Raw genomic sequence first — 142,123 nt, 5'->3', positions numbered from 1 at the left:
CCCTGAAATTGGAAGAGCGGTAACTAGACAGAGTGTGTATATTTTAGCGACCGGGAGGAATGATGGCTCTTACTATAAATAGTCATTCTGCTTTATTCCTCAGCCTCTTGTGAGTTAAAAAGACGTCATGAATTAGTGCCCAAAGGCTAATCTTTTTTTTTTATGTTTATTCATTTTTGAGAGGGAGGGAGAGTGAGTGCGCACACACACACAAGCGGGGGAGGGGAAGAGAGAGGGGGACAGAGGATCTCAAGTGGGCTCAGAGCTCAATGCTGGGCTCAAACTCACAAACCCTGAGATCATGACCTGACCAGATGCTCAACTGACTGAGCCACCCGGAGGCCCCACTAATTGATCTTTAATACCTATATCCACAGGAGATGCTGACAATGTGTTTGGATTTGGGAGGCTTGAGTCTGATAGAAAACTGCATGCTATCTCTGAAGATTGCACACTAACTTTCAAAATAAGAGATTATTTTTATAAAGAATCCATACTACGTAGATGAACCGAAAGATAATTTTGATGATTAATTGGGAAATTATAAGAGGTCTGCTTATTCTGTGTGTTCTGAGTTGGCCCACTTAATGGATCACTCTTGGTTCAAATGTTAAAAAAAGTGTCACGTTGGGGGCACCTGGGTGGCTCAGTTGGTTAAGCATCTTGACTTCTGCTCAGGTCACGATCTCACAGTTTGTGAGTTTGAGCCCCACATCGGGTTCTGTGCTGACAGCTCAGAGCCTGGAGCCTGCTTTGGATTCTGTGTCTCCCTCTCTCTCTGCCCTCCCCCCACCCCCCATCTCGTGCTCTCTCTCAAAAATAAATAAAACATTTAAAAAAAAAAAAAAGAGTCATGTTGGCAGATGTTCAGAGCTTGTGGACTTGGCTCCCGAACTACCCTTTTCATTGGTGATTCCCATCCCTCCTCTTGACCACCTAACTGGACATCTTTCCATCCCTCCCTGCCTCCTGCTCCAAATGATGCATGTATTAAGTGCTTTCTAGGTTTCTGAGATTTGACTCTTCAGGATCACTCTTGCTTCTTTTTATCTTGATATAGTTATACCTCCTGAAAGATGACTTTTCCAACCCAGAGCCCCTTCCCTATGGAGACCTGCTCAGACAGCCCCAGCCAGGACGAGTCCCATTTTGTGAGCACCTTAAAAACACCAGAAGGCTCCTGGGTCGTAGGGGGGAGAAGTTTACGAGTACGAAGGGGACTTTGGCTCACGCATCCATCCAGAGTTAAACTTACATGACTTTAAAAGTATAGAAAAAGTGTAATTCATGCTTAATGAAAAGAGCTTTGAGAATAAATACAGTAACTTGGTGGTGGGACAAGGTGATGCCTTGAATCAGCATTCATAAGGACTCTCATACATGTCTATAAGCCCTTCCTAAATACATGCATAATTTTGTACATTTTTTGCCCATCTGGAAAAGTTTATTGGCTTTGTTTTCATCTGAAAATGGTAGATTCACCATTTAGAACCCTAGAGTTTACAGAAGTGCTTTCACCTACAGGAATTCATCCGATCTTCCCCATCACCATGTATTGGCAGGTACACCCACGGTTATCTAGACTTTGATGGTAGGAGTCTAGGGCTGCTGTCCTTTTAGGGAGTATTTGATTCTTTTTTGGGTAGGGAAAGGGCACACTCGCTAAGATGGACCAACACTCCATAAAAAAACTATTTATTTATTTATTTTACTTTATGGGTGTACAGAGAAGTCCCATGCAGTACTGTATTGAACAATGCTGCTTTTATCTGGAACAGCACTATCTAGAACCATCCTAAAGACTCAGTGTTATAGGAAAGGCCACGTCCTAACAGGAGCTCTCAGGATCTCTAGCATCTTTAGAAGGCAGAAAGGAGCTCGAGATCAAATCTGCCCTGAGTTGTGCGCTAACACGCTTCTCTAAAGAGCTATGGCGTTGGTTCTTTGGTGGTGTTTTGTTTTGTTTGTTTGTTAGCCTGTACCCTGGATTCCACAGGCCTGGGTTCAAGTCTTTGTTCTCCTATGACATTTTTGGCAAAGTCCCCAAATAAAAGTATCAACCTCATAGGGTTTCTGTAAAGATCAAATGAGATAATAAGCTTTGTAAACTATAAAGTATCGTATAAATATGAAGATTTATAGGAGGCTCCAAAGTTGGTCCTATTTCGTCAAAAATTGGTGCATGGTTCATTTTTTATTTGTTTTTTAAGATTTTTCAAATTTGTGCAAGTATGTTATGTATGTATTTAGTGAGAGGGCACATGAGTGAGCGAGGGGCAGAGAGAGAGGGAGAGAGAATCCCATGCAGGCTGCGCACGGTCAGGGATCGAGCTCACCCAGTGTGGGCCTTGAACTCAGGAACCATGAGGTCATGGCCTGAGCCAAAGTCGGGTACCTAACCAGCTGAGCCACCCAGGTACCCCTGGTTCATGTTTTTTTTTTTTTTCTTTTTTTTAAATGTGAGTAGATACAAATGAAAATTAAAGCAGTTCTCCAGAAAGTATAAATGGTTTAGCCAAAGACTGGGTTTGGCTCTGGATTTAAGGTCCTCAGAATTCTGCCTCTCATCTACCCTTAAGTCTATTTTCTCAAAACTCGATAAATCCCGTCTTCAATAGACTGGTCTGCACACTCCTCAGGCACATCCCTCATGTACAAGTCGGCTGAGTCCCTGGGATATTAGGTGTTAAAAAGAAGACACCGTATGAGTCATATAACAATAGAGCTGAGCAAGAAACACACCAGAATGAAAAGCCACGGGGGATCCTCTGAGAACCGACGGTAGCCGCCCAGACAAGCCTGCAAACCGAAGGCCAGCCCTGGCCTGCTGCGGAGTCCTCTGCTTCAAAGAACACCAGACAGCCAACTTCCAGGACTATGTGTCTCGAGGATCTCTTAAGTGTGTATTTCCCTAAGATGCTTGTTGACTGGGCCCATCCAGGTGTATCCTGTTCACTGTGTCTGGAAGTAAACGCTCAGGGAAATGGAAGTTCCAGAAGTGAGGAATGAGCAGGCTGGTCCAAGGGGAGGGTGCTCGTTGGGACACAGGAGACCTGAACTTACTTCCTTTGAGTTACTGTTCTTTTTCTGGATGTCCTCGTGGGTGCATTTGCAAAACAAGAAGGGCTGGATGGGAAGGACCATCCGTAGGGCCTTGCCAGATTGCATGCAATACATCTCTGCTTTGCAACAGGTAATTTTCTATCACCGAATCACAGATGTTTCTGATGAAGTTTTATGAATTTCTCTCTTCTATTTGAGGGTCACCAAAAGTCAGGGAAATTCTCTGAGGTATTACCGGGAGGGATGGTGAAACTGTCTCATTATCGTTGTCGTCTCATTATCGTTGTCTGCATTTCTTCTTCCCAGACTCGCGAAATTAATTAGCGGGGTTACTCTTAGGTGGTAGCCAACCTGAGAGCGTTTCAGAAACGTCACGAAGCTCCGGGATGGCAACGAACTCCCCAGCGGCCCGCAAACTTACCCCTTGGCTCTTTTCCCTTGGGCTGTCTCTGTCGCCTGTGAAAATACAAAGAGTCTGAGAACAGCTGGCACGCTGCGTCCCTGCTAGCGAGTTAGAATAAATGATCTCCTGCCATCCTTCCCCACAGCTGGAGAAATGGCCACACAAGGGACTTGTTTAGGTAGGCGAGGGGCATGATGGAAGGCACTGTGCCGAGGGCCAGGAGGTCCCGCCTTGGAGCAGCCTCTCATGGGGCCAGCGCCTTGCCCCGGTGAGCCCTTTCCTGTGAGGGCTGGGGACAAAGCGAGGTGCCCTCTAAGATCTTGGAAATAATGCCAGCAAATTGCTCTCTAGGTGTCAAATAGAAGATCAGCCCCTCGTAGATCAGAGTAGGAATATACACGTGGAAGAGGCAACCAGGCTGCAGGGCCCGTGGCGCTCATAACCGGTGGTGCGCTGGCTGACGCTGAACGACCAGCTCTCTGGGGTGGGGGGGACAAACCTGATTTGTAACGTTGGCCCGTTTCTCTGGTATAAATCCTCGCACCGTGGCTAGTTTCAAGCTGCCGGTGTGACGTCACTGAAAGCAGAATGGAGAAGAGTTGCTCTAATCAGGGCTCCTGGTTCAAGTCACCGGGGCCACTCTACCACACCACAACTTTCTAATCCAGTCGAGTGCACTAGAACAGATAGAGAAAAGGTGTTCCCAGCAGAGAGGGAGTTGATCAGCCATTGTATGGCAGAGAAAGAAAGGTCACTGTGACAGACACTGACGACAAGGGACGAAGGCTTGGCAACTTGAATTTTGAGTATTTCCAAACCCAGATCCATCACCTGCCCCGTAAAATGAATGCATCAGGTTGTTTTAGCTCAATGCCATTAAACCTCAACTTACCTAACGCCTCTTTTCAATCCCATTGCAACCATACAACCTTCTGGTCATGACCCGGCTTCCCAGGTTGACTTGCCTCTGTGACGAGAGGAGGGACGCAAGATAAACATCTAAGATACTCCCTCACGGACAGACCCACAGCTCAAGTTAAGCCTCATACATAAGGTGACTTAGAATTTATAAAGCCCTTTCACAGTCACCAGCAGACTACGTTTGACCACAGATATTTTGGGTTTTGACTTCTTTTAACAAACAGAAGCTCTGGTAAGTGTGCCAGCATTTTTACAAGGCCATCATCAGCTAGAGCTGAATAGACGGTTTGTCGTGAGCCCCATCATTTCCTTGTCACCTCTCTGACCCGACCCACTTTGCTCAGTTAAGTTACTTGCTTAGCTCCCATAGCCACTTGGGTTTGCCAGTCCCTAACAGGACCTCATTTCAGTCATATCCATCCTGTGAGCACCGATTACCCCAATTTTATAGATTTTTAAGCTAAGATTCAGAGATTCAACTGACTTTCCTATCATTGCACAATTAGGTGAGACCCAGAACTTAGAGTTCAAAGCTGTTCAGGGTCACTATATAAGGTTGTGCAGATTGTGCACTGCACAATTCCAGGAATGCCTTTCACACCATAGTCTGTGTGAATGGAGCCCTCTAGAGTTACAGAGTCCACACTATATGTAGAAGCCATGAGACCATTTTCCCTTCCATTTCACCATAGTTCTAATACGGTCACACAGTCATTTCCTCCAAATTTTTATTATAGAACAATTACTCAGATGAGGAAGTGAAACAGAGAATGATCAGGTTGAAACAGGCACCAGTAAGTCTGAACACAATAAATCTTACGCAGATAGATATTGTCCAACTTACAGAAACAAGGTAGGTCTGCAATGAAGAATTGCTCTATAATGGCCACAATCATTTTATTTTACTTTATTTTATTTTATTTTATTTTATTTTTTGAGACAGGGAGAGTGAGCAGGGGAGGGACAGAAGGGGAGAGAGAGAGACAGAATATATTTTTTAAAATTTTTATTTAATTTATTTTTTAAATTTACATCCAAGTTAGCATATAGTGCAACAATGATTGCAGGAGTAGATTCCTTAAAGCCCTTTACCCATTAGGCCCATCCCCTCACCTACAACCCCTCCAGTAACCCTCTGTTTGTTCTCCATATTTAAGAGTCTCTTATGTTTTTGTCCCCCTCTTTGTTTTTATATTATTTTTGCTTCCCTTCCCTTATGTTCACCTGCTTTGTATCTTAAAGTCCTCATATGAGTGAAGTCGTATGATATTTGTCTTTCTCTGACTGACTAATTTTGCTTAGCATAATACCCTCAAGTTCCATCCACGTAGTTGCAAATGGCAAGATTCTATTCTTTTTGATTGCCCAGTAATACTCCATTTTGTGTGTGTGTGTGTGTGTGTGTGTGTGTGTATATATATATATATATGTATGTATATATATGTATATATACCACATCTTCTTTATTCATTCATCCATCAATGGACATTTGGTTCTTTCCATACTTTGGCTATTGTTGATAGTGCTGCTATAAACATGGGGGTGCGTGTGCCCCTTTGAAACAGCACACCTGTATCCCTTGGATAAATACCTAGTAGCACAATTGCTGAGTCATAGAGTAGTTCTATTTTTAACTTTTTGAGGCACCTCCATACTGTTTTCCAGGGTGGCTGTACCAGTTTGCATTCCCACCAGCAGTGCAAAAGAGATCGTCGAGAAAGAGAGAATCTTAAGCAGGCTCCATGCTCAGCGAGAGCCTGATGTGGGGCTCAATCCCATGACCCTGAGTTCATGAGCTGAACCGAAACCAAGAGTTGGACTGTTAACCAACTGAGCCACCCAGGTGCCCCAAATGACCACAATCATTTTAAGGGTGATTTTGTTGTCTTGAAATTTTCCTTGCTCTATACGTAACCCAGTACCTTTCTAGATTTCAGTTTCCACATGACTAAATGGGAGGTTTGCACTCAAGTTTTCAGTGAGACGGTAGTGCTTAATCCTAGGTGAATATTTAGAATCACCAGGGAGATTTTATTTACTTTTAATTGATTCTTAGGTCCCATCCCTAAAGATCTGAACTAAAATGTCACCAAAAGACATACATATAATGTCAAAGAAGGCGGGGGGTGGGGGAGATAAAGCACATGAAAAGATGCTCAACATCATCAGTCATTAGGGAAATGCAAATTAAATGTACTGCACACCTACACCCATAGAATGGAGAGGGCGTGGAGCCACAGGAACTCTGTGCTGCTGTTGGAAATGTAAAAGGGAACAACCACTTTGGAAAGGCGTCTGGACGCCTCTTCAAGTGCTAGACATATACCTGCCACGTGATTCAGTCATTCCACTCCATGCTGTTTATCTAGGAAAAAAGAAAGCATACATCCAGACAAAGTCCTGCTCATGTGTGTTCGGAGTAGCTGTATTTGCAATAGGTCCCAAACTGGGAAGAACTCAAATGTCTGGTGACAGGTGAATTGATCAACAGGTGGTGGTATATCCCACAATGGAATACTACTCAGCGATAAAAAGGAATTGACACATAACCACGTGGTACATCTCAAAATAACTTTGAGTAAATGAAGCCAGATAAAAGAAAAGGAATGTACCATATGATTCCATTTATATAAAATTCTAGAAAACATAAGTATAAATATAAATCTATAGCAACAGAAAGCAGATCGACTTCTGCCTTGTGGGGATGGGGAAGGTAGGGAAGAATCACAAAGGGTGTGAAGAAACTTTCGGAGGTGATGTTCCTGTTCATCATCTTGATTCTAGTGATGGATCAGAATATATACTTAAGTCAAAACTCATCAAATTGTTTAAATATGTGCAGTTTATTGTATTCCAATTACACAGTTTATATAATACAACATATTTCAGTACAGCTATTAAAAAAATCTGGTGCCTGGATCTCAGGCTCAAAGATTCTGATTGAATTGGTCTGGGCATCAGTATTTGTGTAAAGTTTCATCTAGGGGTACCTGGGTGGCTCAGTGGTTAAGTGTCAGACTTTGGCTCAGGTCATGATCTCGCAGTTTGTGGGTTAGAGCCCCATGTTGGGCTCAGAACCTGGAGCCTGCTTCGGATTCTGTGTCTCCCTCTCTCTCTGCCCCTCCCTCTGCTTACACTCTGTCTCTCTCTATATATAAAAAATAAATAACATTAAAAAATTTTTTTAATTTCACCTATGGTTCTGTTGTACAGCCAGGGTTGATTCTACAATTTTAGATCATTTCAGCTGCCCTGGGCCCTGGGTATTTTGGGAGAGCCCTTCCCCACTTTGTGCACTAGAGCAGAAGGGATGGTCCCCCGAAAGCTGTTGTTCATGCAAAAGAGAACGCAAAGTGCTCAAATCTATTGCCTCAGTGCCCGGGGTCCAGCCTGGCTGCTTGGAAGCTGGAGCTACTCTGGCCTTTCACAGAACAGAAACACCCTTCCACCTCCAATATCTATCCATTTATTCCAGCCTGATGTCTTCCTGTGACATTTTTTTTTTCAAATCTGCTCTTGGTGAGCCTGTTGATACTTAGGGTGATGTTAGAAAGGTTTGTATGTGTAGAAACAATGCAACTCGCCCCAGCCAGGTACCTCCTAGTAACACCTGCCGGTACAACCTTGGGCATAAGAAGCTGGTACCAGATGCTTACGAATCAGAGCTAAGGCAGCTGGACTGAGGGTCCAGAATGCCAAGAAGGGGAGGAGAAGTGCTCCCTGCCCTGATGCTCCCAGCGAGGGCAACAAAACTTGACCACTGGCACAGACCAGGGAACATGGCAATCGGGAGCTGGAATTAGGGGAATGGCCCTTTTTACCAAGGCCCTTTCTACTCATCCCTGAGACGCAGGGAGAAAGACAAAGTGAGTATATTGGGCTTTCGATACAAATTGCTTCAAGTCCCATTCTACTTTTTATTAGTTTGGGCAGGGCACCTAACCTGTCTTTTGCCTTCAGTTCCTTGCCTATAAAATAGAGATAACAAGATCTTTGTCATTCGCTTTGACAGGGTTATTGCGGAGACAAGTGAGAAACTGAGTGTGAGCAGGCCTTGTAAACATAAAGGCATTATTATTTACCATGATCATCCCAGTGTTTTATAGAAGGGAGAAGCAAAAGTGTAGACTCAATTGGTAGAAAAATTGGACGAGCCTGAGGAATAACATCACTACACGGCCCCTGAAACTTGACTTGCTGTTTCCATGTCTTGGGTGGCAGCATAATCATAATAACAGTAACAGCTGGATTTTGTTGAGCACTTATGTTCTCAACACTCCACTAAAGGGCATCTATATTTCACAAAGGATTTTTACAAAAGAAGGCAGAAGGGCCGGTAGGGAGGTTAACAAGTTGTCCAAGATCACACGGCCAGCAAGTAGACTTGGACCTTGATATGCAACAGTCCAGCTCCAAAGCACATCATGATAAGCAGCTAAACTTTCTCGTGCAAAGGGATGTCTCAACTCAAAATCTTAATGAATGACTTAGGTGCTCTCTTAGACCTTCTCTCTCAATCCCAAAGCAGGCAGGCAGGGCTCTGTTAAGAATCAGGAAATAGGAATCTTTGTTCTAGAATTTTCTGTGCTATCTGGAGATGAGAGTGGGCGTTTATGATTTGGCTTTCCATACTTTTCCTTAGCTTCTGAAAATAAACCCACTGAGATAAGATTAGGTTATCAGATAGGCTACAAAACGTGACATGATATGCCTTTTGAGTTTCTAGTTACTCTTCGTTTGTTGGACACTTCATGTCTACTACACTGTTTATTAGGCACAAGGGTTGACCAAAAATACGGTTGTGAACTTGTACTGTACAACTTACAGACTAAGGTTGGTGAGAAGGGGAGAAAACTGATAAATATAACACCCAGACAGACAGCAAACATCCTTAATATGTACGGATCTCACAGAAGTGCCTAAGAAGAATATTCACACCAATTTTGTAGTTGTTCTATTAAGTCAGAGTTTATCTTTTTGAAGGGAATAAATTGAGTTTATAGAAGGGCATATCAGGAATGCAATCTTTCCCACATGATATATTCTATTTATATGTATTTTTTTAATGTTTATTTCTTTTGAGAGAGAGTGCACCTGTGTCCCCAGGCATGTGTGCGTGCAAGTGGGGGAGGGGCAGAGAGAGAGAGAGGGAGAGAAAGAATCCCAAGCAGGCTCTGTACTGTCGGCCCAGAGCCCACTCGGGGCTGGATCCCATGAACTGAGATCCCATGAGCTGGATCCCATGAACTGAGATCATGACCTGAGCTGAACCTATTTGTATGTATTTTAACTGTCAAAAATGTTTTAAATGGGCACAAGATTTCAAAATAAGTTTCCATCTTGAGAAGGGAAAATGCAAACTCATTACAGAAAAAAAAAAACAACTTAACTTTAAGAAGGGACTCAGGTTTACAAATACATTCAACCACTCGGATTAGAGGTGAGGTTGTAAAACAGGGGTCTATCTATTGTGTCCCCTTATGAGAAACCTCCATCATTGTGGACAGGTGCTTAAAGACTCCTGGCTTCCCTGAGTAATTCCAGCCTGCTTTGGGTCACTTGATTTCAAAGGACTGGGAAGAGTTATCTCCAGAAAAATGAAGATTGAGCAGCACTGATCATAAACATCGTGGGGAGCCTGCAAATGTTAGAGCTGGGTTCCTTCGAAGAAGGAGTCTGCCCAGGCAGCCTTGCACAGTCTCACAGCCCTGCCGGTTTGACAGCAAAATAGTCCAGAGGGAAACAGTCCTTTGTTCAGACTCATCTCTCAGCAAATCCAATTTTTATTTGAAGAGGACCAAGGACTTTGGCTCCAGTGGCAGCCCGAACTGCCCCTTACTCCCTTCAGCCTTGAAGTCTGTTTAACCACGGCCCAGAACCGTCAGTGAAGGGTCCAGCGCCTCGGTCCACAGAGATAAAATTGAGATGCGGTTGAGGAACCCATCTCAAGGAACTCATGGTCAAGTCGACCCTCTGATTGATCGGTTCTCCAAGGGCTCCTAGGTTGGTTACTGACATGGTCCCGGAACAACATAACCTGGAGAATTATGTATTCGTCACCAGCTGGTAAGCTGGTATTGTGGTGGGAGAGCAAGAATATGGATGAGGTATGCTTAGCCCATTGTGGGGCACAAAGAAAGTACTTCCTAACCTCTGTCATGCCAGCCCTGCTGTGAGCGATGCACCCTCCTTTCCAAATTCCACTGTCAGGCAGTTGAGGCAGGGTGTCAAGTTCAGGGGCAGATTTCTGATACTACCACAAGTGCTCCCAGGCAACCGCCCCCCTGAGCCACGCTCTTCCCTGGGGAAGCATTTCACACTGCTCTACACAGGCCTCCATCTCCAAGCCGCTGCGTTGGGCAAAGAAGATAAGGAAGGGGATCTGATCGTTATTAACACACATCTCTCCTCAGCACACTTACAATAGGGACCGAGTCTCAGAATTGCTCATTTCAAGCAATTAGATATTATATAGGCATTTCTCCAAATGCTAGCGTTGTATAAGGACAGGACCTTTCTTTCTTCGTGAGACAGAGTAAAAGCAATTTTAGGGCGTTGGCTTAGACCGAGTCAATGAAAAGATCAAAGAAGAAATGAACTGCTCAAGAATGAGAAATGAAGTCCCTTCCCACTGAGGGAGAGAGAGCTGTGACCATAACGAAAATGCAATTGATCAGGAAAGAACTGCTCAAGAATGAGAAATGAAGTCCCTTCCCACTGAGGGAGAGAGAGCTGTGACCATAACGAAAATGCAATTGATCAGGAAAGAGACTCAGGATCGATTTCGCGTCCTTTTTTTTTTTTTTTTTTTTTTTTTAATTACTGAAAAATGTAGCCGGAGCGCATCACTGAAAGCTATTTTTGTTTCTAACCTTCACACAAATACTCTTTCCCTGAATGAGTACCTGATCAACCACTTGGACGAGGCCCGAGTATCCAGGCAGGCTTTGCTGGCTGCAGGTAAACAGTGTGCTGGTGGCAGATCTTAATCCCACCCACTGCTTTGCTTGAAAAGTTGGAGGTGCCCCTCTTCGGAACTGAATAAGGAGTCTCCGGAAGCCATGAAGCCCCCCCACCCCGGGGTGTTGGGGGGGGTGGGTGTTAAGGGGGCTGCATTTCTCTCAGACTCTCTAATGGCACCATCTGGCCCCGGCACCTGAGAAACTGGATGCACCCTCTGCTGTGGTTTCTTCTCCCTGCCCTTTAAAGCACAGAAGCCCCACGACACGACGTGCTGCGGCCCTGGTAATGGCTCCACCTCTCTTGGCGGTCATGCATTTGAAGCGTCACTTGCCACTGGGGCCGCCGTGACCGTTCGATTCAGTTGCAGGTGCTGCAGAAAGCACCTGCAGCTTGCCAGCGTCAGTTGCGGGAGGAGGATGGAGGCTGCGGACCAGGACGCACGCTCTCTTCACCCCTGAGCAGGAAAGGGGAAAGAGGAAGGTGGTGGAGATTTGCTCGTGGGGTGTGGCCCAGTCGGAGGCCTGTGGGACCAATGCCGAATGGAAGAATGAAGGTCTGTCTTGCCACAGGCATTGTCGTTATGACTCCACAGATCCCTCTGTCTTCAGGAGAGGTGTCATGAATTCCCACGTCCTTCTTATCCTAGGAAGGCTCAGCAGAACATCTCAGACTCGCCTCCCCAGAGGAGGGTCCGTCGTGACTCCCTAGACACATCTCAATCCAGGAGGGGCTATCACAATTCCCTGATTTTGGCTCTGAAGGTCCATCACTTCCTGCCCAGAACCCAAAGCAATGAGCTATCAGGAAGGGCCTCCAGCTAGTCTTTTCCACGTGGGAAGGGCCGAGGACCCCGCATTAGTTACTCCCAAAGAACAGCAAATGTAAGTACGTGGGGGGGGGGGGGGGAAGCAAGCGAAAATCCTATTCTGGAAATAAGGAGCAGCGTGACTTCAAAAGACCTTCCCGGCTCTGTAGCCCAGCCAGGGCTGAACGGGGTCAAAGTGGAGATGAAGAAGTTGATGAAAATCGGCGCTCTGGCCTATAAAATATCAAGCAGAGAAATTAAGCGGTGGGCTGGGGCTGCCTTCTCTTCTAGACTGATTACCCAGAGATTGCCAAGGGCACCATGCCCTCTGCCACTGACTCATTTCTGCTCGGGAACAGAGGACTGAACTCCCAGGGAGGCGCTGGAAGTACCTTCTGACGGCCACCGAGTCCCCACGAGACCATTGGTTATCAAACTGAGAGGCTCACCAGGCAAGTAGCGGACAGACTGCAACCAGTGCCACCCCACTGGCACTCTGAGAGGGAGAAGACACCACTGGGCCTCCTGGAGTGAGGGCCGCACTCCTACTGAGAAATAATTTTCCTCCTGTCCATCGCCGCCCTGGATTTTTGCCCCTACCCTCTGAGCCGCCTGGACCGCTCAGTTACCTCTGCGGCTCTCTGGGTCCAATCCTGCCACCAGAGATTCAACACCACCTTCTGGGCCTTCTCCCAGCTCCTGGAGCTCACCCTTCATCTGCTGGTGTTCACACCCAGCCCAGAAGTCCATCCACCAACCACTGCAATTCACTCCCAGGTCCCTAGGTCTACCTGCTTCTGGGCTTTATCCTGCAGCTTCCGGGGCCCTCAGAATGCATCCCCCTGCCCCAGGAGCACACGGTGATTCCCAGCTTCCTGATGAGGGTGGCCCCACGGGTCACCAAAGTTCCATTCCTGCCCTCTTCCGCAGGAAAAGCTGGCCCCCTTTCCCACTGGGTTTCCTTTTTTCTTCGGATTTCCTCCATTTTCCTCCGTAGGAAAGTTCTGGTGATTTTGTGAAGGGGACTGCGCTCTCTCCAGAGATGATGAAACAGATTCTGCCCCCACCCCATGGTATGAATACATCATAGCAGCAAAAACTAGGATAAGTTGCCAAATAAAAGAGCCCTGTGTTCTGTTGTACATAAACTACCATTACGGCTCTGCAGAGAAACAGTAGTACAAGCAAGGGATGACATTTTCAAATGAGGAGGAAGAGATTGAGGAGAGGGATCTGACTGAAGAGTAAGGGACAGTGAAACTGCTCCGTTCCCAACACCTGTGAGGGGGGACGAAGCTCTCAGCAGGTGAGGCAGGGGAGGAGGAAGGCTGGCTTCGGAGGGCTCTGTGCTCTGTGCTCTCTGGCTTCGGAGGGCTCTGGTGGGTTACGTTCTCTGTGTCTCAAGAGAAGACAAAGGCTTTCTCAGCTGTGGCACAGAACTCACATTTATCGTTTAAAATAAAAATTCTAGCCCTATATTTGTGTGAAGCTCGTGGGGCGTGAAACGTTTTTATAGGTAATTTTAGGAAGCCATAAAACATGGCTGTGTGTGGGTTACAGTGACGGCTCATACACCGTACACGTTCTAACTACTCGGCTGTAATGAACTCTTCTGGGTTTTTTTTTTGTTTTTTTTTTTTTTAAACTGGTTTCCCCTGTCTATTAAAACTCCAGCCTATTAAAAACTTAGTGTCATTGGTGAAGCTTGAGAAAGCAGCCTATGCTGTCCTTCTTTGAAATGAACATGAAATGTGAACTTGCTTTGGTAGCACATATACTGAAACAGACATGAAGGAAGGGAATCTCTCGTATGTTTCCAGACCCACACATAACTGGCTGCCTTGTCTAGTCGTTCTTGTTTCTTTTCTTCTTTTTGTTTTTCTTGTTTATCGTTTGTTTGGTTTTGGTTGCTCTAGGAGCTGAGGCCCCAGTGACAACAGATCCAGGGACTGTCCTCAAAGAGCCCACGGGCTGGTGTTCCAGGGCCAGGCAGAGCCCGCCTTCCTTGATAAGGGTGAGCATGGGCCCAGGTGGGTAAGTGGACGTGTTAGTAGGCGACTTCAGGATACGGAGCAAGACAGCGAAGAGCCTGGGAACTGCCACTCAAAATACAAGTTGGTACACAAAAAATACATCAGCAGGAGCCCGAGCACAGGGAAGGGAAGGTGTATAACCAGAGCTGGCCAGCAATGAAATGGCCACTCGGTGCTGGGGAAATGCAGATACCACACGGGACCACCACGGTCCGGTCTGTGGGCTTGCCCCTGGTGCTGGCCTTGGTCTCAGTCACCTTCATTATCCCACTTCCCATCCTTACCAGCGACCACAGAGCAGGGGTTAATAAGTAACAGTTGGATTAAACAAGCATTCACGAAGGAATGTCCTCGCTGGGTGGGAAGTTGAACTAGAAGAATTCCAAGATTCCTTTCTACTCCGAGGTTTTATGATTCTATAGAGAGCCTGAATTGTGACAGATGAGTGGATCAGACCATGCCTGCTTGGGGCTGGGTTTATTTGTCCCCATGTTCTATCTTCCCATATAAATCAGCTTACCCGTTTTTTCCAAGTGTAGTAATCAGTTACCAATCAATGTGTACGCATTATCTCATCGCATTTCGCAACAGGCCTAGGAGGTAGTGTTTGGGTTTCTGTTGCTGCAGAACAAAGCAGCCCATCACTTCAAGGTTTAAAACAACAGTTTATTATTACCTGTCATAGTCCGCGGTTTGACTGGGCTCAGTGGGGCCGTTCTTTGGGGGGCCTCTCGGGGTTGCAGTTATATGTTGGCTGGGGCGCAGGCATCTGAAGGCCCAATGGGGCCTGACATCCAAGGTGGCTCACTCCGTCGGCTGGCAGGTGATGCTGGCTGTCAGCTGGGGCTGTTAAGGAGATACCTTTGCCAGAACCTCTCCAAGTGTTTGGGCTTCTGACCGTATGCCGACTGGGCTCCAACAGGGATGCTACAAGAAACCCAGATGAAGTGACTTGGTCTCCTGTAATCCAGCCTCGGAGGTCCCAGAATCTTGTTTCCACAACATTCTATGGTCAAGTAAGTCACTGAGGTCAGCCTGGATGCAAGGGGATGGGAATTAGACTCCATCTGTTGATGGAGGAATGTCAAGGTCATTTTAGAAGAGCAGCTGGGATGAGAAATACTACCGGAGGCATTCAAGGAAAATACCATCTGTATGTACTATTAATGTCCCATTCTACAGATGAGGACATTTTGCAATGATTCGCTAGGTCATAAGGTTAGCTTGCTCATTTAAGGGCAACCAAATCCGCACTCCCTCTGATTTCTTAACCACTATTGCTTCATTTAAGACAGAGTTCTAAAACTTTAATAATGAAAGACTTATCCCTTTTGGGGTGCTTGGGTGGCTCAGTTAGTTAAGCATCCGACTTCGGCTCAGGTCATGATCTCAAGGTTCGTGGGTTCGAGCCCAGCATCGGGCTCTGTGCTGACAGCTCAGAGCCTGGACCCTGCTTCAGATTCTGTGTCTCCCTCTCTCTATGCCCCTCCCCAGCATATACTCTGTCTCTCTGTCTCTCTCAAAAGTAAATAAAAACATTTAAAAAAATTTTTTAAAGAGCTATCCCTTTCAAAGATGCAGTATTATTTTCAAGAATATAAAAACATAAATTCTAGCAAAATGTATAAACTTGAAAGGCAAGTTCCAGTAGGATCGGGGATGTCATGTTTGACAAGTATTATTAAAGAAAGAAGTCCCATTTGTTTCCCATCCAAATACTAACCAGGCCCGGCCCTGCTTAGCTTCCGAGATCAGGCACATTCGGGGTGGTACGGCCGTAGACAGAAGTCACGTTTGTTAGGCTGCTTCAGTGACCCAGGTACTTACACACTGCATATAAACTCATTTAATCTTTCCCATCATCTGTTTCCCCCAGATGGAAAAAGAAGTTTCCAGAGGTTAAAGAGCTTGCCCAAAGTCACATAGCCACTGAGTGATAGAGGCAGGATGAAAACACAGGTGTGTCTCAGGCCACTTTCCATGCAGCTCCGTGTTGCAGGTCGGGCCCCCAGGAATTCTGATTCCTGAGATGAGACCAGCATGATGGAAGGTAACTGATGAGTGCTCAGGGAGCACCCCTGAAAGAGGACACAGTGTCCAGCAGAGGAAGAGGTGGGCTGTGGCCGTCATACCAAAGGACTCAGCAGGCCCTTGGAGAGCTTTGAAGCTGGAAGAGCTCTCCAGAGTTGTCCCGAATAGAGGGCAAGGCGTGGGGGCTTTATTACCACCCCCTCCCCCACAGCAGGGATCACAGTAAATGGTTGCCCAATAAACAACTGCATCAAGTGATCAATCCGGATTGAACTGTATAAGGAAGCGGCACCACAGAGGGGAGGACCGGCTGACGGGCAAGGGGCTGAGCCCCGGACCAGGACAGTCTTTCCTGTTGGACACTAGAACATTCAGGCCCTGACTTCCGGATAATCCTCAAAAGGAGCAGCCAGATCGCTAAGCCCAAACGAAGCACTAAGATGAACACTGCAAGTCCTTTCAACGAAGCTGCCCAAGGAGCTCTCAGCACAGGCTGGTACATTTTTAATGTTGCTGAGTTCAGGCATGGCCCCAAATGGAATCAGCTTACAGTATTGAATTTATTTATTGTAGCGTTCCACGTTGTGACCACACACCCAGTGAAAAGTTCCTAAAAGTAAATAATTCAGAGGCTGTTTACTCCTAGAGGCTGCTGCTGGTGGTGGGAGCTCGTTAGGTGACAAGATAGTAAGAGTTACTCACAATGGCGGTCATCTTCAAACGGTAGCGGCCAGACAGGGTGGAATGGTATAAAGGAAGCACACATTTCCCAGACACACCCTTCGTCTCTGCGGCTGATCCAGCCTCACTTTCCATCTCTTTGGAGAAGGGGAAGAAGGAGAAGGAGGGAAAATTAGAAGTCAACAGGGAAGAGGAAAATATGAGGCGGCTGAAGGGAGATAGGGCTGACTTATTGAATATGTTCTCTCTCTTGACCCTTCTTGCGACCCTCTGAATTCATTACTCTGATTGCCAGCTTTCAGATGAGGACATTGAGATTCAAAAGGACTAATTGAGATCCAGTCGGTGTGGGAGAAACAGGGGAGAGAAGGAAAAGGGGGTGAAGGGAGGAGGGAAGGGGGGGGAGACTAGACTTGGGCCCATTTAGCAAAAAGGGGAGACAATTTTTAAGATGTTGCCAAAACACCGTCATGCTGCCAGAAAACCACGCTTCCTCCCCCTAGCACTCAAACTGAGAATTCAAGAAGGAAATACGGCCCTGAACCCTCCAGTCTTCATTCCGGCTTCTTTTCCTCCTTTCTAAATATCTCCAGCTCCTGCTTGAGGTGCCCAAAGACCTCTGAAGGACTGTCTTTCCAGAGACTGATGACAGAAATCATCTTTGGCCTCATTCTGAATAGAATTTTCAACAATGAAATTAACACTCAACTGAGCATTTGCTGCACATGAGACACTTTCAAATAGGTTATTTCATTTACTCTTCACAAAAACCCTGCCAAGATAAAGGATTGTGGTTTCTATTTTTTGTGGAAGATGAATCTGAAGCTCAGAGAGGTTGAATAGCCGATCCAAGATGGCACGGCCAGTGTCAGAACCAGGATTCTAAGCCAGGTTAGAGCCTGTGTGTTTTTCACTTGTTCCTCCTGCCTCAAGGTTACTGGGGGGTCCTTGAGCCCCACATGGATGACCCTGGTCTTGCTTTTGGTTGATCCAAACATTCAGCATCCGTCAAGGATCACAAGTGTGCCAGGGATCAGTTACCCAGTCCTGGGCATTTTATTTTTATTTATTTAATTCAACCTTTTTGCGTGTGACTCTTGGTACCCATATAGTATACAGGCCTCCCTCAAATAAGCAAAACTTCCCAACTGTACTGAGTCATCTGGCAAGGCGAAGTGAGCCACAGCCAATGCAAACAGAGGAGGAGCACAGGCAGGGAAAGGGTGGGGGTGGGAGGAGAATTCGGTCACATATGGAGCTGTGACTTCAAGCACCTCATTTTCGCCTCCCGCAAAATAACCAACACTCCCATGTGAATATTCTCCCCAAGGAGTCACTCAGTCTATACTTTCGGTCTGTGGCCCCACAGCCAGCACATACTGCCCTCTGCCTTTGGCAATCATCCTGGGTCTGGGACTGGCTCTAGCTTGCGTGGACGCCTGTGGATGCTGCCAACGGGTCCCTAAGGTGGGGCGGGGGGGGGGGGGGTGACCATTATTCACAGCATCCCTGAGGCTCTGCCCTTCTGCAGAGTGGATGGGAGAGACCAGGTCCTCCCGGGTCTTGGCAGGGTGCTGAGACACTGGCAGGAGCATTGTGGGGGGCTGACAACCCAGAGCCGGAAAGGAGAGGACCATTCTGGGGGCACAGCCAGCAGAAGGCACCACTTCTCAGATCTAAATGAGGAGGCAGGGGGGGTGGTCTATGAGGGGGGACCTCCAAAGCAGTGACACTGTGACCCTAAGTGCTACTAAGCAATCAAGGAAGCGGGGCAGGTAAAAGGGAAGTGGGTGAAGAAGGGAGTGAGGGTGCTATTTGCTGGGGCACATGGAAGGCCTGGACGCAAGTACACATCAGCCACAGTTCTGGAGACGGAAAGGGGACAACGTCGAAATGGCATTCGTTCTCAGCCCTGGGTGGCGGAAAGGAAAAAAATGCACATGTATAAATTCGTATGTGTACATATTCATGTGTGTGTGCGTGTGTGTACGTAATTTCTCTGAAACAGTGCTGGGTTTGAGACCCTCTGCCATTCACCAACTGTGGGACCTCGCACAAGGTGCAGGACCCAAAAGAACTAATTTCTGGGGTCAAGGCTGTCAGGGAGGAGACAAGGGCGCCCACGCTCAAAGCGCAGGAAATGTTCTCTTCCCTCGCACTCCCCCGGAGCGATGAGGGAGGCTGCTTTGTTTTCTTCCCTGGCAGGGGACCTGGAAGAACGGTGGTGAGGCTCCTGGCCGGCTTTGGAGTCCTCGAAGGGGAGGGAGCCCCGGGCGTGGCGGGGCAGCCTCGGCCCCGGGAAGGCGGGCGACAAAGGGGCTTTGTTCCTGGGAGGGCAGGCCGGGGCGGGCGCCGACTTCGCCGCTGGCCTGGGAATGGGCGGGTTTGCTCCGCCCGAGGGGAAGTTCTCCATCCCCGGCCCACAGTGGCCAATCTCCAACAATAGTTTGGTTGAAAATCAGGAATGCAGGAAAATGCCAGAGACTGTTTATTTTCCCCTGGGGTAGTTGGGGGAGAAAGCCACTCCTTCTCTTGGGCTGGACCGAGTCTGTCCACCCCCCCCCCCCCACCTCTGCGTGTGGCTGCACCAAGTTCCGAAGTCGTCGGGGAGGCGGCCAGGTGACAACACTGTCCCTTCCTCCGGACGACCGCGCGCCTTTCCGAGGCCGCTCGGCCTGTTTCCTCCTGGGCAAAAGGACAGGCCGATGCTTAGGACACAAGGCCCAAACCGGGATGCAACCCCCTTCCCTATCCCAATCCGGTACCGGGAGACTGAGCGGAGACTCAGTTCTGAAAGCTGGCGGTCCTGCAGCCGTCACTGGGCAACTGACTTAGACATTTCGTGCCCAGCTGCAGGGAAAGCTGGCGCCGCCTCTGACAGCCCCTGGGCCCTCGAGGGCAGCGGTGGGGCGGACTCTCGGGGAGGAGGGCGGCGGGGCGCCCGTCTCCGCTCGGGGCTCTCGGCCGCCTGGGCGGGGGTCCGGAGGCGCCGCGGCGAGAACCGTTCTCCACCAGGGTCGCCGTGGGCCCCGCGGCCTCCAGGTGGCGCGCCCTGCGACTGCAGCCGGCCCAGTCCGACGGCGGCGGCACAAGGTGGGGTGGGGTCCTGTCCGCGCAGGGCCCTGCGTGTCCGAGGGCGGCGGCCTCACCAATCTCCCGACACCCACCCGCTCCCTGCATCCCTGGTGACGGCCGCCGCCGCGGGGAAGGTGGGCCCAAGGGAAAGGGCTGAGACGAGTCGGACAGCCAGGGGGCTCGCTGGCGGGACCTCCGTCCTTCCTTCCTGCGCGGGGTCTTCCCCGGCCTCCGGCTGCGAAGGAAGGAGGCCTTAGACTCCCAGGAAAGGGCACTCTCATCCACCCAATTCCGCACTGTCGCCTGGGTCTCCCTGTAGCCGCCGAGGGTCCCGCTGGGGCTCGAGCCCATCCCACGGAGGGCGGAGCACGCGGGAGGCCAGCGCTCGGCTCCGGGGTCTGGGCCCCGGCCCGCCCCAGGGTGACCCTACCCGGCCAGCGTTGGCGGCTCCGGCAGAGCTGGGCGCCCCCGACCGCCAACGGCGTCACCTGGTGACCCGACGAGTAAGGACCGGGAGGCGCTGACCCGGTTGAGGGTCACTTATGACCTTACACCGAGAAGGGGCTGCGGAGGGTCCACACCTGTTAATCCGCCTATGCAGTGTCTCTCCCTGGAGGCGAGCTCTAAGGGAGGCCCGAACAAGCGAAGTTGCTGGAAGACCGTGACCTCAGAGCAGGGGAGTTAGGTGAATCAAAGGTACACTTGCATCAGGCTCGGACAGTCTGTTAACCCACCTCAGTGGGGCCCGTGGGGCCCGCCCTTCCCTAACCCGTGTGCCCTTTTGTGTGTGTGTGTGACGCGCCGCATCTGAGATGTGCTAACAAGTGCGTCGGGTTTCAGCTGAGTCCGGCAGGTATTTGCTCCCATTATCCCTGCGCTCTTCCTCTGTGCGCTGATTTCATAGGTTTGCCAGCAGGGGGCAGTCTTATCCCAAGTTCCCTCCCTAACGGGTGAGGCGGGACTAGGTGACTTCCTTCAGAGCCATCGCGGTCACCTTGCAGGAAGGCTTCCGGGGAGGGTCTCCTGCGCCTCTTGTCTCTGGCAGAGCCAGTGCGAGTCCGGTTGATTGTACGTGTATTCGTCCTCTTGACAGCTGTTTGCATTTTAAGGAGCCACAAAGTCTCCACACAGAAAGAAACCGGGCCAGGGAGGGCAGGGCGTATGGAATCCCTCAGGTTCCAAGTCAGGTCGCATGGGAAAGCGCCTACTCTGTGCACACCGTCTGGGCGGAAGAAGCCTTGGCTGGGGAGCTGTTACATCCAGCTGGAGTTCCCTCTCCCTCCCTGTGAATTTCCTCTTTCTAGCACTTACCACTCTACGATTCAGTGCTTGAATAGTCACTTTAACCATTCAACACATATTTATAGAGTGCCCACTCTGTGCCAGTGAATGGTTCCTTGCTGAGCTTGTAGTCAGACAATAGACAATACATATAATAGCGAAATCGTTTCTGTTGGAAGGGGGTTGATTATACAGGGCTTGGCAGTTTATGACTTTGGCCTTCACGTGAAAGAAATGGGGAGCCACTCCTGGGGTTTTGAGCAGCGGGTGGACATTTGCTTTTCACAAGGTTCACCTTGGTTGCTGTGTTGAGAATAGACGGTGGGAGACAATTAAGCAAAATGGAGGCCACAGTAATGAGCCAGGTGAGAAGGGTGTTCTCTCAGGCCAGTGGGGGGTGCTGGAGGTGGAGAGGAGTGGTCACATGGTGGGTGTGCATTTCAAACTAGAGTAAAAAAGATTCTTGGGGCTCCTGGGGAGCTCAGCCAGTTGAATGTCCAACTCTTGATTTCAGCTCCCTTTATGATCCCAGGGTCGTGGGATCGAGCCCCATGACAGGCTCCGCACTGAGTGTGGAGCCTGCTTGGGATTCTCTCTTGAGCTTCCTCTGCCCCTCTCCCCCGCTCACTTTCTCTCTCTCTCTAAAATAAAGTTTTTGGTTTTTTTTTTTTTTTTTTTTTTAAGTCTTAAAAAAAAAAAAAGATTCTTGTCCGATTGTGGACATAGAGCCGCCACCCACCGAGACTGGAAGACTGTGGAGAAAGGCAAAGAAAAGCTTAAGTTTGGGACATTTCAAGTTTGAGGTGTCTACTAGAAGAACTTTGGAGAGGTTGTCTGGAGAGGGCCGGGCTGGAGATAGAAGTGTGGGGCTGTCAGGGTACATAGAGGTGGCACTGAAAGGCATGGGTTTGGAAAGATCCAGAAAGAGTGAGTAGGATGTAGGCGTGTAAGCACTGCGCCCGGGGCTGCCAATAGGCACGCCGCGGCTGTTCCCTTTGCTCGGTTGTAGTTCCCGTGATCCTCTCTTCTTCACGGCTCCATCGGTACCTGCTCACAGAACATCTGATTCTTACATGTAAGATCCACCTAAACGTGCTTCCTACTTTATAAGATTGTTGTCAGGAAGAGTTAGATGAGGTAATGAAAGTGAAAGTGCCTTACGAAATAGTAGGCACTTAGTAGACAGTTTTTAAATGTCAGCTTGATTATCTCATTCTTATTTACAACTCAGGTTTGTTTTTTTTTTTTAATTTTTTTTTTTTTTTTACGTTTATTTTTGAGACAGAGAGAGACAGAGCATGAACGGGGGAGGGTCACAGAGAGAGGGAGACACAGAATCGGAAACAGGCTCCAGGCTCTGAGCTGTCAGCACAGAGCCCGATGTGGGGCTTGAACTCACGGACCGCGAGATCGTGACCTGAGCCGAAGTCGGCCGCTCAACCGACTGAGCCACCCAGGCGCCCCACAACTCAGGTTTTATGAACTTCACGGTCTGTGTTACTTGGTGGTATCTTCGCAGTTCCTAATACGTGCAGGGAAAACACTGTAATTCTCAGTTTTATAGATGAGGAAAGTAGGCTTGGTGAGGTAAAAGAACTTCCTGAAGGCGGACACATAATAGTAACACCAGTGGCTAATTATGTGGCGGGCACTGTTTAACTCTTTTGCGTATATCTTGCAGCGGTGCTCTGAGGTGGGTATTGTTCCCCTTGTTTGCAAATGAGGAACCTGAAGCATAGAAAGGGTGGTTAACTCAGCCAAGGTCACATGCTGAGTGGGTGGCAGAGCCTGGGTCATGAAGCACACACCTCCTGACCCTGAAGTGAATGTTCTTTTCCCCACCTTGCGGCTCCCTTTCCTCCACATCCTAGCCTCCTGCCAGGGCTGAGCCTCACCACAGGCAAAGTGAGTGGCTACCTCCTGGCTTTGAAGTTAGCAAAATTCTCTCTCCTTACACTTCTCTCCTACCAGGCCCACTGCGGAATCTGAACGTTCAGTCGCTCTTTGGGAACTTTCTAGAGCAAGAGAGGTCAAAGCATTTGGGTTCAGGGCTCCCTCCCTCTGGAATGTCCTTTCCCAGGCTCTCTTCATGGGGAGCATTTCCTGTGTGTTTCTCCAAATTCCGGTGAACCCCTATGTGTTTTTCCAAACCCAACGCATATGTCTCTTCCACTGTGAGGTCTTGCCTGCTTGCTGCCGACAGAGTTAGTCACGACTTAGTCCACGTGACGCTTTGTTCATACCTCTGTTGCAGCAAGTGTCACAACGAACGGACAGTTTCCTGTGGATTTGACTGATGCCGCTGTAAGATGATGATTTCCTCTAGGGAAGGCCTATTTTTTGTGCGTCTTTGTATTGACGTGGTGTTTACATCATGAACACAGAAGGGAATGAATGACCCATCAACAATCACTATCACAAAGCAATTTTACGCATATTACATACTTTTTTAGAGATAAGGAAACAGGCCCAAAGCAGTGACAGGCCCAAAGTCCCTCAGCTAATTAAATGTTGGAGGGTGAGCTCCAGAGGGATGATGATGTTACGTTGTGCCTCACGAAGTCTCTGACAGCGAGGGAAGCCCAAAGACTTCACACTGCTGTTAACCTGCTTTTTCCACTGCCGTCCAAGGTCACTGAACTCTCCCCCAAATGATCCTGCAGGTGGCAACAGAGGCCAAGGAAAGGTGCGGTGTCCTGGAAGAGGCCCTGTTTAGGGGTGTGTGTGTGAGGCAGGCAGAGCCCCCCTCCCGCCCCCCAGGGCGAGGTGACCTGAGGAAATCCAGGCAGGGGAGAGCATCTGATGCCCCCATCCTTTGTAACCCAGAGAGAAATTGCTTAGACTCATGAAATTGACATGAAGAAAAAAAACAATTAAAAGGACATCGAAAGGCGAAATGGAACTTTATCTCTGGATGGAAAAGCCGCATGACCTGTCCCGAGTGACAGAGGAGGAAAGTGGCAGAGAAGAGGGTTGAACTCCCAACCCACCGGCATTTGTCATCTCCAGAGCAAGCTTCTGCCTGATGGCTGAGCACAGAGAAGCCAGGTGTGGGTACAGGCACATTAGATGGGCCCCACAGGGTGTTTGGTCATGGACGGAGGGCCAGAATTCATAGCCTGTGGGGCTCTGTCCCTAACTCTGCCCTCAGAAACATTTTTACCCAGGCTCACATTTTACCCGGAGGAAACCTCATCAAGTTTGCCGAGGGAAAGAACCTCTGAGCACGTGGGAGTGCCCACGTGGGAGAGCAGGGAATTGCACAAGTCCAAGGGGCACGGGCCAGGGGGAATTGGGACAAGGTGACATTTCACCCTTGCATTCAAAATAACCAGGCACAGGGGCGCCTGGGTGGCTTAGTCGGTTGAGCGTCCGACTGACTTCGGCTCAGGTCATGATCTCTCGGTCTGTGAGTTTGAGCCCCGCGTCGGGCTCTGTGCTGACAGCTCGGAGCCTGCTTCGGATTCTGTGTCTCCCTCTCTCTCTGCCCCTCCCCCACTCATGCTCTGTCTCTCTCTCTCTGTCAAAAATAAATAAAAAATTAAAAAGAAAAAATAATTGGGCACAGACAGCGTGGAAGCCACATGGCTTTAGCAGCCGCGGATGTAGAGAAGAACAGGGCTGGGGCCTTGTGATAACAATTCATGTTTGTGCAGTGCCTGTAAGGCATTTCCACCGCCTCTTTACTCCTCGTGACACGTTTTGAGGTGCTAATGGGGAAACTGAGGCGGAGAGAATCCTGCCTAATTAAGTGGCAGAGCGACAGTGTGAATTGTCCTTGTCTAACTCTTAGGTAACTTCTCTGTCTTTGCTCCACATCTCTGACCAGACTGTGGGTTCTTTTTTTTTTTTTTTTTTCTTAAGTTTATTTTAAGAGAGAGAGAGTGTGCACACGCACGCAAGTGGGGGAGGGGCAGAGAGAGGGAGAGACTCCCAAGCAGGATCTACACCGTCCGACCCCACAAACTGAGATCGTGACCTGAGCCGAAACCAAGAGTCGGACCCTGAACCCACTGAGCCACCCAGGTGCCCCTGGATGTTCTGCCTGTTCCTTCTTCAGAACCTCTGTCCCCTCCTGTCCAGCCACCTGCCCAGTAAGGGGGATTATCGATCTCTTTGGGGGATCCTGTACAACCTCCACATTCGATCTCATCCTCTTTTCCTCCCAATAATCTGATATACACCACATGAGTACAGTTGCCAGATTCAGCCAAAACCAAAACCACAATGTTCAGATAAGTTTGAATTTTAGAAAGGCAGTGAAAACTTTTTATTATATGGGACATACTCGCATTAAAAATATTTTTGTTGTTTCCCTGAAATTCAAATTTTAAAAAAAAATTTTAGTGTTTATTTATTTCTGAGACAGAGAGAAACAGAGCATGAGTGGGGGAGGGACAGAGAGAGAAGGAAACACAGAATCAGAAGCAGGCTCCAGGCTCTGTGCTGTCAGCACAGAGCCCGACGAGGGGCTCGAACTCACAAACCGTGAGATCATGACCTGAGCCAAAGTCAGTCGCTCAACTGACTGAGCCACCCAGGCGCCCCCTGAAATTCAAATTTAACTGGGCATCTGTATTTGATCTGCCAACCCTACGTGCGAGTGATAGTTCTGAAACACCATTTCCATCCTTCTGAAAACATCCCATTTTCCCGTTGCCCATCAGGTTAGGATCCACAAACTCAAGTTCCTACAGGACCTGGGGGAGGGTAACAGAAATGTATGAATCCGGTGATCAGCAGGAGGAATGGGGCCTGGAGCGAAATTGAAAATTGGAGAGCAAATTTTCCCCCACCCCAGACATTCGAATTCAGATTTTGTAAATCTATAAGAAATCCCTAGTAAAGCAAAAAGCAAACACACACACACACACACACACACACACACACACACACCCACAGCTGTCAGAGTCTGGCACCCCAATCGCGAAGCCAGGATAATCCAAACCAGTTGGCCTGGCGGTGGGGGCCCCTGACTGAACGTTCTGTGCCCCTCTCCCATCTCTCTTCCAGCACCAGCTAGAGCTCACTCATCATGGCCCACCTCACCCCTGGCCGTGTCTCCCGTGCCGATCCTGCTGGCCACTCAGGCCCACCCAGGTCTTTCCCTTTCCATGGTCAAAGTGCACCTCTCTGCCCCAGGACATCTCTAGTGGTCACCTCACTTCCTCTCCAACAGCCCAAAGAGAAGACAGGAAGTGACTTGGAGAGGCCCTGCCACGTGCCACGTCGTTTATACACCCATCTTCGCTTATTTCAGGCCCCCGAACTCCGTGGTGAGGTGATGAATCACTCGGAGGGTGGCACCCTGTGGCTGACACCTTCGGATTCCACACTAAGTTTTAGTTCCAGGACGTGCTCAGTATATACTTGCCAGTGGGGCCAAGAGTGTGCAAGCTCATGAACTCAGTCATCGCAGACTGGAAGCCAAACCCTACACCAGTGTTTCCCCCGCCCCCACATTTCCTTACCACCTCCCATGTCCTCTCCCAGTTCTGGTTGTAAACATTTTTCAAATCTGGGGCTTCAGCACATGTTTAAGCTTTGGCTGAAAAATCCATTTTTTTCAGGGCTGACGAGGACCTGAAGTTGAAAGATGTCCGTTCTTTTTCTGGCCTCGGTCCTGCTGGGTAGTTTTGTGTTATTAGAAAAATTAGCCGTAGCACCTTCAAAGGCCTCCTCTTGTGCGCGTTGAACTGAGCCAGACTTGGGAGTTTTGAAAGACAGACCATTTAATCTTGGCAAAGCCACACCTTTTGTTTCTAAGTGTGTGTGTCGGGGGCGAGGGGTTGGGGGAGGGGGGGGCGCAAGAACGTGGAACACTCAGGGCAAAGGACCAGTTGGCCCCAGACCTGATCCATGTCTGATGGGAAAGGAAAGAATCCTGGAGATGCGCAATTTAGACCATAAACTGGGAGGCAAGAAAAGGGACAATCACCAGCCGGGCAGCCTTTCAGTCTTGCTAACTCCAAGGATTTTGCCCAAATCCTCTGTCTCTCAGGACTGCTTATCTTCGTGCTACATTCTGGCTGAGAGACGTGCACGGGGCTGTGCAGCCTTCACAGTGCTCCCCCTGTGGCTCTCCAGCGGCTTCCAGGAGCTGCCCCGCCAGAGAGCGACCTTTCTGGAAGCCCCATTGCCATTTGAATTCTGCTATTACTCTTTTCTTTAAAAACAGAATCCCTTGGGGCGCCTGGGTGGCTCAGTCGGTTAGGCAGCCGACTTCGGCTCAGGTCATGATCTCGCAGTCCGTGAGTTCGAGCCCCGCGTGGGGCTCTGTGCTGACAGCTCAGAGCCTGGAGCCTGCTTCATATTCTGTGTCTCCCTCTCTCTGACCCTCCCCCATTCATGCTCTGTCTCTCCCTGTCTCAAAAATAAATAAACGTTAAAAAAAATTTTTTTTTTTTAAATAAAAACAGAATCCCTCTCTTTCAATGGGAAAAGGTGTCACCACAAATGCTATGTCTCTGTTTATAATTAGGCTCCAGGCTTCTCGCCATGGGGAAAAATAAAAGCTGTTTTAAAAAGCATTGGATGAACTAGAAGTTCCTTATTAGACAACAACTTCAAAGAGACGGTACTTGGCCCCTTGCACAGGAGTCAGAGCGGAATTTCCCAATCAGAAATCAGGGACAGAAAGAAAAGGAGAGCAGGACACATGGGTGAGTTTTCTTGGATTAGTGGTTTTTCCTTTAATAATCTATTTATTGTCTTGGGGGAAGGAGGTTGCATGAGCTTGTGTGCCGGGTACTGTGCTGAGATCCTGGGGTGGGGGGGGCAGGAATGATGGAACACAGTCCCCTGGCTCTCCCCGCCTGACACAGAAGAGAAGGGCCTAGGCACCCTGCACCAAGAGAAGCAGCATAGTGTGGTGACCACGGTCCTAGCTCTGCAGTTTGTGCCCTGGCCCTGCTGCTTCTGGGCTGTGTGGCACTGGGCAAGTTACTTAGCATCTCCGTGCGTCACGTTTTGTATCTAAAGCAGAGTCAATTATAAAACCTGCATTATAGCGTCCCTGCGGTTATTTGATGGGTTTAGAAAGCTAAGGGACTTCAGCACATTGCTTGGCGCTTGTGTTTATCAGTCTTAGTCAGGTGTGGAGGAAGTGTGTGGGAGCGCTGAGGAAGGTGCAGCTGACTTGGCCTGCCTGCAGCCCCCGGAGGCTTCAAAGAAAAGGGGACGTTTGATTTGCACCTGAAAAGCGAGTAGGAGTTGGGGAGACAGAGGTGGTGGGAGGGAGCCCAGTTGGAGCCTGTGGTCAGAGGCAGGAGAGGAGGTGGGGGCTGTAAGAAGGAGCGGAGGCCGGTGTGGCCGCAGTCAAGGCCGTGTATTGGGCTTAAGGAGGGGGGAAGGGCACAAGGAAGAATGTGGAGAGGCGGGACCAGGCAAAAAGGCCTGGAGTTCTGGGAAATAGGTCATTCATTCACTCGTTCATTCATGTAAACCGCTTTGACCGCATCAGGTGTACTGTAAGTGTTCAATCAACATTAACATCATAATTACTCCTATTATCATCAAATCCTTTACAGGCATTATCTCACTGAATTCTCAAAACATCCCTGGGAAGGAAGTTCTATTATCCGCATTCTAGAAGACCGAGAAGGAAGATGAAGTTGTGGAATCTGCCCAAGGTCACAGAACCAGTTGGGGCGGAGCCGGTTGGTGGCAGAGCTGGGCTTTGAATCTGGGTCTGAGTCCCGGGAGGGCGCCTGTGTGGCTCAGTCAGGTCAGCATCCAACTTGGGCTCAGGTCGAACTTGGAGAGTTCGAGCCCCGCATGGGGCTTGCTGCTGTCGGGCGGGGAGGCTTTGGATCCTCTGTCCCTTCTCTCTCTGCCCCTCCCCTGCTCTCTCTCTCTCAAAAAGAAATAAACATTTGAATCTGGATCTGAGCCCCGAGCCTAAGGACTCCCTTCATTGTGACTTGATGCTTTCTCACAGTGTTTAAGGCTGCCGCCTTACAAGGGTGCTTCTCATTTGCCTTGGTTAAATGGGATTGTGTATGAATAATACCACACCGTTTACTTTGCAAAGAATTAAATTAAAGGAATCCAATAAAGCAGTCCGACAGGGACCTTGGGTGGAGAAATGCACCTTTAGTCTGGGGTGTATTTCGGGCAGCCTGGGCAGGGAAAGTCTTGGGCTGTATCTCCAAGGCTATCCGAATCCCTGGTGCCCTCGCCACAAAAATCACCATGGCAACCCCAGTTAACATTTCTTTGCAGACTGCTTGGCAGGGCTGAGTGGTACCTGACACCCTCTCTGTCACTTTACTTTGAACAAGGGCTTGGCTCCCTCACGGGTCAGTGCAGGCCAGGTTGTACATGTCCCTAGGCTGTGGACAAGAGCCCAAACATCCTCCAACTGGACCAGGGCCTGTGGTACCTTCTCTCCACCTATTGATGGCCGGCCAGACATTCATCCTGGGCCAATCCCGCCAGTCCTGTCCCCTTCTTTTGGGAGACACTCACTGGTCAAAAATAGTCAGTGGGTCCCCATGGGTCCTCAGCACCTCCTGGCAGTTGCTGGGGAGGGAAGAATGGGCTCCAGTGGGGAGGCAGACAATGGGCGCCAGGAGCACCCCTCCTCCCCAAACACGTCCCTGTTCCCTGTGCACTGGTGTCTTCAATCCAGGAGTTTAAGAAATCAACGTGGATCCTGGGGCGTATTTACCTGGGACCAGCGGCCCCCCATTAGCATCCCAGTGGAGAGGAGCTGATCTGCGGAGCGTCCCCTCCTCCAACAACCCTTCCCAGCCCCACAATTCACCCTTATTCCCCCTGTCTTTCCCTTTACAACACTTACTGCGATTTGTAGTTCTATTGTTTTGTGGATTGCAAAGTCCCCGTGGGCAGGAGCATTTGTATTTATCCCCTGTTGTGTGGCTCCCACTGAGAACAGGTGGGGCACGAGGCCTTTCTGCCTGCGTCTCTGGGAGTCCCTTTGCTACCTCCTAACCTGGCACAGTGCCTTCTCCTCGTCCTGGCCTCCAGCCTGGCTTTCAGGTTACCTTCATCCCTCACTCTTCATCCTAAGCCATCCCACCTAGGAGCAGAGCTTCAGCTCACCTACGTGACATTTTTGTGTGTCTTAAAGGCACCCCAGATCCCCAGGGACCAAGGCAAAAGACACATGATCTCTTCCCTATGACTTGGCCCCCTCCCGTGTTCTCTAAGTGGCTCCAGCAGGTGGCGACTTGGGCCAGGCAAGAACCTGGGAGTCGTCCTGACATCTTACTGTTTTTGCCTGTCCCCCCCCATCTGTGTGCTTGCGGCTACTCCTCACGTGTCCTGGAATCCATCTACTCTCACCCTCTGTGCAGCGCCCACCCCAGTGGGTGCCACCTGCACCTCTTACTGCTCTGCCTGCCTCCTTAAACCAGCCTTCACACTTCTATTCTGGGCCCCTCCATTCTCTGTGCCCCCTCCAGAATGTTCTTGAAATGCAAATCCCATCATGTCCCTATCCTTCCTCCCTCCTCCACACACAGTTTTAAACTCTGCTGTAGCTTTTGTTGCTCTTATAATAAAAGCCAACAGCGCAGGCCACAGTGAATGCACTCGGAAGACATACTCTGGGGGGGGGGGGGGTCTCTTGCCGACCCTCTCCCCAGTCTGGCCTTTGTTTGTGTTTGGGGGTGGGGTGGGGCGGGCAACCTTACTCTGCAGATCCTCTTCCTCTTTTATTTTTTTAATGCTTATTTTTTTATTTTTGAGAGAGAACGAGTAGGGGAGGGGAAGGGGGGGACAGAGCATCCAAGGCAGGCTCAGTGCAGACATTTTAATGTTTATTTTTTATTTTTGAGAGAGCACGAGCGGGGGAGGGGAAGGGGGGAGACAGAAGATCCGAGGCAGGCTCAGTGCTGACATTTTAATGTTTATTTTTTTATTTTTGAGAGAGCACGAGCGGGGGAGGGGAAGGGGGGGAGACAGAAGATCCGAGGCAGGCTCAGTGCTGACAGCAGTGACCCAACACGGGGCTCAAACTCAAGAACCACGAGATCATGACCTGAGCCGGAGTCAGATGCTCAACCGACTGAGCCACCCAGGCGCCCCAAGGGTGCTCTTCCTAAACAGTGTCCCTTCAAATGCTGCAGCCTGGTTACCCCTCCTGGCCTCCGTAAGGGGAGCGGACATCCTTGCCATGGCAGGTGCTGGGCGGGTAGTTGTGTCTGCCCCTTGCCCTCTCTCCCGGGCTGGCCTGCCCACCAGGGAAGCCCAGGCCACAGTTTCGCTGTGTGCTTCCTTTTAGAGTGGAGTTGAATAGCAATCTGTAAGTTTCCCTAAACTCCCCAAGACATGTATAAATTCCTCAGAGTGGTCTCTGTGAAGGGAGCTGGGACTCGAGCCCAGTTCTTTCTAAAGAAAGAACCCTTCTCTCTCGGCTCTTTCATAGCCAGTAGCGGGGCTGGAGGAAGGGTCACCAAGAGGATTGGGGTCATCTCTGTTGCCAGTCCCGAATACATGGGGCATCATTCCACTTTGGAATAGGGGGGCACTTTATGTTCTCCTGAATCCTTTTGGGGGCCACAGGCAGAATTGGTAGAAAGAGTTACAGAATCCTGTATTACGTAGCAGGGTTCAGTGGAAGGAGTTGGTTAGAATCTACTATTCTTTTTTTTTTTGTTTTTTTAATTTTTTTTTTTCAACGTTTATTTATTTTTGGGACAGAGAGAGACAGAGCATGAACGGGGGAGGGGCAGAGAGAGAGGGAGACACAGAATCGGAAACAGGCTCCAGGCTCTGAGCCGTCAGCCCAGAGCCTGACGCGGGGCTAGAACTCACGGACCGCGAGATCGTGACCTGGCTGAAGTCGGACGCTCAACCGACTGCGCCACCCAGGCGCCCCTAGAATCTACTATTCTGAGATGAGAAGGGGCATATTCCTTTTGGAAAAGTCATGCCAGTACAGCTCTGAGCAGCTAGAGGCCCCATGAGAGCCCAGGAAGTAGGCTGTACCAGCTATCTTGCCTCCATCACCACCGTGCCTGGTGCCCGCAGTCAGGGTGGAGGGGCTTCTGAAGCCCACAACCTCCCCCTCCCCTGCTCACCTCCCAGCCTCCCAGTCAGCTCCTGGACCCCATCTGGTTTCCCAGTCCAATACTGAACACAGATAGAGTGTAGGCAGTCAAGGTGCATTTAAGGGCATGTAACTCTGGGGATAATGTGGTCTAAGGAGACTTGCTCCCAAAAGGTACATGGTTCTCAAAAGCAGGACTTCGAGGGATGGTGCTGAATGCATAAAAATTTGTGTGCAGAGCTCATAGAAAGGGAAACCGTCTGAGCCCTTACCTTCCAGTCTAATCCAGTAAATCTGAGTGTTTCCAGGAATGTTTATTTTTAAGGAACTTTCCTGTAGATTTTGATGCTCCGAGGGAAGGTTTGAGAACCACAATTTAGACTGCAATCTAGCATAGTCCATTTAATTTTTTTTTTTTTTAATTTCCACCCAAGTTAGTTAGCATATGGTACAACAATGATTTCAGGAGTAGATTCCTTAGTGGCCCTTACCCCTTTAGCCCATCCCCCCTCCCGCACCCCCTCCAGTAACCCTCTGTTTGTTCTGCATATTTAGGAGTCTCTTAGGTTTTGTCGCCCTCCCTGTTTTTATATTATTTTTGCTTCCCTTCCCTTATGTTCATCTGTTGTGTATCTTAAAGTCCTCGTATGAGTGAAGTCATATGATATTCGTCTTCCTCTAATTTCGCTCCAGTTCCATCCACGTGGTTGCAAATGGCAAGATTTCATTCTTTTTGACTGCCGAGTGATACTCCATTGTGCCTATATACCACATCTTCTTTATCCATTCATCCACCGAAAGCAGAGTCCGTTTAATTTTTAGATTCCCCCTATGTCTTATTTTCATGGGTGTATTTCATTCTTACCACAAAGTTACAGGGAGCAGAGTGATGACAGAAGGACACAATATAGCTCATGCACCATCCTGGTAAGTACACATATAGGCACGGAAATGTAGATACATAGAAATACAGATATAAAAATGTAGAGAAATCTAGAATGACTTCAATGTGCACTGGTGCTCTGCTCAGAAGCGGGCATGGGCGCTTGTCTTCTTTTCCTAGGGGTCCTGTGAGATGGGTGTGTGTTTCCCTGTTCACCTTCCCAGCACTTCTGAGATCCCACCGTGAGGACGCCGTCTTAGAAGCGGCTGGGAATTCTTTTTCGTTTCTGCCTAACCTTTCTTCTCCGCATTCTGCCTGCAGGCCAGTGTGGTAAATCAGGGCTGCAATTTTTTCCACTGTTAGAAAGAAATCTCTTCACGTGGGATGTGTTCTAATTCTGCCCGCTGGTTCTCAAAATGGGCCGGGCATTGGAATCACCAGGAGAGATTTCAAAACCAATTGACCTGGACGCAACTCAAACTAATTCCATCAAAGTCTCAGGGTGGGGGATCGTTTTCAGATATCAGTATTTTTAAAGTCCCCAGGGTTGAGAACTATTAATTTGGCCTACACTCCACCTGAGAGAGCAATAAAAGTATAGTAGGAACCTTCACTGAGATGTCGGGAGAAAACTATTCCTTTTCCTTGTACCAACCCCCATTCATGATTTCATCATTACTTTCTGTAGCCACTTGTCCTTCTGGGGTTGATTTCCTTTTTCTTTTTCCGTGGTGTGTACCTGTATTGTAGTTTTAGTACATTTAGAACTGTGAAGTTCTTTTTTAAATTTTTTAATGTTTTTTATTTTGAAAGTGAGAGAGAGAGAGAGAGAGCGCACAAGCAGGGGAGGGAGAGAGAGAGAGAGAAGAGAGAGGGAATCCCAAACAGGCTCCACGCTGTCAGCATAGAGCCCGACATGGGGCTCGATCCCGTGACCCTGGGATCATGACCTGAGCCGAGATCAAGAGTCAGATGCTGGGGCGCCTGGGTGGCGCAGTCGGTTAAGCGTCCGACTTCAGCCAGGTCACGATCTCGCGGCCCGTGAGTTCGAGCCCCGCGTCAGGCTCTGGGCTGATGGCTCAGAGCCTGGAGCCTGTTTCCGATTCTGTGTCTCCCTCTCTCTCTGCCCCTCCCCCGTTCATGCTCTGTCTCTCTCTGTCCCCCCAAAAAAATAAATAAAAACGTTGAAAAAAAAATTAAAAAAAAAAAAAAAAAGAGTCAGTTGCTTAACCAACTGAGCCACCCAGGCGCCCCAGAACTGTAAAGTTCTTATAACCCAACCATTTTCCTTCCAGGTCTGACTATGTGGCCCCCGGTTACTTGAGATTTTAAAAATGGAGGCCTGTACTCGCTCAGTCAGAATTGCTGCGGGTGGTTCCCTGAATCTGGATTTTTAAAAAGCTCCTCGGTGATTCTTATCCTCTGAAGTTTGGATACTTCGGCCCTGACCTCACCAGGCCAGGTATGGGTACAGTCATGCTCAAGGGCCCAAAGTATAGACCTAAGAACAAGCTTAGTAGGAATGTGATATATCAACCTCGCGAAGATGGACATTCTGAGGACAGGGCTGACAAAGGGCTGATTGGTAAGTTCCTAACTGCATTGACTCTGGAGATACAAATGAAAATCCCCAAGACTATTCTCCAGGCTATCCTTCATAAACTGATCTGAGCAAGAAATTTCCCAGTGCAGATTCTGTACGGGGTGTAGTGCTGACCGCATCCAGCACGTACACGACACCAGCTACCTGTTGCCACGACAATGCCGTCTAACATTCAAGCAGAGAACCTCAGTAGGAATAATGAGGTATGCTCATGTGTCTGGGTCGCCTGGGTGATTATGCTTATCTGCACTGAGCTCGGTGAGCTATCAGTCAGGTGGAGGTCAGCTAACGACTACTGATCTTGGGTGAGCTTCTCTACCCAAGGCCTTGGCCAGAGTGTCTGGATCAACTCAACTTGTTGCAAGTGTCCTATCCTCCGGCAGGCTGGCCCCAGGCACGGCAGGATTCCGAGAGAGGGCAGACGCATGCGAGGTTTCTTAGAACCTAGGTCTGCAACTTACACAATGTCACTTCTGCCATACTGTGGGCCACACCAAGTCACAAGACGAACCAAGAAAAATAGGCTCTACTCCTTGATGAGAGAAGTTGTTAAAGTCACATTTCAAAAGTTGAGGCTGCTGGAAGGACATTAATTGTTGCATTTATGCAAACAATCTACCTGAACTTCAGGTAATGCACAGCCGGAAGGCACGAAGTTCCCTTCTGACGGCTCTCGGGTTGGTCCCGGGCATCAGAAGGGTCTTGCGTGGGAAGGGAAGGCCTTGCATGTCCACAGTATGGCTTCCAGGATCTCATTCCGGTACAGTGAGGGTGTGCCATACATCACCGTCGGGGATGTGCGAAAATATTCAGGAAATTATTCAAGATACTCAGGACACCTCCCAAAGACGGCATCCCAGCTACCTGCTTCCACGGGGCCCTGAAATTCTAGTCAGGCTCTGGTTGTCAAGGAGATGCTGTGGTTTCAAAGCAGGACATGCCCATTCCCGCGCTCAAGACCTCTTGAAAATGGCTTTCATCCATTTTCATCCATGAACAAATACACGTATTTTAGCCTAACCCTTAAGACCCTACACAGTCTGAGCAAATTACACTTTCCAAATTCATCTTCTAATGCAAAGTGCCACACCCATGGCCCGAGGATGGCGCTCGGGGGCTTGCCCCCTCTGGCTTCTCTACCTAAATGTGCCCTTCTGCAGTCTGCAAATCCAAATCGTAGCAATTCTACAAGCGCCCGTTAGACCTTCACTCAGAACACCAAGCAGAATGTGATGCTTTCCTCTTTATTTGGCGTAGAAGAAACAGAAGAGCAACTCAAGCTAGACAAACCTGAGGGTGGTTCTACCATCCAGCTGTTTGACCTTAGACAAGTCACTTCATTTTGCTCAGCCTATTTTTTTTTTTAACTCTTTAAACTGGAGGAAATACCCACTTGCAGATTATAATAAAATAATGTCTTCAAAGTTCCTAACACTGAGAGAAGGTTCTTGGTAAATGATAGCTATTTTTATGACCCCAGGCTACAAACGATTACTTTATTCTTTTCTATGTTGTCTGATGTCGCTATATTACCTTCTTCCTACCCATACTTCCCCTTTCTTAAGGACAGGGGCTATGTCCTTCTTAATACTGTGATCTGCAGTTTACAGTTGAGGGAACAGAGAAACCACAGCATTAGGTTACTTGTTCAGGGCCGGATAGCTAGCAATGGTGGCACTGAGATTTGAATTTATTCTAGGACGTGTTTTCTAAACTCCTATCTCGCACTGCCTTGTCAATGTGCTGGTCAGTACTGGTTATACACGCCTCGTGCAAAGGCGGTTGGCTCTGGCATCCTGCCACGAGCACTCACTCGGAGCATCCCCAGGGCCAGAAGCCAGAAGCCAGCTGTCCACGGCCCATCGAACATTCTCCCCCATCGAACCTGGCCAGTGCCTCCAACCTGGCCAGAAGCCTACAACTGGCCTCAGCAGCAAGGCGGGAAGGAGTTAGCAAGAGGCCGCCGTGACTGTGCAATGGTGTACAAGAGACGTGCACTAATGCATCTGACCAAGTGAAGGAGAGAAGTAATGGGTGGTGGAAAGTTGTGTAACCAGGGCCGTTTTCCGAAATTCCCCCTTGAAACGAAGATGACGGATGTGTTAATGTTTATTTTAGGAGCAGGCTGATGCCAAACAGGGAGCATGAAGAAGTCTAGCCTCAACTTCCTTTGAAAGAGTTCTATGGAAAGGTTTGGCTCACCTGTGTTTTGACACAGGTCAAGGATGTGAGATTAGGGAGAAGAGACATTTTCTGCCACCGACTTCTCTTCTCCATCCATAGTGAGAAAGTTAGGTGCATTAGAAACTATGACTTTGAACTGGTAACTTCCACCAAATAGTAGAGTGCTCCTAAGAATAAAAATGCAATACATTAAAAAAGTTTTTTTCAATTTATTTATTTAGAGAGAGAGAGTGAGCAGGGGAGGGGCAGAGAGAGAGGGGGAGAAAGAACCCCAAGCAGGCTCCACACTGTCAGCGTGAAACCTGATGTGGGGCTTGAACTCATGAACCGTGATATCATGACCTGAGCCGAAACCAAGAGTCTGGACGCTTGACCAGCTGAGCTGCCCAGGCACCCCGGAAATGCAATACATTCTTAAATTTTCCTGAGTCTTCTTTAGGATCAGGCTTGTTCTCTTGGGAAAAATTTTTAGCTTTTAAATTTACAGCTACTGATTTGATATAATTGGTCTGGGAAACTTTCCCCTGGGGACTGTCTTTTAAATAGAAGTGCCTCTACAGGACTGGAAGAAAAAACAAACAAAAAAACCCCTATTTTTTAAAACTCAAAAAAGTTGCAAGTTACCCAGAGAGGAAAATTTTCTAACTTCTTGTTTGGAGCATGGACTAGCCTTTCATTTTTTAGTAAAATATCATGCTGATGGTACTTACATCATCAAGTAAGAAGCATAGGCTGAATAAAGGTGGGGAAGTTTAGTATAAAAAGTGGTATTAGAAAGACGACTTCAGGTCCTCAGTGTGACTCTTCTAGGTGCCAACTCTTAGGCAGACAAAGCTCTCTAAAGCTCAACTTCCTCATCTGCAAAATGGACACAGTGGCTCTTTCCAAAGTTACCATGAGACATAAATGAGATCGTGTATGTGAAACGACCAAGCATACACGTAAACATGGACTTTTATTTCACTTTAAAAAATGGTTCAGGGCTGTTAACAAATTCTCAGGGAACCAGTGTTCAAAAAGGGGGATTTTGAGTTGAGGGAGGCCGTGGGGAAGGGCCAGGCTGCTGGCTGAGTTGGCCGGATGTGCCCTCCCCTAATTCTCCCCCGGACGTTGCATATTATTGAAAGAGACAGACTCTCATCAGCAAGGAGGTGGCTTCTGCCGATCCTGCCTTACAGCTGGACAGGCGGCACAAAGGGAAAGCTCTCGCCTTTGATAGGAATTTTTATGTAATCAGCATAAATCAGAATTAGGACTTGGCTTAGAAAACCCTACATGAAAGACTTTACACATCCTCTGTAGCTTTCCGAAAGCCTAGCTTACATTTCTACTTGGGACTTTACCATCACTTCCCATTACACATTATAACCTCCCTTTTCCCATCTGTTCTGATCTGTTTCAATTAGCCACAACACTGCTTTCAGGCTTTCTCATTTAGCTGCTCAAACTCACCACTGTATGTATATTTCGAATACATGGCTACATTTCACCTAATTCTCAACCACGTCAAGGAGGTATTACTCCCCTCAGACTGTGGTGTGGAAATCATGGATCACAGAGATTAAATTACTTCTAGGGTCACAAAGCTAACACTGGAATACAAAGAGAAAGTTTCGAAGCCAGGCTCTGACCCCAGGTTCAATGCTCCATTCCCATTCTACATTACTGTTTTGGCTCACAAGAGACAATGGTGAAATTAATTTGCCTCTTGCTGTGATCACAACTGACATTTTATGCTTTTGGGGGGGCGGGCACGGAGGGGGTGGCAGAGGATCTGAAGCGGGCTCCGCACTGACAGCAATGAGCCTGATGGGGCTTGAACTCCTGAACCGGGAGATCGTGAGCTGAGCGGAAATCAGACGCTCAGCTGAATGAGCCACCCAGGTGCCCCTCACAAATGACATTTAAAAAGGTAACAGGATTTATATATTTTGCACAACTTAACGCTATTGCAATATTCCATTAATACAATATCAAGTGATAATTTAATAAGAACTGTCACCAGAAATCTTTGGGTCAGGAATTCTGGGAAAAAACGACTTACTGTTGTGATGTCTTTCCGAACGCATGTCTCAATAATTGAGCAGAAACAAACCTACGCAAGAATGCTACTCCAATAAAAATGTAAATACATAAAAGCAAATAATCAGGGATCAGTTTTGCCAATTTTATTGAACCAATAAAATTCCTACTAATAACAATGAAATAAATTTCTGCAAGTATAAATGTGATACAGTTTAACAAAACCCATTGTTCTGTACCTATAAATAGATTTTCAAAATGTCATAAAAAGTGCAGTTATGAATTGTTAACATGTTAATACACAGTTCCTTTATTTCAAATGTGTTTGTCTTGACTCACTAACAGTTCCTTCTGCATCTGTTCAAATAATATTACCCATCCCTCCAAAAAAAAAAAAAAAAGCCATTAAAGCACTAGAATATTACACATAAACTGATCCATTCAGGTCAGCTTTAGTCAGAATTGTAAAATCAGCAACATAAGAAAAATAAAACCTACTTATACATACAAAAAGCTTTCATGGGTTCTATAATCTCCTTAACTGCTGACTCTGTGGAGGGCATAATAGTTGAAAAGGCTTATATGGTTAACTACCTTAGACTACTACATCTAGAGCAGGGTCTGGTTTGCCAGAACAAGTTTAAAGTGGCTGTTTATCAAGTTTGCTATCTTCAGAATTGAAACTATAAATATAAGACCGCCATTGGACGCTGAAAACTGCGTGAATCCTAAATTGCATCAATGATCTATTTGATAAAAGCTTATTCTAATTGAAAACCTTATATAGTAAGAGACTGATATATATAGCAGTCTTAAAGATCATGTCATCTGCCTCACATTAGTCCAAAGTCACGTGCTTCGTAAAAAAAAAAAAAAATTACAGTAACAAAGCACAGGACTACAAAGGCAAAACATCACAGCTTCTGATTACACTGAATAAAAAGTACCAAGGAACGCAAAAGATAATTCTGTATTAATACTGATGAATTAAAGAACTATAATAGACGTTTCACAGCATGCTACATATATCGCTCACAACTTAAGGATAAAATGATGTCTAAAATTGAAAGTCAAGAAGTTGGCAATCTGATTTCATGTGCAATTCAGCTACAAAGTCTTAATATATACATTCATTATGTAGCTGCCCTGCAGAATCAGGATTTAAAAAAAAAAAAAAAAAGATTTCAAGTTCAAATCCTATTTCATAAGCTAAAGGATACATCCAGTTCTTCCATGACCAGGAAAGTTATTTTCAGGTTCGAAGGAGCTAATCCAAGAAGCAAGGCCATGTTCCGAGTTGACCTGACAAGGTTCTTTTTAACCTTGCTCAAACTGTGCATGTGGATGGGACTATTCTATTAGCATGGAGATGATGCCGAACTGGCTTGATTTGCTTCCTGTGTCTGTCTTATTTTGAGTTGAAAAGAGTACATATGAAGAGAAAGAGGAAGGGAAAAATCGTATTTTCTTTCCAGAGAAGATATGCGGATGCAAAGAAAATATGTGCACGAGATAGAGAGTTTGGATCACTTGCCTTGATGAACAAGGGTACCAGTGAACTCTTACCTTTTATTTTAGAGAACCAGTGAAATTCAGAAAGGAGAAAATACTCTCTCAATGTTACAAAGGAAATGACTTGGCTACCCAACTGATAGGTTTCCTTCATCCTACCTTTGGGTCCTTCCTTATAAGATTTGGAAGTCAGTGGAAAATCTGTAAAGACTGATTAAGAAAGATATCTGCTAAATGTCATAGTGCATACACTTAGCTAATCAGAATTCATGAACAATACTTTAGCATTACATACCAGAGATTCTCTCTCCCTTTGATAATCTTTCTGTGGAAATTATACATTCATTTCTAAGAGGTTAAGCTGAGGGGTGCAAGAAAATAGACTGTTTTAGCAAAATTTATATACCAAAAATTATATTTATCGTACTTAGACTCACTAATGTTTGATGTTGTCCTATAAGCTAGAAGTAAAATGGGGTGTTTGTTCTAAAGGCTATTTCATAGTATGCATATCGTTACCTCAAAGATTTCCACAAGCACTGAAAAAAATCAGATATTCTTTCTTCCCCCACCCCTGTATTTTTTCTTTGTTAGTTCTGTACTTCATGGTGGTGCAGCCAGAATTAATTTAAGCTAGAATGAACCCTTCACGACATACGATTTTGCGAGAACCATCCCTTCGGTCTCCATTATTAAGTGTCACTTCTCAATGAGGCATCGATTCACTCCTGGGAACCTTAAAGGCATCTATGAGACTCTGCCGTCAGGTTGGGTTGTTCACGAATGGAACGTAAAGCATTCAAATGCCACCACAGATTGTATTAATCTACACTTCCAAACAGGGTGGTTCATCACCGGGTCAGCCAGCCATCTGTAGATGAACATGCCCCGTGTTAGAAACCGGACAGAGTCGTCAGCCATGAACAGGGTGCACACTGGCTGGAGAGGAAGAACTGTGTTGTTGCTTCTTCTGTACACTGTTCCTTAAGGACAGTCTGGATATACCCGAACTGCAGCCAGGGGAATAAAGACTACAAAGTCAGTGCATTCCCTTTTCACCCCATAGTACTTTTCTCCCCCGTGGAGAACACAAGGTAGGAATGGGGGCTAGAAGCCTAGTCTAATCCAGGAAAGCTTGTTCAAAAACCCTTGTGTACCCAATTGTGTGGTATTTTATCTATGTTATATATCAAATGGGCTTCTGTGATCCAATGGGACCACCTCAACACTCTTTATCATACGTCCTTCTCTTAGAAGCGTGTTTCAAGGCCCAAGTAACGACACCCATGGATATGCCAGAAATTGCCTGTTTCCCCGAGGGGTTACACATCAGTCTGGATTGCTAGAGAATTGTTCATTTACATTCAAATAACTTGGACTAACACCAGTATTTATTACCTAATATAGATCCAGGTTAGGGTGGTAACTCAATCAATCACTTTACAGGCCTGCTAAATGCTAAATTCTGCATGGTAGAAATAGTTCCATTTCTGTATCGTGTATAAATATAAAGACTTCTACTTTGATAGAAGGCAAAAATCTTCTAAGATTTATTAAAATATGGAAGTAGCATTACTGAACAACAGAGAGTGAATCCATGAAAAGGTTGGATACTCTGAATTTATAGGCTCTTTGGGGATGAGGTAGAGGCAGCCGGGAAAGGGTATTCGAGTATGGGATGGACAGGATTACACTCGGTGCTGCATAATATCTGCTAGGGTGTCTATGGAGAAGGTTAGCCGACATGTCGCTGGATGACTGGGGGATGTAGAGGAGCGGGGACAAAGTCCTATTCTTAACGGGTGGAGAAAAAGGAACTCAGAAAAGGAAATGCTGGTGACTATCAGCAGGTGGCTGGTGATGTTTGGTTTGGATTGTGAAGAGGCCTTCAGACCAAGATGGGCTGAGGGAAGGGGAAGATGGCGAGCATGTGGAGGTTGAGGCACTTGGGGGGAAGAAAGCAGGCAGGAAAGGGTGGACTGAATGCAGATAGGAACTCCCACATGGGAATGTTCCTTAATATCAGGCGCACGATGCTGAGGATGGCCACACCGGAACGTTCCACACGTTCACTGAAAACCTTCTCCTTCCTCACAGGGCTCTGCCTCCACCTCTAGGATCCGTTTCACCCCAGCGATGTTTGTTCTACTTCTCACCTGAGCAGACACTACTAACTAAGCCAAATCAGCGTGGACGTAGGCTCCACACACAGGGGGGCGTTGCAGTTCTGTGGACTGAGAGGGATACATTCATGTTACAGTACTGCTCTGAGGAAAGACGACGTCATTTGATTCTCTGTCTCCGGAGGGATACGATAGGGAAACAGATTAAAATGACGGCCACCGAGAATAGGTTCTGATTATACAAATTAGGTGACTTAACACTCGATCCGAACTGTGGGGCCCCGTGTCTTTCAGGGTGCTGTTGCATTATACTACTAAGAAAATTTCATATACTATTTATACAACGTTACTGTTGCATACTTTTTACTCCATGCAAGACCGTCTATTTGCATAAAAGAAGAAAAAGTCCATTAGGTAAAGAGAAGAGTTTAAGGTCTTGCTTTCCAGAGGGATGATTTAGAATTGTCTTCAAAACACAACACAAAACAAAAACCTCATTTTACTATCACAGTGCAAATCATTCTTATAACATGCACTGAAATTAATTTTTGTCCCCGATGAACCGGATTTACGAGTTTAAAAGAATCTTACCTTCACACATGCATGCACTCTGCACTAAAGTGGTGAACTATTCTTAAGTATAGATCTTTGATTGTTTGCTGATCATTTTATTTTGCTGCGGCCTAAGAATCTAGGATTTTGGATTAAAAAAAACAAAACAAAACTCTGTAAGGTGGAAAAGGAAAAAGCTGCTGTAGAATAATGTGATGTAGTTTTTAGAAGAATTTAAAATCCTTAGGGGACTTCCTAACAATTAACATAGGGGCTCTGGTTCAAATATGATTTTAATATAAAGCTTCCACTGAGTTTTCTGTTTGAAAACAGCCCTGTGTTGCTCTGCCATTGTTTGGGTTTAAAGCCATCACTAAAGGCCAAGGCCATGGCCCGGATCCCACATTAGCCATCTTTTATTGTAAAAGTACCCCGGATGGGACACAGATTCTTCCTGAGACTGAGACAACATACTTGGTTCAAAAAGGTAAAGAAGGTAATGAGTGGTCTCATCTCAGCAAGCCTCGTTTCCTCTGATTATCAAGGATCCGTCTGAGGAGACCGAAGCTGAAGGATCCAGGGGGCCAGCTGCCTGGCCAACCCCACAGTCAAGGGATCGGTTTACAGATCAGATTGACGTTCAGGTGGGAGAGTCTTTATTTAGGTATTTCCTAAGGTGATCTGAGAAATTAAGAATTACAAGGGAAGCCAGGAAGTAAATAGACATCAACCAGGCAGATTATCAGTGGCTTGTTAGACTAATTTCAACGTAATAAGCAACGAAGTTAGAGAGTTCACAGTCACATGTGCTGTTTTTCCAAGTACACTTGCACATTTAAGTTTGGCACAATGTGAGCCCCAAGGTGGAGGTTAGCGTATCGTATAATCGTATCGTTACACTAATTGAACCAGATATCTCTTTGAAAAATATCACATTTTAATATAAAAAGCTATACTATAAATTACTACATAGTAAATTCAATACTCTGAAAAAATACCACCCTGGAAAACCGCATCAGAATTTCAAGTCTGCATGAGAGAAAGTTCACAGCAACCTTGCTGTAAAATGGTACTCATGTTGTGCGTGCTGCGTCTCAGCAGGTGCCCCAGCACCTTCGGAAGTCAATTTTTCTAGGCTGGGTCACTGAGGTTCATAAATACATTGTTTTGTTTTTGTTTATAGTTCCAAGTCAATTTACGTTCCTGATTACTGATGAGTAGAGCAATGCTGAGCTAAAAAGAAACTCCGCTAGAAAAGAGATCTAGTAAAGGCACTAATATTTCCAAAACCCAAACTCCAACTACTTCCATTTCTGGGGTAAAAAAAAAAAAAAAAAAAGACAAAAACTAAGTGGCCATTTTCGTTACTTACACCTTGTTTCCCCTTTTGGTCTAAAGCTCATAATGGTTTTTCTGTGAGAATTTCTCCTTCTTTTCCATTTTATAAAGATCCTTTTTTATCCTGTAATACAGGTCACCTGCACAATAATACAGGGTTATTAACTGAAAGGATAGTAGTTAAAAAACAAAATAAAAAAACGTCAAGAGTAAAAGATATCCTCAACTCGAAAGTTCTAAGGTCAGGGACGTCAACTATGCATTGATGTTATCGTCCGTGTTTTATCATTTTCCTAAATACTTTTCCTTGCAGTTAACAGACATTTCTACATGATGTGATGCCGAATGAAGTCAACATATGGCATATGCAATAAACAGAAGAGATCTGGCATGAATTCTCTGAATGATATCTTTAAATAAACCACCCTGTCTTAAAAAATATTAGTAATTTTTTCCTCACGTGGAAGATTTCAAATGAGATCCTGGAATCTAAAAATGCAGAACCACCTTGTGTTAGTAGGTTTACAGTCATCTTGCTATTTTCTTATCTGGGACAAACTCTATAAAAGAAAGCAACCTAATGTATTGTACCAGAAAAGGATAGTGAACGGAAGGGGAAAATGACTTAACAAAACCCAAGATTCTTTCATGAGAGAAAAAGTCCTATACAACAAATAAGTCAGTCTTCGACGAAATCTTTGTGGGAACTCTAATGGAGAATTTTGACTCTATTATTTACCATGAGAAAATGGAGTTGTTTTTAAAAAATTAGCAGATTTGTGAAAATTCAAGTCACCCTTAGTTAACCAAAAAGTGTTTAAGCAGTGTGGTCGTGTCCTACTGGATAGTTGTAAGCATCTCTTAGGCACTTCACTGGTTCATTAACACAATACAAATTAAAGCTAGAAACACATAATGTTGTGCTCTGTAAGGATAGTCTAATCAGGCAACACAAACCGATGCAAAAATGTGACTTTTTGGATGCTTCTTCCTCCCCTAAGACTTGATAGCTTTTTTAAACCAGTTGTCCAAAGAGATTTTTTTTTTTTTTTCTGGGGAAGGGGGTGCTTTGGCATTAGGAAAACAATATTGTTCAACCCCAGTAAGGCAAAAGCCTTGTGCAATAAAGAAATTTGAACAAAATTTCTTTATGGCTCTGTTTACAAGGACACTTCTGCAATGACATAATGGGGGGAAAGTTCAGCTGAGTATTTTTTTCCCGACATATTGCACTTTTTTTGTTGTTGTTGTTGCTGTTCAATCACATTAATGCATAGAAACACAATTGTTACCTCTGAATATTCAACTCCTCAGCCTATTAGAAGAAAAATCATGGGAAAGAAGTTCTAAAAGCTACCAGGAAAAAATACAAGTATATTAACCTTCCTCTGCTTACTGCGATATAGAAAACGCTATGAGAAAACAAAAACGTGCAAAGAAACTTTTTTGGTCAGTCTTGTGTGGGTACAGGCTTGCGTGTGCCAACTGAATGAGCGGTGAGCAGCTCTGTGAGCGCTGATGACTTACATGACTGAGGAGGACTGTTAGTGATAGAAAGGATTGTGCATAATTCTGCTTTTAATATATACATCTGATATGGAAAACGGAAACTTCTGTTTCAGAAGAGAAAGAAAAGAGCTGAATTTGGCATTTCAGTAGCATGCTATAGAATTCATCATGATTAATTTCACATTAAATTATGGACAATGGCTGTATCACATTTCACGTTATCGCCAATAGCAGTAAAAAAAAAAAAAAAAAAAAACCCAAAAAACAAAAACAAACAAACAAACAAAAACCACAAACAGTGCCTGACAAATAATCTCCTGGGGACACAGATATGTGTCCTGTGAGCAGCTTAGTTCAACAGCGCATGCTTCTCCTCCACCAGATTTAGGACACAACGTTAAAAGTTTAGAATGGCCAGAAGAGGTCATTCTTTGCTGAATTCCAATATCTGAAAAACAATCACTTGAGCAGATTGTAAGCGCTTTTCCTTATTCCAAAAAAAAAAAAAAAAAAATAATAATAATAAAAAAAAAGAAAGAAGGAAATAAAAGAATACACATACATACAAACCCAAAAGCGCTGAAGTTAAGCATTAATAAACCAGGTTCGTGATTTATGATCAGTATCCAAAACTCCAACTATAAAACAATGCAAAGTAGTGCTCCTCAGTATTATTTTTGCAATTGTTAGTAATGTTAAGCATCAAGAAAAATAAAACACATCATTGCACATTACAGCCGCCAAAGAGAACGGCTAAACTTTGACACTAGAGAATTGAATAACTTTTGATGCCCATCACAAACAGCTTCTGATGTATGTTCTTGTGTGAAAAGGTCTTTACACACATACGACGTTTTCGCTGGGTGATGCTTCAGGTCAAATGCCGAGTTATGGCACGAAGGGCATAAAGAAGTTCAGCTTGCATCCGTGCTTCCATTAAAAGCAAATTTACGTGAACCTACAAACGACAACGTTAGCAACTTAGTGACCATTACAAACAACTGGAAAAACTTCCTTTTTTTTTTTTTTTTTAACAGACATTCACAAGGGTTTGTCCTGTGTACACAGACCCACGTACAAACACACATGCCTCGGCATATCTACGCGTGTAAATGATGGAACGCTCATAACAAAACCGTGTCTATAAAAGAGAAAGGGATCTTGTGAGTGGCAAAAATGACCTCTAAAAGTCTTGAAAGTACCAAGCATTATGTCAGAATGTACACGATGTGTATAAAGCCAATCAATCTTCTGGATTACGAAATCACATATTTTTCAATTTTTTAATAAATTGCAATTTCTCTTCTTCCAGTTGTATGTGGCTAAAAATCAGCTCTACATTTCTCAGAGCCTATGTTCAGTCCGCGGAAAGCTTTTAAGAACATTTCTTCCTGTATACTTGGAAAGGTACGGAAGCGAAAACCTGAAGCTTACAGCAGTTTGCAATTACTGTCTGGTCCTTGTTAGATATGTGTACCTTCCCTGGAGTCTTTCGGATACAAGCCCCTAAGTGTTGGGGGAGACACACATTAGCTGATAGATTAAAATTAATACCAAATGCATTTTTCAAAATAGACTACAAAGAAATGTGTTTTGATATTGCATTTATTTTGATAATGTTCTACGGGTTAGGGATAGTCTCTTGACGAATAAAGGGAATTTCTAGATACAACCCAGTAAAGTAATGCAAACATATAAATAGGGCATAAAGATCTGTCAAGAAGAGATGCAGGCAGTAAAATGGGTTATTTATCGTATGTGTGACTGGCCCAAAGACTTCATAAAATCCATTAGGTATGGAGGCCATAACATTTTCTGTCAAGGCCACAGAGTTAATTAGTGAATATTAGGACCCTAAGTGGATTTTCTTACTCTCAAAAGCTGGGAACCTGTGGTGTAAATGGAAGATTCTTGGACTTACAAGGTCAAAACGATCTAGGATTTAAGGCCAGTTCTTCTACTACAACGTTGGTAAAGATCCTTAACATTTATTAGATCTTACATAATGATTCCTATGTATTTCATCCAAAGAAATATTCTTTTTTTTTTTTTTATTTTTTTTTAACGCTTATTTATTATTGAGAGACAGAGCACGAGCAGGGGAGGGGCAGAGAGAGAGGGAGACACAGAATCTGAAGCAGGTTCCAGGCTCTGAGCTGGAGCACAGAGAGTCTAACATGGGGCTCGAACTTGTATTAACACTTCCACGTGCAATTTTTCACAGTCCTTCCTAATGATAGTGGACACGTGTCTAAGGCACACAGAACGTGCAGTCATGCAACGCACCTTTTCTGAGTGCTTGAACTGACGCCAGTAACTATCATACATGCGCTTGGTAGTTCTCTCAGGATAGCAGGTCACTGTCTTTATGTAAACCTTCAGGCTTCGTTCAAGTAGTTGATTAACTTCTCCGTAATCATAGTCATCATACCTACGAGCAGGAGGACAACAGTTTTATAATGACAAAATCAAACTTCTGGTTTCTCGATTTGCCTCAAGAGAGGTTTATGGTCTAGCGGTTAAATGCCAACAGCTCATCAACTAACTGTTCTAACAGATATTCACTGAGTGCCTCTTATGTGCCGTGCGCTTTGCGTGTCCTCTTCTAGATACTGGTGATACACTGATGAACAGACTGAACAAAAAAATCCTTGGTCTCATGGAACTGAAATCCTATTGGAGAGAAAAGAGGGGAAAAAAAAAAGACAAGCACATAATATGTCAGGTGGTGCTAACCGCTTCGGAGAGAAAAGGAAATTGGAGCCTATGGTAGGAGGAGCTGCTGATTTTAGGTAGGGTGGCTGACATCTGAGCAAAGGCTAGGAGGAACAGGGCACATGTAAAGCCCCAAGGCAGGAGCCAGGGTTCCAAGGCGGAGGGAGTTAATCCACTGTGTCAGATGCCGCCGGCTGATCGGATCAGATAGGAGCTGAGCACCCAGCACTGGGAGCAGCCGTCCAGAGATCACCGGGAACCTCACCAAAAGTGGTTTCTCTGGTATAGTACCTTAGTGCATTCAACAGGGAATGGGGGATGAGAAGATGGTGACAGATGTGCGGCGCCTGGGAGCAGGAAAAGGATGCAGCAGCCAGAAGGAAAAGTAGGATGAAGAAAGGATTTTGTTTTTAAAGATCAGAGAAGGAACAGCATTGTTTACATACTAACGGGAACGATCCAATAAACAGGGTAAAGTTGATTTTGCAGGAGAGAGAAGGAAGAATTTTTACTTTTTTTTTTTTGTTTGTTTTAATGTTTACTTGTTTCTGAGAGAGAGAGAGAGACAGAGTGTGAGCGGGGGAGCAGAGAGAGAGGGAGACACAGAATCCGAAGCAGGCTCCAGGCTCCGAGCTGTCAGCACAGAGCCCAACGTAGGGCTTGAACCCACGAACCGCGAGATCATGACCTGAGCTGAAGTCAGACGCTCAACTGTCTGAGCCACCCAGGCACCCTGAAGTTTTACTTTTAATTACAGTTGACAACCAACTGTATTGGTTATAGGTGTATGACACAGTGATTCAACATTAATGTATTTTACAAAATGCTCACCACAAATGTAGTTACCATCTGCTACCATACAAAGTTATTACAATCTTACTGACTGGATTCCTTGTGCTGAACATTACATCATCATGACTTACTTATTTTATAACTTTAAGTTTTACCTCTTGATTCCCTTCACCAATTCTGGCCTTCCCTCCACACACACACACACACACACACACCCGCCCCCCTCCCACCATCAGTTTGTTCTCTTTAACTGTCCGTTTCTGTTTCTTTGCTTTGTTTTTTAGATTCCACATATAAGTGAAATCATATGGTATTTGTCTCTCTCTGACTTATTTCACTTAGCATCATACCCTCTAAGTCTATCCCTGTTGTCACAAATGGCAAGATCTGATTATTTTTTATGGCTGAGTAATATTCCATTGTATGTATATACCACATCTCCTTTATCCTAGAATAGGGATCCTAAATGAGAGGAGATGAGATTTTGTGCCCAAGTGCACAGGGGGACAGTTCATCCATAATACGAGGGAGGAGACAGCAGAGTAAAGGGACACAGAGGCAGACAGGAGGGTAAAGGCAATAGTGGGAGGTTGTGGGATTTCTCTTCTATGTTTTCAGTTCATTTTTAACCCCAAAATATGCTTAGTTAAACATAAGTATTCAAAGATTTTTATCTGAGCTTTTTTGGGTAGTATCCAACAGGTAAATATAATCACCATAACATATGTTATTTAGTGTCTTGAATACAATTTATCATAATTGAATTAAATTGTTAGTATTTATTTTTCTTAATTAGGTAGATAGAATGTGTGTGTTTCAAAATGTGATGGTTCTGTGATAATTTATTGTCTGGACTGGTAAATGAGCAAAGAGCACAGTTATTATTTACCATCACAATAGTGTCTTCTAGGTGGAATGCTTTACTCTTAGATGTTTCAGGAAAATTTCTGTAAATTAAAACTACAGAAGATACTTTGCTCAACAAATTGCATTCTAATTCCATTCCATAAAGGTTTTCTGATACTATATCAGAAAGGATACAGTAGAGTCAAGTTGAATGTATTCATGACGGCGAATCTTCTCTTTTTGCAAATCTATCTCCATAAACGCCTTCAAAACCCAGCTCAAAAAGGCACATTCTCCCAAAAAAGCTTTCCTGATTAGACCATTCAATCTCATTCGCTCATGTACTCACTGTTCTCTCAATGCCAATTTTCTAAAGTTAGAGGCCATTAATTTATATTGACTGTGGTTTCATTTCAGTGTTCTCCGATGATCTTTATCAGGACACAATCTATCCTACTTTTATTTAGACCCTAATTACTATTCTTTTAAAAATAAACAAACAAACCAACATTTATGACAGTGAGCTAAAGGGACATAATAGATGGTTTTTTAACTCCCTGATTCTTACAGGAAGGATTCTTAAAATGAGTCTGAGCCCATCCTATCCCCCGATGATTACTGATTTTTTTCCCGCCTCAATAAATTCTTATTATTGTATTTACAGGTACATGCTAAGATTCCCCACAGTTAAACAAAGAAAAATGTTCTTCTCTAAAATGGAAGGAATTTTTAAAAATCAGAAGTCCACAGGTAATATTCTCTCCCTAGTACTATATAGCGTCGAAGAAGACAGAAGCGAGGCTCAGGCCAGAATTTTCATTTAGAAATGTTCCAAACTGTCTTGACAACGAACATACCTGATTCCAAACATACAGTGAACATAGTTGAATAAAGCTCTGCGCAGCATGGTGGTGTCAACGTCCTCGTGGGTGGCCATAGTGTTATAGGTGAGATTGTAGACCATGCGAAACTTCTCATCAAGAAGGTGTCCAATGTCAGAATAAAGTCTGTTCACCAGGGAGAACCCATGATTTTCCCAGGTATAGTCCTAAAAGGAGAAGTTGTATCCAGTTGCAAAATGGTCACTCTCCATTTACACGGTCTATTTTTATTAAATATAATTACTGAAGCAAGTACGTGAACGTATTTCAACTCTAACTCTAAGTTGATAGCTTTACGAAGAACCTTTCACGTCGGTCTGTAGACGAGAGTGCCTCCTCAGTGGGGACCACGGTTTGACATGTTGGGATGAACTCTGGCCACCTCCTGTAGTCAGGTAGGATGCAAACGACACCCTTATCTGGAAGAACACTTTCCAGAATGCTGGAATATTCCTACGTGACCAAAGCTGCTCAGTGACACAGTCAGCAGATCACGTGGACAAGTGCCAAGGAGTCTGTCTTAATTCAAACTTACACTCTTGTTAGGAGCCATATCGCTATGGTGGCTCCGTTTTGTAGGGGTGGGAGTAGGGTGGTGCTTGAGCCCAGAGCTACCGGTGGGTGATCTTATTACCAAATGCCATTTTATTATAAATGGAACTTTAATCGCTTGATTTCCTCCCTGCTCCTCTCCAAGAAAAAAAAAAATGGTATGAACATTATACAATTACCATGTAATAATGCAAGTAACTGAATAAGACAGATTCCTTTTGCTTTCTTAGAGGGGGAAACATAGAAATAATAAAATAATAAGCTGTCTACTGGGAGATCACATTAGACTAGGCTAAAAACAAGGTTACGTAAAAGGATTTACGGACTCTATCAAAATGACCATTAATTTCTTTAGAAGTCAATGGATTTACATTTCAACATTTCACAGTTAGAGGACAGTATTTATTCTCTAGTTCCTCTGAATGAAAGGCATCTTCTACCTGAGCTCGGAATGTTGGCAAATGCTCTTCTCCTCGTCTGGCAAAGTCCTCATACCCAAAACCAGGGTCTTCAATGTATCGGGAGACATCAGATGTTATAATCATGTCATCTTCAAAATCTAAGGGCAACAATGAACATTCCAGTATAAAGGAAACTGTACACAGATCAATGCAACTGTTCCATTTCCCTCCACTTTTTAGCTTTTCCATGGATTTCTGAAGTGACAATATTGACTTTACGGCTTAAGTTTTGAATACAATTTCATTACCAAAACAGAGGCAATCAGCATGTTAAGTGTAGTTGTCTGGGCGAGAAAATGACTACACTGAAATATCTAAGCAGCAGTGGCAAAGGATCAATACACTGGTTTTACTAGCGCATCTAAACGGAGTATAAAGCTTAAACGTTATTTGAACTCAACGCGGGATGAGGAGGGAAAGAGAGGAGGTGAAGGGAAAAGACCACTTCAGTGGAGCTTAAAGTTAAGGTAGATTTTGTTAAAATTTGATGGTGTTTCATCTGGATGTGTTCGTGGTAAAAAATTAGTGCAGTGTAGTTCATGATTAGCTCACCAGCCGGCATTTATGGAGAGGGCCTGGGAAGGGAACTCAGCAGGGAGGAAAGTGGCCTTTTTGGGTACCACTGTTATAATTCTTAGTTGACTTGGGTGCTAAAATAGGAAGATTCAGTTTGGGAAAATTCACTGAGTTTTACACCTAACGTATGTGTGCTTTCCTGTGCATGTGGAGATAAAAAAAAGCTTGCATGCATCATAGGAAGTAAACAATGTGTTGATGAGATTGTGATTAAAATATTATAAACGTGGCATTCAGGAAGATAGACTACAAGAATCTTTAAGACAGCTGGCTTCTGCATACTTGATAAGAGTAAAAATCTACCACTGAAAAATTTTATTTCATTTTTTAAAGTTTATTTATTTTGAGACAGAGAGACAGAGAGAGAGAGAGAGAGAAGCAAGAGAGAATCCCAAGCAAGCTCCACACCATGAGCATGGAGCCTGATGTGGGGCTCGAACTCACAAACCAGGAGATCATGACCTGAGCCGAAGTCAAGAGTTAGATGCCCAACCAACCGAGTGCTACCCAGGAGCCCACCACTGAAAAATTTTAAATGCTCAGTGCATGTTCATTTGGTGTAAAAACAATTCTCTTCTAACTCACTTTTTTTTTTTAGGTTAGTCTGTCTTCATACTTTTTTCCGATTTCAACCACTGAAAGGGAATGAGCTACCTTTATTTACTACCTTCTACTCTAGAAAGTGAACATGTCTTTTCAAAATAAGAGAAAAAATACTCCTTCCATGCAAAGACCAATGTTTTCTTATTAAGTTATTTTAATCAGTATCAAATAAATCTAATACTTAATAAGTAACTAATAAACAAATATTAAATAGCTCCTAAAACAATTTGATGGCATAAAAAAACTAATTCTTAACCAGACAGTCTTGAGAAGCTTAAATAAACAAGGGCAATTATAGTAATGCATCCAGAAGATGTGGTCAATTAGTACTGCCTTCATTATCTTTAGTCTCTGTTCTTTTGTGAAAATCCTAGCAATAATTATTCTTTCCTTACAAGCTTTAACCTTTCCTTAGGTCACTGCCATGGCCTAATGGGTGCTTGATAATGTCAGGAGAGATCAAGCATCCAGGCTACCCAACTTTGGAAATATTAAAATTCTTACCTAACTTCTTTATTATACCAAATGAGAAGAGACTGGCATTTGTTGAGGACTTACTATATACAAGGTACTATGCTATGTACTTAGTATCTGGGTTTTTTTTTGTTTGTTTGTTTCATTAATGCAAAAAGAAGTACCTCCTTAAGAAAAAAGTAAACTAAGTGTCAGTTACACCACTGTCAGTAAGAAATACCATGCGGATTCATTTAGGAGGATGTGGAAAACTTGGAAACCCTGGACTACGTAATCTGATCTGAAGCTTTCAAGTGACTTTCCGTTTTCTAAAACAAAATCTCAGACTTATCCCTCGCCCAACCCACAACCACTGCACTGTCTCCTCCTGTTGCACAACTCTCTTCGGGTAAATGGAAACACTTTGAAAGTGGCATTTTCGATCCTTTATCTCTTAACATTTACGATTGACGTTAGGCTTTCCTTAAGTCAGTCCATCACAGACTAATCAATAGAAACGAGGCAAAAAATTAAAAATTTGCAGCGATCACTTGCAGTGCTAGGAAAACGAGAAGTTTTGTGGGTTGTGAAGTAAAATCAAACCAAGAACAGTGAGTGATAACTAAAGTGTGTAAAACAGTTTCTCTCCTGACGTGATCCTTCCACCCACACTGCACAACCAGTTGGGTTTCATTTGGCAAATACCGATACCAAAGTTGACCATTACACAACTGGTTCATTTGATGGTGATGTTAGTTTTTGTTTTGCTCATACGCATTTTCAAAGTTGTCGTATGCCTTTCAACGTTTTTAAATAAACAATGAGTAACTAAACAAATAAGATAGAATTTATCCTACGAATAATATTCCTTTATTCATTTTAAAATTGGGAGTTAGGGTGCCAGGGTGGCTCAGTCAGTTAAGCATCTGACTCTTGACTTCAGCTCAGGTCATGATCTCACGGTTCGTGGGTTCAAGCCCTGCATCAGGCTCTGCATTGACAGTGCGAAGCCCGCTTGGAGTTCTCTCTCTCTCTCTGCGTCTCTCCCTCTCTGCCCTTCCCCTACTTGCTCTCTCTCTTTCTCTCTCACTCTCACTCTCAAAATAAATAAACTTAAAACAATAAAAAATTTAAAAAAATAAATAAAATTAAGAGTCAATCAAAACCTGTTTGCCGATTTCATCCACGGAAAGAAATGTACAAAGGTCTCTCAAACTACAAACGCTTTTTCTCTAAATTTATTTTGAGAAGTTAAAATTAGTACTCTGATCAACAAATCTAAAACTCCAATTTTAACTCTATCTAAAACAAATATTTCAGTCTAGACTCAAAGGAAATAGTATGTTGCACACAGGCTGGATTCATCTGCCCCTAACAGAACACAGAAAACAATCTATTACAGTAGTGGGATGGCTTTCTAACTTGAGAAACAAAAAAAGAATAAAAGCTAGTTAACTCGGTTACCAAGCTATAGAATACCACCTCTGTAGAACATTTTAAACATTTTCTTCAAAAGGCTTGAAAAGCTATTCTTAGAATCTCCACATGGAATCTGGAATGCTTTATCACACTGGTCAAACCAAGAAATTCATTACAGAAAAAATATAAATTTCTATTTCCATTTTACAACATGGTTAAGGTTATAAAAATGACTCCATAAGCCATTGTACAGAGCCCTTTTGCTGTTACCTTTGTGGGACTAGCAAATGTGGTATTGGGAATGGTTAAGAGTAAACAACAAAATGATTTCTTTCCCTGAATGATTTACAAATGATACAGCCTCTCTTGTCAAAACTAGAACATAATTTCTGGCTAGGATTTAAGACTTGCTAGTAAAAATTCACTGCAGAAGGCAGAAGTCCCTGCTCAAGGGTCCAAGAAGGCAGAGGCTGGGGTCCAGAATGTATTTTCAATATTAAAAACAAAACCGTGGGGCGCCTGGGTGGCTCAGTCGGTTAAGCGTCCGACGTCGGCTCAGGTCATGATCTCACGGTCCGTGAGTTCAAGCCCCGCGTCGGGCTCTGTGCTGATAGCTCAGAGCCTGGAGCCTGCTTCAGATTCTGTGTTTCCCTCTCTCTCTGACCCTCTCCCATTCATGCTCTGTCTCTCTCTGTCTCAAAAATAAATAAACATTAAAAAAAAAAATTAAAAAAAAAATAAAAACAAAACCAACTAAAAGAAATAAAATATTTTTATCCTTCAAGCTCTAGTGATGTTAGAGAAGCTCTTAAAAGTTAATGTCTGGGGGCCCATGGGTGGCTCAGTTGGTTAGGCAACCGACTTCGGCTCAGGTCATGATCTCACAGTTCGTGAGTTCGAGCCCTGCATCGGGCTCTGTGCTGACAGCTCAGAGCCTGGAGCCTACTTCAGATTCTGTGGCTCCCCTCTCTCTACCCCTCCCCTGCTCACGCTCTGTATCTCCCTGTCTCTCAATAATAAATAAACGTTAAAAAATTAAAAAAAAAAAGTTAATGTCTGAAAGCAAATAGATATTACTAACCTTAATAAAAATGTTTACATTTTAAAATATTGGTTTACCTAGAAGGTTCACCCTAAGTTTATAATTTTCCTTTGTCCCATGTATTCTCTCTGGATGGTTTTTATAAATAACTCTTTTGATTTTAACTCCCAATTACATGCCTATAACTTCCAAAATTTCATCCTGAGTTTAAAACCCTCTCCTGGGGGCACCTGGGTGGCTCAGTCGGTTAAGCATCTGACTCTTGATTTCTGCTCAGGTCATGATCTCATGGTTTGTGGGTTCGAGCCCTGCCTTAGGCTCTGTGCTGACAGTGGGAGCCTGCTTGGGATTCTCTCTCTATCTCTCCCCCACTTGTGTGCACGCACACGCTCTATCAAAATAAATAAACTTAAAAAATTAAAAAAACAAACACACAAATCAAACCCTTTCCTGACCCTCAGACTATCTGTGAGCCCCTTCCTACTCAGGTGTGGTTTGCAGACTGGCAGCACTGACAGGACTTGGGGGAATTTTAGAAATGTGGCCTCTCAGGTCCTAGCCCAGACTCACTGAATCAAAATCGGCATTTCAACAAGATTCCCCCAGGGACTCACATGCAGTGAAAGTCTGAGAAGCAGTGTACTAGACATCTCCAGACCCCTTAGCTCAAAATGTCCCAAATATGGCAGACTGCATGCTCCTGAAGGTTAGAAAGGTCATCACGATAAGGCCTCTGTTTACCTACCCGGCTTATGTGATGACATTACCTACATCATCACCTCTGCCCTAACAACACGGAACCACTTGTTCCTGTGCCCGGCATCCTGTTTCCTTATCATCATGCCTTGGCTCAGTTGACTGTTTGCCACCAACCCCCTTGCACTCAAGTCTCTTAGAGCCAAATGGCTGGAGGAAGTCTTGTAGGGCCCCTTCTGTGCATGTTCCTCTCCCACCAACAGTGGATTCAGGGCCCTCTTCTAGGCTCCTATACTGTTCACATTCTGCTACATATTGAAATTGTTTCTCTCCCATCAGCACTGGGAGCTCCCAAAGGGTAGGAGTTGTGTCCTATTTAGCCTGAAAGCCTTAGCTCCCACTACAGTGCCAAGACCATCTAGGGAACTCAAGGCATGTTTGTAGAATGGATATTAAGCTAATACCTAAAACACCATGTTTCTTTACTTGGGATTTCCTGCCGCTTAGAAGCTCTGAGAAACTAGAACTTAATATACTCGATTTGGTGGATAAAATCTATCATAAAAAAAATCGTCAGGGGAGATGATAAAAGGGGTTTTTGTTCTTTCTGGCAAAACTTCTGAGAACTACTGGTCAGTGCTATGTTTAACAAGCAAGTTATGTTTAACAAACAAGTTATGGCCAAATCAGTTACCCTTGGAATTTATGAGACTGGGCTTAAGACTAAAAATTTTTTAAATCAATGGAACTCTATTTTTAAAACGTGATGTAGATTGATGACTTTGAAGGGTTTCGGCTTTCTACCGAGTCAATGCTATTTTAATAACATTTGCTATGTGGTATTCAACATCTTTTTTAGTCATAACTGAAAAGTCTCCTAATTCAATGTCTCTGAGAGTATTAGAAAAAAAAGTACATTTTTAAGACTAGAGCAAAGAAGCCTAGCTTTTAATACAGAATGAATTCCTCCTTTTAAAAGAGAATGAATTCCTCCAAATCCCATATAAGAAAATGACCTAAATAATACATTTTTATTAAATTCTGAAGATTTCTCCAAAGAAATCTTGCAAACGCAAGTACAATGTAATTTTAGAACTAATGTGGAAAAGTAACAGTGCGAGAACAATCCTCCCACATGCTCCCCACGCGCACACAAAAAAGGCAGAGATGTATAATAAGAATGTTATCTATTGAAACAGGATTTCACTTATCACTTGAAAACATCACAAAAGCAGAATGAATCAGGTATCTCTTAACTTTCTAAGCAACTGTTCTGCTTTGAATAACATTTTCTGCAGGACAGAGCGCGTCCTGAGAAGCTGGAAGTTCCTGTCAGCTGGACCTGGGGTGCATTGAAAGATGCACGAACCTAACGGGAGAGCACCAGCATTCAGGCAAGGTGGAGGAGGAGGCCTAAATAAGAGGAACGTGGTGGTCGCAGAGTCGCTTCTACATGTCTATATGAAAAATACCGAAGGTGGTCTGTCAGGGATACAGCAAGTCAAGGGCAAAGACAGTGGGGGCTTGGGCAGAAGCACACCTGAATGAGGAAATGAATGAAAAGTATCTCCAGAGACCACAAAAAGACTTTCTTTCTTCTCCTTCTCAAAGCGAGTGGTCATTTCTTCCTGAGATGCCTCTTCATCTTCCCTTTCTTCATGAAGCCTTTTCATTCTTTCCATTAAGGCCTCTAGCTCGCTTAGAGAATCTACAATCTGGAGCCAGGAAAGATCATGTTGGGTGTTATTAAGAATTATTCTAGTACATGTCTCTGTCTCCCAATGTCACCTTATTATGTACAGTGGCACGGGCACAGTTTAGGCGGGTTTTAACTCCAAAGGGAATCAAATGACAGATTTTAGACATTTTCAGAAGTATGATGTTTCTGCTTCAGTTGCAAACACAGAAAATTGATAAGTATAGATATATTTAATCTAGAATTCTAGCATTTGGTATATATTATAGTTTATTTTAAAAAATGAGGCAGCCTTATGATTTGTAATAATAGCTATTTGCTTTAAAAGCCTCTTAAGACAATTCAGAACTTCGTGTACAGGTTGCATTTTTACAGTAAGAAAAACTGTACAAAAATATTTCAAGTATATGATATCCTGTAGAGTCCGACAATGATTTCTTTCTAGATATTTTTAACATTGGGAAATTTAAAGGCAAAATAGTAAAGAAAAACAAAGTTCAGAAAACTGACCCCGAAGTTGCTGCCTGTAAGGGATGCATTCTCTATGCTGTTGTCATTAGCGAGATCGCAGACACAGAAATTGTTGACTGATATTAGCCTGAATCCGTTGGAGATTTCTGGATCTCTCTCTGGATTGATGCCACTACCAAAAACAAAGCTTGCCAAAGCATGATAATGTGCCAGTAGGACCACAGCATGTACCAGTTCGGGCAGAGACCAATTATTTTCTCCAGTTTTGACAAGTTTCTGAAACGAGAAAAGCAAATCAGAGTAAAAATGAAAATCACAGAATGCTACAAAGCAATTTTGGGAAGCATGAAAAATCCGCCAGTTTCATGTCCATTTATAGTAATCAAACATAAAACTCCCTTTTGAAAATGTTTCACATAATAAAGATATGGCTTTGGCCAAACAATATTGCATTAAACTGTCAAACCTAACAATATAGTTCTGTGGCAGATTCTTCTAAATCCCTTATACGCTCAATGGAACTTCTGCTTCCAAAGCACTTTTACATGTTATGTGGTTTTCATAAGATATTTCAGAGAATCAAAGAACACGGAAGCTAGAAGGGGCTTTAGAGATGATCTTGCAAAACCATTCATTTTAAGGTTTTTAGGTAAAGACCTTTACCTTAAAAGTCACACAAAAAAACCCAATTCGGTAAGGCAACTTTGTTAGTCGTCTTTTAGATATCTTTCCTGATGGAGAAAGAGCCTATGGCAGATGATAGAAACCATACCTCACCTTTGAATAAGAACTTCAAAAGTTTCAGAGCACTGTTTTGTATGTTATTTTACTTCATCCTCCAGCTGAATGACGGAATCACAAGTGAAGCCATTAAAAACAGTGATGCTTCCATCCCCATTTTCTCCGAGAGCCAATTCCATCTGGCAATCCACTGGGGATTCTTTCCCATCAGTGTTCTTGCTCTCTTGCTTGGGGTACGTGTCTGTGTCCTGCTGCTCCCCACGAACCCAAACTTTTATTTAATTTTGCTCACTTCACAGCCAACCCCCCACCAAAACCTCTTTTGCTTTACTCTCCATTAACCACACGCACACACTCACACACACACGCTCACTCACACACACACTCACACACATGAAATTTAATATATTACCAAAGGCTCAGGAAAAAGGAAAAATTAATCACAATCTACCATCCTAATATAGTTTTTATGTATTTTATTTTATTTTTATAAGCATAATTATGTCATCAGAGGACACCTCTATTTTGGGGGGCCTCACATTTTGACATGTTCAATTTTCACGAGGCTCCACGGTCTTACGTTAAGCGTGGGCCATCTATCGCATGGCAGTGGAAATACGGAACTACTCCTCCATCTTCGAATACCCTGTCAGATCCTCAAATTGCTTCTATTTTTTTGTGTACCTGTTATTATAAATAGCATCTTCATGCTACAGCTGTGTTCATATTCTAGAAACAACTCCCAATAGGACTTTTAGGGCAATTATGATGTGAAGACTTTTGCTAATGCTGCCAAAGAGACTTCCAAAAGGATTGGTAGAATTTACAATGCCTTTGTCGGTCTTCTCCAAGAGTATTAAACCTGAGAGGACAGACAGCCAACACTCATCACCTCGAAATTCGCATCTCACATTCATTTCTGTATCTTTAGTTCATTAGAACCTGCTTTTTGAAGCAATCTCCAGAAGCTACTTTCACTAAGGGCACATAGGACCTCCAACAGGGCAGATCTATTTCTTTTTTAGCACGTGTCCTATTTGATCTCTGTAGAATTTATGTTTTCCTTACTTCCTCCCTTGAAATTAACCTCCCTTGCCTTCAGCACTCCCACTAATTTGTTTTGCACCCTGTCTACCCTGCGATGCATGTCTCCCCATCTCCCTCCCAGCCCCCTTCTTCTCCTGCTTGCCTCTGAAATGCTCTCTTCTACCCATGATCTCCTTTCCTTGTGCAGTATCTCCCCGGAAGGATCGGCCATTCATTCAACTTGATCTTCCATATCTGTAAATAACTGTCTGATTTTATTTCTAATCTATCCTTTATCTTGAGTCACAGACCTGTGTTTCCTCCGGTAACTGGACGTCACTAAACGGATGTCACAATCTTCCATTCTCCGGGCTGCGTGTATGCCGTCCCGCTCATGGCACTGCCTCTTGCCCGGTCAGGAAGGTAGAAACCTTACTGATTCTCCTGTCTCACCCAGCCCCTCCACCCTCACATTCTATGAGTCAGCAAGCCCTGCTTTTTCTCATGCGGACTGCTTACATACAGTCTGATCGCTCCTCTTTATCTCTCCAGGGCTTAAAAAAAGTCATCTCTCAAGTGGACTGCGGCAATGGCTTTATGACTGGCTCCCCTGTGTCTAGCCTGTACCATTTGTGATTTGTCTTCTGCACCACCACATACACTCATATTACAACTCAGCTCAAGAACCTTTAATGGTTCTTCATTCTTTATCCTAGGGATTCCCTAGGATCAACATCTTTTGATCACATATACTTCTGACAGTGCCAGTTGGAGGGGCCCAACCCCTGAGAGCATGTACATTTACGTATAAATTAAGACATACTAAAAAAAAAAAATACTCATAAAGTACATTTTATATAGTTATAAAAATATACTGTACTACTAATATTGTAAAATATACAAGTAGAGAAACTGATTAAGGAGAGAATACATGTGCACACATGCGTGCATATATACATGATTTGCTAGCATTTTGAAGAACTGCCTTGTGTACCCCTGAGGTGACATAACATGACTCTGGAGAACACAGCTTTCTAAGGATAGGACATAAATTCTTTAGTACAGTATCTGCCGTGTCATAACAACATGCTCTCAATTCTTCCCATCTCTTACCCCACCTCACATAACCTGCCCTTGATTCAGTCACCCAAAGCTATTGGCTACTTTCCCAACATAAAATGTTTCTATCGTCTGTCTGGAATACCTTCTGCTACCTGAAAATTCCCACTTACTCTTCAAGACCTGTCTCAAATGTTACCTCTTTCATGCAACTTCCTGGTCCCATTCTTTTTATTCATACCTTTATACACTACGGTGCGGTGATCATCGTCATTACCTCTCTTTCTTTCTTCCCCTAGATTCCAAGCATGGGTAAGGGCAGGGTCTCCCTTTTTAGACCCACCAAACCACAGGGCACCAAGTTATTAACATATGGCATAAAAATAATGATTACTTCTTCTATCCAAGTTACACATGATCAAATCAGAACATAAACTTCAGGACAGCATTATGTTTTCACGTGTTCCCAGACAGATATTCAAAAGCTACGAGTATAAAGAATAACCAAAGCTCCGCTTGGTTTAACTGGGGAAATAATTAACAAAAATGTAGTCTAATAAGAGTATCAAAAAAACCAAGAACATTTATATACATTAGAAGCAGAGATTTTAAATACCTAAGACTTCTCTGATAGTAATTTCGATGACAGCTGCTAGGTGCTGAATGGTTATCAAATGCCAAGCACAGTGCCGGGATATTGCATAATGGCCTCACTGAAGCTCCTTTCTGCTACCAAGTGCTCTAGTCAATTGCAACTCTGTTTCTCCTCTAAGCTGGCGGGTCCACGGAGCATTTCAGTGTTCACACCACTTGGCCAATCACTTTGTATTTGCAAAACTGTACCTTGCAAATCTCAAAATTATGAAATGTTAAGAACCAGAAAAGGGTTTAGAACTCATTTAATCCAGGCCCCTCATTTTACAGATGGGGGAACTGAGGCCCACAGAAGTGAATTCACTAAAGGTCACAAACATGTGAGAACCCAGGTATCCTAAACTGCCAGTTTATTTTCTTTGTTCCACCTCCTGCCTGAAAACAGAAATCAACTTTTCTCTTGGCCACTCACTAAAGTACCCATAGAGCTAATTACTGATTACCTAAGGAGGCATATTCATCTGCACCTAAATTACAGACTTTCTACATTTATCTCTTCTACATACTGATATACTATGTTTAACTTGCTAATATGCAAGTATTTAAAACTAAGTCTTAAGCAAAAACAAAAACAAAAAAACCAAAACCAAACAAACAAAAAAACCCAAAACAAAAAAGCTCTTAGTTAGAATCATTAGTAAACCTTCTTACAACCCAGCACTTGGTACCTGAATGTGCTCTTTCGTGATGAGCCAGGGTCGGTGTGCTAGCAGCTTATTTATTTCATTAAGATTCTTCAGTCTTTGTGGTACGTATTCCAAGCCATTCAACCACTCAGCAATCCCTCCTGTCTTTAAAAATTCATCCACATGCATGTTTATTAAGTAAGAACACTGATGTCTAGCTGCAGCCTAAAACACAAAAAGAGTTCGGTGACAGAACCATCATGGTAAAAGTCTTAGTCTACTATTTCTAAACAAATCATTTATTTGGCATTTAATAATTTTAACACCAGTAAATTCTTTTCTTACAGATTCCTCTTCCTTCTAAAACTTCTATCACAATGCTGCCATAGATTCCTGACTCAATACACGTGGCTGATATCTGTATAAGCAAACACTTGGCACATGAAGGCAATTCCTACCTCATCCAGAAGCTGGCACAGATCAACCTAGAATCCACTTTCTAGCTGTGTCAAGAAAATACACATCCGTTTCATTATGGTAAGTGATATAAACTATATTCTACCTGAGACACAGTAAAAGCTCACTAACTTGTATTCTCCCCACTCAAGAAGGCAGGCTAATTTGGCCGTCTCTCTTACCCCGGTAAGATAACTGTGATTTCAGAATTATCTGTGCACATCAGCCCTACTGAGATAAGACTAAAGCCGGCGGACACTGTTCCTTCCTATGCAGTCAAAACCGCCAATCTGGGAAATCCATGCAAAGCAGACTTTTCACAGCTCTCTTCCCCAGGACTGCCTCTCAGCGAAATAGCAGTGTTCGCTCGTTCTGTTTTCTGTATCTTGTTTATCTCTTAGTTTGTGATCATTCTAAGTCTGCCTTCGGCCTGACTGTCGTCAACACTGTAAGCCGGAATTACAGTCTCGGGCGTGTTCATCAGTCGACAGAACACAGAACGCTGCCCTTCTCTCGTTTAAAACCGCAGGGAGTGCATAAACAGGATCATCACGTTAAACTAGCCTGCTAACTCCCCAGCTGTTCTCCTACACTCTCAACACATGGCACTTGGGCCATGTCCCTCCTCTTTTTCTCCACTAACAGTCCAACTGTAACACTGTTTCTTTCTATCCTTCTCGCTTCTGCTGCCTACCATCCCGATTTATAATTCTCTCCCCACCCCCAGCGAAACATTAACTAGTTTGTACCAAGTACGATACTTGGCAGTGTTATCATCCATTTAAGAATTCTCTCATCCAGAGTCTCCACTGGTGCTGATACTTTCCTCTTCTTTGGCCAAATTAGTGATGCACTTCACGTATTAAACGGCTAAACAAGAGGTCACAACCAACCTGTTTCATATCCATAATAAAAACAAGGTGCCAGTAGCAAACCCCAAACTTGTGGGATATTAGGGCTATCGCTTTGAACCCTAGACGCATCATTAACAAGAGAAGAGACTGACACACTTAAATGAGAAATATTCAGTGCCTTAAGGAATTTGAAAGCAGTCAAAATGTATCCAAGAGACGGTGTCCGAAAAGCCACGGGCTTCTTCAATTCTTAGTTCTACAAAATGATACGCGGCTCTACACACACGAACACACACACACACACTAGAAGGGCGGCGAAGGAGCGCGCGAGGACGACGTCCCGCGAATCAGGAGACGGGGAACCCAGCGCACCATTATTGCGATGTAGTGCCGGTGCGGCAGAGGAAGGGGGCCGTCCATGCGCAGCATGTAGAACTGGCTCCGCAGGAAAGACTCCAGGTACTGAGCGTGCAAACTCATGACCTGTGTGATGTTGTCCAGGCGACCGGATGTAGAGTATTCTTCCACGAGAAAGTTAGTACGTTCATCCACCGTGTTTGCTTGGACAACCTTAACAGTCAAGAAACGCACAAAATGATTACCGAGAACTAACGTATCTTTCGTTGACCGAAATTATGCCACCATCGAAGCAAATGAATGTTCTTTTCATATGAACAGACACTGAAATTACGCAGTTGCTCAGGCTAGAAACAGAAATAAAAAAAAAAAAAAAAAAAAAAGCATCACTCTTTCTTGGCTCTGGGACCACCATTTATTAGACAACAAATGTCGAGTTATCAAACACTATACACACAGCTACGAGTCTGGAGAAAAGAAGCTTCCATCTGCTGCACCAGGCACATAAGGCAAAATTTTCAGGGCCCACTTGCCTGGCCGTTATTACACCAATTCGTGGTGAGGCGAAAGCAGTGGCGTTTGATTCATGTATTTACAATTTTATCGCAACGGCCCACAAAGATACTTAATCACATGATCTTAAGGCAAATATTTTCGGTCTGATCTTTTGCTTGTTTTCGTTCAACACGAAATAAAAAGCTTTCTGAAGTTCTTTTAGGGACAAAGGAAAATATGATAATTTGTAGAAAGTGTTCATTGAAAAAATTAGTAAGGACACTAGAATACGGTCATTCCCATTTTCAGCCTATTGTATTAATGACTACAAACAAGCTTAGTTATTAAAATGGACGTCCTCCATCCCAGGGAATCAAAAGAGCTTTCTCAAGAATAGATGAGTCCATATAGGTTTATACACAATGACAGCTTGGGCATCACACCAAGAATTGGCTCTGAAGGTGCTAAGAGCTTATCAGCACCTTGTAGAAGAGAGCTGGCTCTGTGGGAATTAATGGACATGAGATGAATATTTCTCTGATTGGTTCATTACTTACTAATACTTTAGAATTAGAATTCCAGACTTAAGAATGTTTTCCCCACTTTAGATTCAGAATGCAATTCGAGCTCATGCATCGAGTTAACAGCACAGCCTGGTCTAGAATCCAGATTTTCTGAAGTCCAGGCTAATGGTCTTTCTAAAGACCCATACTGCTATCAGAAACTCTGTTTACTCTTTAGGGCTGGCTTCACAGTCTCTTCTGAAAAAATAAGTACAAATTACACAAAGGCACTATTGACTGAGGAAAACGTAATCCCAAAGGAAATACAATGTTTGAAAAGTGCGAACTGTGAGGAAATGTTAATTACAATGGTGTAAAAAAGCAATTTCAGTTCAGCTAGTTAAAAAGCCACATACACTTTCATTTGCCCATTTCCCCACATTTTGTCAACTACAGGGACCAAGTGATGTGAACAGCAGTAAGATCTGGGTCAACCACGTGTCATTAAAAAGAGATTTGTTGGTTTGGTTTTGTTTTCCCCAGCAGTTTCTTTTGTTTAACTGATGCGGAAGACATTAATAGATGCAAGAGGTCCCGAAAACAGTGGTGGCTTCTGCAAACCAGATGACCTTCAGATACACAGCGTGAACACAGCTGTTTCTGGAAGTCTTTATGTATATGAGGCCACCACTCCGCCAAGAGCCGCCCCTACCCTGTCTGAGGAAAATGGGCATCGGCACAGCTGTCTTTCTGATGACTGGTCACTACCAAGATCAGCTAGAGATGCCGAGTTCTCCAAACATTACTGTTAACTTTCCTTTAACCTTTCTATTCAAACGGTAAGGTCACTAAAAAAGCAAAATGAAGATGAAGAAAAACTGACACTGGCCATGACCTGGTAGACATTCTTCAAATTCTATTCTTCCCTTCTGTTCAGAAAATGCCCCGCAGATAAGAGCTGCTCTGTAAACAATCTTTTTTGACTACTTTAAGAACAGTATAGGAATGACGCTGATGCTCTAAGATGAATGTCTTTGCAGTAAACAATCAGCATATACAATCATATTCAGTAAGTTAATAACTCCTTCAAGCAGAGAAAAACTCCTCAATCAGGGGTTCTTAAACTTTTCTTAGCTCAAGTTTCTGAGAGGCACCTAGGAATCTAGGAAGTCCTGCACATTGCTATGATCTTTCATAGAGTTGTATATCCACAAAACAGGCACAAATCTTCTATTGGTTATAATTTCCTTTGCATTATGTTTTACAACCTCTCTTTCATGCATTTACCATCTTGACTCCCCATCTTCACCAAAGGTACAGATTATACAGATTATATTGACATTCCGCCCGGAGACTTAGAACTAAAACATAAGAATAATTGCTAATGATGTAACAGCATGTTTTGTTTAATAGGTTTAGTTGAGAAACTCATATTTTCATTTCAAAATATTTATTTTCTTAACATTTATATAACCTATATTCACCATGAAATGGTGGCTATTTAAAAACCCCAAAACCTTCAGTTAATATTAAACTTAATTAAAAAAAAAAAAAACTTCATTACTGTTAGCAGCTTTGTTCAGAAAAGTTATATTTGAAATCAAATAGGGTAAATTTAATTTTTCTAACCTCATAGGACAACTAACTCTAAAATAAAAAGGCAGATTCTTATACACATAAACTTGTAAGTGACATTCAAAAGAAAATATCTCTGTGGTTCTCTGACATATAAATAAGAAACAAGAGCAAAACACAGGTTTACTTCCATATTAAAAATGGAGAGGGGAGCCTGGGTGACTCATTCGGTTGAGCATCCACCTCTTAATCTTGGCTCAGGTCATGATCTCACAGTTAGTGAGATCGAGCCTCATGTCGGGCTCTGTGCTGACAGTGTGGAGCCTGCTTAGGATTCTCTCTATCTGCCCCTCCCCTCCCCCCAAAATAAATAAACTTAAAAAAATATTTTAAAAAATGGAAATATTCTTTGATATAATGAAGTTGCTTTTTTGTGAGTCACACTTAATGTATTTTAACACAGATAAACTTACTTCCTTCTCTGGAATAAAGGCACTTGGTCCTCTTGTCAAGGGTTGAGACACTCTGATTCTTTTATCCTGTTTTTGAAAGAAAAGTTTTATGTATTAATGATGACTTTCTAAGGAAAGTTAAATTGGTACAGATTTATTGCTGAGGCACTCAACCAAATTGAATAAATAAATAGAATTGTATAAAATCAAAATAAAGTTTAAATCTCAGATCCCAGAAAATCCAGCAATCGCACTACTGGGTATTTACCCAGAGAATACAAGAACACTAATTCAAAGGGATGCACGCATCCCTATGTTTATAGCACCATTACTTACAATAGCCAAGATATGGAAGCAGCCCCAGTGTCCATCCATTGATGGATGGACAAAAAAGAAGTGAGATATTTCACTGTGTGTATGTATATATATATATATATATGTATACATACATACAGTGGAATATCCACTGAATATCATTCAGCCATAAAAAAGAACGAAGTCTTGGGGCCCCAGGGTGGCTCAGTCGGTTGAGTGTCCGACTTCGGCTCAGGTCATGATCTCACGGTTAGTGAGTTTGAGCCCCGCGTCGGGCTCTGTGCTGACAGCTCAGAGCCTGGAGCCTGCTTCGGATTCTCTGTCTCCCTCTCTCTCTGCCCCACCCCTGCTTGTGCTCTGTCTCTCTCTGTCTTTCAAAAGATGAATAAACATTAAAAAAAAATTAAAAAAAAAGAACGAAGTCTTGCCATTTGCAACAACATGAATGTACCTAGAGAGTATAAATAAATCAGTTAGAGAAAGATAAATAACATATGATTTCACTCATATGTGGAATTTAAGAAACAAAACAAACATACAAGGGGGGAAAAATAAGAGAGAGAGAGGCAAAACAAGAAACACTCTTTTTTTTTTTTTTAATCTTTTTTTTTTTTTTTTAACATTTATTTATTTTTGAGACAGAGAGAGACAGAGCATGAACGGGGGAGGGTCAGAGAGAGGGAGACACAGAATCCGAAACAGGCACCAGGCTCTGAGCTGTCAGCACAGAGCCGGATGCAGGGCTCGAACTAAGAAACACTCTTAACTACAGAGGACAAACTGATGGTTGCCAGAGGGGAGGGGGGAGGGGGATGGGTGAAACAGGTGATGGGGATTAAGGAGTGCACTTGAGACAAGCTCCGGGTGATGTAAGGGAAGTGCTGAATCGCTACAGTGTATATACCTGAAGCTAATATGAAAACTGTATTTAACTAACTGGAATCAAAATAAAACTTAAAAACAGATAATGGGGCAAGCTCCTATCCCAGCGCGGGATACACAGTAGGCTTCTGAAATTTCATTTCCCTTTGTCATATTCTGTAGCACCAGGGATTTTCAGCCCGTTTTTGACATGACTGAAAACGGTCGGTCTCCCTAATAAAATCGTGTCTGATATTATACCAGCGGACTGTTACACCTCAATCTGAGCTACAATGAGAGGTGGAATTCAGAGGATTGCTTGCGACTCCTCAGAGCAATGACCTGACCTGTGGGGGTTTTTCCTGAATAAGGCAGGAATAAACATGCCCAAGATAAAGTTGTGAAGCTTTAAGAAAAAATGTGAAACATGGAGAAGTGGAGGCTCACTTAATCCAAGAAATGGAGAGCATAGTGATGCTTAGTGCAACTCTCGCTACACTGAGAAGGAACTGGTAGACCGCCAATGGCGTGTCTGAGGGTTAGAGTTTTTCAAGTTAGAAAATTTTTGTTAAAAAATTTTTAATTAAAAATATATTTGGGGGGTGCCTGGGTGGCGCAGTCGGTTAAGCGTCCGACTTCAGCCAGGTCACGATCTCGCGGTCCGTGAGTTCGAGCCCCGCGTCAGGCTCTGGGCTGATGGCTCAGAGCCTGGAGCCTGTTTCCGATTCTGTGTCTCCCTCTCTCTCTGCCCCTCCCCTGTTCATGCTCTGTCTCTCTCTGTCCCAAAAATAAATAAACGTTGGAAAAAAATTAAAAAAAAAAAAATATATATATATATATTTGGTATCCCTATTTAAGTGTGATATCCACAAAGCCAGAAATATTTCAATCAGGTAATTATAACTTCTCTGCAGGCATGTTGAAGAGCAGAAATGGTCAGAGGGAGGCTCTCAAGTCTTTGAAGTCCTTCTTAGCCAGAAGGAGAGAGAGGAGAGCCACTTAATTTTCTATAATAAAAGCAATATTCTAAAGTTCTAAAAAAGAAGCCCTATGAAACCGTAACACAAAACTAGGGACTATGCTTACCCCACACACAAAAACTGTCTCAATATGGATTAAAGACTTGAATGGAGGGGTGCCCACTCTTGATTTTGACTCAGGTCATGATCCCAGGGTCGGGGGATCGAGCTCAGCGTTGGGCTCCCTCTTTCTCTGCCCCTCCCCCACCTGCATGAGCGTTCTTTCTCTCTCAAAAATGAATAATAAACTTAAAAAAAAAATTAAAAATAGAACTACCATATGATCTAGCCATCCTACTGCTAGGAACTTATCTGAAGAAAATGAAAACACTAATTTGGAAACATATAAATACACCTCTATGTTTATTGCAGCATTATTTACAATAATCAAGATACGGAAATAATCTAAGTATTCATGAATGGATGAACTGTATATGACAATGGAATACCTCTCAGCCATAAAAAAGAAAGGAATCTTTCCATCTGTGACAACACGAATAGACCTTGAGGACATTATGCCAAATGACGGAAGTTAGACAAAGGCAAATACTGTGTGATTTCACTACATGTGGAATCTAAATGATAAAACAAATGAACACACAAAACCAAACCAAATTCCTAGACAGAGAAAACCGATGGCTGACTCCCAGAGGGGAGAAGGGTGGAGAGGTGGGCAAAGTGGTGAGGAAGATAAAGAGGCACCAACTTCCAGTTATAAAACGAGTAAGTCACGGGGATGGATGTGCAGCACGGCGACTACGGTCAATAATATTGCATAGCAAATTTGAAAGTTGCTAAGAAAGTAATTCTTAAAAAGTTCTCATCACAAGACCAAAAAATGTGGAACTCTGCATGGTGACAGACGGTAACTCGACTTTTGCAATGTAGGTGAGCGTCGGATCATTATGTTGTACACCTGAAACTAACACAATGTATGTCAATGTCACGGTTGACAAAGATTATAAAGACTGCATGGGAAATCAAACATGAGAACAGAGGTCTACTGGAAAAGAGTGTACTAAGTTTCAGATGCCACTAAGTCCTCCTCAGGAAACCTGTAAACTGAGGAAGCCACTCTAAACGGTTCCTTATGCAAGGATGGCAGTATCTAGTTCACGTGACCTCGTCTCCTGGCCACAGCAGACTAGACCAATCAACACAGAGGCTCATCTGCAGCCTACGGGTGCCTTGATGCAAAAGTTCTGCCCAAACCGAATTGAGGGTACTCAGCTGGACCACTAAGATCTAGAGTTGCTAGACTTGTATGAAAGGAATGCACTGTGACAGAGAGAAGAGCAACAAAATAGCACTCAGAAGCAGAGCAGAGAACACAAGAAGGAAGCATTAGAGGAGGCAACAACAGTACCTGCTTCCAAGGAGAACAGCACTAGAGTTTCTATGGAGTCACTAGAGGAAGTCAAGTCTAACCGTGGGCTCTCCTGTGTCTTTTTCTCCCTTCCTCCTGCCCCTTTCTCCCTCCGTGAGGTAGCCAGAATCTTTTTTATTCCTTACAATCAGAAAACCTACCAAACACAAAATAGCTAATCAAATCCCTTACTTCAATCGCAGTTACAAAACAAACTGACAAAAGTAGGTGGCCAGGCATTCAATGAGTTTTTGAGAACCTAATCAGATACTGCGTCAGACTCGGGGCATACAGAGGAAGTGAAACAGAAAGGGTCCCTGCCCTCATGAGCCTGGCACACAATCCCCGTCAATTTTCGGAATCGTATCAGAATAACTACATTGAATAATGATCACCTAAACCTGCTCAAGTTTCAGAAAGGCATCTAGGCTGTATTTATCAAGTAATGATAAGCATATTGCAGCCTACTGGTCAAATACACTAGAGGACTCCACGTAAAAAGGAGTGATTTAGAATTTCTAATATTGGTATTTCCGGTCTACATCAACCACAATCTAGTTTTACCCAGAAAAATAATTTAAAAGAAAATAACAGCTTTCTTCCCTCTGCTAGCCTCTGTAAGTTATAGAAAACAAAATTTCAAATATTCTCTTTATAGTACAGCCTAATGCAGTCATACATGAAAAGTAATTTCCTTGATGACTAATCATTTCAAATGAAAAAAGCAGTTAAGAGACTGTGAGGACCAATCACAGGTGTGAGGAGGAAAATGCCAATGGGGAGATGAGTGGAGGTTTTTATGTCCTTTAGAAATAATAAATAAAATTCAAAGAAAATATAGGGAAGGAAAAATAAACTAAAAGTGTACAAAGGGACTGTGGGAGACAAAGAATGATTTACTACTAATATGACTGGTTTCTAAAAATCACTATGTAATTCAGTTAATAAATCAGGTCATGATTTCAGGGTTCGTAGGGCTGAGCCCCACAACTGGCTCTGCGCTCACAAGGCAGAGCCTGCTTGGGATTCTCTCCCCCCACTCTGCCTCTCCCCTGCTCACGCTCTCCCTCTTTGTGTGTCAGAAATAAAGAAACTTTATATAACAACAACAAGCATCCAGGACTGATTTCCTACCTCATTCATACCCCGATTAACTTTTCTGAAGTCCCTAGACCTGTGTTGCCTTGTAAGGTAGCCATCAACCACATGTGACTACATGTAGATTAATTAAAGCTAAATAAAGTTAAAAGTACAGTTCCTCAGACACACTAGTCACACTTCACACACTCACCAGCCACATGCGCCCATGGCTACTGCAAAGGACAGTGCAGACATTCCCGTGTGCCAAGGCAGAAGGTTCTGCCAGACAGCACCGCTCTAGACTCTTCATTTACTTTTTTAAAATCACATCTTAGGCATTTTTAATGCCTTTTTGACACGAGAAATGATTTCTCTGCTGAGCTATCAGTTTGATGATCACAGCTCCTCAATCCCATAACCAAGCATTTTAACGTAATTGCAGAAATGCTCTCAAATTAAGAGTGAATCCAGAGAAGGACAATTCTGGAAAAACACACAAAATCGGCCAGTTCCAAGAATTGTTATCTCCGTTTCTGTTCGTGTTACAGATCATCTCCAGAAAAATAAAAACTGTTTCTCCCTTTCAAAAAATTATGCTAAGAAACACATAAGACCTACCCTCGGGACAAGTCAGGTAGTACGGTACAGTATTGTTAACTGTTAAGTACAATGTTATACAACAGATGTCTAGGACTTTTTCTCTTGCATAACTGAAATTTTATACCCACTGAACAACAACTCTGCTTTTCCCTCCCCCCCCCCCCCCAGCCCTTGGCAACCACCACTTTTGTGGTTTTCACACAAACGTGCTCTTCAGATCCCAGCTGAGATGCTCCTTACACAATGGCCAGTTTTCTTGCCTCCTTGCATGGTTCAGATGTGTCTCCTGTGCAATTCTACCCTTGGTTGCTTCCATAACGCCGGACCACCTGATCTACCTAGTTTTTGACCATTTTTACACTTTTCCTAGACATCCTCTGCCTTTGTTTCATGAGTAGTCGTTCTCTCAAGTGAGTATTTTCTTCCAGGGCTTCCATCTTCCTTACATAAAACCACATTTACTGAATGGTGTGACAGTCACTGTCCTGGGGAGAGGAGGGCGGAGAGAAAAGGGCAGGTGAATGAAAACGAGCAAGCCATGCAATGGACTCCTTGTATCTGGCTCTTCTCTGCCCTTCAGTCTGGCTTTGGGGCGTTCTGATTGGCCTGTGACATCACCTGTTTGTACTCTTTGCACCTTAAAACCAAGCTTAAAACTAACCTTCTATCCCAGAGCCACTGTCCCGTCTCACCTTCCTGTCTGAGTGATGAAATCACTGCAACGCACCAGTAGCCCTGGTTCCGATTCAGAGTTCTCTTTGACTCTGCATCCTACGAGTCTGCAATCACACACTCGACAAATCCTGTAACTGCCTTTTCCCAACTAAAGCTTTAAGTCATCCTCTCCACAGATCCTCCCCAGCCACAGGAGTTGAGAAATACTTTCCTCTCACAAATAAGAATAATTTTCACTTGGAGGTCTTAGCTTTCCCTCTTTTCAGGAGGCTTTGAGAACATAACACACACACAAATGCAAAGCACCTGGGGGGCTCAGCCGGTTAAGCATCTGACTCTTGATTTCAGGTCAGGTCATGATCTCACAGTTCGTGAGTTCGGGCCCCGCGTCCAGCCCCAGGTCCAGCCTGGCGTCGAGCCCCACACTGATACTACCAGCATGGAGCCTGCTGGGGATCTTCTCTCTCAAAAATAAACATTTAAAAAAAAATGCAAAGCACAGTACAAAATAAGGTCTTAGTTTTATTTTTCTTCTGCCAATTTTCCCTAATGCAAAACAAAACAAAACACCCAAACTAGAAGAGCTATATTTTCTCAACAGATGCTGCTCTAATTCAAGAATTCAAGGGTTGTTCTAGAAGTGAAAGTCACCTGCAGCTGCATTAGTTTTGAGAAGAATAGTGCCATATTTTCCTCTTTCTAAGTATAAAACTAATATCTTATCCTGCAGAAACAAATGGTTTTGTTCGTATTAGCGACTCTCACACAATGGCCTTGTTTTATTCCTACAAACATCTAAAATCCCAGGGTGCCGGTCTGGCTCAGTTGGTGGAGCATGTGACTCTTGATCTTTGGGGTTGTGGGTTCAAGCCCCACGTTGGGTTTAGAAAAATAAAAAAATGTAAAGACATCTAAAATCCCAAAATTAGCCCTTAAGGTTTTTGAAGCTACACTGTCCATTACAGTAGCCACTAGTCACAATGTGGCAATTGAAATTTAAGTTAACATTAAATAAAGTTAAAAATTTGGTGCCTTAATTACACTTGTCATGTCTGATGGTGTGCAATAGTCACATGTTGCTAATGAGTGTCATGCTGTATACAATGCCAATCTAGACTTTTCGAATCATCGCCAAAGGGTCTATGGTACAGCATTGCTCCATAACATCAATCAGTCCTGACTTTAGCAACTGGGATGTTGCAAAAATACAGAATGGCTAAAATTTCAGGGATGAATATAAGCATAATAAACATGTATCACGTATTACAGTCACTTTATGGAAATCAAATCAAAGTTAATTTGCATATTAAAACTGGAAAACCAACAAATTAACTGTAATGGCAGAAAAGCCGGAAGATCCCATTCTTTGGAGTCTTAATTTGATGACAGTGTTCAAATTACTAATGAAAAAGAAGAAAGTCTCTAAAATGTTGACTTTAGTGTTAAAAAATCAAAGAGTATAGAAAATTTCAAGAAACTTTAGACAACAGTAAATGTAATTGTGCTGTTTTCAAATGTCTTAGCAGTCACAGGATTTGTTTACATTTTTTTTTCCCGCAAAACTCTGTAATTTCAATCAAGAAAAAAAAAATACTTATAGGAACTGATATTCTGTCCGTTCTATGTGTTTTAAGATTGTTTTACAAGGGTTTTAGGTCAAGAATGCTACCATAAAGAAAGTTTCTTTTTTTCAGATATGTCATTATAGCTGAAAGAAATTGTGCTTGAAATTCATCAGCAGAGATTATGCTTATTAAGTAATAATCTGCTAGAAAACACTGAAAGGATGAAGATTAATTATATTCAGAAAGCTGCTTCTTTTGACATGCAACAGCCAAGCAGTTTACCAGATAACTTTATATAAATTAATCCCAATAGGAAATTAAGATACTTGGAAGTTAGGAATTCTTAAAATTATGAGTTTTTAGAGGTAATCAACAAATTACTTGGCTCTAAAAAGCTGACTGCTCAGCGGAATTAATTTCTGCACTTCCTGCTCCTAAATACTTTTAATTAAATTTAATTTTTACCCATCTCACCAGTTTACAATGGAAAAGCAAAACACACACACATTCTATTTATTAAAATGTAGGGGCGCCTGGGTGGCGCAGTCGGTTAAGCGTCCGACTTCAGCCAGGTCACGATCTCGCGGTCCGTGAGTTCGAGCCCTGCGTCGGGCTCTGGGCTGATGGCTCAGAGCCTGGAGCCTGTTTCTGATTCTGTGTTTCCCTCTCTCTCTGCCCCTCCCCCGTTCATGCTCTGTCTCTCTCTGTCCCAAAAATAAATAAACGTTGAAAAAAAAATTTAAAATGTAAAAACCGCTTATGAATTTATCTCTATAGGACAGAAAAATACTGAGTAATATGTACAATTAATTTTTTACATAGAGACACTTACAAGAAGAGGTTTTTTTTTTTTTCTTTTTATATCTTCAACATATAAAAATTATGGCAAGAACACCTGGGTGGTTCAGTCGATTAAGCGTCTGCCTCTTGATCTTGGCTCAGGTCATGATCTCACAGTTTGTGACATCGAGCCCCACATCAGGCTCACACTGACAGCCAGAGTCTGCTAGGGATTCTGTCTCCCTCTCTCTCTGCCCTCCCTTGTTCTCTCTCTCTCTCTCTCTCTCTCAAAATAAATAAATAAACTTAATAAAATTTTTTAAAAATGATGGCAAAACAGAGATTTGACTCTACGGAGCATACTAATCCCACAGTTTTAAAAGATATCCTGAGAAGACAGTTTTATAGCTTCAACGTTTTGTTTTTTTTTTTTTTTTTTAACACATGACGGTGACAAAACATCTGACATATGAAACACACGCCCCAAACAGAGTTTTTAAGTGTGACTATAAGAAAGCCAACTGCAATTATCAACACGAATAGTACATTTCGGTTGTTGAATCTCCTTTTTTTACAGATGTTTCACTTTGGCACAAACCACTGCAAAAAGGGCAGAGATGGACAGGTGGCTCTATGCTATGAAATAATGCTGATGCCATTTTTTTATTCCTTGGCAGACAATTTCAGGAATAATGGCTGGCTTTATAAAAATTGATGACATTACATATTTCAGAGGAAAAGGGCAAATGGAGAGGAACAGAGATATAAACTCTCTCTATCCATACCTTAATGAGAAAAGAACAGGCTTCAAGATGAACTACAACAGAGGTAATTTTACGGTAAACTCACATTTAAATTTCTGTAATGACCTGGAATATACCTTATGTTCCCACCACCCCAAAATGGCCTAAAAGACAATTTAACAAAATTGTGACTTCTCCTACACTAGATTATAATACGCATTAGCCTGCCTGATATTATAATAATGGAGATCTAAGGTTATTTTGTGAGAAAAGATATGGAAGCAGAAAATGGCAATTGTACCCAGGGGGAAATCTCACCAACATCTCTCCTATTCCTTGGAGTGAAGGGTGGTGCAAAGAACCACTCACTGGGCATCAGAAGCCGAGCCCGGCATCGGAGGGTGTGGCAGAAATGCACTGACACTCCAAAGAACACTTCAAATTCCCCTTCACAGGTAGGGGATCCTGCCTCATTCTCAGGGCCTGGGCCCAGGAGTGGACTCCTTTGAACTGATCTAGTAAAAGAAAGCCTATCGAGTCCTTCCTACAACAGTAGCTCCAACCCTGGGTAGAATCACCGGAAGAACAATGCAAAGACCTTGTTGACTGTGAACTTCAGCATTAACAACACATAGTGATGAAAATTTTAACTTGCAATCTCATAACACTTCCACCAAAAGCAATGCACTCGTCAAGTATATTTGTTTCAGTGATGTCTTTACCTCCTCGTTCCCTTACCAGGCTGCCCAGTCCAGGTGGGCTCAGAAAGTGCCTTGTTCATCTTTGAGGATTTCATCTTAATACAGTATACAGTGTGAGGGAAACGTCTCGTCCATTTCTGGAAGTTTTATGTAATCGTCATTTAAATAATAGTATTTATTGATTTCATTTTTCAAAAAAGGAGCTCCAAGAAATAACGAGACATCATGATTAAGCAACTCTCGTTAAAAAAATAAAAACCTTGGTGTGCCAAAGTAGTAGGAACCATCTGGGAAATTTGTTTTACCAACTGTGGGCCTAAAGATAGACAAACTCACCTATGGAGAAGTATTATTTGTCACTAGCAGGAATCAGTAATCATAGTTGTTGCGGTAGGTGTACTTAAGTATGCAAAGATGAATACGTCTCATCCCACCAATAATTAAACATGTATATCCATAGAGCAAAGGGTAGCTACTGAGTTAAATTTGCACTGCAGAATAGCTGAATTTCTAAATGAAAAAAATGTCTAAATGACTTTCTAAATGTTGGCTAGTGCGAAATATTTTAAATTTTACTCATTAGAACACACGGTGAACACCCGTGCAAAGTGCAGGCAAGTGCTTCCATTTTCATACTGACTACGGGATAGCAAACTTGCAAAAACGAAAGGACCACTAGCACCCTGTAGAGCCACAGAGTGGCACAAATTTACAAAGATGGAAACATTAAAAACAAATCGGAAGCTAGGATAGTCTTTAAACAGCACAAGTAATATCATACTGCTAGCTAGGTAACCCTTCAGACTGGAGTCAATCTAAAATCGTGTTCATGTCCAAGGTCACCCGAGAGGCGAGCAGCAAAGAACACACCTCCTTTTCTACGTTCCATGTAATGCCACAGAGTAGCATGAATCCATCAAGTTAGATTCACCTATAAATTAAAAGTTGGTAGTTCTAATACGGCAAGTCTTTTCTGTATTCTGTGGAATTCAGATATATTTGAACCAGCATTCCCAAGACTCTGTCTTCCCTTTTTTATGTCTATTGAAATTCTCCCCATTCCTTGAGGTGCTAAGATCCAGCTCCAATACTGTCTCTTTTGGGCTCCCCTCCCCCCCATTCCTACCAATTCCCAAGCTCTGCTATGAATTTAAAGCTAGTCTTCTTAAGAGTCACAATTTTGTTTCTCTTATAGCTATTAATGTGTATCATTATCTTATTACTCCTCTCAAACAATAAATAAGCACCTTAAAGAGCATGATCGATTTCTGATGCAATATCTGTAGTATTGCATAACACAGCAACATGAAAATAATAGCTACTCGTATATTTGTTGCACTGAACTTAGGAGACAGGAGTCTGGTACAGGCCCTTCCATCCTTTTACTCGTCTTTCAGCACGGCAAGAGCATCCTATGAACTTGAGGTCATTCTCTGTATTCTTATTGAGAAACAAGAAGTTAAACTAATAAACACAGTCCTAGATATCAATCCATTACCTTCCTCGTACCCTCTGAGTTCCCTATGTGACACTTTTTCCCACTTGTTTATTTTTTTATATTGATAGAACAAGCAATATCTGCAATTTCCTATAATCTGTAGTATTTTCTAGAAATCAGTAATAATGTTATAACATGCTGTGACACTAATCTTGAGCCACAAAGGCTCCTATATAAGTTTTTCAGCATTGAGCACTTTTTTTTAAGAGATGCAGAAGTACGAAATATATGTGCTGACTATGCTATTAAAATTTTGGGCGAAAGCCCAAGAAAATGAGGAGAGAGAGGCGCCTGGGTGACTCAATCAGTTGAGCGTCCAACTCTTGATTTAGGCTCAGGTCATGATCCCAGAGTCATGGGATTGAGCTCTGTGTGGAGCCTGCTTGAGATCCTCTCTCTCTCAAAAAAAAAAAAAAAAAAAAAAGAAGAGAGAACGATTACTCTTTGTATCTGAGATAACGCAAATCTGTAATAACTACCTAACTCAATACTTCCCTATTAACGTATAGACAATATACTTTTCTACCACCAATTATAGGATCTCTCCCCAAGTTCCCCAAAAGTATTGACAAGAGCCTTACATCCCTATAAACAGTTTTTAAAGTTTTGTATTCTGTAATAATAAAAACTCTCCTTGATTTTACAAAGATTTACTATTAAAATTATGTACTCGTTAGATTCAAAGAAATTAAAATTGTGAGTTTTAGAAAGTAAGACTCCTATTAGAGACAAGTACAGTTACATAATATTCTGATGATAATCAGTATATGGTCGATAGTACAAGTCTTTTGGAGAAACAAAAAAAGTGCTGTGAATGTAGTTCCCTTGGTATATAGGGAAACATAGTCTTTTTCTTTTTAAATGTTCACTTACTGATTTGAGAGAGAGAGATAGCAAGCAAGCAGGGGAGGGGCAGAGAGAGAAGGAGAGAGAATCCCGAGCGGGCTCTATGCTGTCAGCACCGAGTCAAACGCTGGGCTCAATCCCACAAACCATGAGATCATGACCTGAGTTGAAACTAAGAGTCAGATGCTTAATCCACTGAGCCGCCCAGGCGCCCCAATGGAAACACAGTTTTAAATCAAACTTCTATAATTCAGCATCTACTGACTACGTTGTAAGAAAATCAAAAGGCCTTTATGTCACCCTACTGGAACACAAAACGCCAGGCCAGTTTCCAGATCCTTCAAGCCACAGTGATTAACAAAATACAGATCGCTTGCTTAGCTTAGAGGACGCAAAGGAAGAAAACATTAAATACAGTTGATTTCTAGAGATTCGCAAAATGTAAGCATTTTCACCACTTGAAAACCAATACTTCTTTACACACTGAGTATTCAAAAATAACAAGAACTCATGCTCTTCTTTGAATGGAGAAAATACCTTTCACACAGCCTTCCAGGAACACAACGGCTGAGCCAATTAAAGTATGCTTGATTTTACGTTGAATTATACTCAACCTCAGTTTTAGTGAAATTTAAAAAGAAAAATGGAAGTTTTTGTGTAGCTTTGAAAAGAACTGTTGTGTTTTAAATTTTGCCCGGAATAGAAAAATCTGATCTGTAAATTCTCATTAACTTCATTTCTGTTCTAAGTTGTCAAAGTCTATAAACAGAGGACTACAAAATTGTGCTTTAATATTCACAAGGGAAGCTTAACACCTATTGTAATTACAATGAAAACCATTAATGGTTATGCTCATTTAAATGGATGGTTCACAAACTTCCTGATGTCAGGACATCTTTATGTTAAAATTATTGACCCCAGATGTAAGTAACATCTCTCAATAATCACCGTTTAAGGACTTAAACCAACGAACATTTCAAAAATTTATTTGTTTACGTTTAAAAGTAAAAAAACCCATTACATGTTAACACAAATGAGTTTTTTGGAAACTATAAACAACAACAACAAATTACCGAAAAGAGAAGCAGTATTTTACATTTGTGCAAATATCTGGCTTAATTAAAAAGAACTGGAGTCTTGCGGCACCTGGGTGGCTCAGTCGGTTGGGCGTCCGACTTTGGCTCAGGTCATGATCTCACAGTCCGTGAGTTCGAGCCCCGCATCGGGCTCTGTGCTGACAGCTCGGAGCCTGGAGTCTGCTTTGGATTCTGTGTCTCCCTCTCTCTCTGCACCTCCCTCGTTCATGCCGACTCTCTCTCACAAATAAATGTGTTAAAAAATTAAAAAAAAAAAAAAAAGAAAAAGAGCTAGAGTCTTATATTTCCTTCTTCATTCAAAATGTTGTTATCTGATGCAGTGATTATACACCATGAGTAAAATCTGGCCTCACAAAGGTGTAGCTGTGAAAAGCAGGCATATTTTAATAGCCTTTTCGCATAATTTTGCACATCCTTTGGTACTACACTAAAACCGGACAAACGTTAGTTTTTAAAAGTTTGTTGCACTGTGGAATCTGAAGGCTTATCAATAAACTCTTTACTCCGTCACATTAAAAGCCATTGGCTTATCTTGTACTTTGAATCGATCATTTACCCACTTGTGCTTCTGTAATGTTAACCACTGGTCATTTAGAAAGTATTGGTTCCCTGAGCTCTGCGGGTTTTTAAAATATTGACACGTTGAACATAAAATTAAAAATAAGATTTGTTACTACCACCACTGATCACATCAGAGACATCCGCAAGTACTGAGAAGTGGTCAAAGCTCATGGTAAAGGACACCAGTCTTCTAAAATTCTTTTCTCGTGAAAGCTCAAATTTTATCATTGGCAATAAATCCTGTCAGTTGTTCGCCTTAAAGCGGCAGGCTCACTGTGTTCATTTTTGTGAAAATGTCTGCTAAATACCCAGGTCTGAAACGATGGTTATCAGTCATCCTTTCACGAAAAATGGTGTTCCATAAAATGAACAGTTTCACTCACAACTCAGTCACACTTGCTTTGCCTTGAGACAACCACCATGTTTGGCGAGCAGAAGAGCTTTGCCCATATTCTCTATTCTGGAACAGACTCAAAAAGGCAAGTATTCAATGGTTGAGATGTAACAAAATGTATAATCTCTAGTGTCTCATCAACATCAAGATTATTCTTGAGTGAAATTGACTTGTTTACTGTGAATACAGGGCGGTGAGGAAAACAGGGGTTACCATTACCATGTGATGCCTCTGCTCTGACTTGAGCTAAGGTCTAGAGATCCACAGACAGCACTTTGGGAACCACTGATTGAAATAAATGTTTCCAATACGCTCTTGTCCCTCTTTTAATTATGTATCCTTATAAATGGTTTCAGTCATCCGCAAAAGGATTGCTACATTTAACCTTCATATTAAGACAAAGTATTAAGAAACTCTTAAGAACAATTATGATGGTTTGTTTTTCTCATTACTACATGGTCACAGAACTTCTATGGAAGCACTCATTTTCTTATTTGTAAAATAAACATTCAATTACAAATGACCAAGCAAACCCTGTGGAAGAAGCACAATTTGGGAGTGGGGGGCTACTTGTACCATATAGTAAAATATATTTCTATAAGTAAGAGTTGTGTTGACATATGAACACATGCACAAACCGATGAACTTTCTTAATTATGACTCGAAATCCAGAAACAATAAAAAAAAAAAAAACCCTGGTAATTCAACCACACATGCACACACACATATGCATGTGAGCATACACACACATACACAATTTGCACGCTACAAAAATACCGTAAGCAAAATCAGATGGCAAATACTTGCAACTTAACACAGATAATAGTTAATTCTCTAATTTTATAGTGAGCTCCTAAAAATCAAGAGGAAAAAACCAAAACTAAATCAAAAACTAGATAAAGAATGGGCATTAAGAGAAGAAATTACTCATAAAAGAGAAGAGCAAATATATTTCTTATATCAGATTGGCAAAAATCCAAGTTAGGCAACATATTATTTATTGACAACACTATAAGGGAACAGACACTCTCAAAACTTGTGGGAATGCCAAAATCAAAGAACTCTCATGGACAGGAATTTGACAACTCCTGGAAAAATTACATATGCATTTATCCTTTGACCCAGCAAGGTCACTTCTAAGAATCTATCCCATTGATACAGCCATAAAAAAGGATTAGGAAAATGTCTATGTACAAAAAGTAACTTGAACCTGAATCTAATCAAGCTTTGAGTCCAAACTTCAAGTTAACAGGAAACAGAGGGTTAGAGGCACACTTAAAAGACAACATGAGGAAACGCAGAAAAATATCCAGATGATGAAATATTCTGTAGGACAACTAGCCAACTGTTTAAAGCCCTGAGAAGCAACAACAGCAGCAAAAGAGGAGAGACTACTCTTAAGTGAGACTTCCAAGACGTAGCTTTGGTGGACCTAATTCAGAAAAGGTCAACCTGAAAGACAGAAGCAATGGGAGGAAATTGAGTATGGTGAAATATCACATGGTATTAAGCAATTACTGCCAATTTTGTTAGGTGTGGTGTTACCACTGTAGTTATACAGCAATGTATTCGCGTATTTTAGAAATGCATACTAACAAAGCAAGGGTAAAAGAAAACGGGTTTAAGGGGCACCTGGGTGGCTCAGACAGTTAAGCGGCCGACTTCGGCTCAGGTCATGATCTCTCGCGGTCCGTGAGTTCGAGCCCGCGTCGGGCTCTGTGCTGACAGCTCGGAGCCTGGAGCCTGTTTCAGATTCTGTGTCCCTCTCTCTGACCCTCCCCCGTTCATGCTCTGTCTCTCCCTGTCTCAAAAATAAATGTTAAAAAAAAATTAAAAAAAAGAAAATGGGTTTTGAGATCGAATTTAAATTACTTCAGCAACAATGACAATACCAGATCCAAGAAGTAAAAGCGGCAGAGTCTTAACCAATACTGAATTTGGCGATGGCTTTTGGAGGTTCAGTGTGCTATGTTTTCTGCTTTTGTACAGCTAGACATGTTTATGGTAATTTTTTTAATGGTGCCTATCAGTGCACCTGCCACATAACAGGCACTTATTACATGGCAATTATTAAAATAAAGTTGTGGTGACTTATAATACAACTAGAAGATGAAAAAAATGTGTTACGTGTGTTTAAACCTTACTGAGATTAAAGTGAAACACTGGGACTTTTATAAAGAACTATTAATTTGTTCAACAGATGTTTTGTTTTTAAAAGGCTGTTATTTGGAAGGGCTTGGGCTGAGTACTGGGAGTATGAAGATAAAGCGTAAGTGCTGACCTCCAGGCAACGTCAGGTAAATAAAAATGGATGTACAATTACAATAGACGTTAGGAGCTATAGCGGAGATGACCAAAGGAGGAATACTTAGCTCTGCCTGCAAGGCGGATCAAAAAAGCTTTCCCAATGGGATACATCTCTAGGAAGAGACAGAAGTGTTTCAGGCCACCTAGAAAATAGATGGGTATATGTGGGTACAACATCCCAGGTAGAAGGAATAGAAAATGTAAAGCTGTGGCACAGCTGGGGAACTACACGCTGTTCTACATTATCCCTGAGGGATTCTCCGAGGGAACAAGGCTAGAGACACAATAAGGCAAGAGTCATATCCTGAATGCCATACCAAAGAGTTTAGGACTTCATATAAATAACAGACAATATTAAACAGATTCTATTTATCTTTTAAGAAAACATTTCTGGGGCGCCTGGGTGGCGCAGTCGGTTAAGCGTCCGACTTCAGCCAGGTCACGATCTCGCGGTCCGTGAGTTCGAGCCCCGCGTCAGGCTCTGGGCTGATGGCTCAGAGCCTGGAGCCTGTTTCCGATTCTGTGTCTCCCTCTCTCTCTGACCCTCCCCCGTTCATGCTCTGTCTCTCTCTGTCCCAAAAATAAATAAAAACGTTGAAAAAAAAAATTAAAAAAAAAAAAAAGAAAGAAAACATTTCTGACATCGACTAGAAAATGGACTGGTGTGGGGGAGGCTGGAGAACAGAACACGTGTTAGAGGGCTACTATGATTTCTAGGAGAGAAGGCTTGTTAACTAAGCAGTAAGGATTAAGAAAAGGCATTTTGGGGAGAGCTACTTAGGAGACAGAATAAATGGAATGGACTGGCTGACTGGATACAAGAGGAGGTACTGAGAGAAGTCTAGGCTGCCTCACAGAATGCTGAATTGGAAGCGTGGATAGATGGATAATGGTGACACCAACGGATAAAAAAGAAATCAGAGAAGGAGGCATCTCGGATTTAGGTGGACGCTAACGATCCTGAGATAGAAGTTTACAAAGCAGGTATACAGAAGGATATGCATTTCATGGAGATGAGACTGCTGGCAAGAGTGAAGTGTTTGATTATTTTCATCCACATTTAAAGACCCACACTTCCAGGGTGCCTGGGTGGCACAGTCGGTTGAGCATCTGACACTTGATTTGGGTTCAAGTCATGATCCCAGGGTCTTGAGATCAAGCCCCAGATCGGGCTCTGTGGTGAGGGTGGAGTCTGCTTAAGATTCTCTCTCCCTCTGCCCCTCTCCCCCTGCTCATGTGCCCTCTCTCTCTAAAATAAAAAAATTAAAAACAAAACAAAACAAAACTTTGAAGGCATGCACTTCCTACCATTCAGGACACTCTTAACATTTAATAGCAACCTCACACTAGGTTATCTTACTACCAGCTCACAAAGTCTCTTTTCGGGATGAATATGTGTTCCATTCCCACCACCACTATCCCATTTTAATACATCATTATATCCCCAGCTATGGGGGTGCGGTGGGGGGAGGAAGGGGACAGTAGAAAGAAGAAGGTAAAGTTTTCAACCTTCTGCCCCTTGCAAAGCTTTCCAGTATGTGTTTTCCAAGTGTTCTGACACGAGCACTTCATGTCAGCTACCCTGGTGTGCTGACTCCTAAAAACTCTTTGGCATATTTCTTTCTGTTTAAAAAAATTTTTTTTAATTTAAAAATTTATTCATTTTTGAGAGACAGAACATGAGTGGGGGAGGGACAGAGAGAGAAGGAGACACAGAATCCGAGGCAGACTCCAGGCTCTGAGCTGTCAGCACAGAGCCCGACACGGGGCTCGAACTCACAGACTGCAAGATCATGGCCCCTGAACTGAAGTCGGATGCTCAACCGACTGAGCCACCCAGGTGCTCCTGCATATTCCTGTGCCTTTTGTTCCTTTGTCCTTGACCGTCTAGGTGGAATGCCACATTCCTTCTTCATATTAAAAAAATTCTTTTAAGGTTTATTTATTTTTGAGAGAGAGAGAAAGAGCATAAGTGGAGGAGGAAAAGAGAGAGAAGGGAACAGAGGATCCCAAGCTGGCTCGGGGCTGACAGTAGAGAGCCCAATGCAGGGCCCGAACTCACGAACCGTGAGATCATGGCCTGAGCCGAAGTCAGATGCCTAACCAACTGAGCCACGCAGGCGCCCCCTTCATATTTTTAGAAGTTCATTTATTTATTTTGAGAGACAGAGAGAGTACAAACAGGGAAAGGTCAGAGAGAGAGAGAAAGAATCCCAAGCAGGCTCTGCACTGTCAGTGGGGGATGATCCCATGAACCGTGAGATCATGACCCGAGCCGAAACCAAGAGTTGACGCGTAACTGACTGAGCCACAGAGGTGCCCCTCTTCTTCGTATTTATTAAAGTGTTGCCAACTCCTCTCACAAGACCTCACTCAGTTCCTACATGCTCTCCATTGAGTCATTCAAACCGATCCTCTTCTGGGTTCTCACTTAAATGACACCTGATCATACCTTTAAATGGATTTTCCCTCTGTTTCACTACCACAATTCTAAAAGAAGTGTTCTAGGGGTGCCCAGGTGGCTCAGTTGGTGAAACGTCTGACTACTGACTTCAGCTCAGGTCATGATCTCACATTTGTGGGATCGAGCCCCATGTTGGGCTCTGCACTGACAGTGCAGAAGGATTCTCTCTCTCTCTCTCTCTGCCCTCCACTTGTGTGCTCTTTCTCTCTCAAAATAAATAAAATAAACTTAAAAAAAAAACTAAAAAAATAAAAGAAGGGTTCCATCTTACTTGATAATAAATTTAAACGTTTTGCTCAATAAATGTTGACTGGTCATATAACATCTCTATACATTACTAAGACTGTTATACATTTAATGATATTAAGTAGCTACTTTTGGACAACAACCATCTTAAGCAATTATTATCATCATAGACTCATGCTAGTTCTAACACATACACACAACACACACACACACACACACACACACACACACACACACACGCACACACACACACACACACACACACACTTAACGCTGAATAGAATTATTCCACATCCAAATATTTTGAATTTGTTTTGGCAACAAAATTCTCAGTGTAGTTTTGATTGAAAGAGCTGTAATTATGTTACAATTAAATTCTCTGAAAGTTATCTTCTAATTATCAAAAAGACTTTCTTCAATTTGTTATTCTTCTGATATCTCCTCCCATTTTCCAGATTAGCTTGTATACAGATGCTATTCATGCACCCTTCTCTTCTTTATCCTTCTATCTAGCAAATTTAACTTAAAAACTAAGGACAGCCTCTTCTTAAGGCTTGAGTGTTTGTAGACTAAATCCCTAGTATTTTAGTTAACTCAAAATAAAGATGATTCATATGATCTAAGCTTTATTAATTTTTAAGCACTAAAAAGACATAGACTAGGAACCAGAATATTGCACTGGACATTCCAAGTTAAAAACACACATTCAAATCAACCAACCAATCAATCAGTATGCACTACCTGAATTCTTCACTGTTCAATAGCTTACATAATTGCTCTTTCAAGACTATAAAAAGTAGAAAAGCTACCTAAAGGAATTTACAACTAGTTGGTGCAATTAGATATAGGTACCCCAAACAATAATAAACAGAATACTATGTAACTAAATGCTACAGGCAAAATGCTATAATGAAAAAGGTACCAACAACCTGAGTTCTCTTCCCTTCTTAAGCACTGAGAGACCTTGATCAGTTTCCAGGGCATCAATTTTCTCATTTGAAAAATGAAAGAGATGATCTCTAAGGGCCTTTTTGTATTCACATTCTCTGGTTTTACAGAATGCTGTGAGCAACTCTAAATGCAGAAAGAGAGTTTTCAGAAGCAAAATAACCAAAATGCTTTCAAATTACCTTCTCATTGTCTTTATTAGTTTAAAACAAACATTATATTTTAGATAGCCATTTTACTTAATCTATTAATAAGCTGATAAACTCAGATTTTGAATTTTTGGTAAAATGTTATAAAACATTTTATAGAAATATAAATAGAAAATAACGCATTATAGATATACTATATAATTTACATATTTTTATAACGGAATGACTTTCACTTTAAACATATCTAAAAACCTTTTTAGTGTTCTACACTCTATGTTCTGTATAAATGATCCAGTTAAGAAAACATACTATACTCTAAAAAAAACTTAAAATAAAACAAAATCTATTTCTTATAAAGATCCATGCTGCTTTATAAGATTAAAAATCTTTATAATCTAGTATTGTAAATGATCTTTCAAAGTCCTCACAATGATGTATGGTCTTGTTCTCAGATATTTCTATTTAAAAATGTATTGTAGGGGCGCCTGGGTGGCTCAGAAGGTTCAGCACCCAACTTCGGCTCAGGTCATGATCTCACGGTTCGTGAGTTCGAGCCTCGCATCAGGCCCTCTGCCGTCAGCACACTGCCTACTTCATATCCTCTGTCCCCCTCTCTCTCTGCCACTCCCTCATGCACATGCGCGCGCACCCACACACACACACACACACACACACACACACACAAATAAATAAACATTTAAACAAATAAATAATGTAGAATTTTAGCTTCACCATTAAGGATGACTCAGTGAGTCCATTTTCCATAACTTATTTTTTAGGGAATTCACATAATCTTAACCAGTCTTCAAATTCAGCTATTTCTTCACTAGAATGCAATTTCCCCAAAATACATTTTCTTCTCTTCTAAAAGAAGAGTCATATCATCATCAGTATGTCAAACAGATACACAACTATCAGAGTGTGTAGGTTGGCTACTAGGTCAAGGTGCCTCCCTCAAATGGCTGGCAGGTGCTAGCTACTGGCTGTGGTGTCATGCTTCTCCTCCACATGGGCTGCTTTGGCCTCCTTCCAGTATGGCAGCTGGGTTCCAAATAGCAGTGTCCAAATGGCAAAGGCTGAAGCTATAGATCTTCCCCATGAGTTTTTATTGATAGCCCTTCAAAGCCTAGTTTTACTTTCTAAAGCAAAGACTTTTAGTCTTCTTAGTCGCACCCCAGACTATCTTTGCTCCAAGATCGGTGTATTAGAGTGGGAATAATTCAGTTCCTTCAGCACAAGTGGTACCAAGACCTAAAGACTAAGTTCACAAAGTACATTTCTAAGCCAATAGAACTAGTCCAGTGATAATTTTTAGAGGATTTAAAGACTAATCAAATGCTGGGGCACCTGGCTGGCTCAGTAGGTTAAGTGTCCAACTTCAGTTCAGGTCATGATCTTGCGGCTCATGGCTCATGAGTTCAAGCCCTGTGTCAGGCTCCGTGCTGACAGCTCAGGGCCTGAAGATTGCTTTGGATTCTCTCTCTCCCTCTCTCTCTGCCCTTCCCCCTGCTTGTGCTCCGTCTCTCTCTCTCTCTCTCTCTCTCTCTCTCTCAATCAAAAATAAACATTTAAAACTAAAGACGAATCAAATGGTGATTTTAAATTATGATCAAGAGCAGAAGTGAACTTAGCCAAAGTTAAATCACTCTTGCCCATAATGTGACTAAAATTATTTTTAATAACAGTCTGATTAGACATGTGATTATTTAACCAGCAAGATTTAGTTGGTAAATATTTTTACATACTTTAACACACTAAACAGGCTCTTGCATTTCAGATAGCCAATAATTTCTTTTGTATTTTGTTAATGTTATTACTTGATCTTAGAGAAAAGCATGGAAGTTTCAAATAAGAATGTTGCATGGAACTGAGGGCATGGTTTAAGTTCCTTCAGAAGTACTGAAGTCACATTTATTTCTATAGTGGCAAAACACAAAACACAGATTCTTCAGTCTTGAATGGTAATATTCTACAACATTATAAGGCTTTGGTGTCCTTCTCCACAAAAGCTAACAAGGTTATGAGCACTGAGGAAAAGGGCAGATGTTCGAGGTACGTGTGTTTCCGGTATTCCTAGGTAGGTCAGATCAGATGGGTGTACTTTTCTGAATTTACCTCGTGTTTCTCACAGATGAAACTGCACAAAGCAAATACAAAATTCACCGTTATGCTCAAATCCTTCCCTAACCCATCAATTGGAACAGATTTGCAGAAGTGTTCTAGAAGAACTGACAGCATGTTGCATTCCAACATTATATCACTTAAACACAAGTCTTATTGGGGCGCTTGGGTAGCTCAGTCAGTTAAGCAGCTGACTGTTGGTTTTAGTCCAGGTCATGATCTCACAGTTCCTCATTTCAAGCCCCGCAAGGGATTCTCTCTTCCTCTCTCTTTGCCCCTTCCCTCCTACCCTAACCCCCCCCCCCCCGCTCTCAAAAGTAAATAAACTTAAAAAAAAAAAAAAAACAAGGAAGACTAAAGAAATTTATTATCATCATCCCACTATCCCAGACTCAAGACTCTTTAACACATCGAAGTTAAATTGTTTCATGTAAAAAAAGTTAACTTGACAAAGTTCACAGGCAAGATGAAGGGAATGAGAGGAACTCAAATGTGGAAAATTTGCCTTTAAATATGTCATATAGTTTATTATAAATAATACTCTATAAAAATACTTATCTTCCTTACATCAAAGATTTGGTCCTATTTTTTTTTTTAAGAACAAAAACAGTTAATTTAGGCAATTTATAATTAGATTTGCATTATTTGAAAACCAAACTCACAGGAAAAGATGACCAATTGTACCAAGAATATTGAGATGCCCTGACACCAGTAGAGTAAAAAAATACGATATATGTCTCAGATAATAACCAATTACTTCTTGGTGTATAATAAAGTATGTTTATAAAACGACAGGGTCAATCAAGTGACAAATCAGGTCTGTAAATTCTAAGGTTGTAATCGAGCAAACCAGCAAAATTTCTATCAACCAAAAGGTATCTTACCTATTTATCAAAAATATAACTTACTCATAGAAATACTAGCCTTTAGAAATGAAGACCAGTAGACCATTCCCTCTATGCTAGATAAAATAAAATCTAAATTATCTTACTATTTTTCTGCTTTCAAAGGCTCTCTAAAGAAGAAACCAAAACTATCACCTCTCTTCATAAGAACTACGTGTAGCAATTCTCAATCAAGAAATGCAAATATTGAAGTATACTAGAGTTTATAGACTTATGAAAAGAAATGAAATAAAATCATCAGGGCACTTAGATGAAAACTCGTTGGCAATTAGTAATAAAAATGCCGAGTTAGTTCATTTCTATACGCTTTTCTTTTCGGATACTGAGAATTTCCATCTAGGTTGAGGGAAAGCAAACGTACAAGAAAATAGTTGAGGGCATGGTTGTCATAGTTTTAAGCAAGTTACCTGGTGTACCTGGTAACTTCATCCCATGAAATGGGGCTAATAATAGTACCTACCTGAAAGGGTAATATGGCGTGAACTCTAAAATTAAGGCTCAATATCATGTGCTGCCTTGACATCTAATAAAACGAGGAGGATCTCAAATAGCCTAACTACAAAGTCCTATCCTTACACTGTTCACCATGGATAAGGTCCCCAGGCCAAACAACTCTCCTCACCAATGGACCAGGTACAATTCCTGCTTATTCCCGAGTAGGTTTCAGTTCCCTATCAGCCAATGGAATTATTCAAATAAGCCAATCACAGATTCCCACAGGAGCCAGGGGGTGAGAAAAATTATATGAGTGAATGAATGAATACCTGTAAACTGCTTAAAACAGTGCCATATTACCAACTACATATTTGCTGTTATTGGAATTAGGCAACACTGAGTTCTCAGAGCACCATGTAACTAGTCAAAATGTTTAAACATTATCAAACAAGTTAAAGGAGAGATTTATAGCATAGACTGGATTTACAAAACTATTAATTGGCTCACAGTAGTCCTTTAACTCAATATTTTGCTCAACAAATGACCCAGACAATTAAGAATGGAAAACGGAATTGGAAAGTACGGCCACTTAAGCGAGAAACCCTCATTAACAAAATAATTGGTTATAGATACTCCTTACTGAGTGATGATCATTTTCAAAAATTAAAATTTAGATTAAAAAAATCATTAAAAATAGTCACCAAGATCACATCACTCTGCCTTGAAAATTTTTAAAAAGTATTTAATATTTAACTATCCTTTTCCACACATTGTATTTAGATGATCGACATTTTATTCACGCCTTCGCAATTGCTAAAGACAAGTAATAATCGATGAATATCTATAAAACGCCAAAATAATATATGTTTTCCATTTTTACCTTCTTTCATAGTTATCTAGAAAATATATTTCTCTCCAACCACACAGTAAGCTCTCTGAAACCTAGGTTATACTATGCCTACCCTCTTATTCTTCAAAAATGCTGGAATATAATTATTAATTAACTAAATTATTTCATAAAGTAACCACCTACTCCTATCTTCAGGTCCTAATAAGTAACACCTCTAGATTAATAGATGGTGTTCAAATTAAATAATTGATAAATTCCTGGAATTTATACAGTAAGTCTTATCTACCATATGGTATAAAGGTAAAACAATACAACTATAGCTATCTTTTGAATTCAAAATTAAAGAGAAAAACTAATTTTCTGTTTAAATATTAGTAAGGACATCAGGTTCCTCAAGAGAAATCCTGGAATAACTAATATGATAACGGAGAGCTACAATACCTTCATTCCTTTCCAGATTGTGTACATCTATGCCTACATATCTGAGTCCTTATTAACCACCTACACACACATTATTATTCCCTTGGCAATTTACCCACAGCTACTATGGATATCTATTAAATCTATGAGATTTTGTTTTTGTCTCAATGGGCCTTTAATTTACCATCTCATTTGGATTTACTCTCGGCACTATCCTTCCATTAAATTATTTGTTCAACTTATTATTTCAAAATAGTAATAGCTCTTAAAATTTTGTGAAATACGTGTTTACTGTTAAAACAAACAAAAGACAATGACGGGAAGTAAAAGATAAAAAAAAGAATTTCCAGTAATCCCATCACAGAGGAATTGATACTATTAATTTTGGAGTCTAACTCTTCTGTATCTCTTTACCTTTTTGAAAATGAAAATGAAAAATAAATAAATATGAAAAACTTCACATCCTGGGGGAAAAAAAAAAGCCTTTTCCACTCAACAACCTGTTATAGACATCAGTTCACTTCAATACATAGACCTAATCCTAAGAGCTGCCCAGTATTCCACTGCATTTATGTCGCATGTTTGTTTCATGAATTCCCTTGTTAAAAGTAACCTTAGACTATTAAGCATTTAATGATGATACTTTAAAGGTAAGACATGATTCAACTGGAAATTAACCCTATACTGAGATAAGGCTTAGTCAAGAAGGAAATATAGAAAAGACGAAAGATTACAAATGATAATGTGGTCTCATTCTTTAGCCCCTAGGATACAGTACGCTCACTGACCTTTACTGAAAGCTCGGTGGCCCAACCAAAGTTTTGCCTCTTAAGTGGGTACAGATGCAAGAAGGAACAAGGAAGGCAGGCAGGTTGCCAGGACAGTCTTTTAAACAGAACTGATCCAGAGACTCATAATTATAGGAAGCAGTTAGGGGGGAAACATAAGCATAAAGTGTTGATTTGTAATCTTGTCATTGCTTCCAGTGTTCCCCAGAGAACTCTATTTCAATATAATGAAGAACGACCCATAACTCAGTATTTTTATTCTTCATGAGAATAAAATTACAACTAAAGCTAGGCAACCCCCCCCCCCTTTCTTTTTTCACAGACAGGGGTCCCAATCTTAAACATACATCTGAGCTTCTCAAGTTTTCCATTAATCTGAAGATAATGATTATCACTCATTAATTAAGAGAAGGAATTGTGTAGCATTTTGAAATGCTCAGATAAAAAGTGTTATGTAAAAAAAGAGATGCTAGCTTAATCAGACATGCAATAACTGACAGGAAATATTCTCATACCTCACTTTCGCTGCACTGCTATTTTAGACCATGAAAATGCCTCTCTAAATTTCCTTTTTTATGAGTCTCAAAGTCAAAAGCTGACTGCCCATTGCCATGGAGACAGTTCTATTTAAGGTACTATATTAGTCCTTTCCTCACAGAAGGATAGAAAACTGGTCAATACAAACGCATCACTCTCCATGGGTTAGAATCAAGTAATTACATATGCTTCTGGGGCAGCTAACACATAAGGGAATTTGGGAGTGGGGGGCAATTTAGTACAATCCATTATTTTTCCTCAGTTAGATCAACACAGGTTAGATTTTACTACTCAGCGAGAGACAATAAGAGAAAAATTCCCATGACCTCGAAATTATATGCAATTAAATAAGAAAATAAAATTATTCATATTCACTATCCTGGACAGAACTGCAACTAGCCAAAACACTGTTTCCTTTCAACGAGCAATTTTTTATCCTTTTGATTTATATAGAGCCCACATATAATAAATAGTGCTTAAGTTTCCTTTGTGTTACTTTTCAGACTTCCTGATTCAGCTTTCTGACACTCTGTGTGTAACTGAACAGTAAGCTACCAGTTTACAGGTAAAAAAGAATATCCGTAGTTTACATGCATATTTAAATTTGCCTAAAAGACTCAAAACAATACACAAACAAGTAAACAAACAAAAAAACCCCATCTTTCGATCCTAAACCTGTCTTCAGGACAAATAGTGTCACTTCTCCTTCTGTTTAAGAAAAACAAAATGTCCAGTATAATCTTCTCCACAAAAGCTTAAAACATCAATCTTCTGTGAAATAAAAATAATCTAAAATGGTGAGGCCCAGCAAAGTCTATCAATGCTGGTGCTAAAACACTTATTTCTATGTAAACAAGCAATTCCAAAAGATATTTTCATTTGATTTCAGTCATAAAATAGCTTCCAAAACCCAACTCTCTTTTTTTCCTGAAGCTAAACTTCAGAATCCAGCAACAATAGAGTATGACATTAGATTTCTTCAGGTGAGAGCATATTGTACCAGATGGTCTCAAATCTGCAACTATATTTTTTAAACAGGCAAAGGAATCCTTCTGATTCTGGAGCTGGTCCTACTTTTACTACCTATAAAGGGTAGGGATTTAGTATTGATTTAATCTGAAACAATCTCCTCTTTTCACCGTATTTCTCAATTAATAATACATACTGAAAATAAAAGGGACACACACTATTCTGATTTGTATAAGCATTAGGTTAATGACCATAGACCAGAGGTTCACAATCCTTAAGAGTACATCAGGATCACCTGGAGGGATTGCTAAACCACAGATGGACAGACCTCACCTCCAACGTTCCTGATTCAGCAGCTCTGGAGTGGGTTCCAAAATAGTGCATTTCTAGCAATCTCCCAGGTGATGCTGATGCTGCTGGTTCCAGAACCACACTTCAAGAACCATTATCCTAGACATTAAACAAGCTTACTAACTTACAGACTTGTTATTCTGTGAATAAATGACTTCAACCCAAGTGAACCATTTTAAATATAACAATAGCTTCAGTCTGGGGGTGGAAGGGGAGAATCAATCCTAGCAATTTGGAAAGGATATTACTTCAATCAAAACCAAATTAATTCCTAAAACTTGCTATCCAGTGGTTAGGTCACTGCTGGGGTTGCAATGACATTCAGGAAAACACACCCTCGCCCATCAGAAAATGGCTTGTGTCTCCCGTGAATCAACTAACTGGTCTTGAAAAGCAACTATCTGCTATAAACTTGTGCAAAGGTACTTAGTATTTGAATGTAAATTTCTTTTAGCAACAACTGTAAACCAATTATGCATTACATATGTACCAGAAAAAGTATGTAGCAAGTTTCTGTGAGTCCAGTCTAGCCTTCCCACGGACTTCCATTTTCATTTTAGAAATCCTTTATCTTGAATTGACCGATCTACAACTGGCAGCACACTGCATTTTGGTTTTCAAGTGTTCCACGACTCCGTAAAATAGTTAATCGTCCAGAAACACTAAAAGGCATTAAAATGACTATAACGATCGAATAAAAAGAAACGGACTTTTACAGTCACAATATCCTCCTCTACTATTTTATGGTCATGAAATGCATACCTGTTACTGACAAAGTGAGGGACAAGTCAGAAGTATGAGAGGACAAACTACTTCATTTTTTCACATCAGAGTACCTTTCACAAATGGGAACACAGTGGTTTATTAAAAGCTACAATTGTTGAATGAAGTCACGACAGGTTCAAATTTTAGTGGCCCTCGGCAACAAAAGATGCAACACCTGCCAGCGCTTTGATGGCAGGATTCTGAGTTTCTTACTCAGGTTTTAAAAAACTCAACAGCTGCTATAAATATCTGCAGTGAAATGGAGTTATCATCAAGATACTCGTTAGTTATCAATTCTTTCCATTTGCCGTTGTGACAAATATGTTCTCTGCAATAGCTTTAATAAAGGCCATTCGTAAAGGAAAGAAAAGAAAAAGGCACTGATGTACTTACCTTTAAAAGCTTACCATCAATTAAAAGTAAAATATTTTCCATTAATGGCTGCTTTTACATCACAGGATTAGTTTTTTACTTTTTTATTAAAAATTTTTTTAATGTTTTTATTTATTCTTGAAGGAGAGAGACAGAGATCATGAGTGGGGGAGGAGCAGAGAGAGAGGGAGACACAGAATTCAAAGCAGGCTCCAGGCTCTAAGCTATCAGCACAGAGCCCGATGCGGGGCTCGAACACACAAACTGAGATCATGACCTGAGCCGAAGCTGGACGCTCAACCGACTGAGCCACCCAGGAGCCCCAGACAGGATTTGTTTTTTAAAAAAAAACAAGTGCATCAGTCCTAAAATGTATATGGAACCACAAAAGATTCCAAACAGCCAAAGCTACCTTGAGAAAAAAAGCAAAGATCATACTCCCTGACGTCATACATTACAAAGCTATAGTAATCAAAATAGTACAGTACAGGCAAACAAACAAACAAAAAAAAACCCAGATACATAGATCAACAGAACAGAATAGAGGACCCAGAAATAAACCCAAGCATATATGGTCAATTAATTTAAGACAAAAGAGGCAAGACCATTCAACAGGGAAGGGCAATCTCTTCAATAATTTGTTGGGAAAATTGGACGGTCACATACAAAAGAATGAAACTGATCACTATCTTAACCCACATACAAAAGTTGGCTCAAAATGAAGACTTGAATGTAAAATGAGAAACATGTAATTCCTAGAAGAAAACAAGGGTGGTAAGCTCCTGGACATCATTCTTGGTGTTCTGGTGTTTGTTTGTTTGTTTATCTGACTCCAAAGGCAAAGGGAACAAGAGCAAAAATGGTACTACATCAAACTAAAAAGCTTCTGCACAGCAAGGAAACCATCAATAAAATAAAAAAGCAACTACCAAATGGGAGAAAATATTTGCAAATCATATATCTGAGAAGGATTTAATATTGAAAACATATAAAGAACTCATACGATGACAAAAAAAAAAAAACACCAAAAAATCCAAATTAAAAAATGGGCAGAGGATCTAAATAGACATTTTTCCAAAGACATCCAGATGGCCAATACGCACATGAAAAGATGCTAAACATCACTAATCATCAGGGAAATGCAAATCAAAACCGCAATGAGATATCTCACACCTGTCAGAATGGCTATTATCAAAAGGACAAGGAATAACAAGTGTCAGTGAGGATGTGAAGAAAAGGGAGGCTTTGTATCCTACTGGTGGGAATGTAAAGTGGTAACAGCCACTATGGATGGAAAAGTATGGAGGCTCCTCAATTAAAAATAGAACTACCATACGATTCAGCAATTCCACTTCTGGGTATTTATCATAAGAGAACAAAAAGACTAATCTAAAAAGATATATACACCTCTATGTTCACTGCAGCATTATTTACAACAGCCAAGATATGGAAACAACCTAAACGCCCATCAACGGATGAATGGACAAAGATGTGATATATACACACAGTGGAATACCACTCAGCCATGGGGGGGGAAAAAAAAAAGAAATCTTGTCCTTTACAACAACAAGGATAGACCTTGATGGTATTATGCTATGTGAAATAAGTCAGACAGGGAAAGACAAACACTGTATGGTTTCACTTACCTGTGAAAATCTAAAAAAATAAAGGAACGCACAGGACAAAATCAAACTCATCGATACCAAGAATGGATTGGTGGAAAGGGGAGATATAGAGGGAAGGAAAGATATAGAGGGGTGGGCAAAATTGGTGAAGGGGATCAAGAGGCACAAATTTCCAGGTATAAGATAAATAAGTAGTGGGGATGTAATATACAGCATGGTGACTACAGTCAACAACATTGTATAGCAAAATTGAAAGTTTCAAAGAAAGTAAATCTTAAAGGTTCTCATCACAAGAGAAAAACTTTGAAACTCCGTATGGTGCCGGGTGGTAACCAGACATATTGTGGTCATCATTTTGCAATGCATATAAACATCTAATCATTATGCTGTATACCTGAAACTAACATAATGTACGTCAATTATACTTAAAACCAAGTGCATCAGATTAGTGGTTACTTCATAACATCAAATAGTCAACCATATCAATACTTGGGTTATGCACATTTATTTCTCCCACGTATAACCATAACAATATGCAATCATAACAAGCGTTGGTCAAAAGAACTCCCTATCAGATCTCGTTTGAAGCACACAATATTAACATGCATAGCTGTCGATCTTCATTTCAATGAAAATTCTGGACTGAACAGGGTCTAAATCTCGTACCTTGTACCAACTGCGTCATTGCTTTGGATATCATTAGATCTCAACCACGGAAAAACATCATATACTCATGCTTTTACGAATGTTCAACCCTGATAAACGGTGCCACATTTTACTCACTGACTAAATGCTCAGTGTGAAATTTTTAAAGCCCACTGTCCTAAAAAGTATTCTGGATAATTAATGGTTTTCCATTTTTATAAAATATTGACAGCCATCACGTCTGCTCGCCGGAGGTGGGGTTTGTCTCCACTGCATCACCCTCCCCTCACACACACTGCCCACATCAACGCTCATACATCTCTGCATTCAGGTACTACCCCTGTCGGCTCTGGAGTGTGTGTTTTTTTCCTTTACCAGATGACACCTATCATATGCCCGCTCCACCCAAGACCTCAAAGACAGTATGAATGACACAGCTCTGCAGTCCCAACTGGGGACTCTGACCAGCACAAAATACATTCGGACTCTTAAGAAACTAGTTTTGAACTATGGCCTATCAATCCAAACCATTCGTATAAATTAGGTTTTGCAAAACTCTCAAAAAAGTAACCATAATTACAATGTAAAGCTCTCTAATACATACCAGTTCTGCTACGGAAAATCAAACAAGGTGTGAAAAGGTGTTACTTCCAAAGAGGTGAAAAAGCACTCTGTGTTTATAAGTGCTCAATGGCCTGACACGTGGGCTTTCTAGGGAGTTTAGTAACTACAGATTTTTAGAAGTCTTATTTTGGATCCGTCCTAACTTATCCAGGTACTAAATAGGTCATTCCAATTAGATGTTTTTATAAATGCAGTGTTTATTACAGAGTGGCATTTGATTAGTTTTATACAGTTAGAATGACACAGACATTTTTTTTAAATAGGTACTATTACCTATTACATATTACCTATGTTAGCATGAGCTGGCACAACTCAGAAGATGCCAAATTCCTTGCGCCGTCTTACACCTGGAGGTCAGCAAGCTAGCCTGTGAGCTAAACCCAGCCCGCTGTCTCTTTTTGTACTGCCTGGGTTTTACATTTTTAAATAATTGAAAAAAAGCCCACAAAAGAATATTCATGACATGTGAAAATAATATAAAGTTAAAATTGCAGTGTCCATAAACAAAGTTTTATTGGTACAAAACCATCCAGTCTGTAATGGGTTATCTACTGCTCTCGCAACACCGGGACAGAGCTGAGTAGCTGTCACACAGACAACTACTTTAGGCCTTACTTTAGGCTCGCAAACCTAAACTGTTTACTAGCTAGTCCTTTACAGAAAAAAAAAATCTGCCAAACACTGTTCTATACCATCTGTCAAATGAGGAGCATAATCCTGAAGTTCTCTTTATGAGATCCAGATGTATGCTGCAACTCATTACACTGCTTAGGCAAGAGCCCTGATGTCCTTGCTGTCGGTGCGTTCAGTACCTAAGAGGTAGGAGCTGAATTAATAAATATAACAGACATTCATATAGTATGCAAGTGGTTTATACATGCTAACAGCCTTTACATTCCTTGACTGCTTAAGAGTATGAAGGCCATGAAGGGGTAGTAACATTGAGATGTAGAATAAGCATAAAAGGGCAATGTATATACTTTTGCCACAAGAGAGAATTGTTTCTACATTCTTATTTACCTAAACATGTACTGTCCCTCACTCTAAGGGCACTAAATACTAAGTAGTTCTCTTGCATAAAAGAACACTTGCAAATTCATGCTAATCTTGGGTGTTCAACCATGCACTTTGCCTCAAGAATATTAAAACCTAGACCTTGTAGTTATCTTAATAGTTACATAATACAAAACAGTATCTTAGAAGATTATTAACTATATAGGTCATACTGTATTTCAAAAACTAAGACTACAACAAATATTCTTTACCCCACCTGAGAATTCACTAATTTCAACTAATACACAAAAATGTTTATGTAAAATAAAAGAATTTGAATATTACTTGGGGTTTAGTGCTAAGGTACCATTAGCTTAGGTGATTTTTGTTTTAATTCTCTTTTGGTGAAGTAAATTGGCTGGGTTTGTTTTCTTTATCGTTTTAGACCCCCAAAAATAAGATATGCAAGTTAAATTCCTAACTTCATATAAAAAGGAAACTCGCTGAGGAATTAATATTGATTTTCTTGGGGCACCTGGGTTGTTCAGTTGGTTAAGTGCCCAACTCTTGGTTTTGGCTCAGGTCATGATCTCACCGTTTGTGGGTTTGAGACCCACGTCTGGCTCTGTGCTGACAGTGCGGAGCCTGCTTGGGATTCTCTCTCTCCCTCTCTCTACCTCTCCCCTGCTCATGCTCTCTCTCTCAAAATAAATAAACTTTAAAAAAATAATAAAAATAAAATAAAATTGATTTTCATTTATATTACCTTAAAGACAAAATGGGTAGTAAAAAATATGCCACCCAGCTTAAAATGCACCAAGCTGGGGCAGAGCCTTAGTAAACACAAAGCACCCAAGGATAAGCCAGCCTGATGCTGGGCCCTTGGTTATCCCAACACCTGATTATCACCCAATTTTTATCCCCTTCTTTTCAACCGTTACGTGAATATTGGATAGAGCTGCATTAACAGAATTTTCTATTGGGTAGAGATGCATTAACAGAATTAGACACAATAACCAAACATATTCCTAGAATGAACATACTAAAAACGATTTTTTTGTCAAAATCGCTTACCCCTTTTTTAGTGTTAAGCATACCAAAGTTAGGGAAGCCTCCAGGGAAGCAGTTACTTAGATTTTGGAGTGTATTTTCCCTTGGGAACATTGTTCCACCTAGTGGCTAGGTTTCCAAGATAATCAGTAAATGCCTATTGAGTATACCTGTAATATTCATAGTGCCTAACTAGGAATCTTTTTGTGTTGCTATGGAAAACTCTCAAGAGTTCTAATTTACGAATAGCAGAGCTGCCATCTTCCTGCAAACTCTTCTCCCTCACATACACCTTTGGTAAGACTGGAAACTCTTCTGTAAGTCTTCTGTGGACGTAGAACACAGAATGCAGGTGGGGAAGCCAGTGGAAGGACAGCAGTCCCAGGGGCTCTTTGTTTCCTTTTACCATCATTTTTGTCTTACCACAGAAAGCCAAAATGAATGGTGGAAATGAGCATTCACATGATCTCTTATCTTCAGAAATAACTCTTTTTTACCCAAAGAGATTACCAAAAGCTGAGAACATTTCTTAGGGGTCCTATTCAAAAGACAAAACACTTAAAATATTTTTAGACAGTGTCCCTTGTCAGATATTTCAACAGTACTGAGTGAATCGATGTTACCGAACTAATGAATGACTTGATTGGCTAAAGAAATAGGTCACAGTTTGCTGGAAAATTAGGAAAAATGTATCCTGGGATTAGGAAGACTGGTAAGATAATTAACAACAGATTTATAGAGAGAAGAGAGCTAACTAGATAGGGCAAAACTGTCAATGAGAACTTCCAATTTATTTCTCAATCAATTTAATCTTTTAGAGAAATTTGCATTTCTAATGTAAAAATAAACTAGTAGAAAATATCTGAATTTGAAATCACTCTTATTAATCTCTTAAGTAATCAAGTCCTGTTAAGTTTCATTAATTTTATGTCTTGTACGAGTCGTTCACATAAAGAAAACGTGGAATGTAAGGAAATACAGTGCTTATACCTGTATGATGAGCCAGGCTTTGGAGTTAGACCTGTTTTGGTACTATGATCTTGAATCGAGTAACTAAAGCTCTCTGAGCCCTAATCTCTTCATCCATAAAATGTGAGTAATAATTCTTTATAGGTTCACTGTGATGATTAAATAGGATACATATGCAGGGTTTCGATATTCAGCACAGTCTATGGTACATAGGCGGTATTCAAAAGAAGCTAGTATCGTTATTGATTTTATAAAATGCATTTCAAAACTAAGAGTCACAATCTCAGATAATTACAATAATCTTCCACAAAATCCAGCTCTAGTTAGCCATGAGGTTAATTTCAGTCTTCTCAATATTCAGCCCCTAGCTACTAGAAAGAGAGATTTCATTTCTTCAGGTGACTAGTTTCATCTTTGCAATAAGGGAGAGGTAAAAATAAAATGTTATCTAGATATGAGAACATATGCCTCCATTACAAGTTGCTATTAATTAGGAAAAAAAGTAAGTCTTACTCAAATATGTATTTTATACCTTAAGAAATCTCTGGTGCAAGAAAGAATATGGCCCTAAATCAGCCATTTTTATACTTGGTCATACTTATGTATATTTGTTATGTTCAATATATTCTTCATGAAATGTAAGGTAGATTGCCTGTTACTCCTTATTAGAAGCTTTGAGCAACAAAATGTCGACCCACCATTAAATATCCGATAATATTGAGGTGCCCCTCAGGAGGCAGTCAATAACCTGGCCCACGGACCAGCAAGTGACTCACTTTTGGGTGGATCTGAAAAGTGAAGGCTAACTAAGGGGCAGTCCAGGCCTAGGACCAATTCTCTGGTTCAGTTACCAAGGGAGTGCGTGCTGGCCAAGAAGATCACAGCTGGCTTGGGAGATTTCCAAAATAGAGGACTTGGGGGGGAAGTAGAAGAGGAAAAGCCTCAGCCAGGATAATATGTGGAAAGAACCTTAGGAGGTGGCCTACAAAGAATCTTGTAAGTTTGAAGGTATGTCCTAAGTACTCCAAAACTGCCATCCCTTACAAAACACTAGCACATTCCAGGAGACAGAACAGGTGTCCATATGAAAGCAATGGACATTTTATGTTTCTCAGAAGGACCAATTGCTAACATCAGTGTCCTGACCCTCTTAGTGAACTGACATGTGTGCTCCCTATCAGAACTCCCTACAGGGGCGCCTGGGTGGCTCAGTCGGTTAAGTGTCCAACTTCAGCTCAGGTTGTGATCTCACACTCCGTGAGTTCGAGCCCCGCGTCGGGTTCTGTGCTGATGGCTCAGAGCCTGGAGCCTGCTGCTGGAGCCTGCTTCAGATTCTGTGTCTCCCTCTCTCTCTGCCCCTCCCCTGCTCATGCTCTCTCTCTGTCTCAGAAATAAATAAAAACATTAAAAATAAAATAAAAAAAAAAAAAACCTCTTACAAAAAGTAGATACTTCATTGAAACATTTCCGTGGTTGCAAAGATGACTTTATCACCAAAATCATCTTTGTTCTGAACTTCTCAATGTGTTCCTCATAAATAGAACAAAATATGACCACAAAGAACAGATGTATCAGGCAAATATCAAACATCTCTTGGAAAAAGAGAAAAGTCTTCATTTTATCAGATTGTATGTATCCAATATAGGTACACCGCTAGTAGTTAGAAGAATAATAGATCTTTAAATCAAAATTCTACTTTGCTAAAAATAAACTTTCTATTAACCAGATCCCAAAGAACAGGCAACCTAGTAGCAGAAAGATCTATGTAAATTGTTCATCATAATTTAACGGGTGAAGTGTGATAAATGGACAGCATGGCAGTCTTGAGATAGAAGCAAAACGGTTTAAAGATTAGGAAACACTTTTGAGATGTCCTAAGAGTTTTGAAGAATTTCCAAAGACAAGCAGGAATTCTACATGTTAACTATAGATTTTGATGGTATGGGATATGTGTTTTTAAACAGTTTATACCACATCTACTTCTTTGTTTAATGTAACTGTGGGACACAGGACTAAACATTTTGGCTTTGCTGTGTATTTACTATATATGGTGAATCCCACCCTCCTCCCCCATTCCCACCCTCCCCCCCCCCCCCCCCAGTGATATCTAAGGACAGTTCAGATACTGGTAGTCATTTATAGGTGTCATCAGATCTAATCAGATAAATAGATCCTTATGCGGGTGCCTTGGGGACCACATTGAACAGATTGTCTGCCATAGCTTGTGTGGACAGGGTAACTGCACCCCCTACACACAAAATAGAAAATGCGCTTTATCTTTGGGGATTGCAGTATTTAGGAACTCCTACATTCAGGGTCGTCCTATCTTCTGTCTATAGTGGTGGTTTTCATTTCTTTATGCTACCCATGCTTGTTATCAGCAGCCTGCACTGATACTTTTCTGATTCTTTCTTGTCTCTTCTTTGGTTGCTTCTCCCACATGTCTCAGCTTTCAAGAAAAAAAGGCTCACCCGGCTACTCAGAGCCTTTCTTTCCTTTTCAGCCCCAAACAAACCAATTAGAGCACAATGGACATAATCTTTGGATCTGACCATTCTTCAGTCATTGTGTAGAACTTAGGGAGAATATTCCTTCAGAGCCAGAGATGTGTGTTTGCCCCCTCCCTGGTTTCTACCAGATGGTCACAAAAAGTAAAGATCACTTCTAGTCAGCCTCAGTCTCACGATAGTAGTAGAGAAGCTTTTAGAATGTCACTGAAAAGGTGCCAGGCAGCATATGTAAGTCATCCCCACACAAAATAGAGGTGATGAGATGGCCTTATCCACATTTTCTGTCAGTGGTATTAGCCTTTTATTTTCCCCCATAGACTCCTGAGAATTACATTTATATGTATCATACATTTATATGAACTCTGACTCAGCAGTTCTCAAATGTTTTGGTCTCAGAACTCCTTCACTCTTAAAAATTACTGAGAATGCCGAACAGCTTTTGTTGATGTGTGGGTTATAACTGTCAATATTTACTGCATTAGAAGTTAAAACTGAGAAAATGTTAAATGTTAGTTCCCTTAAAATAATAAAACCATTACATGTTAACATAAGGCACGTATTTTTACGAAAATAACTTTATTTTCCAAAACAAAAAAAACAGCGAGCAGAGTGACATTTACGTTTGTGCAAATCTCTTTAGTGTCTGTTTAATATAAGACAGCTGAATTTCATGGCTGATTCTGCATGCAATCTGTTGCGATGTTTTGACTGAAGTATGTGAGGAAAATCTGGCCTGACACAGATAAGAAGTTGAGAAATGAAAGAGTTAACTGTGAGTCGTCTTCTTTGATAGCACACCAAAACTCCACAAGCAGAGCTCCTTGTTAGTTACAATGTGGGATCTGAAACCCTATCAGTAAAAACTTAACTTTCTATACCCTCATATAGGAAAATCCATTCGTCTAGCTTGCACTTTTAATGGCTCTATTACCCAGGCATGATGTTGATAAATATTTGCTCCAAAATACGAAAAGCGATCCTGAAAATTCAGGAACACCTGACAACATTCATTGCTAGTAATAAAAAGAATGGTCAGACGGAGAGTTTGTGGGGACCTACAGGCACTCACAGAGGCGGAGGCTGGAAGTGAGGACACTCCCTGGCAGCTTCAATACTGCAGGGGACAATTAGAATACAGTTTTATTATAGAAGCAGTTCTAAGAATTAAATGGACTTTTTATGACAGAGGTCATGGCACTTAAATTTTCTGTTTGTGAGAAACAGCTGACATCATGTGAAAGCACTCTAAAAACTGTGAAAGTCTAGGCAAACTGAAGTTACAACCCAATAGTTTCAAAAGGGAAAAAAAGGGAGAAGGGAGAAGATGAAAAGACTAAGACACCTTTACTCCCGTAACTCTTCTCCTAAATTAGAATTATTAAACATTCTTTGCTTAACCCAGCTGGATTTTCCCCAGCTTGTATTAAATATGATCATCTCTGACTCGTAGTCTTTTCAAACTAAATGCTAATTCCCCTCATCTGCTGAAGTGCCCAAAAGGCAATTTCATTTTATTTAATTATTGGAAAAAATGAAAGCAGCGCTCACCGGCTCGCTCTGTTTAAAAGGGGGTGGGGTAGGTACAAATAGAAATATGCAAATCAAAAATCAGTATGTTGCAGAATATCTTTACTTCTCATTTATAGACAATAATTAAAAAGGACAGAAAAGTGAAGACTAACCAAATCACTCAGTATGTATTGAAATAGATTGCCACGACTCACAAAGAACTACAGTCTTCTGGGAACATAAATAGGCTCATGTTTTTCTTAGATTTATAGTTGTACTTTATGGCTTACAAAGTACTCGAACGCACCTTACCTCTCCTGAGCTATGCAGCAACCCCTAAGTCAAGTAGAGATTATCTACATTTTGCAGAGGAAGCTAGCCTTCCAGGAATTTAATTTGCCCCACATTACAAGACCTACCTATGAGTACATCTTGTGGCTTCCAGCATCACTACTTTAGCAGTTATGTTTTGGCAGTTTACTTATTGGGTGGTGGGGAGGTGGGAGAAAGCAGCAGAATCCCTTTGACAAATGAACTTTCAATTGAAACTGAACTATGAAACATATAAACATACAAAACAATGGATTTTAATATGCTTCAGCTATAAAGTAACAACTAGTGATAACAATACCTTTACGTTCTCACAAGTAAAAGGATGAACAGGTATGTGCAGGGAGGATTTTTTTTTTTTTTGAAGGCCAAAGCCTTCGTAATCAATGACAATCTTTCCTATCAATATCATATTAACAAAAAAGTTCAAATACGTGCACGAAGGTAGCGGAACAAGTTTTAATTCAAGGCCTGCACAAGAATAATCCTGTTAACAAAAGATAACTTTGATAACAACTTGTTAAAATTTGGGAAGACATATTTTTGGGTAGCTGTATTTTTAAGTTCTAACTTAAAAATAATTTTAAAGGTACTGAAAAATGTAATCCAACTCATGCATTTATGAACACTGACGCCTCTTAGGGTTCCCTGAAAAGCAGTGTGAAAACCACTGCATAATGGTTTGCTGTCATAAATTCACTCCTTAATCTCCACCTAGTTCAGTTAAGATAAAATAAAAACTGTTATTTTTTAATCAAAAATATATATGCAAGAAACCAGATTAACCGAGGCAGACTATAGCTACTAAATCAGTCAAAGCAATTATATTCTATTGGTTGGACCTGAAAAAATTGCTATTAATTGACAATTTTAATTATAAAAGTGGTTCATATGGTTCCATCTAATAGTCCCCATTTTATTTTCAGTCTTTTCACTTAAAAACCCACCAAAAGCTGTCAAAATAAGTGGCTATATAAACAAAGCAGAAAAATGTAGTAACCAATAAAGATCTATCACTAGAACTACCTAAACACATGAAGAATTTTCAAATGTTAAACCTTCCAACTTACATGCAGTTTTACTCACCTCAGTAGCACTAGCTGCTCAATATTCAAAAAAACATTGTCATATGCCCCCTTTTATTCACCAGAAAATGAGTGGACTGACAGTTACCTACCTTAATGCAGTTTGGTACTTCGCTTTAAGATTTATCTAGGCGTCACTGGAATTTCTTCAAGTAAAATGTATGACACTTCAAAACTCATTAACTTTCCCAAAGTAAGTAGAAGCAATTCCTCTTTTATTAGAAGCTTTATTGAATTGTTTCACTGACAACAGAGCAAGTTAGACTTTATATAGAGTTATAGATGTGAGGATAGTTTTTTGTTTGCTCATTTGTTCTCCTATCTGGGAAATATATTGTTGTTCCTGACCTAAGATACCAAATTAGGTATATTCAATATTTTTAAAAAGTGTTTCTGCTTTTGATGGCACTGAATCCAAATTGTAAAGGCACTTCTAATTATAAATATTGACTCTCATACAATACACAGCTCAATTTTCAGACATCGGGTTAAATAAACCAAGTTATTCCATTCGAAGAATCCAGTTCCTTTTGAAGTTCCCCCCCCCCCAAACTCAACACACTGCAACAGATTAAGCTACATAAAGATATAGCTTCATGCCACATAAAAGGTGACTCTTTCCCCATCATTAATGAGGATTATAACAGCAAAGAGTAATATACCCGAGCTTCATTCCTCATTATGGGCTACGCTGAACTAAAATTCAGTATGCTGTGACTCACTTGGTTAGTACTGAACACTTTATTAAGTAGAAAACACAAGATCAATTCAAAGAATCGCATTTTGAGAGTTACAGATGAATTTTAAAGTCATATACTTTCTAGCAAAAACAAAATCATCTCTTTATTAGAAATAAACTCTTCCATGCTATTTTTAGAATGACAAAGAATTTAAAATGCTGAGCACTTGATCTCTTTTAAGAGCACTGAAGAATAGCACTCTTTAAAAGCTACAAATGTTGCCAAGTCATGTCATAACTGGCTCAAACAATCCCATTTCCATCTAAAGTTATTTCATGCTACTGCATGAATCAATATTAAATACCTTGGAGTTACTAAAAACTGGAATACTGGCAGAGGTACATAGCAATTATAAAATATGAAAATGGTGACTATCCATTTTCCAGATACCTCTTTCTTTTAATAATGACTAAAAATGAGGATGTTCTTTCTAGGTAACTAGAAATAGTTTCTCAAAAGCTAAGAGGAAAATATAAAGAATGCTAGCAAAGTGTGATGGATCCATAACCATGGGTTCTCCTAAAAGAAAAACTAGATTTTTAAGCCTAATACCACCTCCAAACAAATGTATTAGCCTACCAAATTGCCAGAGGCCTTAAAAAAAGCCAAAGTCAATATAGTTCCTTATTCAGTCAAAAAAAAAAAATAATAATAAATAACTGTTATTTTAACCAGGCTTGTGTTTAAGCAAATGTGTCTCAACAATTTGTTTCGTGTTAAAAACATAACTAACCACGTTTGAAGTTAGCAAATGATAATTTTTTTAAAGCTAGGTTCCAATGACATCTAACCCTGAAGTGAAAGAGTTAACATTCAACTAAGCTGATCTGCGCTTCTGATCCATTACATTTCTCACAAGCTGCCCTACAATGAGCTGAGCAAGTATCAACTGTAATTCGATCCCAGAGTTTATGGAAAAAAATAACTGCACATACTCAACATGCACATTTAATAAAAATCTGTTTCAAGAGAAACATATCCAATAAACACAATTTAAGGCATATTTAACTGTTCGATTAACTTCAAATCTAAAATCTCTTTGCTTTCTTCATGATCTCAAATAAAATAGTGGAGGGGGGGGGGAAGCAGCAGCCCTACTGCAGGGAAAAGAGGCTTGAAAAACAACTTTGATTGGCACTTGGCCTGACCCACAGAGGAAGAAAAACAGTTTTTGGACAAAGAGCGCAAATATTTGAGCTTGCTTACTTCCATGCTTTCTTTATATTTTTAATATATAAATAACAATCCCAATTGAACTGTATTTGGGGAAATTGACTAAAAACGGTGCCGTATTCATCCTAGTCTTTCAGTCCCGATGTATTTGCACAGCTCAGCAATTTTAATTCATTTGTACTGGACAAACAGAAGCACCCCAACTAACGTTTCCACTTGATGAAATGTAATAATAGAGTTTGGAGAAAAATAAACTGATCATAATATTACCCAGTGGAGGCTGTTAAAGTCTGATTAAAAGCTTTTCTCGTTCTAAAGCGACATCTTTTCACTCCCCTCCCCCACCCCTCAACGGAGTGATTAAGCCAAGTAAACTAAACAATTCTGGAGTAAACTTTCTATCAGTCACTCTGGAGCAATAAACTGATTGTACTGATTTTTCTGGACCTACAAGGGGCGGCGGGGGGGGGGGTGCTGCTAAGGAGTGATAACCTACGTCCACCTCCGTCTCCTCCTCCCCCAACCCCAAAGGAACTGTAAGGTCGAACAGCATTTCCCATGGGCATAAAGTTCAAGCTGCTTTACCAGTTCCTTTCAACACTGAACTACAGACACAAGACTACCGTCAAAAGAATGTAAAAAGGGGGGGTATTAAGGGAAAGCAGGCAAGGAAGGCAGAAGCGACCGAATAAACAAAAACAACCCCCGCCGAGAGTTAGCCACAGCAAAGACGCAGCCAGGTTCCTCAAGCCCAGACCAGGCTGTTCAGATTTCACACCGACCTCCATCAACAGCACCGGGAGGAGGATCGAACCGCTCTCCCCCTCCCTCCGCCCGCGGAGCAGGCCGGAGGTGGCAAGGCAGGGAGGTGAGCCGAAAAAGACTACCGGCAGCCAAAAGAAAATCGGAAGAAAAAAAAAAATCCCCAACCCCTCGGGACTAGCATCTGTCCCGGCGGAGATAAAAAGCAGCAGTGCAAACCTCCACCCTCAACCCACGCCCCCTTCTTCGGTCTCGGCGTGGGGAAGGTGCCCCGGGATGGCTTTGAGCCTCGCCCCAACAGTGCGCCCCCGGGCCGAGCTGCCCGAGCCCCGCCGGCAGGAAGCGCCCCTCTCGGGCTGGACCCCAGGCCGAGCCCGTACCTTCCGCAGCACTTTCCGGCAGTTGGTACAGAGCAGGTAGTTGGCGGCGGCCGACGGGCTGCTGCCGCCCCGGTTCATCTTGGCTGCGGGCGCCGAGGGCGAAGACGGACGGCGGGCCGGGGCTGGGTATCACTGCGGCCGCCCGCGCCGCTGCGGGGCCGGGGCCGGACCGTCCCCCTGCTGCCGGCCGCGCTTCAGCCTCAGCCTCCCCCGGGCGAGATGTCGGGATGGCAGGCGCCGGCCCGAGAGTGAACGGCGCTGACCGAGGCGACCACCGCGGCGGCTGCCGAAGCGCCGGCGGAGACGGCGGCGGCTGCTCCTCACCGGCCCGTTGTTCCTCCCGCCCCCATCCTCCAGACCCCCGCCCCCGCCAGGCTAGGACGAGCAGCCGCCACCGCTGCCGCCGCCTCCGCCGCCGCCGCAGCGCCTCAGTGCGGCCCCGCCCCCGCCTCCCCACCACCTTCACCACCTCCACGCTCCGGTACCGCCCCCTCCCGCCATTCGGACAGCCCCGGCCACGCCCCTGGGCCGCTAGCCCGCAGCCAATGAGCAACTAGAGCCCGGTTGGGAGCTGCGTCGGCCAATCACAGACGCCGAGGACGCCTTGAATCTCCGGGCAAGTTAAGTTTATCTCCGAGGCTTGGAACTGAAGAGAGATGGCGGGTTAGTTAGGTAGTGGGGTGGGTGGGAACACAGCTTGTGCGGTCCGCCAATAGGAGGAAGAGGGTGTGTCGGATGCAAATTATCCCTGGAGGCCCAGCCCCTCCCCCGAAGACTGGCCACGCCCCCTTCTCTAGGTCCCTGCAAAAATGGTAAGGAGAGTGAGATAAATAGCTGGGAGCTAGAGCCTCACTAGAGGGTCTAAAACTGAGCTAAATATTTCCTGGTTTCTTGAGAGATGTCGGGGACGGGAGAGGGGCGGTCGCTAAAACGTTCACATTGTCAGGACAGTTAGTAGGCTTTCTCCCAGCCAAAATCTTAGCTTAGCTGTGAAGAAGACTGCAGTCACGTAGCACTTGGCACCCAGGGATCTCAAAGAACTTTATGCATCATTTATCTTGAGCCTTGTTTTGCAAAAGACCAATTACCTAAGGCTTGGGCTGGGGGTAGAGGTAGATGTTTGAGCTAGATTTACACCATTAATCGAGGTAGGGGGAGAAAGACACAAAACCTCCGGTTTAGCGGTTTCCTCCTCCCACTGAAGCACCTTCTCGCAGTCCTCTCAGCAATGAAAGTTCCTTTATTCGTCCAGCACGAAAAGGCCAAAGAAACAGGGTTATCCTTTCACCTAACAGCCCTTTCTGGGGCAGTTGATCAGAAACATGCAGAGCATAGAGCCTTGGCTTGGAAGGAAGGTTTGGAAGGAAGAACAAATCGTCTGTAAACTATTGGGCTGGACTTGCCTCTTCCAAAGCTAAAAATGGTGAGTCAGGATTTTGGCGTCCACGCTCTAGGGAGAGAAGCCACATGTAAATGGGGAAAGCTCTGGCTGGCAGAGCGAGGGGGAACAGGCGAAGGGGGAGCCAGGTCTCTTGAGGAGGCCAGCAACGCGCGTGCGGGTCGAATGCGGGTTCCCGACGCAAGACGCCCGGAAACCTGCTCCCCAGTGAGAACAAAGGCAGGCGCCAAGCGAGAACCTGATTGGTGCCGGGTCCTCACGGGTGTCCTCTGGGCCCCGGAGACAACTTGCTTCACCCACTGGCGCGGAGCTCCGTGCTCACTGGAGCCCAGGCTCCCCACCCGGCCTTGGCCGTGACCACACAGGACTGTGCGTTATGACATCACCTGTTTTCGCTCTTTAGAACATGATCTGTAGTCTCAGCTTCTCCTTTTTTAGAGGTCTCTAGTGTACCGGGATTTGGGAAGGCCTGCAGTTCGCAGAATGAATCTGGAGATGATGTAAAAGAACGGTTTCACTGGTTTGCATTTCTTTCTTTTCTTCCTTTTCTTTTTAATTAAAAAACACACGGACACACACACACACACACACACACACACACACAGCCTGGTTTCCTTAGGGATTCAGAGTGGTGTTGTAATGCAAAATCAGAAAGGTACACTTGGAGGAGCTAGCAAGTTTAGCATATCAAAGCTATTAGACCAAATTGTGTGGTTAAAACTGTCAATCTTATATTTTCAACAGCTGCCTCCTCTGCCCCTTTTAGAGACCAACACACATAAACCAAGTCTACACAAGGAACAAAGGAAGTGGAAATCTGCCAGTGTCAGGTTGAAATACATTAAAATTGTCTGGAAAACCCCTGAAGGGCCTGAGTTATGCGGTTGGGTAAATGTGTTGATCCACTTAACTAGTAATAGCTAAAGGTCACTTGATGCTGTTGTAGACATGTATAGCCTAGAATAGCAATGGTGTGGGGAAGGTGCTTGACAATCAGAAAAAACTGTAAAAGCAAGAACATTAAGGAGAGAAATTACCATAGGCTCGTCAATGCAGAGAACCAAGAAATCCAGGGAGAAAGTTAGCAAGGCACAGTTTTCCTAGGAACTGAAACACATATGTGTCCCTGTTTAGTGGTAAATTTCTTGGGCTATATTCCTGGCTGGTTCTCCCTTGTAAAGCAGATTTTATGTGAATGCATTTTAAAGGATAGGAGATATTGAAGGCTGAAGTGAATTTTTGTGCAGAGATTGAATTTTCTCAAATAGTACTTTAGATTCAAATTGTTTTCCATTGTATTCTTACAACCGTTCCTTTTACTTAGTAGTTAAAATCCTTTCACAATGGTTCTTTAAGCTCTTCAGTAAGTAAATTCCCCAGAAAAGATGGCCAAGAGAGTGGAGCCTACACAATTAAACCCTCTGACAAAGATTGCTAAAGGGAGGTTTTAAAGGAATAGCTTGACCGATACATAGATTCATGTATGTGACCAAATAATGGTGGTCTCCACCAAACTCCTCCAAACTTTTATAACATTAATTGTCCATAGGGCCATTTATTTGGCATTTAACCATGTACTGCATTGGGACATTTCTTACATGGAACCCTTTCGTATGAGTCTATGTTTCACCCCTGGAATCTTCAATCCGGCAACTCCTCAGCACACAACCCCCACCCTTTCTTCTAGTCCTCATCTCCCACACTCTCATCATACTTGTTCTTTTCTGTTCTCATGTTAACATTCGACTTCTGGATCCTTCCTTGCTCTTCCATTCCTTACGTGGTCTCCCTTCCTTTTCTAGTCAGCCTGGTTATTATAAACAGAATGCGACTCAGAGCCTAATTGACTTGTGAATCCTGGATCACACTTTTAAGAGGGAAGAAGACAAAAGTCACTTCTTCAGATTTCACACAGAACAAGGAGAAACTCCCTTTTGTTGTGTGGTATGTATGGAATAAAAAAAAAAAAAAAACCTCAGAAAAGTTAAGATATTGGTGAAAATTACCAACACTGGGAAGTACTTTTCAACTTTTTATTATAAAATTAGGATAATACTTTATTAAATGTTTTACATTGTTCTTTCTTTTTTTTCTTTCTTTCTTTTCTTTTTTTTTTTAGTTTATTTATTTATTTTGAGAGAGTGCACAGGATGGGGAGGGAGAGAGAGAGAGAGAGAGCGAGAATCCCAGGCAGGCTCTGCACCATCAGCACAGAGCTGGAACCCAGAAACCACAAGATCATGACCTGAGCCGAAACCAAGAGTGGGATGCGTAACCCCCTGAGCCACCCAGGCACCCTTGTTTTACATTGTTTTTTAAAATAACTTTTGCCTGTTTTGAAATACTCTTTTAAGATGTGATTTTTTTTTTCCATTTAGTGCTTAAAATCACATGGTTTGAATGTTCCATAACTTATTTAACCATTACTCCATTATTGAACATGGAGGCTGTTTCCAGTTTTTCATGGTTATAAATAATGCTGTGATAAGCTTCCTCATACATACGTTTCTGGCAGTCCCTCTGATTCCTGGAAATGGAATTTCTAACTGAAAGGATGTGAATATGTTTTAAGGGTCCTGTTAACGATTTGCTAAAATATTTTGTGGGAAGGTTCAACCAATTTGCACTCCTCTTATAGTGAATGAGGACACAGGGGAAAGAATATTTGAAAAGCACAAATCTGAACCGTCATTCTCCAACATAAGGCCCATAAATAGTCCACTTACCTCTATCTCTAATGCTTTCCACGCCCTTCTGCCTGGCGATTTTCATCGCCTGTTGAAAGATCTCCTGGTAGAGTCAAGCACTTGTCAAAGTGTCCACGCGCTCACCCTCATATCTCTTCTTTAGCACCCATCTCCGCATTGAGATGTTTGGCTTAAATTTTATTTTCTCATTAGACTGTGAACACCTTCAGGGTAAGGATGAAGTTACGTTTACTTTATTCTCAATTCTTAGCTCAACCCAAAGAGAAGTGCTTCAAAAATCTTGGGCAAAAATAATGAGTTTTCACTGTTACTTTCCTAAGTACACCATACACTCTTCCAGGGCATCTTGTGAATCTCTAATAACAGCTTAGCATTTTATAAAAGGGCCTCCATAAATCTCTGTGAATTGAACGGTTCACAAAATTATTGCTATGGAACAGATAGACCAGATTCATGTCCTGAACTGTCACCAACTCCTTCTCTGACATTGAACATAATGGTTGTTATGGCCAGGGCTTGCTATCTCTTTTTATAAATTGGAAGTTCTAGCCACAAACCAAGAGCATAGGAAGAGTTGGGGGCAACTTTTTATGTTCAGAAATTTTGAAACAAGTTACCCTGTAAATAACATGCTGTGACTTTTGGATGTGAAATTGTTTACTTCTCTAGATATTCTCCTACTGACCTAAGAACTGGGCCCCTTTATAGTTCCTAAATAAGGATTCAATTGAAAAAATCAATTACTAAAGATGTTTTTAAAATTCCATTTCAGGAGACAATAGGTCATTTTCTAACATTTTGCCTCCTCAGACTTCTGTTTCCTTCTCCCTGGGGGCATCCAAAGCATTTGGATAGCCGAAAGTGCTGCATTATTTACAAATTTGCAAATACTGTAATTTGTTTCCTGCACAAAGGAATTTGCACTTCACACAATTGTAAATTGATTGCTCCCTTTGAGCTGTTAATTAGATTTCTGCTATTTTTTCCTTGGGCCCAAGACCAATACTACACCAGAGGAGAAATTAAGAGGATCTGATCCAAAAAGTCCACTGCTTTAGTGCCCGTATCCATCCCACACCCTGAAACACCCACCTCCACCAAGAGAATTCTTACCAAAGCTCATTTTTCAAAAAACAAATATTCCGCCAAGATCCAAATTTCTGTCAGTCCTCCCTTGTCATTTCCCATTTCGGAGTTTCCTGCATTTAACCCCCTTTGGAGCAGACTGCCAGGGAGAGGCCTACTGATGTGGGGTTTGTTGTTGTGTGTTTGGCCTGCACAATGTTAGCGAGCACAGTGCTTTAAAAACAAAAAGTTTTTTTTTGAATTAGTTTAAAATTTTTACAGTTTAGGAGATTTTACACCAAAAATCTAGATTTCTAGTTTCTCTTGAAGAATGGTCAGATATGGTCACACTAGGCCTATATTGCCACATGGCAACCGTTTACTGGAGGCCGGTATCTGCTATTCGAGTTTGGACATGTGCTCTCTACTTTATTTACCAAGGTCTCTGTCACTCCCTAGGGATTACATTTTGCCACTTAATTTACATTATCTTATTGACATTTGTAGGGACTTGCCACCTCGATAGACCTTCTGCAGCATCTAAATCACTGATCCGCTGGTTGTCGCTCTTAACTTTATCACAGGATATGAGTCACAAATAAAGTGGCCATCTCTAAGGGACAGCAAAAGTTGAGGACAGGATCAGATGCAGGGAGTATTATGATGTACGGCCTTGACTCTCTCTCTCTCTCTCTCTCTCTCTCTCTCTCACACACACACACACACACACACACACACACACAATCACCCATCACCACCAAGAAAATTCTTTTCAAAGCTCATTTTTCAAAGAACAAATATGCCACTAAGATCCAAGCGTGTGTGTGTGTGTGTGTGTGTGTGTGTGTGTGTACAGTGAGATTATATATAAATCTCACAAGGTGGAGAACAGTCGTCAAAGAAGGGGTTACTATATCCTTTAGGCTGCTAACCCCATTCCTCATTCTAATTCTGCCCACATACCCATTCTAATTGTAACTTTAGGGGAAAGGAACCACAGGAATTGTGGCAATGGTAGGTCATTGAAGGTATTTCCTTGATGGGCAGTATCATGCAGAAACTCAAAGCCCTGACCCTGGAGCCAAGCTTGGATTTGAGTCCTGGCTTTGCCCCTCACCAGACATATGACCTTGGGCACAAATTGTTTAATTTCTCTGTACTTCAGTTTCTCAAGCATAAGATGAAGTAATAATGCTACTTATCTTAACAGGTGATTTTAAAGATTGAACGAGATAATGCACTAACTATAGTGCTTAACAAAGTGCCTAGAACATCGTAAGCCCTTAAAAAATGTTTGCTGCTGGATCCACAGTACAAAGGATGTTATATTCTCTGCAAACTGTGACCTTACTTTAGTTACGTAACCATTCTTTGTACAAATTTTTGTTCTGAAAATGGGGGTATCAATATTAGCTTAATCATAGAGTTGTTTTAAGGATTAAATGAACTATATGTGAAACACTTTAAAACAATGCCTAACATATAAGAAATGCTATGTAAGGGTTTACTATTATTACATACTGTGGTCAGGAGATTTTTTTTTTTTACTTGATTCTTTTTTTTTTTTTTTTTTTTTTTTAGTAGAGATATTTAATTTTTTAGGTACTTCTCAAAAGTAAGATGATGTGGGTAAAGATAACAATAGACAAAAAGTCAGGAGACCTAGGGTTTAGTTCAGTACTGCTTGGAACTATGTGGTATGGTTAGGCCTCAGTTTCCCCATCTGTTAAATGTGGAGAGGTGATTAAGTAGGGCTGGGGCCAAATCCAGGTGGGGAGACTGAAGCTTATATAATAAGAATCTTTTTTATGAAAAGAATATAAAATTATAGATCCAAAATTAGCTATGAAAGTGAACAGCTACTTAAAATCAGTAACAAAATTACAACACATTTTTAGGGTGAAATACCATAAATATCACAAAATCCAATAACTGTTTATCAATTAACTATCTGATACCACCCTTTCTTACTTTTTTTCCTACATCTTGGGGGCTGATTTCCTCTTCATATGACAAGGGTTTTTGCAACATTATCTTCTCAGGGAGGATAGAAAGATAATTTATCTTTTCCCTAGCTTGCATTGCCAGTGCTGAATGCCCTAAGACAGATACGCATCAGGAAACAGCCTCTAATCCTACATCTTTGTGACATGATGCCAGTTAATTAGCCCACTGGGCACTGGAACTATTCCTAGCATCCATCCTTACACTGGAACAACTCAAGAGAACAACTACCCCCTGAAACAACTGTGATCCACATATACGTGGATATAACCCAGTATACCCAGGCTAAGGGTATCTCCATCTCAACTGCTCCTTAGCCAGATCAACAAAAATACCCATGGCTGCCCCAGTTCCTCCAGCACAAGGGGGAAGTTTGAAGGAAGTAAATCAGGCTGCAGAGACTATAATCTTTACCAATAATGGTTAAAATAGCTTACTTTGGGGGCACCTGGATGGCTCAGTCCGTTGAATGTCTGACTCTTGATTTTGGCTCAGGTCATGATCTCATGGTTCGTGAGATCAAGCCCCACTTAGGACTCTGCACTGACAGTGTGGAGCCTGCTTGGGATTCTCTCTCTCTACCTCTTTCTCTCCCTCTTTCTGCCCCTTCCCTGCTTGCGCTCTCTCTTTCTCTCAAAATAAATAAATAAACTTAAAAAACCCTTATTTTTGATATTTAATTAAAAATATAACAATGTGCACACATTGCTTGGACCTCTCCCAGGGCCTCGGACCCTCAGGCATAAACTTGATTTTATTCGTGGTTAACTCATGTTGGAGTACAGAGACCTTTTCAAGCTCTAAAATTCTGTGGATCTGCTTTATCTTAGGATTTCCATGAGAATCTAGTGTAAGAAGGATAAAGGAGAAGCAGGAGAAGTTCTTCAAGTAGGCAGAGAGAAAGTAAAAGTTCTATTCTTAAAAATTGCCAGAGTTGTGCTGGTTTATACTTTGTTCACTCAGGGATTACTTCTCCTTGTTAACCTGTTTGTCTCCTTGATATTCCAAAATCATGGTCCCAAATTCTCAATATCCTTCTTTCAGAGATGAGAAAACTCAGACAGAGGAATATTTTATATATTTTAAAGCAAGATGATTGTAAAATATGCTGTCTAAAAGGGAAGGTAGATGGATAAAACAGAAAAATCTACATGACAGTAAGGAAGTTTGGGAGTAGGATCTAATTCATAGAGAGGAAGTATGATCTATAGACTCAGAAGTCTTAAATGCCATGGTAGTCTGTTGTGAGGGATTTGTAGGAGTCAACATGCAGGACAGAGGTGAGACTGAAGGGGCCCTTAGAAAGGAATAGTCTACACTTCAACGTTCAGGCCTTCTGAAGGTGGCTATGATACATAAAGACTTGGAGCATCTTTAGGGGCCAGTCTTATTGATCTGAGTAATTCAAGTGCTTGGAACCTAAGAGGTGTTCAAAAAAGCTTGTTGGATGAACTGATGGGATGTATTAGAGTTCGCTAACTAGGAAGCAACTGAGCATGTTACTTTTACCAACAAAAGTTCTCAAGTTATCTTAAAATTGTAAAAATATTTTCATGCAACGGTAAAATGTTCCTTGTTAACAAGAGAAGAAGCATTCAACATTTGTGTGAATGGTAACAACAAAGACAGCAATTTCAACCCAAAATGTTGGCTTGAGGTGTTGCATTCTTGCATGATCTATAAGCCTGAAATCACAACAGCAATGTGTGAGGTTCTAGAAGTCTGAAAGTTTGGATAGTGTGCTCTGAAATATGTACTGTCCAGATATTCCCTTAGTCACTTACTTATTTACAGGGACTTTACCAAGTGGTAAGTCCTGGTGAGAAAAATAACAAAAGACATGTTTATAACGTAATAGTGAGACAGAGGTATAATTTCTGCATTGGTATGAAAAGAATAGAAAATGGAGACTAGAGCGTAAAAAGGATTATTAGTAGAGAGCTCAGAAAGACCTTTGACCATTTATGCCTGTAACTGGATATCTCATAGTGGTGGAGACATATGATGCAGAATTTTTGCTGTGTCTCAACGCAATTTATAATGTCAACAGGAAGGTAGGACTAATCCTTATAAATATTAGAGAACAATGCAGACCAGTATATGATGCAATCACCTCTGAATTCCATGTTCATTACTTAATTCATTCTTGCATTCATGCGTTCATTCACTCAGCATGTTTGTGGAATACCTACCACGTGCCAGGAACTTGGCCAGTTGCGGAAACAAGGCGATAAACGGAGAGTCAGGGTCAAACAGAGCTTATAAGCAGAAGATAGACCTCAAACAAGTAATACCACTGTGTAGTGAGTATTTTAGTAGGGAAAACACAGGAAGAGAATATACAGCAGGGGACACTGACCCGGGAGGTTTAAGCCTCCCCAGGGAAGTGAAATGTACACCCAAGCAGTGGGCTGTCCCTAGTTTCTGACAATGACTTCCATGTCTTCCATCCAGTAGGTCCTTTCCATTTGCCATGCTCGATGCTCTAATTCCCCCTTTCAATAGGGTTCATGTTCCAGTTATGAAACTCCTAGGCATCCTGTTACATTACAGCAGATACACTTTCACACTGGGAGCGATCTCTCCTTTCTTTTTGCAGAGGCATTATCCCTATTAAAAATTCACCAGAATTTGAACCTCCTTTTCCCGATTAAAGACTATCGCTTAACATTGTTTCACACATAACATTTCCCACTTAGTCCACCATTTTTCTGAGTCCCGCTTGTGTATATGCAAATTCTATGCATGCCCACTTCTAATAAGTACGTCTGTGTCATCTCTCCTAAGATGTCTCGTTTTTGAAGATAATCCTCACATCTCTCATCCACATTCTGCAATCCCCATAACACCCATGTGAATGACAATAGTGAGAGCAATAGAAACCATTACTATCACCTACCGAGTGCTTATTATGTGCCAGGCATGTTGCAATAACCTATGCAGGTTTATCTTGCCTAAATTATCTTGCCTAAATATTTATTTATCTTAAATAATATTATAAATATTATCTTGCCTAGATATTTACAAAACCCCTGTGAAGTGGTTCTTCTTACATCCACTTAACAAGTGATTCACAGGGACTGGCAATTTTGTCAAAGTCACATAGATATTGCAAGACAGAGCTGTGATTTGAATCCATATTTGATTGATGCCAGAGTTTAATAGTCTTAATGCAATCATGTCTTGGCATTGTACAATCGGTCATTATTGTAAATATTCTTGGAACCAATTCTCTGTATTAGGTTACCGAATGGTGAGGTCAGCTGACTTAGATCTCCCAACCCTCACCAAATATAGTTTGGGAGCTTCTGTTGATTGAATTCCTATTGCAATAAATGCCATGGGAGTGGGCCAAGGGGTATCTATGATCCCTATTCTAATATTTTATTGTCTACCGGCATGATACTCTAAAATAAAACAATTGAGTGACCCTGGAAAATGAGAAATACTTTTGTTGGCGCTCTAAGTTGAAATTCCGAATACTTTGATACAGAAGTTGCAGATTCCTCGGCATTTGGTCAGTTATGGCGATAGAGTGGTAGATGTAATGGAGATAAAGGTGATAAAGTTGAGGGCAAGGGAGAGGAAAGAAGGTGGCGCTGTCATGCTCCCATACCACTCCGAAAATAGTCCAGGTCTGTTGTGATTAGTTAAGATTAGCTCCACTCAGAAGGAAGATGGATAAACTGGTTTCCCGTAATCTGCCAGCAAACTAGAGATACTTTTCTCAGCCTGTCCCATCCATATCTTTCTCTTTCCACTGGGGCCTCATTCTAAATAGTCATGCTCTTATGCCATGTCTTTGCCCCTCTTCTCAGATGAGTGGACCAAAGGGTAGACACTTGGTTTGAAGGCAACCGTTCTGTAACCCAGCCAGCCATCTGTATAGACTAGCTTAAAATGATAACCAGGGCCAATCAGATGCCTCTCTTGGAGATTTGGCAATGGGAAGCTAAGATGTTAAGCCAGTTGGCAGCAGTCAGATTGTAAGAGGATGCCGTGAACCATATGCAAGCTCAAACTTTGAAGGATCAGAACAGATAGAGAGTGAATGTTGAGGCAGCCATAGTAACACACGGAAAGAAAGCAAAGGCACTAAGACACTCGTAGTTAGAGATGCCTTCAGTGCTGATGTGTTTCCTGTTCAGTCTTGGCTGCATATTCTTGTAATAATTCCCTTCCCCCATCTAATCTCCTCCCGCCACCAATTTTATGGAGTAACTTGAATGCACCTTTGTTTCTTTCAAGCAAAAAAGACGGACTGAAACAGTCTTCCTTCGTTTCCATGTCAAGCACTTACAAATATGACATATTACTTTTAGTTCTCATTAGTAAATGGATGTGAAAGTCAGACAGCCCAGAAGAAAGAACTAGAACTCACTGGGCCAGAAAACCCCAGGTTAGTTTTTGCACATAAAAAATTCTTACAGCCCACGTTTCATGAAGAAAGTCTGCTCTGCACGAACCTCAAACTTTTTAGAAACTTTTTGTGTTCCTAGTTGCACAATGGATATCAGTAATCTATTACCCAAACTGCTTTTCCCCTTCAGGTTAAATGCCAAAGTGATTCCAAAGTGCCCATGCCAGCAACTGCCTGTGAAGAAAACTTTGGGAGACAAAGAGTTTTCTCCCTGCTCACTCTTTATTCTTTATTCAGACTTAATGCCTGCTGGCCCGGTTTAATGATTTTCTAGGGTTTTTGAACCAAAAAGATTTTTTAAAAAAGTAAAACCAAACAGAAATCAAAGTTCAATTTCCTCAAATTTCCTTAATTCCAAGAACTAAGTAGTCGAGAAAAAGATAAAGTGAGTGAGCGTGACTTTGTGTCAGCCTGCAGGTTAAAGGTCACTTTAGTGGTCTTCATGGGGGTCCAGAGGAGACCAGGCATATACGAGGAGGTCATTTTGGTTTGGAAATATAAGCACATAGAAGTGTTTTAATTTGATTCAACTTGCCAGATGTGGAGTGTTCCTAACTAACTGAGCTGTTTCTGTAGAGCCAATCACTAGCCTTAGTAGATCTGGGCTTTTCTTGGTTTCCATTCCTGTGCCTCATATGCCTTGCCTGTGCGGGAGACACTGCTCCTTTCTCTTTCTAAGGTCTCTCTCTTTCTCTCTTTTGCCACTGCTCCTTTGTGTTTCTAAGGCCTCTCTCTCTCTCTCTTTTACATTGGGCTCATTCTGAGCTCAGCAAGCCTTGAACTGTTCTCTATCTCCTAGGTAAATAGTTCTTAGGCTAGGCTAAGCCCTTGGAAAATGAGGGAGGTACTTCACCTCATCAATGAGGATCATCATTGCAGGTGTGCCTTGCCACACCTTTGAAAACTTTATGGATGGGGAAGAGAAGGAAATGGCTCTTCCTCTGGGCCGTAAGGGAAGGGTTGTGGTTGTGTTGGACTTGCTATTGATGACATCACTCTGCCGTTATTTCCGTGTGTCTGAGACTTGTCACTTTGCATTTCCTATGTCTCTGAGAAAGCCTGAACATCCAGAGATTCACACATCTATGGGGAGCTAGAATGTCGAGGAATGGAAGCAAATGAAAAACCTTCATATAATTCTATACATATACATCTTTATAAATGTAAATATAAAGATACAAATTTAGCAGTGACCTGAAATATGTTGCCTAAGAGCTCTGTAAGGGCAACGCATGAAAAAATGCTCAACATCTCTCATCATCAGGCAAATACAAATCAAAACCACAATGAGATACCACTCACACCAGTCAGAATGATTAAAAATAACAACTCAGACAACAACAGATGTTGGGGAGGATGCGGAGGAAGAGGAACTTTTTGCACTGCTGGGGAGAGTGCAAACTGGTGCAGCCACTCTGGAAAACAGTATGGAGGTTCCTCAAAAAATTAAAAATAGAACTACCCTATGACCCAGCAATTACACTACTAGATATTTGTCCAAGGGATACAGGTGTGCTGTTTTGAAGGGGCACATGCATCCCAATGTTTATAGCAGCGCTATCGACAATAGCCAACATGGAAGGAGCCCAAATGTCCATCAACTGATGAATGGATAAAGAAGATGTGGTATATATATACAATGGAATATTCCTCGGCAATCAAAAAGAATGAAATCTTGCCATTTGCAGCAACGTGGATGGAGCTAGAGGGTATTATGCTAAGTGAAATAAGTCAGGCAGAGAAAGACAAATATATGACTTCACTCATATGTGGAATTTAAGGTACAAGACAGATGAACAGAACGGAAGGGAAGCAAAAATAATGTAAAAAAAGGAGGGGGACAGAATGTGAAAGACTCTTTTTTTTTTTTTTTTAATGTTTTTATTTATTTTTGAGACAGAGAGAGACAGAGCATGAACGGGGGAGGGTCAGAGAGAGAGGGAGACACAGAATCGGAAGCAGGCTCCAGGCTCCGAGCCATCAGCTCAGAGCCCGACGCGGGGCTCGAACTCACGGACCGCGAGATCGTGACCTGGCTGAAGTCGGACCGCGAGATCGTGACCTGGCTGAAGTCGGACGCTTAACCGACTGCGCCACCCAGGCGCCCCTGTGAAAGACTCTTAAATACAGAGAATAAATGGTTACTGGAGGGGTTGTAGCTGGAGGGATGGGTTAAATAGGCAAGGAACATTCAGGAGAACACTTGTTGGAATCAACACTGGGTGTTATATGTAGGGGATGAATCACTGGTTTCTACTCCTGAAATCATTATTGCACTACATGCTAACTAACTTGGATGTAAATTTAAAAAATTAAAAAATTTAGGGGCGCCTGGGTGGCGCAGTCGGTTAAGCGTCCGACTTCAGCCAGGTCATGATCTCGCGGTCCGGGAGTTCGAGCCCCGCGTCAGGCTCTGGGCTGATGGCTCAGAGCCTGGAGCCTGTTTCCGATTCTGTGTCTCCCTGTCTCTCTGCCCCTCCCCCGTTCATGCTCTGTCTCTCTCTGTCCCAAAAATAAATAAACGTTGAAAAAAAAATTTTAAATTTAAAAAAGAGCTCTGTAAGGGCAAAATTGAAAACTTTTTGTTCTATCGCGATATTGTGTATTCTAGTCACTGTTCATGTTTCTTCAAATTTCGTTTTTAAGTATTGAACTTTAGAGGGTGTTTGAGGGTTAAATAAAAAATATATGCCAAGTGCATAGAACAGTGTTCCTCCTATCATGAGCACTCGACAGATGTTCGCTGTTGTTATTTTTAAAGGTTTCATACAACAATCGTACTTTTTTCCAAGAGGCATTGAAGTTTACTTGAATTTTAATGTTCTGGGTTCCCTCATACCATTTGCCACGGTTTGTTTTGATTTAAAAGGGCCTCAAGTGCTTGATGACATGCAAGGTTTATCATTAAGCATCTTTATTGCACTCGTGTTTGCAAAGAACATTTTTGCTTTCCATTAGCCTATCCAATCGCATTCCAAGATTGAGAACTCCCTGTCAGAGATAACGTCGAATAATGAAGAACATAAGTGCTTGGAGAAATGAGGTGACGACAATGTATTCCTCATTCTAACCTCTCTCTGGGTGCAGAAGGATGATCTTCTCTGGAACTTGGGCTTGTATGTGTATACACGTGAGTGTGCGCACACACACACGTATGTGTATGTACCTTTATGTGTCTTGTGCTCAATGCATTATTTTTGCTAAACTAGAGATAGCCAGTCAGGATTATTACTTAAGGTTTTAGCTGAAGGATGGCAGTTTGCCAGCTCAGGAAAAGGAAATATTATATCCATTTAAAAGCTAGAATTCTGAGATAGAGTGGCTTGGAATACTTTAAGAGTTTTGCCTACTAGCCAATAGCTGAGGATCCCTAGTTTTAGTCTGCGGTGGGCAATTACCTTTTGTGACATGAACAAAATCATGAAAGATAATATACCTGATGGATTCTGTATGACTCAAGCAAGGGCTTAACCATATTCATAGGTCTGTTTTTTTTTTGTTGTTTTTTTTTTTAAACATAGGTCTGGGCTGTGAGGGTACTCTGAGTGGTGTAATGGGCAAGATAAATATAAAGCATGGACCAAACCATCGGTTTTGTCTTCGCCTTTTACAATTGCCCTCTGTTTATAGGAGCCTATTTGTGAGTCTGCCTTGGTCATCAGGCAAAATATCTTATTTCCTGGTTGTTTACAAAACCAAGGACCCAGGCTACAGGATATTTATACTGTCGTCTATCAAAGCGTTCACTGGGAGAGGAGATAAGAAAGTCTTCTGCCAAAAATACTGTGGCTTGCACATTACGGGTGCACGTAAGAAAGGTCACTGCATTACCAGGTCAAAAGCAAATGATTTTGTTCTCTTGAGCAAACGACACAACTCACTTAATTTCACCTTCTTCGGATGTGACGAACATGATTTTTGCTTTTTCGCTATGGTTCTTAGGCTATTGCACAGTCACGTCTCAGGTAAAAAAGGGCTGAAGTGAAGGCTGAGTTAGATCCTCCTGATAACGTCAAGAAGAGTGTTTCCCCTTTTCCGAAGAACTGTGGAGTATATTTAGCCAGACAAGGATGAGGCTGTAGGTGTGGAGGGCAGCAAAAATGGATGAGATTGTTCTAGGTAGGAAAGCAAAGAAGGGAAGGAGATGCTTGGGTGTGTTGGTGTGATAGTTTCCGTAGACCTGGTGTTACCCAAAGTAGCTTCAGGATGAAAGCCAGTAGTCCGTCCACTAGACAGGACAGGAAGCTGAGGTCAGTGGAGGCTCTAGCCCCAACTGTCAGCTCCTGAGCCAGGTCAGCACCACCTCGACTCTGTTGTCTCTGCCCTGCGTCTTCAGGGCTACAGCAACATCATTCTACCTGTATTCTGAGTGAGATCAGGTGAATTGCCCAGAGCCCATGGATCCCAGCGACGTGTTAGCTATACTGACTTTGTGCCATTACTGCTTCTGGGGCTCCAGGAGTAGATTGAACAAGATTCCATGATTTCAAAGCCTTTAGTGTCTCTTGCCTTTGGCCCAGTCCCTTATCTGACCTACTTCCAATTTTTCACGTTCCAGTCTCCTGTTCCTTGTATGAACCAGCGTCTTCTCCACATTGGCAGCCATATTCCCTGCTCCATTCTAACTATAAACAGCTAAGAGGCCTTTGCTCTCTTGTTCACATTTCCCTCAAAAGTCACCCAAAACATCCTGGAAGCAAAGGAGAAGTGTTTAAAAGCATTTTGCAATGAAAAACCAAGGGATGACTTATCTAAACATGGCCTATTTACCCCTTGATATATCGTTCTTGCTCCTGCCAGAGGGAAGTTATGGGTGGGATTATGCCCAGACACACTTTGGCTTTTCTGTGTTTAGTGCGGTCCATGCTGTCAACTATTGTTTAAGCAAATGAAGGCATGTGTCCTTGGGGAATGGTAATGGAGGCTTTGGTGACATTCACTTGACTGGAAACTTGCAGGTTACCTCTGTTCTTGTCCACGTATAGAATCTCAACCCTAGCCATGTTTGTCCAAAAGAAAAGATCGTTTTCACTGTGAGCTCCATGGGGAGAAAACATCTCTGTCTATTCATCCATGTATCCTAGGAGGAGAGAATGGAGCCTGTCCCAGTCTCGGTGCTCAATAACTCTGTTCATACAAATTCCTACTTGATGAAGTTATACTCCAGCAATATAGTTCAACAAATAGCACAATATCAAATGGGTACAGCAGATGTGCCGATCAAAATACACAGAATTAATGGTCATTGTGTCCATCGTAGGGCTTTGAATGGACATGAGCTGAGCACTGTAAATGTGTCTCAGTGTACAGAGTTAGGAACTGAGTGGACATACAATAGATCTTAAGGAATATCTCAAAATGAAGAGTAGTTGATAAAAGGAAAATTTATCTTTTAAATTATGTAAAGGTGAAATTGATAGAGTTCCCTGACACCAAGTGTTTTCTTAGGATCTTAATATTTTGTTATTCCAAACAAAGGGGAGGGGATTTAGACTAGGTAAAATCCCTTCCTAATCTAAAAAGTTATGAAATTCTGATCATAAATGATCAAAACTTATACAAAATAAATAAAACTGAGGAGTTTTCTCTCTTTTTGGAATGGACTTAGCCCTAGAACAAAGGCTCTTAACCTTGCTGTACAGCCTTGTGTCTTTGAACTCCCTAAAACTGTGTGCAAACATTTTGTATGTGTGCATTTTTTCCCCCCTGAGGAACGAGGACCAATAGTTTTCAGTAGGTTTCCAGAAAGGCTTGAGACCCCAAAAGCCTTATAAGCCACTGGATTCATATAATGTTTTAGATTGTCTGCTTATGAGCCTTGTCAGAACGCTTTCCAGCGGTCAGGCACTATGCTAAACATTTTGTATGTATTACCTAATTTTACCCTAACTTCGCAATACAGTTGCTTTTCTGAGAAGAAGTTCACTTTCTCAGAGTCTGACAGCCAACAAGTGGGGAAGCTGGGGTACCAACCTAGGCTGAACCAGGATGCCACGCTTTGGTTTATCGCATAGAGCTACCTTTGTTTTCAATAGACAGAACAATTACCAAAAAGCAGAGCCCTTTCGTCCTTAACCATCACTTCCCCTTTAAATCATCTTTTATATCTGGATAGCAACTGCTTTCTAAGCATCTACAAGCTTCTCCACATGTGAGCAGCATACCTCTATGGAACCTTCTGAAGTCTTCTAAACACAGAGGCAATCCTCTCCAGACTGCTCCCTTGTTTTTTTTTTCCATTGTACAGCAAGGCTGCAGTAAACATCATTTTGTCTTAATTGTCTACTCTAGACTCAAGTCTGGCCACATGGCACAAATGGACAACCCATACATTTGGAGTGACTCCAAGGAATCCATCCCAAGCACTGAATGGTCCTGGCACTGTTCCAAAGTTTTACTAGCCTTTCCACAAATTGTGATTCCAGACACGTTTATACCTTGGTCCCCAGGATAATGGAAGCCACAAAAGAAACAAATTAAAATGTCAGCCCAGCTGGGCCCACAGTGTGGGCCAGCAATGACAATGGAACCCCTTGCCTCTTAGATCACCTAAGTGTAGCACATCTGTGCTTCCTGTAAAAGGGGATAACAAAATAATCCCGAGTCTTTCCTAGATGTTCCTTAACTCAGGATAAGTACAGCGTGCTACTTAAGAGCAGCTAGGATTTCAATAGGCAACAGGAAACATTTTTTTAAACCAGGTGAAAAGCAGAGAACAGAATTCTGGTAAGCTTTGTAAATTCAGCCACCACTGCTATCATGCGGGACCCAACGAACTTGAAATATATGATCAAGGCTAGAGAGACAAGTAAAATAGCATTGTTATTCTCTGCCTAAGGTTTGTTATTCTCAAACCTTCTCACTTACGGCAGGTTCTGAAGGACGCGGAGCAGGCCATGTTACTACAGACAAAGAAAAGAACGTCTACAGCGAAGGGGACACCTGAGAGGTCGCACGCTTTGTGGGATCATGGTAGAAGTTCAAAACATCAACCTGAGAAAAATCAGTGAAACTGAGGACTAAAGTCGGAAGTATGGGTGACGCAAGGAATTAAAGGGTTTGCGAATCAAGACATTGCTTATCTCCTCCCTTTCTCCTTTTTTATTCTTTATAGACACCGTGGCTGATAGGAGCTGCTCATCTCATTGAAAGTAAGCAGTTGTTTTCTGTGCTCTGAAGGTGGGGGATTGCAATATCCGCGATGTGTCGTCCGTGAGTCTTTGCTAGGTTTGGAACTGATGGCCCCAAGCCAGGGGGTAGCGTTTCTTCTTCCCATACGCCAGGGAAACACTGAGATTCCTTCACCGAAATAACTTTTCTGCCAATCTGTATCACCGCTCAGAGAGGCAGCTGGTCACGTTAACCAAGAAAACTGATATTTAGTGGTGAAGAAGCTTGATTAAACTTTCGCTTTATCTTTTTAGATTTTGATGTGATAATATGGATATAGGTGATTTCCTCATGCTACTGGTCACCTGCTTTGCAATTGTTTTTGTTCCTGTTTACCTGCTCCATGAGATTATTGGCTTCATGAGGACAGTTCTCCTCATCATTATATCCTCAATATTATAAACATTTTTTGAAGAAGTGAATAAAGAAAGTCAATGTTACAGGGGCGCCTGAGAGGCTCAATCGGTTAAGCGTTGGACTCTTGGTTTCCTCTCAGGTCACGATCTCATGGTTTCATGAGTTCGAGCTCTGCGTCTGGCTCTGGGCTGACAACTCAGAGCCTGCTTGAGATTCTCTCTCTCCCTCTCTCTCTGCCCCTCCCCCACTCATGCTGTTGCTGTCTCTCTCAAAATAAATAAATAAACTTTAAAATAAATAAATTAAAAAAAAAAAGTCAATATACAAAAGTCCTCTGGTCTAGTGAATTCTCACCGGGTTAGTAACATGTGTGTTGAATTGCTTGGGAGTTTTTAATAACCAGTGGTGGTCAACCAAATGTGTATTACGTGCACATCAACTATTGAATGCAATTACACATTTTATGGTAGGAACAAAGATTTGGGCCGTGGTGGCTAACCGTGGTTTTTGTCTCCCTGCTCTTATTTTTCTGTTGGGTAACTCTTTTTTTTATTTAAAAAAAAAAAATTTTTTTTTAAGTTTATTTATTTCTGAGACAGAGAGAGAGCATGAGTGGGGGAGGGGCAGAGAGCGAGGGAGACACAGAATCTGAAGCAGGCTCCAGGCTCCGAGCTGTCAGCGCAGAGCCGGATGTGGGCTCTCACAAACCATGAGATCGTGACCTGAGCCAAAGTCAGTTGCTCAACCGACTGAGCTACCCAGATGCCCCTCTGTTGGGTAACTCTTATGCTGTCTTGGTCTGAGAAATCGTCCTCTCCTTCACTCTCAGCCCTGTCCCCGTCCTTCTCCCTCAACTGCTCTGGGTCCAACATTGGCAGGTGATACTCTGTTCCGCCAGAGAACTGCCTTCCTGGGGCCATGGGTTTTGTTCAGCCACCGTCCCAGCTGGACCTGTCACAGGAGTGTGGAGCAGGAGGATGTCCTTCCCTTGCTTTGGGACAAGTGAGCTGGAGCTGTGGGGGACTTTGCACTGAAGCCAGCACAGGGGCAGTGGTGGTGAGAGGAAAAGAGGGGCACCTAGTGACACCGTCGGAGGCAATAAGTCACCCACGACTTAATTTTTTTCTGTCATTTGTCACAAACATAACTCTTACTGGTCCAGAGACTTAGTTGTGTCACTTAAAAGAAAGAGATGGCTTAGATGGCTCCTAGAGTAGAGAGAGAGCAATTTGGTACATCTTGGTCTTGTTAGGAAATTCATCATTTTGTTGGACTGAGATCTCTGCCTTTGGTATAATGTTCAAGTTCCTGGAACGACAGATGACTCAGAACGCAGGTAATCTCTCTTCTAGTTGAGAGCTCCAGATGGAGAGAGCTATTCTGACTCATTTGTTCATTCAGTAAATATTTATTGAGCACCTACTAAACGCAGGCACATCTTTTCTCCACGCTTTATGTTTAGGCCATTTCTTGAACTGTTTCTCGTATCATGTGGGTTTTGGACCAATGCTGGTGTTCCTTTCTTAGGAGGGCTCCACTGTGGCAAAGGATCCCCCTTAAAGTACGGCATTTGGAGCAGAGAATAGTAACACCCATTCATTTGTGTTCCACATTCTTTAAGTGCCAGCCATGTGCCAGGCATAAATGGAACAGGGATAAATGAGACACAATTCTGTGCTCAGAGGACTCACTGACAGGAAGGAGACAGCTGTCCTGCAAATAACCTAGAACAGCACAAGGAGCTGCAGCAGAGCCCAAACGAGGCAGAGGCCAGTTCTCCTTGAGAGGAGAATCCCGGAAATGTTCCTCACACAGCATAAGAGTGTGGATTTCTTTCTTCCTTTCTTCCTTTTTCTCTTTCTTTCTTTCAGTTTATTTTTTTATTTTTGAGACAGCGTGAGCGGGGGAGGGGCAGAGAGGGAGGAGGACAGAGGATCCGAAGCAGGCTCTGCACAGAGCCCGATGCAGGGCTCGAACCCAGGAAACCAGGAGATCATGACCTGAGCCAAAGTCAGGCACTCAACTGATTGAGCCACCCAAGAGTGTGGCTTTCTGACAGGCAGATGGAGCCGGAGAGGGTATTCCAAGGGAAGTCAGTGGCCTGAGCAAAGGTAGAGAGGGGTCAAATAGCCTAGTGAGTCTGAGGATCTGCAAGGGCTTCGAGAGGGCAGGAGTCTGGGATGTAAGATGGTGATGCAGAAGAGGAAGGGCCTGAAAAGTAGGCAGGGTTAAGCCTTGAATGCCATACCCAGAAGCTTGTTTTGTTTGTTTGTTTGTTTTTCCTACAAGGTGGCAGGGAGTCTCTAAAGTTTTGAAAAGAAGGGGGGAAGCATGATTGGGTTCACACTGCAGAAAGACACTTTGAAGGTGTGCGGCCTAGGGGCTGGACCGCTAGGAACCCGAGGCGGGAAGACCGGCTGGGCGGGACTAGATCATCCGAGTGATCTGGGAAGAAGATCATAGGCTGTGCTGCGGAACTTGCCTTCTCAAAGTGGATCAGAAGACCAGTAATGTCAGCATCGTCTGGAAGAAATGCAGGATCTCAGGCCCCACCCCAGACCTCCCGAATCAGAATCTGCAGGTTAACAGGATCCCTGAGGCTATTCAGAGGCACTGAAGTTTAAGAAACACTGGCCTGGGTACGTGGGATCCAGTGGCGAAGACACAGGACAGCCAATGCCCCTGCCCTCATGGAGTGCACATTGTAGCAGGGGAGGCAGATTTTCAACAATAATTCCCTGGCTAGCGTTGAAAGAGGCCTGTAGAAAGTGCTAGCAAGGGGACGCGTTGGGAGCTGGAAGAATGTACAACAGAGGGGTCGGGCCTGGGCTGCGGTTCAGGGAGGGTTCCCTGAGCAAGTTCAAGCAATGTGCCATAGTGAACCGGGAGAAGCAGGTGGAAAACCTGTGGGTGAGGCGGGGCAAGGGTGGGGTGGGGAGGAGTCTCCTGTGCAGAGCCCAGCACTTTTTCTTGGCTTCGGAGGAACCGAAAAAGCTGGAACAGTGTGTGAACAAAAAGAACCCTGTCAAGTGGGACTGGAGGTGAGGCGGGCATCGAGTCAGACTTCTAAGTCTTGCAAAGGATTCTGATTTTGGTTATCAGCTTAAGAAACAGGAGGAGAAAGCCCAGGGCAGTGTCAGGAAAGTTGTACGTAAGAGAAGAGTTTATAGCTTTCCCTGGTGGTCCTGACCACAACCCATTCTTTAGTGGAGCTTATTACTTGAGGCTTTTTCGCTTCTGACCCCGTTTAAGAAAGTCCTACAGAGCTCATACTCTGTGTTGGGCTCTATGGTAGGCAAAGGAGGGATATTAAAAATATTTAAGGTGTGATCCCTGCCCTTAAGGTTATTATGGTTTAATAATGACATTTTGTTTCGTTAAAGAAGCTTGTTAGTCAAACCAAGAAGAACTTCCAGTTCATCGTTCCCTATGTCTTCTCACATAGGCTGCTTCTGAGCCAGTTCTCTCTCCTCCTGTTTTTATGTATTTGGTTTTTTAATACAAATTTTTACATTTTTCTTGGTTTCAGGCCATCCTCCCAGGCTGCTAGATCTTTTCGAATCTTGCTTTTTAAGTCGTCAATTTACTAGCGCTCTCTCCCAACTTTATGCCATATGCAGATCTGATAAACATGTCTTCTTTTTGCTAATTTGAGATCCTACTTTTAAAATTGGGTGACAGGTCTCAGAGGGACCTTAAGCCCCCTAGCATGGCAGTATTTAGAGATTCCGTTCTGGGTGATCATTGATTGATTAATCAATGCATGTTGGAGACCATATGGTACTGTTATCCTGGGAAGTGTCTCCCTGTCTTGTAGCCTGAGATAAGTGCAGTACTGATGGGAACCCAGGGTCCCTGTGAATCCCTACGTCACAGTACTTGTGACATTCTATTTTGCTTTTGCTGCCTACCTGACTGTCCGTGTGGGGCGGCTGTTTTTCTCATCAGGGGATTCTGCACACCGAGCACAGGTGCATTACATGTGGTGGACATTTGTTCAGGAACTTAGCCTGCATGATTTTTCATAGGCTTGCAGAAATTGTACAGAACATCCCGGATATTTGAGACATTTCCAGGACAGAAATGTAAAGTTTAGTCCTTCAGACGTTTCCCAGGTCTCCATGATGATTGAGTAACGCGGGCTCACGTTCATTCCCCAGAGTTGGCGCCACAGCCTCATGCGCTTTGCTCTCCAGAGACGTTTTCTGATATTTTGTGAAAGTTTTTGGTCTCTGGAGTTTCTTCTACAGAGCCTGCAAGTGATGCAGTGAGACCAGGAGAAAAGAAATGTGCAACTCCTTCTATGTATCACCGATCCCCAGTTTCATCCACAGAGTACATCAAAAGGGCTGGATTTTGCCCCCAGGACTCTAATTAACAAACATACCAAATGTAATAAAAGCCCCGGTTTTATTTGGCAAAGCTCAGGAACAACAGCAAAAGTCCTTCTTTTTGATGTTAAGCTTCTAGATGTATTTGTAGTTTTTCATCTTATCCCTGAATATTTCACGTTTTTTTTTTTCTTTTCTTTAATGAGACTGTGGGTACCACAGGCACTCATTCTTGAAATCTGCTTTCCTGAATCCCTCATCGCCTTGGCTTGTTTCCTTATTGCATCTGAATTTTTGTCCATTTGGCAAAAATACGCAGTGACGTTTTTTGGGACTTTTTTACATCCTACATCCCAGGTCTGCGATATGGACTTCATGGGCCTCGTGCTCTTTAATCTTCATCTATGAGAAGTACATCCATGACTGTCCTTGACTGATAAAAAGAAGAAAAAGAAAAAAAGAAACAGATGGGGGAGGTTAAATTATCCGCACGTTTACATTGGTTTCTGTCCCTCCTCTCAGTCTGCTGATGTGTTGTAGAGCTGAGGTTTGAATGAGGCCTGATTCCGGGGCCTGAATTCTCAACCTAGCCCACGTGATTTTGCATAAGGCCGGAAGACCTAGGATGCCATGCAGAAGTGTCCTTTGAGGTCATCTAGCTCAGAGCATGATGTATGTTCCGTGATCTGGTTTGCTCTGTCACCTTCTAGGCAAAATGAATCTTCCAAGAGAGAGTGGGAGTCAGGGAGGGAAGTTGATGGATTAAGAGGAAGGGGTGATCCAGCTCCGGGGATCCCAGGAGAGAGCTGTCATGCCTGGGGTTTTGGAACAAGATGGATTCCGTACACATTTCTTAACTTACGTGAATGTGTTTCTTCCTCAAAAAAATATTTGTTTAAGTGAGGTCAGGATCTAATTTTAATTTCAAGTGCCACCAACTAGCTATGTGGCCGTAGGATTTTTTTTTTTTTTTTTCTTGAACATTTACTGAGAGCTAACTGTGCTTTTTGTAAGATACACATTTCCGGCAAGGGACGGTAGGAGCAAAGGTATAGTGTGTTCACTCAACAGAGAGGAGAGGATCGGCTGTGAAGACTGCCTGGGGTCCCTCTGGAGAGTTCATGAGACCAAGATTCTGGCTTTCAATGTGAAAAATGATTTGTTGGCTTGAAATAACACAGAAAGACAAGAATCAGTATGTTTGTACTTCCACAGGCAGTGAAAACACGGACATCTGAGCAGTGTCAGCAGTTTCAGACAGAGCGTTTTGCTGCAATTGAGAGTGACCTGTGAATACTTCAGTCGCACACAGGAGTCATGGAACATGAGGACTGAGAGGGACACGCAGCCCCACAATGTCCCCAAAGGGGGAAAAGGTAACTATTGAGAGAACGACAGAAACATGTAAAGTACCTGAGATCAGCTACGTAAATTGTGATGTGTAAGTCACAGTACTATGTTTTGGGGCTGCGGTCACAAAGGTCAAGACAGAAAATAAACACCTACAATTCCATGAGGCATTGGTGCGCCTCACTCCCTCATTCCCTCCTCCAACATTTTAGCCTCCCAAGTCGTTGCGGAGGGATTTTTGTCCCACTTTAAAATGAAGCTGAGTGAGGGCGTATTGTTTTTGTCTAAGCAAACCAGATGTGGTGGGCTCCAAGGAGTAACTCCTTGGGTTTTGCTCTGCGTATGTACAAATTACTTAGGGAGGCTGAAATATTTCAAATGTGTCTTAAAAGTTGAAGAGCAACTTAAAAGTTTGGAGCAACAAACAAGATGAAAGCCAAGCAAATGGTGGTTCATCAGCCCAGCCCGAGATCAACAAGAGAAATCCAGGGTCTCCTCAGGGACGAGGAGGAGCCCGGCTTTCCATGGCAGAAATGCCTCTGCCATCTAAGTTACTGAGCTGGGTAAGGAGCCTGTGATTTCTGCTCTGTCAAAGTCATTCCATTGGAACTTAAAATAAGCCTGCAACTAGAGAATCCTACCTCTTATAGAAGCCTTATGTAACGTATGCAAATGTGCATCTGAATTATTAGCCTTCTATTTTTTCCCCTGAAAGCTTCACTTAATAAGTAAAAGCTTGTGAAAGCCTAGAGATTTCTAAAATAAATGTGTAGCTAAGAACATCCCTAAAGAAAACCTGAAGAATGCTGTCTTGAGAGCTCACAAGAGGTTTAGAAGAAAAGACCCTGTACTGAGAATGACATGTGCTGGATCCTGGCACTGGGTTAGCCATTTACTTTGGACCGACCCTTGCAAGCCACTTAAGTCCCCCTGGGCTACAGATGCTGCGTCCGAATAAGAAACATTCAGAAAGGAGAGTCAGAAAGCCTGGGTGTGAATCCCAGCTCTGTCATTTTCGACTATGTGGCTGGCAAACAATGTAATATTGGGGGGGGGGGGGACGAGCGGGGGTGGGGGAGGGACTTGTTTCCTTACCTATAACATGGAGGAAGTAATATACTCAGTTCATGGGATTGTCGTGAGGGGCAAATGAGAAGGAGCATAGAAAGTGCTTCGCAAACTGTAAAGGGCAATAAATAGCTCAGCTGGCCTTTGCCATTCACCTCCCCCGTTTATCAATGCCTCATAGAATACCGTGAGAATAAATGAGAGCTGGGAAGGCATTTATTGCAGAAAGTCCGAAGTGCTACTTCACAATTCACAGTAGCAAGTAAAAACATACTTCAATTCTGTTGATAAAGGCGAACATAAGCTAATCGGCAAGCCAGCCTCATCTGGGAGGTGTATAAAACATCTACCACCGACACTCAAAGAAGAAAGGTATTCTAGACGGGGTTGCGGTTGGGTGGCTTGGAGGAGAGTGCCACACAAAAGCTTTTGCCACATTATGGGGTGGGGTGGGGGGAGGCACACAAAAGAGGTGTAAAATGATTGAAACTATCACCCACGAAGGAGAGCATTCCATTTGAGCTACAATCTGATTTCGCTGTTGATTACAATGTCCCCTTCACAAGAATCTGAAGTCGGGATCCAGGGCTCCGCAGCAGTTTTCCACCCAGCAACAGGATGACGTCAGCGGCCAGGAGAGCGGCCAATCAGCAGGCAGAATGAATCAGAGCGTGCTGGGATTTTGCTCAACGGTTTCCTAGCAAAGCAAACTCAGCTCTGAAGTGCAGAGGCTATTTGCACTTCCTCGGCACTTGAAGCTGAGACTGAATGGCTCCTTAGCTGAAAGGGTACCAATGGGTATGCAAGCAGTTAAGATTATTTGCATCCAAACAGTGGGTCCTGTGGGTAATAAGAGTCATATCTATGCAAGTGTTTTTTTTTTTTTTTTTTTTTTGCCTCAAAAATTTCAACGTTAATAAATACTTTAAATGCTTGATTTATATGTTGTGCCTTATAACTGTTTGAAACCTGTTTAGTTGCATGCACTATGTGCTGCTGGGCAGCTCTTGGCACATGAACTATATACAAAGTTCAATACTGTACCTTACAGAGTTTGAACTTGCATCTGAAGGTTCAAGCCTTCTCTCTAATGACGAGCAGTCTGGAAGCCAACAGCTGTTTCATTTCTGGGTCAAAGGCTCCAGTTCTCTAATTTCACTGAAATGTGTTTTGTGTATGCTTTAAAAATAAGTCTAAGTGGGAAGGTTATGATGTGACTTGTAGATATCGCTTCACGGTGAGGGAGGGTAGACCTCTGTAGTTGTTCTAAGAACATGATGTTACCGCCTGCCATTTTGTCAGGTTTTCTGACCTTAGCAGACAGTGCCTGCAGTACCGGAAAAGGGCTCAAATGGTTAACCCCACCTAACTGGCATCCCAGGCTATTACACTTCCCAGCAGGTTTCTCACCTATCTGGCCTGCACCCAGAGACCACAGGAAGTCTGTCTCTGCTGAGAGTGGGGAAAACACATCTTTCCAGAAGAGGAAAAGATGTAACAAAGAGGGAGTGATTTTCCATCGTGTCTTCCTGGAGAATGGTTGGTAGAGCTGAGGAAGGCACACAGACCACCAGGTAGTAGCCCAGACCTGCCTCTCCCCTGACCCCTTGCTTCGCGGCCAAATGCCTCATTTTCCTTGTGCCTGAAATGAAAACAGAGTTTCCAAAAGCCAGCTAATTTGGGCTTAGAGACAGGCCCTTCTGAAATACTGAGGAGACTGAATTTGGGAATATACTTTGGAAGGAAGCAGACTTAGTATGTTCAAACGTTGATAACATGCTGGAGCAGGGCGTTCAGGCTCCCCTGTTTTGCATCCGGCTTCGGCAACCTACCTACTACCTAGGCTCCCGGTGCCTTGGGCTAAACCTCCATTCCCCAGGTGCAACCCCGGGGGCACTGCTTAGCTCCGAGGGTGGCTGTGAAGATAAAGATAAGCAACCTCTCCTCCCGCACAGGCAAAACACTGTGTAGCAGCTCAATAATTCATAGACCCTTCACTCCCTTTACACTGGAAATAAACAACTTGTTGGCAAATAGAAATCCCAGAGGGACCCGCTTTCACAAATACCGAAGGGTTTGTAATTAGCATGTAAAAGGATTGCTTCCAAGCCTTGAAAGCAGGCTGTCCTTTACAGGCTCTTAGGCGGACTCAAGAAGCCTTGTTTACACTCCTGCATTAATTTGCTCAGCAAATCCTTACTGCTTGGGCAAAATTAAATTTTGTTCACACTCTGTTTGAACGACCCCAAGCTCCAAATGAAGGTGCTTTAATGTGATCTAAGTTTTACCTTTCTGGGGGAGCTTGGAGGGAATGCCGTGAGCCTTTGAATGCTTCTCTAAAGTCCTGGCACTCTTTACAAGAAAGGTGTAGCCGTGAGGTATCTGAAGCTATCCTGTTCTTAGTCTTCCCCTTCTTCGTCTGAACATCCCTCAAGGGGATGTGCTCCCTGGTGCCGGGAGGAGTTGAGAAAGGCTTTCTGCAGACTGGTCAGACTGGGAGTCCAAGGGGATGTGAAAGCCCCAGGGCAGGTTAGAGGTCAGAGCTGCTGCCCAGGGGAGGAAATAGGAGGAAGTGGGGGGAGAGCATTTCCTGGGCGAGACCAAATCAGCTATTTTAGACTCTGGTTTCTCATTAGTCAGCAGTCAAGAAAACTACAGAGTGGTAATATTCTATTATTTCCACCAGGCATTTCCTCTGAAACATGCATTTGCTATGGAAGATGAAATGTTGTCGATTCTCTGTTCATCCAAGGCTTATTGTACCAGGGAGAAGGAATTGAGAAGCTGCTATCTTCCCACTTTACGACCAGATAAACTGATAGCTTGTGGGCAAGCTCGGGAACTGTGAAAGGCCACACCGGAGGCAAAATGCAGAGGCTGACTGGGGAAACACTGCAGGAGGGTGAGATCCCCTCACACTGCCTCCCTTAATCCAATCACTTCAAATCCAAGTGGATTTACCTTGACTGGAGTCAAGATTGCCTGTTTTTGAGGACTTGACCTCCACATATAGGTCCTCACGGAACTTTACATGTATTTAGGCAAGGGAAGCCAAAGTATTCCAAGAGAGGCACTTGTACCCCAATGTTTATAGCAGCACTTTCAACAATGGCCAAATTATGGAAAGAACCTAAATGTCCATCAACTGATGAATGGAGAAAGAAATTGTGGTTTATAGACACAATGGAATACTACGTGGCAATGAGAAAGAATGAAATCTGGCCTTTTGTAGCAACGTGGATAGAACTGGAGAGTGTTATGCTAAGTGAAATAAGTCATACAGAGAAAGACAGACACCATATGTTTTCACTCTTGTGTGGATCCTGAGAAACTTAACAGAAGACCATGGAGGAGGGAAAGGCGAAAAAAAAGTTAGAGAGGGAGAGAGCCAAGCCGTAAGAGACACTCAAAAACTGAAAGTAAACTGAGGGTTCATGGGGGGGGGGGGTGGGAGGGAGGGGAAAGTGGGTGATGGGCATTTAGGAGGGCACCTGTTGGGATTAGCACTGGGTGTTGTATGGAAACCAATTTGACGATAAATTTCATATTAAAAAAAAAAGTATTCCAAGAGAATGCTGTTTTGTTTCAAGACAACTTGATACGGTGTCATGGGTTGAGTTGAATTTTGGCCTTCCCACCCCACCCTCCCCACTGAGAATAAAAAAAAAAAAAAAAAAAGAGAGACATTGAAGTCCTAAGTACCTCAGAATGTGAACTTCTTTGAGAATAGATTTGCTGCAGATGTTATTAGTTAAAATGGAGTGGTACTGGAGTAGTGCGGGTCCCCCTTACCAAGTATAATTGGGGCCTTATAAGAAGGTGACAGCGTGGAGACAGACACAAAGGAGAATGCCATGTGAAGAGAATTGGAATGATGCAGCCACAGGCCAAGGAACACCAAAGACTGGCAGCAAACCACCGGAAGCTAGGAGGATGCGAGAAAGGTTTCCCCCAGAAGGCTCAGAGGAAACACGGTCCCGCTGGCACCTTGATTTCAGATGTTAGCCTCCAAGCCTGTAAGGCCCTACATTTCTGTTGTTTTAAGCAGCCACCTAATTTGTGGTGTTTTGTTACAAGCAGCCCGAGCTAACCAGTAGGTATGGCGATAACCACAATTACCAGTGTCGCTTCAGCCCCGGTGAGGTTGGCAATTGTGTGATCTTGGGCAGGTTACTTGACCTCTCTGGTAGGAAGTTCTCCTATCTGTGAAATAGGGGTAACGTAGGTGACTCCAAAGAGTCCAAAAATCCTTTCAGACTATGCAGTTATCTCCCCATATTTTAGTTTTTCTTCCTCCCATCTAGCTCTTGAATCCTTCCCCATCTTTCCATCTGCTCTTGCCTTCGTGGTTCAGGGCCCAGTTATTTCTTGCCTGGGAAATGGCAAAACCGTTCTCCCCTTCAACTATATATGATACAAAGGGCCCGAGGGATCTTGGGAGACACAGAACTGATAACATCAGCCCCCTATGTACCCCATTTACGGCCTGATGCCGCCCACAGAATACTGTTGGAACTTTTCGGCCTGGCATGAGGCTTTTCGTGTCAGAACCAAGCCTCACCATTCAGGCCTGCCTCCCACCACCCCCTGCCAAGTTCCCCTCATCCCCACGCTTTATGTATTCTAGCCACACTGCTGTCTCCTAACCAAGCCTTGAACTTCCCTCTTCTAAAATCCGATAGCCATCTATTCCCCCAGAGAATTCCCCCTACCCTTTTATTTCCCATAAGACCATGAACAATTTGAAGGCAGGAACTGCGGGTTTTTCACTGTTATTTTTTTCTCCACCACATCACCTAGCACTTTCCTTAGTATAGGGTTTCAGAGCTTGATAAGTGAATTGAAGCAAGGAATCTTTTATTCTTCCAAACTCATTTCGAAGTTTTTGTGGTTGTCGTTGGTGTTTTTACCTATGTGAAAACCTGAGTTAGGAGCTCCCTTGCAGTCCCCATTGCACAGCCACAAGGTTATTACAGCCGACCCCCTTTGCCCCAGTTTCTCTTTTCACAGTTTCAGTTATCTGTGGTCACACCGCCCTCTGGAAGCAGATGATCCTGCCGACCTACTGCCAACGGTAGCCTAATGCTATGTCACGGAGCCTGCGTCATTCACTTCCACTCCTCACTAG

General features: G+C 42.5%; 1 protein-coding gene and 3 long non-coding RNA genes across 8 annotated transcripts; 2 read left to right on the top strand and 2 right to left on the bottom strand.

The window, feature by feature from the left end:
- Nucleotides 1-39,096: 39,096 nt before the first annotated feature.
- Nucleotides 39,097-111,766, bottom strand: SESN3 (sestrin 3). Its single transcript, XM_045483566.1, has 10 exons — nucleotides 111,124-111,766; nucleotides 68,022-68,087; nucleotides 64,991-65,188; nucleotides 63,351-63,533; nucleotides 59,242-59,478; nucleotides 58,576-58,750; nucleotides 52,226-52,344; nucleotides 51,210-51,400; nucleotides 48,286-48,430; nucleotides 39,097-46,957 (listed from the first exon to the last, which is right to left on the bottom strand). The coding sequence occupies exons 1-10, from the start codon at nucleotides 111,199-111,201 to the stop codon at nucleotides 46,871-46,873; spliced, it is 1,479 nt and encodes a 492-aa protein (XP_045339522.1). The 5' UTR covers nucleotides 111,202-111,766; the 3' UTR covers nucleotides 39,097-46,870.
- LOC123600993 lies at nucleotides 85,879-95,937 on the top strand. The gene is made up of 3 exons (XR_006713918.1): nucleotides 85,879-85,889; nucleotides 89,155-89,160; nucleotides 95,803-95,937. It is a non-coding gene; the product is annotated as an uncharacterized LOC123600993 (long non-coding RNA).
- A 59-nt stretch (nucleotides 111,767-111,825) lies between the features above and the next one.
- LOC123600991 lies at nucleotides 111,826-129,789 on the top strand. 5 transcript variants are annotated; one of them, XR_006713915.1, is made up of 3 exons: nucleotides 111,826-111,935; nucleotides 114,329-114,466; nucleotides 129,592-129,789. It is a non-coding gene; the product is annotated as an uncharacterized LOC123600991 (long non-coding RNA). The 5 variants fall into 5 exon arrangements; XR_006713916.1 differs by lacking the exon at nucleotides 111,826-111,935 and adding an exon at nucleotides 111,951-112,546 and having other exon boundaries at nucleotides 114,325-114,466; XR_006713912.1 differs by lacking the exon at nucleotides 111,826-111,935 and adding an exon at nucleotides 111,953-112,546.
- Nucleotides 112,344-112,854, bottom strand: LOC123600992. Its single transcript, XR_006713917.1, has 2 exons — nucleotides 112,761-112,854; nucleotides 112,344-112,573 (listed from the first exon to the last, which is right to left on the bottom strand). It is a non-coding gene; the product is annotated as an uncharacterized LOC123600992 (long non-coding RNA).
- Nucleotides 129,790-142,123: the final 12,334 nt, after the last annotated feature.

The sequence above is a fragment of the Leopardus geoffroyi genome, chromosome D1 (genome assembly GCF_018350155.1).
Source record: "Leopardus geoffroyi isolate Oge1 chromosome D1, O.geoffroyi_Oge1_pat1.0, whole genome shotgun sequence".
Lineage (NCBI taxonomy): Eukaryota > Metazoa > Chordata > Mammalia > Carnivora > Felidae > Leopardus > Leopardus geoffroyi.
The sequence above is the reverse complement of the archived record's forward strand: the minus strand, read 5'-3'. Positions and strand labels throughout refer to the sequence as shown.

Excerpts from the sequence above, each read along its gene's own strand:
- SESN3 (XM_045483566.1), bottom strand. The coding sequence starts at position 111,201 with ATGAACCGGGGCGGCAGCAGCCCGTCGGCCGCCGCCAACTACCTGCTC. Across the intron at positions 68,088-111,123 it reads GCCGGAAAGTGCTGCGGAAG|GATAAAAGAATCAGAGTGTC; the intron begins GTACGGGCTCGG and ends TTTCAAAAACAG. Across the intron at positions 51,401-52,225 it reads TGCCAACATTCCGAGCTCAG|GACTATACCTGGGAAAATCA; the intron begins GTAGAAGATGCC and ends TTCTCCTTTTAG.